The sequence below is a fragment of the Carcharhinus amblyrhynchos genome, chromosome 18, assembly GCF_965287045.1.
Source record: "Carcharhinus amblyrhynchos chromosome 18, sCarAmb.v2.hapA, whole genome shotgun sequence".
NCBI classification, from domain to species: Eukaryota; Metazoa; Chordata; class Chondrichthyes; order Carcharhiniformes; family Carcharhinidae; genus Carcharhinus; species Carcharhinus amblyrhynchos.
The window spans coordinates 48,312,456-48,434,351 of record NC_137341.1 but is presented as its reverse complement, the minus strand read 5'-3'; the positions used below and the strand labels follow the sequence as shown (position 1 = coordinate 48,434,351).

The 121,896-nt window shown below is 43.1% G+C and overlaps 2 protein-coding genes across 7 annotated transcripts; one reads left to right on the top strand and one right to left on the bottom strand.

The window, feature by feature from the left end:
* Positions 1 to 16,066: 16,066 nt before the first annotated feature.
* cramp1 (cramped chromatin regulator 1) lies at positions 16,067 to 75,726 on the top strand. 4 transcript variants are annotated; one of them, XM_080206976.1, is made up of 20 exons: positions 16,067 to 16,174; positions 20,450 to 20,727; positions 31,931 to 32,130; positions 33,691 to 33,844; positions 37,855 to 37,938; positions 39,218 to 39,266; positions 41,591 to 41,676; positions 45,114 to 45,237; positions 46,386 to 46,467; positions 48,014 to 49,333; positions 52,986 to 53,151; positions 54,048 to 54,238; positions 56,325 to 56,399; positions 58,222 to 58,300; positions 60,645 to 60,746; positions 62,086 to 62,270; positions 63,561 to 63,774; positions 64,740 to 64,904; positions 66,508 to 66,653; positions 67,566 to 75,726. In XM_080206976.1, the coding sequence occupies exons 2-20, from the start codon at positions 20,451 to 20,453 to the stop codon at positions 67,716 to 67,718; spliced, it is 3,852 nt and encodes a 1,283-aa protein (XP_080063102.1). In that variant the 5' UTR covers positions 16,067 to 16,174; position 20,450; the 3' UTR covers positions 67,719 to 75,726. The 4 variants fall into 4 exon arrangements, with proteins under 4 accessions (XP_080063102.1, XP_080063104.1, XP_080063103.1 ...); XM_080206978.1 differs by lacking the exon at positions 16,067 to 16,174 and adding an exon at positions 19,706 to 19,826; XM_080206977.1 differs by lacking the exon at positions 16,067 to 16,174 and adding an exon at positions 19,706 to 19,986.
* A 4,195-nt stretch (positions 75,727 to 79,921) lies between these two features.
* On the bottom strand, positions 79,922 to 109,571 carry wdr24 (WD repeat domain 24). 3 transcript variants are annotated; one of them, XM_080206972.1, is made up of 10 exons: positions 109,525 to 109,571; positions 102,937 to 103,786; positions 101,229 to 101,406; positions 93,537 to 94,206; positions 92,022 to 92,134; positions 91,310 to 91,428; positions 89,481 to 89,585; positions 86,947 to 87,284; positions 84,621 to 84,805; positions 79,922 to 82,065 (listed from the first exon to the last, which is right to left on the bottom strand). In XM_080206972.1, exons 2-10 carry the CDS (start codon positions 103,415 to 103,417, stop codon positions 81,897 to 81,899), a joined length of 2,358 nt encoding a protein of 785 aa, XP_080063098.1. In that variant the 5' UTR covers positions 103,418 to 103,786; positions 109,525 to 109,571; the 3' UTR covers positions 79,922 to 81,896. The 3 variants fall into 3 exon arrangements, with proteins under 3 accessions (XP_080063098.1, XP_080063100.1, XP_080063099.1); XM_080206974.1 differs by having other exon boundaries at positions 86,947 to 87,281; XM_080206973.1 differs by lacking the exon at positions 109,525 to 109,571 and adding an exon at positions 107,298 to 107,372.
* Between the last annotated feature and the right edge of the window lie 12,325 nt (positions 109,572 to 121,896).

The window sequence follows — 121,896 nt, the reverse complement described above, 5'->3', positions numbered from 1 at the left end:
CCTCTCTACAGTGTTGGATCCACCGTGTCGATTTTGGCACAAAGAAACCAAATGGAAGTGGGAGTTTGCAAAAAGAAAGCTTTCGAAGTTGTGACACGCTGCTGCAATCGGTAAATCCACTCATCCATTTTGATCCACAGAGGGAACTTATTCTATCATGCCATGCCTCCTCCTATGGTGTGGGGGCAATACTTCCTCATGAAATAGAGGACTTGTCCAAAATGCCCATTGGTATTGCATCTAAGATGCCGACAAAGGCTGGAAAGGGCTATTCGCAGTTGGACAAAAGGTCTAACTGTTGTTTTTTGTGCTGAAAAGATCCCACCTGCATCACCAAAATATCTGGTAACTTGACCACAAAAAGGTAGTCAAAATGCATTTATAGAATCCCTACAGTGCAAAGAAGGCCATTCAGCCCATTGAGCCTGCACCAACAACAATCCCACCCAATCCACATAGCTCTATGTATTTACTCTGCGAATTCCCTGACACTAAGGGGCAATTTAGCACGGTCAATCAACTAACGGACACATCTTTGGACTGTAGGAGGAAAACGGAACATGAGGAGAAAACCCATGCAGACACGTGTGGAGAACGTGCAGACTCCACACAGTCACCCGAGGCTGGAATTGAACCTGGGTCCCTAGTGCTATGAGACAGCAGCGCTAACACTATGCCGTGACATCCCACTGTGCCGCATTGTGAAAACTAATCTTTGGTATATAAAAATAATGAGGTTTAAAGTACAGCATGGGCTCGATTGGAACAACTTGTTAAACACTGAAAGTAACATTAACAGTTAATATATCGATATATATAGGTGGCAACAGCAACAACTGATGATGTTACAGCATTTGCGAATGATATCAACAGTGGATTTAAATAAGAAAGTGCCAAATAATAACCCTTTTAATACAGCTTTAATTTAAACACCTTCTAAGCATTCCAGTTTAATGAGACAAACAAAGACAGTCATTCAATTATTTCTTGATTTGACACTTCTAGTATCAACTCAAACAGAAACTGTTGCAACTCATTAACTCTTTATTGAACTCTAACTCTAATTGAACATCAATTTTCAACTGAACGTTAACTCTTAAATTATTTAACTGAAAATAGATGCTACCAAGTTTAGAAAAACCTTGGCCAAGAAATATCCTCGATGTTGAATCTATCTTCTCCTTCTCTGAAGTATCCTTCAGGATACAGGTCTTGTTGCGATGTTTGGTTTCTTCGAGTTATTGCAGCCAAAGGGCTCTCGTCTTTTTATCCATAATTCCCCACTCGCTTCCTCAAGATTCCCTGTCATCCAGCCAACTATGTAATCAGAAACTGATCACATGACGCAAATATCCAATGAAATTACTTTTGAACGATGCCATTAGACTTAGTTCATTTCACATGTCCCATACATAGCAGCCATATAAATCAGTGATGCAATGTCTGGGTCAATGTAAACAACTTTCCTGATCTGACCAACACAGGGAGCTTCAGGTCACAGCTCCCAGTCCAGAGACTCTTTACGACCGGCACCTGGTTTTAATCTACAAATTGACCAAAATTCCCAGCATGCTTAGCTCACAGCCAGAATAGCCATTTCAAAGCCACTATTGCCATTATTGTTGTTAAAATTATTGTTGTAGCCGTTCTTTTTCCAACCACACATTCTGAAACATTGAAACATCTGTGGAATTTTTGGTCACATTTATTATTTAACGTGCAATGTGGTGTATTCAACTACTGGTGCTTGTGTTAATTCACATGTACCTCACATTGACACCAAGCATAAGATATATTGAAAATTGTTTCATCCTTCTGGCCTTGTACGGTAAATGTTTTCTTTTCTTGGTTAAAACCCATGGCTTTAATCACTGGGCAAGTGTCCTGAATGTCAATTTTTTTGGCAATTTTAAACAAAACATCAGTGCTCCCTAACCCAATCTTACTTGAAAACTTGGGCGGTGGGGGGGAAGCATCTGGTCAAGGATTGTAACAGAACTCTAACTTTGTTTTCTCAGCTATTTAACTTGTAATTTTATGTTGACCACAATTTGCCGGATAATTTGTACCAATTTTGGTTTAATTGTTAAAGTAGAAGTTATAAAAAGTGAAATCTTGTCCTTTGGTTATTTTTTCGTCCCATTGGGGATCCTAAGATTTTGAATCCAAAATTGTCAAGTACGTTAACGAACTTTACTCTCTTATTGTTCTTAAACTGCAACTGTAATTCTTACCTGGATTCATCCCCCTCTCAATCCAATTCACACTGTACTGTAATCAAATCAGATTGCACACATTCTTATTCTTACTCATCCTTTCCTACAACCCACCACTAATAGGCCCTTTAGCCTATTCTGCCTCCTACACTCTTTCAGTTTATAACACCTAAGCTTAGCATTTGCTGCTTCTTCATCTTGTCCTGTTCCCAACCTCGTCAATGTGCTGCAAGTTTCTTCCTTTCGGTTTCTTGTTTCTCAATAAAAAAGTTATATTCTTGCCCTTTACGCAGCTTTAAATGACACAGCTATAGTGTAGAAACGTTGACACTAGAAACAGGAGGAGGCCATTTGGCCCTCCGAGCCTGCTCCGCCATTCATTTTGATCGTGGCTGATCATCGAATTCAATATCCTGATCTTCCCGAATCCTTTGATCCCTTTAGGCCCAAGAGCTATATCTAATTTCTTCTTGAAATCACACAATGTTTTGGCCTTAACCACATTCTGTGGTAGTGAATTCCACACCCTCTGGGTGAAGAAATTTCTCCTCACCTCAGTCATAAAAGGTTTACCCCTTATCCTCAAACTATGACCCCTAGTTCTGGACTTCCCCACCATTGGGAACATTCTTTCAGAATCTACCCTGTCTAACCCTGTTCAAATTTTCTAAGTTTCTATGAGATCCCCTCTCACTTTTATAAACTCCAGCTAAATATAATCCTAAACAACTTAGTCTCGCTTCATATGAAAATCCTGCCAGCCCAGGAATAAGCTTTTTTATTATTACGACACATAAGAATACAGCAACTAACTCTAAGAATTGAGAACAGCAAATGTTCTTCAATGAGAGGAATCGTAAAAAGGAAACCAGAGATGCAGAAAAAGAAATACAATCAGAAAATGTGTGAGAGAGGAAATGGCAGGGATAGTAAAATTCTACCATATTCAATTATTTCATTGAGCATTTCAATTTTGCTTATTTAGTGTGACAATTAGTGTATGACTCAGTCTCGGAGGCAGCTGATCCTACCACTTTGCTCTCCTGTTGAAAATAGTGTGGGTGTGATTGCTAAATATTCCACCTGAGCTGACGAGTTGCCCTGCATTTTAACGTTGTTAACTAATCAAAATGCATGCTTGGTGAATTATAATACCCTGTGTCGAATTTAAATTTGAGTTGTGACTCTCTATTTATACATAATTAGTAAACAAATTGGAGGAAAAATATTAGTCTATAATTTCTTGACACAACATAAAATGGAATTAATTTTTGAAGAAGTGTGCATGAAGGATTAAGTTTTTAGTGGAAAATATTATGGGCTTAATGAAGTGGCAGTGACCAGGTTACATCAGGAGTGGAATGGGGGAAGAGATGGAGCTCCATAGTTGGAAAGTCCTAAGAAAAGAATAAGTTACATTATGATACTATGAAGAGTCTTCACTTTACATAAAAGGAGTATAGCAATGAGTAAAAACAGGGACAAATGCTCACTATTATCAGCATTAATGCTGTTATTACACCACTATTGCACTAAAATTATCAAGCTGATTTGCATTTTTACACCTTTGTGGGTTAAACATGTTTCCTTGATCTTTTCCACAATGCAAATCTTGTGTCCATCAAAGCCCCACAGGGTTCATTTGCAGACCTCCACTGTTCAATTACGTAGAGGTTTCCAGGCTTACTTTGATTTGATTTTTATTTGATTTATTATGGTCACATGTATTAGTACACAATGAAAAGTATTGTTTCTTGCACGCTATACAGACAAAACATACCGTTCATAGAGAAGGAAAGGAGAGAGTGTAGAACTTAGTGTTACAGTCGTAGCCAGGGTGTAGAGAAAGGTCAACTTAGTGCAAGGTAGGTCCATTCAAAAGTCTGACGGCAGCAGGGAAGAAGCTGTTCTTGAGTCAGTTGGTATGTGACCTCGGACTTTTGTATCTTCTTCCTGACTGAAGAATGTGGACGAGTGAATGTCCGGGGTGCGTGGGGTCCCTAATTGTGCTGGCTGCTTTTCCGAGGCAATGGGAAGAGTAGACAGAGTCAGTGGATGGGAGGCTGATTTGCTTGATGGATTGGGCTACATTCACGACCTTTTGTAGCTCCTTGTGGTCTTGGGCAGAGCAGGAGCCATATCAAAATGTGATACAACCAGAAAGAATGCTTTCTATAGTGCATCTGTAAAAGTTGGTGAGAGTTGTAGCTGGCATGTCAAATTTCCTTAATCTTCTGAGAAAGCAGAGGTGTTAGTGGGCTTTCTTAAGTATATTGCCAGCATGGAGGGACCAGGACAGATTGTTGGTGATCTGGACACCTAAAAACTTGAAGCTCTCAACCTTCTCTACTTCATCCCCGTTGATGTAGACAGGGGCATGTTCTCCTTTACGATTCCTGAAGACAATGACAATCTCCTTCATTTTGTTGACACTGAGAGATTATTATTGCTACACCAGTTCACCAGAATCTCTACCTCACTCCTGTATTCTGTCTCATCATTGTTGAAGATCCGACCCACTATAGTATATATAGACAAAGCATAGAGAAGAAAAGGAGATAGTGCAGAAGGTAGTGTTACAGTCATAGCTAGAGTGTAGAGAAAGATCACCTTAGTGTGAGGTAGGTACATTCAAAAGTCTGATGGCAGCAGAGTAGAAGCTGTTCTTGAGTCCATTGGTACATGGCCTCAGACTTTTGTATCTTTTTCCTGACAGACGAAGGTAGAAGAGAGAATGTCCAGGGTGCATGGTATCCTTGATTATGCTGGCTGCTTTTCCGAAGCAGCGGAAAATGTAGACAGAGTCACTGGATGGGAGGCTGGTTTGCGTGATGGGCTGGGCTTTGTTCACAATGCCTTGTGCAAAAAGGCAAACGGTATGTTGGCCTTCATGTTCTTATGTTCACATAGGAATATTTTGCTGCAATTGTATAGGGCATTGTTGAAGCCACTCCTGGAGTATTTTGCACACTTTTGGTGTCCTTATATGAGGAAGGATGTCCTTGCTATAGAGAGAGTACAGCGAAAGTTTACCAGGACAGTGGATGATCAGTTTCCAAAACAAACCTATCAATCTCTGTCTTGAAGATACTCAACAAAGGAAGTCAAGGGATGTAGGCTCAGTGTGTCAAGGCAGAGTTGAAGTAAATGATCAGCCATGATTGCATCGGATGGCAGAACAGGCTTAGAGTCATGGTCTTGGAGTTTTACAGCACAGAAGGAGGCCCTTCAGCCCATTGTGGCTGCATCAGCTACCAAGCACCTATCTCTTTTAATCCCATTTTCCAGCACTTGGTCTGTAGCCTTGCATTCTATGGCATTCTAAGTGCTCAGCTAAATGCTTCTTAAATATTGTGGGCGTTCCCACTTCTACCATCCTTTCAAGTGGTGATTTCCACGTTCCCATTACCCTCTAGGTAAAAAAATTTTTCTTCAAATCCCCTCTAAATCACCTGCCCTTTACTTTAAATCTACACTCTCTGGTTGTTGATTTCTCTGAGGGGAAAAAGTTTTTTCCTGTCTACCCGGTCTATGTCCCTCCTAATTTTGTACACCTCAATCAGGTTTCTGCTCAGCCTTCTCTGCTCTGAGGAGAACAAACCCAGCCTAACCAGCCTCTCTTCATTGCTGAAATACTCCAGTCCAGGAAACATCCTGGTGAATCTCCTCTGCATCCTTTTTGTGCAATCACATTCTTCCCATAGTGAGGCGCTCAGAGCTGCACACAGTACTCTAATTGTGGCCTAACAAGCCTTTTATACAGCCTCATCATGACCTCTGTACTCTCATATTCTATGCCTCAGCCAGTAAAGGCAAACATCCCACATGCCTTCTTAAATTACCTGTGCTGCTACCTTCAGGGATCAATGGACACATATCCCAAGGTCCCTCTTGTCTCTGTACTTCTCAGCATTCTACTGTGTGTTCCCTTGCCTTTTTAGTCCTTCCAAAATGCATCATCTCACACTATTCAGGGTGAAATTTTATTTGCCACTTCCTGTCCATCTGACCAGCCGTCTGTATCATCCTGTAATCTAAAGCTTTCTTCCTCGTTATTTACCACACCACCAATTTTCATGTCATCTGCAAACTTACTGATCATATCTCCCACACATTCACAATTTGATCATTAATGCACACTACATACAGCGAGTGACCCAGCTCTGATGCCTGTGGTATACCACTGACACAGGCTGCCTGTTACAAAATCAACATTTGATCATTACCTTCTCCCTCCTGCCACTAAGCTAATTTGTAATCCAATTTGACAAATTGCCCTGGATCCCATGGGATCAATTCTTTTCCATTTTGATAAGTCATGCAGAACCTTACCAAAAGCCTTACTGAGGTCCACGTAGACCACATCAACTGCACTGCCCCATCTACACAGCTCATCACCTCTTCCAATATTCAATCAAATATGTTAGACATGATCCATGCTGACTATCTTTGATTAGTCCTTGCCACTCTAAGTGGAAGATTAAAATGTGTATTTATTTATTAGTCAGAAGTAAGGTTTACATTAACACTGCAACGAAGTTACTGTGAAATTCCCCTAGTCGCCACAATCCGGCACCTGTTCAGGTCAATGCACCTAACCAGCACATCTTTCAGACTGTGGGAGGAAACCGGAGCACCCGGAGGAAACCCACGCAGACACAGTGAGAACGGGCAGACTCTGCACAGACAGTGACTTAAGCCAGTAATCGAATCTGGGTCCCTGGTGCTGTGAGGCAGCAGTGCTAACCACTGTGCCGTCATGCCACCCGTTAAGTTAATTCTGCCCCTCAGATTTTTCCAATAATTTCTCTACCACTGATGTTAGACTCACTGATTTGTAATTACTTGTATTTTTCCTACAATCCTTCTTGAATAATGCTACCATGTTAGCTGTTCTCCAACCCCCTGCACCTCTCCCTGGTGTTGTGAGACATCTTACAGTGCTTACCCCAGTCCAATGCCGGCATCTCCACAGCACCTCTCCTGTGGCCAGACAGGATCTGAAAATTCACAACCTCTGCAATCTCCTCCTTTGTCTCAAAAAGCAATCTAGGTTACATCTCATCTGCCACTAACACCTCCTCCCTCTCAATGCTAATTTGTTCAATTATATCACAGCCCTCCTCCCTGATATCTAATCCTACATTGTCCTTTTTGTGAACAGAGGAACCTTGGAGTTCAGGTGCACAGTTCTCTAAAGGTGGAGTCATAAGTAAATAGGCACAGTAAGCAGTCTCACAATACCAGGTTAAAGTCCAACGGGTTTATTTGGTAGTACAAGCTTTTGGAGCACCACTCCTTCATCATATGAGTGGAGGATTTATTTCACAAACAAGTCATTTATAGACACAAACTCAATTTACAAGATAATGGTTGGAATGTGAGAGATTTATTTGGTAGCACGAGCCAACATTGTCTACCTGATACGCGAGGAAAGGATGTCCTGAGGCATGGTACATTGGGGAGACCATGCAGACACTACAACAACAGATGAATGGACACCGCTCAACAATCATCAGGCAGGTGTGTTCTCTTCCTGTCGCAATCACGGGCATTCAGCCTCCAATCTTCAGGTAGGCATCCTCCGAGGCAGCCTTCACGACACACAACGCAGAGTCGCTGAGCAGAAACTGATCGCCAAGTTCCGCATACATGAGGACAGCCTCAACTGGGACCTTGGGTTCATGTCACATTACCTGTAATCCCCATGACTTGCCTGGGCTTGCAATATTTCACTAACTGTTCTGCTTGAGACCATTCACACCTCTTTAACCTGTGCTTAACCCTCTCTCCACTCACATTGTCTGCACCTATAAAGATTTGATTACCTGTGAAGATTCGCATTCGAATCATTACGTTGTAGTTGAATTTGTGTCTATAAATGCCCTGTTTGTGAAATAAATCTTCCACTCACCTGATGAAGGAGTGGCACTCCAGAAACTTGTGCTACCAAATAAACATGTTGGACTTTAACCTGGTGTTGTGAGACTACTCACTGTGCCTACCAAAGTCCAACGCCGGCAACTCCACTTCACAGACAGATAGAGCAGTGAAGAAGGCTTTTGGCACGCTGGCCTTCATCAATCAGGGCATCAACTATAGAAGTAGGGAAGTTATGTTGCAGTTGTACTGGATGTTGGTGAAACCACACCTGGAGTATTGTGTTCTGTTTTGGTTGCCTTGTTGGAGGGAAGATATTATTAAACTGGAGAGAGTGCAGAAGAGATTTACAAGGAGGTTGTCAGGACTTAAGGGACTGAGTTATAGGAAGAGATTGGGCAGGCTAGGACTTTTTTCTTTGGAGCATAGGAGACTGAGGGGTGATCTTATAGAGGTGTATAACATCACGAGAGGCATGGATAATGTGAGTGCCTAGGGTTGGAGAATAGAGAACTAGAAGGCATAGGCTCTAGAGGTGAATGAATGGTAGGAGACCAGGAATTTGTGTGGAACAAAGGGACCTTGGCATGTTTGTCCAATGATCTCTGAAAGTGGACGGGTATGTTAGTAGGGTGGTGAAAAAGGCATATGGGACACTTGCCTTTATGAATTGATTCATAAACTGCAAAAGCAGGGAAGTCATGACTGAGTTATATAGAACTTTGGTGAAGCTAGAGCTGGAGTACTGTGTGCAATTCTGGTCGCCACAATATTATGGGGAGGATGTGATTGCACTGGAGATTCACCAGGATGCTGCCTGGGATAGAACATTTAAGTTTTGAAGAGATGTTGGATAGGGTTGGGTTGTTTTCATTGGAGCAGAGAAGATTGAGGGGCGACCTGATCGAGGTGTACAAGATTATGAAAGACTTGGACAGAGTGGACAGGGATCAGCTATTCCCCTTAATTGAAGGGTCAGTCATAAGGGGACATAGGTTCAACGTGAGAAGTGGGAACTTTAGAGGGGATGTGAGGAAAATCTTTATTACCCGGAGGGTGATGATGATCTGGAATGAGTTGCCTGGGAGGGTGGTAGAGGCGGGTTGCCCCACATCCTTTAAAAAGTATAAGAACATAAGAACATAAGAAATAGGAGCAGGAGTAGGCCATCTAGCCCTTCGAGCCTGCCCCGCCATTCAATAAGATCATGGCTGATCTGTCATGGCTCAGTTCCACATTCCCGCCCTCTCCCCATAACCCTTAATCCCCTCTCTTATCAAAAACCCATCAACCCGCGTCTTAAAAATATTTAGCGAGGTAGCCTCCACTACCTCAACGGGCAGAGAATTCCAGAGATTCACCACCCTTTGAGTGAAGAAGTTCCTCCTCAACTCCGTTCTAAACTGCCCCCCCTTTATCTTGAGGCTGTGCCCCCTAGTCCTATTATCCTTTCTGAGCGGGAAGAGTCTCTCCACCTCTATCCTATCCATCCCATTCATCATCTTATACGTCTCAATGAGATCTCCCCTCATTCTTCTAAACTCTAACGAGTACAAGCCTAGTTTATTCAGCCTCTCCTCATAGCTCAACCCCCTCAACTCCAGCATCAGCCTAGTAAACGTCCTCTGCACTCCCTCCAAGGCCAAAATATCCTTGCGTAAGTACGGCGCCCAAAACTGCACGCAGTACTCCAGCTGCGGCCTCACCAATGCCCTATACAGCCGCAGCAAGACCTCCCTACTTTTATATTCAATCCCCCTCGCTATGAAGGCCAGCATCCCATTCGCCTTCCTGACCACCTGCTGCACCTGCAAGCTGGGTTTTTGCGACTCATGCACAAGGACCCCAAGGTCCCTCTGCACTGTCGCCTGCTGCAGTTTTTCGCCACGTAAGTGATAATCCTTCCTACCATTATTCCTACCAAAGTGGACCACCTCGCACTTGCCAACATTAAATTCCATTTGCCATTTCCTGGCCCATTCGCCCAGCCTATCTAGATCCTTCTGTAGACTCTCCACGCCCTCCGCACAATTTGCCTTTCCTCCAATCTTGGTGTCATCAGCAAATTTCGACACCCTACACTCGGTTCCCTCCTCCAGATCATCTATATAAATGGTAAATAGCTGAGGCCCCAGCACCGACCCCTGAGGCACTCCACTAGTCACCATCCACCAATCCGAATAGCACCCATTGACCCCCACTCTCTGCCTCCTATTTGACAACCAATCCTCTATCCACGCTAACACCCTACCCCCAACTCCCTGTCCCCTGACCTTCTGCAATAACCTCCTGTGAGGTACCTTGTCAAACGCCTTCTGAAAATCCAGAAAGACCACATCCACCGGCTCTCCTCTATCCACCACCCTAGACACATCCTCATAGAACTCCAGTAAATTTGTCAGACACGACTTCCCTTTAACGAAACCGTGCTGCGTCTGCTCTATCAAGCAATTCCTCTCAAGATGCCTCGCTATTTCCTCCTTGATGACGGATTCTAACATTTTACCTACAACAGACGTTAAACTAACTGGCCTATAATTCCCTGCTTTTTGCCTGGCACCCTTCTTAAACAACGGAGTAACACTAGCCGCTTTCCAATCTTCCGGCACTTCCCCGGAATCCAGCGACGTCTGGAAAATAACCACCAAGGCATCCACTATCACCTCCGCCATTTCTTTCAGAACCCTCGGATGCATTCCATCCGGTCCTGGCGACTTGTCCACAATCAGCCCCTCCAGTCTGTCGAGCACCGCCTCTCTAGTAACAGTAATGTCATTAAGACCCTCCAGTCCTACCACCTTTCCATCTCTAACACCCGGCAAATTATTCACGTCCTCCTCCGTGAAGACAGAAACAAAAAAGTTATTCAGGACCTCAGCCATATCCCCATCCCCTACCACTAAGTCCCCCTTCTCATCCTCTAAGGGACCAACGTTCACCCTAGCCAGCCTCTTCCTTTTTATATATTTATAAAAACTCTTGCTATCCTTTTTTATATTAAGCGTAAGCCCAGCTTCATAGTTTCTCCTACCCTTCTTTATCATCTTCTTTGTCAATCTTTGTTGACATTTAAACCTCTCCCAATCCTCTTCTCGCCCACTACTCTTTGCTACTCTAAACGCCTCCGCTTTTAATTTAACACTTTCCTTCACCTCCTTCGTTATCCACAGCTTATTACCTCTCCTCCTACTGTCCTTTTTGACCATCGGAATAAATTTCCGCTGAGCACCAAGAAAGATCTCCTTAAAGATCCTCCACTGCTCCTCAGCAGACCTACCTTCCAACGCGCTCCCCCAGTCCACATTCGCCAATTCTTCTCTCATCCTACCATACTCCCCTCTGTTCAAACAAAGGACGCGCGTCCGGGAACCCACTTTCTCCTCCTTCATCTGCACCAGAAACTCCACCTTACAATGATCACTCTCCCCAAGAGGATCCTTCACCGCAAGGTCCCTAATTCTACCCGCCTCATTTGGATGAACACTGGGTACATCATAACATTTACGGCTATGGGTCAAGTGCTAACAGATGGGATGAGGTGGGAGTTCAGGTGTTTCTAATGCGTCGGTACAACGTGATGGACTGAATGGCCTCTTTTGCACTATATGATCCTATGCCGTTCCAAACTTCACTGGGGCATTTGGTTCCACTCTTTACCTTTTTGGGAATATGCTCCTGTTTAAGTAAACAAACTATTTTACTTACTGAGAAAAGGGTGATCACAAATACTCTTGTTCAAGTTTATTCAATGGTATAGATTTGGTGCAATGCAACTTTTGTAGTTTGCTGCCTTGAGCAACATGCTATGTAAGCCAAAAAAACTTGTTTCATTCAAGATCATTAATGGTAATTTTAACCTTACCTGCCCTGTACCCATTTTAAATGTTAACTTTAACGAAACATAAATTTGGATTGGATCCAAAAGTGATGACTGACCCACGGGCCGGACCTTTCCTGTGGGGTAAATTAAATTGAATTAGGCACTTTCCAGCCTTCTGACTCAACACTGAGTTCAACAATTTCAGATCATAACTTCTGCACCCCAATTTTTAGCAGGCTGCTAGTGGTGATGATTCTGCTAATGCCATTTACGCCTCCTGACATGAAGGTCACTGACATGAAGTATCGGGCTGCACTTTTATTCCCATTTATCAATCCTACCACGAGGAAGAAATGGGGCTCAGGAACCCATTGATGCCAATGCCAAGATCCAGAGGGCGATTTTTGAGGAGCTGGCCATTCTCCCGGGATCCCTATTCAATTACAGATAGAAAGCAAACTCCTGAGGTCTGAAGGGCAATTGGGTGGCATGGTGGCACAGTGGTTAGCACTGCTGCCTCACAGCGCCAGGAACTCAGGTTTGATTCCCCGCCTGGGTCACTGTCTGTGTGGAATGTGCACATTCTCTCTGTGTTTGCGTGGGATTCCTCCCACAGTCTGGAAGACATGATGGTTAGGGTGCATTGATCCGAACAGACGCAGGAGTGTGGCGACTAGGGGAATTTCACAGTAACTTTATTGCAGTGTTAATGTAAGCCTTACTTGTGACTAATAATACATCTTTTAAAAGAAGACAACAATTGTGGCTGGAGAAGGCGTTAAATTCAGTGGCCATCCTAGTTCACTGATTGGATCAGCCTCAATGAGCAGCCTAACTGATTCCAGATGTGCCAGTCTTTTTGACGAAATAATTAAACTAAATCAAATTAATTGAAGGACGAATTAAAAGGGGCAACTGCAAAGAAGGGAACTGCCCCAAATAAAAAACAAAGTAGAAAGTTAAGACATCAAATTAAAATGTAATTAAGTGGGTCGATAATGTACCCCAGCCCCTGTGGTGCCCAGCAGGCACAGGAGGCATCAACAGTGACCTCGGACACCACATGCTCCCCCTCCATGGAAACCCAGCCACGAATGTCGACAAATGTCCATAGATTCAAAGATTCCCTACAATGCAGAAGGAGGCCATTTGGCCTATCAAGTCTGCAGCGATCACAACCCCACCCAGGCCATATTCCCATAACCCCACATAGTTTCCCTGCTAATTCTGTGACACTAAGGGACAATTTAGCATGGCCAATCAACCAAACTCGCACATCTTTGGACTGAGGGAGGAAACTCACGTAGATACGCAGGAGAGGTTGTTCAATCTCCACACAGTGACCCAAACTGGGAATCGAACCCAGATCCCTGGAGCTGTGAGGCAGCAGTGCCAACCACTGTGCTACCCATGATGGATAATTTAATTGGCTACTCACCACTGACAGTTAGTGACCTGAGTATTAGGTACGACGCGGTATCTGCTGAGATACTGTTAAAGTACTCTCTGTACTATATATGGGATCACCTGACTTGGGAGTGAAGGTCAGATAATGTGCGATATGTAGTTAGCCAGCAAGGCAGATTAAATTACATTACCATCGCAATTAAATTTGTGACGGGGTGTTCTTTCAGCCTGAGATGTAATGCCTGGGCAGCCATCACAATGACCATCTACCCTCAAATCCATCCTCAAAGAGAATTGTTTGGAAACCAACCCCTGATGTCAGATTAGCATGTGGGTCAGTCACAGGAAATTACAGACTTGCTCATCTCCGAATGCAATCGAAAGTTCAGCCATCAGTCTTGGTTGTCTCTCCACAAGAGCTGCCTGATCTGCCTACAGGGTGACACAGTGGCACAGTGGTTAGCACTGCTGCCTCACAGCACCAGGGACCTGGGTCAATTCCAGCTCGGGTCACTATCTGTGTGGAGTTTGCATGTTCTCCCCGTGTCTACATGGGTTTCCTCCCACAGTCCAAAGATCTGTGGGTTAGGTTGATTGGTTATGCTAAATTGACTGCTGTCAGGGGGATTAGCAGAGCAAGTATGTGGGGTTATGGGAATAGAGCCTGGCTGGGATTGTGGTCGATGTAGACTTGATGCGATGAATGGCCTCCTTATGCACTGTAGGGATTCTAGGATTATATCCAGCATTTTCTGTTTTTAGTTTGATATTTCCAACTATATTTTCCTTTGGCAAGAGGTCAAAATTGCCCCACTGTTATTTAAGAAGAGAGAGACATGGGCATGAGCTAAAAGTAAGATTGTCAACACTCCTGGATTTGTCTGGAATATCCAGGAATTGAAGAATCAATCTCCAGATCACTTTTATGTCAAACCTTGGAGAGGTCATTTAAAAAGATTGTTTTTCTGTCATTTTCTTTACCAGATTTAAAAATATTGAAAATGGGGAATAAAATGGCAGATAGGCTGACAGTCAAGCATCATTCAAATGGGCAACGAGTCCTTTTGTTTTTTTCAATTGGCATAGGAAGGCAGTGTGTCATATGGATGGACGTATTGGCTGAATGTGGGGCAAGTAATGAGGTGAAACCTCCGGGAGTACATTTAGATACAGTTTTAGGTCAAAAGGGATTAAAGGATGGGAGGGAGGGAGGAACATCAGGTTATTGAGTTGGATGATCAGCCATGGCCATACTGAACGGCGCAACAGCCTCAAAGTGCCTAATGGCCTACTCCTGCTCTTATTTTCTATGTTATTTTCATAGACACAGTTAGCAACCCTAGGTATCAGGTACAAAGGGATGGAGGTTCGGCACAAAAATTGGGGAAACTATTTATAGAGAACACTTTAATTTGTTTTATGAGAAGAAACTGTGTCTTCACAGAGGCAGGAGCCCGGGTTTGATTCCAATCTTGGGTGACTCTGTGGAGTCTGCACATTCTCCCCATGTCTGCACGGGTTTCTTTCAGGTGGTCCGGTTTCCTCCCACCCTCCAAAGATGTGCACGTTAGGTGGATTGGCCATGCTAAATTAACCCTTAGTGCCCCAAGATATGTGGGTTAGGCTGATTGGCTATGCTAAATTGACCATTAGTGTCCCAAGATGCGCAAGTTAGGTGGACTGGCTATGCTAATTTGATTCCTACGCTGGAGTTTTACCAGCACGCTCACTCTGATTCCAGGGGTGGGTGATGCTTGGAGAATGGCATTATCCATTGGCCTCAGGCGGCGTCGTACAAATCTCAGGTGGATATGCTGGTAAGATTAATGTCCCAAGATGCATGGGTTAGGTTGATTGGCCATGCTAAATTGACCATTAGTGTCATTAGACACCAGAGTGTGACGACGAGGGGATTTTCACAGTAAACTTCATTGCAATATTAATATAAACCTACTGTGACACGAATAAATAAACTTTAAAGGAGAATTAGCTGGGTAAAAAATTGGGGATACGGGCGTGGGATAGTCAGCACTGCAGGCTCGATGGGCCAAATAGCCTCATTCGGCACTGTAGGGATGCTACGAGTCCGAAAGATGTGCTGGATAGGTGTATTGGCCATGTTAACTTCTCCCTCAGTGTACCCGAACAGGCGCCGGAATTTCACAATAACTTCACTGCAGTGTTAATGTAAGTCGACTTATGACAATAATAAATAAACTGTACCCTTTAATATTAGATTATCACGGAAACTAAATTAATATTCAGAAATAAAAATTAAAAATAGCTTAATAAGGCCAGTGAAAAGACTGAGAATGTTTTGGGAGGGAGAATGTTTGGGAAGTGGGTGAGGAGGGAGAATGCTTGGGGAGAGGATAGGCCGGTTATGTTGACGGAGCTACCTACTCTGATCAGCTGGAGGAGCGACGCCTCCTCTTCTCACCGCCTACCGCCGGCTCACTGAACTCTGGCCCCGCCTCCTCCTCCCACAGTGGGCGGGCTCCGGCCCTCTGATTGGTCCGTCCTGCTGTCAGTCACTCGCCCTGACCCCTGACCCGGAAGCGGAGATGGGACCAGCCGATCCCTGATTGGCCCGCGGCCCTCAGCCGTTGCCAGGGCGCTGTTGACATCACGTGCCCCCTCCCTCCCCCTCCTTCCCCCCCAAATCCCCGGGCGGGCCAATGGCGAGCGGCGGCGGGCCTGCGCGCGTTGGGCGCCGAGCGAGGCGGCTGCGGCTGGGGCTGTCTGTGCGGCGGAGGATGTGAGAGGGAGAAAGAGGGGGAGAGAGGCCCCGGAGGCAGCACCGAGCGGAGCCGGGACAGGGTCGGCGGCAATCGGGCTGGACCTGCTCCGGGTACGTGTGACACATACCGGCGGCGGGCGACAGGCCTGGGCTGCTCCATCACAGGCCCGGGCCGCTTCATCATAAGCAGACAGGGCCCCGGAAATCAATAGCTTCCAGCGCCCCACTTCAGACATCTGCCTCCCCCCTCTCGCTTCACCAGACATCTGCCTCCCCCCTCTCGCTTCACCAGACAGCTGCCCCCCCTTCACCAAATATCCACCCCCCCCCGCTTTACCAGATATCCGCCCCCCCCTCGCTTCATCAGACATCTGCCGCCCCGCTTCACAAGATGCCTGTCCCCCTCCCCACTTCACCAGATGTCTGCCCTCCCCACTTCACCAGATGTCTGCCCCCCCCCCCCACTTCAGATGTCTGCCCCCCTCCCCACTTCACTAGATGTCTGCCCCCCTCCCCACTTCACCAGATGCCTGCCCCCCTCCCCACTTCACCAGATGCCTGCCCCCCCTCCCCACTTCACCAGATGCCTGCCCCCCCTCCCCACTTCACCAGATGTCTGCCCCCCCTCCCCACTTCACCAGATGTCTGCCCCCCCTCCCCACTTCACCAGATGTCTGCCCCCCTCCCCACTTCACCAGATGTCTGCCCCCCCTCCCCACTTCACCAGATGTCTGCCCCCCCTCCCCACTTCACCAGATGTCTGCCCCCCCTCCCCACTTCACCAGATGTCTGCCCCCCCTCCCCACTTCACCAGATGTCTGCCCCCCCTCCCCACTTCACCAGATGTCTGCCCCCCCTCCCCACTTCACCAGATGTCTGCCCCCCCTCCCCACTTCACCAGATGTCTGCCCCCCCTCCCCACTTCACCAGATGTCTGCCCCCCCTCCCCACTTCACCAGATGTCTGCCCCCCCTCCCCACTTCACCAGATGTCTGCCCCCCCTCCCCACTTCACCAGATGTCTGCCCCCCCTCCCCACTTCACCAGATGTCTGCCCCCCCTCCCCACTTCACCAGATGTCTGCCCCCCCTCCCCACTTCACTAGATGTCTGTCCCCCTCCCCACTTCAGATGTTCCCCTCCACTTCTCTAGACACTTTTCCACCTCCCCACTTCACCAGACCCTCTCCCCTCTTCACCAGATATCTGCCACCCACTTCAACAGACCCTTGCTCCTCTCCCACTCTCTGGGTAGCTCCCCTCTTTGGGAATAGTGCAACAGTAAATCCTCCGGTTGGAATAATTCCGTCTTATCTTAACCCAAGGATGTGTTGTTGCCACCCCCTGGTTTGCTGTGTGTCCCAACAAGCTTTTGGTTGTTTTGCCCTTCACTGATGGGTTTGTTTTATTTCCTGTGACGTTTCCCAATTCATAGATCCTTGTAATGAAATGATGTCTCTGAAACTATACATGATTAACAGATGTATTCAGACCCATTTACTTGATGGACGAAGTGACGTCTCGTATGTGTGTGTGTGTAGTCCGAACTTAGCGAGACACCATAAGGTGACCCCAGTAATGAGGAGTTGTATGTCTCATGTAGATACGATCACAATAGGAATTGGAGTCAGGCTTAAGAATATGAATGTGAATCTGTATCTCTTTGTGCTATAATTTATTAGGTGAAGTACAGAGAACTGTGTTCTGAGGACTCTAAGCAAGTGGCATGAAATGTTTGTATCTTATAATGATGAAACTACAATCATTGTGTGGGTGTCTGTGATGTTATTAAAACATACATTTTTGTTATGATTTGAGGCTTACTATCTTCAATGTAATTGAGGGTTGACCTCTTTTATTTATAGATAATCACATACTATTGATTCTGTAATGGTAATGAGTACTAAGTGTTATTAATTCTTTAAGCATTCCACATGATATGTTGTGTGATGCCTTTTCAATCTTCACTGTGAGAATGAGCGAAGATGATAGAAATGTAAACCGGGAAGTCAAGATACTGGCTGGGAAAATATGGTTGTTTTAGCTTGAAATTAAAAACAGACCGCTGGAAAAAAACTCAGCAGGTCTAGCTACATCTGTAGAGAGAGAAACAGAGTTAATGTTTCTAATCAGTATGATTCTTTGGAATACTTTTAGTTTGGTTGGTGAGGATATGCTATTATAAATGAGGTGCAAGTGCCTTACACATGAGAAGAAGTGTGATCAGTGCCTAAGGATCAGCTGAGTTCAGGAGCATTTTGTAGCCAGAACTGACTTGACAGTATGATCGAGAGCTGGGATGGCTGTGTCAACTTGGGAAAGGACGTGATGTCAACCAGAATAGGGAAAGACGCTGAACATTTGGGCTGAGATGATAACTTGCTTGTGCGTCTCTATTGCAGCTGGTGGCCGGTGAGTCATCAGATATTCTGTTGTAGATATTTGACAAAACTTTTTGTAGGAAAGTACTAGGAATAGACTAGGAAGTACTAGGGACATTTTGATAGTCTCCCTTTATTCTCTCAACAAACGTTCTGAATTTATTAGTGACCATTGCATGATGTGATCTTTGGAGTGAAAAATTGCACAAAATGGCGCAAACTATTGTTGAAATATTCCTTAAATCACTAATAGTATAGCCAATTTGTCTACAATGCTCTAATGTGCATTTAACTATTTGCAAATATTGCAGTAATGAAAATGTTGATATTTACAGGGCATCAATGTTATGGCTGGATCCTAAATTCCACTACAGTCTGTGTTTTTAATTCTGTAATTTACAGATGCAGTAATAAGTTTTTTTGCAGGGAGGATGTTGTATTTTATGTTTTAAACCAACAATACCCATAGATAAATTCACCAATTGACAATCTACTTTATAATCTTGATTTAATAAAATAAACCTTTTGTGCAGCTTAAAACATTTCTGTGGTAGCAATAACATTTTATATAGAATTTGAGAAGTTACTTTTGCTGGGTAAAATATTTCTTGATGAGCAGTATTTTTGTGTGCAGAATGTTTACTTTATGGAACATTACTTCTTGGTTCTGTTTGGATTTTACAGGATAAATAGTTGTTGCACACCTTAAATAAAAGAATAAAAGTGTTTTTATTTACATAGGCATCGTATTTTTACATAATTCCAGTAAACAAAGTATAATAATTATTTTCATACTGAACACCAAAATTGTTTACTTTGAAAGCAGCCAGCAGAAACAGCCTAAGATATCAAGCAAACACATTTCAATGTTTGTTCCAAATTTTAAAAAGTTGTGAGCAAAAAAATATTATGAACAAACTTCTGTATAATCATGCAAAACATTAAAAGGAATAATTTAAAAATTCCTAATCAAAGGGCAATTCCATGAGAGATGCTTTCATGTCTGGGTCAATATTGAAAGGAGTGTTCTGTTCTGATGGGCAGGGTTTTATTTTAAGTCAGTGTATGTTTCAATAAATTCAACTCGAGATAACATTCTTGGGTTAAATATATAGATCTATATTTTGGGCTGCTGTTGATAATGGATGTGTTCCCCATCCAAGGCAGTTTTGTGCTGAAGTTTGGGGAACAGCTGTGGTGACGTAGCGAGCAAAGTTCAGAGAGAGGGAGAGGAGTTGGTGACATTTGTGTTCTGGATTAAAAGCTGTCGAGGGTTTGCTGGCGAGCGTGTCGTTCTGCCCGCTTCTCTGGTGGCCCTGGATGGGTGGCATGTGTGTGGAAGAAGTCTGGGGTTGCCCCTGGATATCTTGCTGATTGCCTTGTGGTGAGGGGGAGTTGAGAAGGGCAGAGGAGGAGGAGGAGGAGGAGAAGAAGAAGAAGAAGGAGAGTCAGGGCAAGGGGGGAAATAAAAAAAAAACAACAGGCACTTTTGGAAATATGAACCTTTGGCCGCTGGGACCCCGCACCAACAGGCCGTGCCCATGGTGAGGAGGAAGAAGACAGTCTCGGCTGCCGAGGACCGCCAGAATGGGTAGGAGAGGGGAGAGAAAGCGGGGAGAGAGTTGGGGAAGGTTTCAGCAAGCTCCCGGCCGACATGTCGCGGCTCTGGAGTGAAGCTCAAGGGGGGAAGGAGGAAGACATTCTCTGTCCGGCTCTCTCCAGAGCCGACCCCCCAAAAACCCCCCCCTTCACCCCCTCCCAGGAGCCAGCCTCGGGACCCCCGAGCCGGCCGAGGAGGGGCAGGTTTTCAGCGGGTGGCTGCGGGACAGCGATCAGGACGGGGGGAGAGATCAGGAGGAAAAACAACGGCGGCCATGTTGAGAAAAAAATGTTTACAGCTGCAAGTTGTGAGGGTTCAGAAATGTGGAAATAAACATGCTTTCAGAGGTGTGCCCGACTGATTTTTACCCCCCTCCCTCATGTTGTGTGTTTTCCCCCCCTCCCCAGAATGACGGCGAAATGTGTGGATGCGAGCAGCGATGAAGGGCTGAGGAGATTGTGCAAACGGTCCGGGGAAGAGGAGGGTGCTGAAGGAGATGGGGAGAGTGAAGAAGGAGGCAGCAGCTCTCAACACAACACAAAGAGAGAAGACCCATCAGCAGTTGCCACAAGCCCAGATCAACATCATTTCTTAAGATCCAGTGTCAGGCCCCCCAGCAAGAGGTTAAGGAAAGATTCATCCACTTCGAATGGCTCCAGTGGCTTCCAGAACAGTAAAGGAAAAGGTAAAATGATGGCTCTTGTTGTTAAGGTTGGTGGCATCAAACACATTTGCACTCCTGTGTGGGTGAAACAGGTATGTGCCTGGCTGTGTCAAATAACTCCCTTACTTTTGTGCAATATTCCAAAGACTTTTTTTCAAGGTTGAAAGTAGTTTTCAGTATATATTAATTCATACATTATGTATGAATCTGTGACCAGCAATTATTATAACCACTTCTTAGCTTACTGCCTTGTACTGGAAGCCACTTAAGGAATAACATTTAATCCTCTTCACGAACTGCTATATTCTAGTTTATGTGTACACTTTTAATTCCCAACAATATAATCTACCTGTATACATGTTGTTTATATTTGAAGTTTACAAAGTAGTGATGCATCATAGCACATTGCTTGCTTTTCCAGTGAACAGCAGATCAAGTCTGAAGTATGAAGTGAACAAGAGGCTGATCTATGAACAGTAGACACCAGGGCACTGGTGACACTGTAATTTTTATTTGACCTACTGTTCCACAATGCTGCATTTTTCACATTATCTCAATTCAGAGCAGTATCACAAATCTGAATTTCATTCACGAGTGCAACCTTGAAGTTCATACTCTGTCAGACCCTTTGATTCATTAGCTCAGGCAAGTACACTCAAATAGTGGATAATATTTTCCTGTGACTTGTTAACATAATTGTTCATTGTAATACTTTAACGTTTTAGCCCCTTCGTTACTATATTCATTTCCTACACAAGACATTTTTAACCATCTTTGGCATGCTGACAACATATATATGGTTATTCAACTTGATTAAAAATAATTTGCTCATGTAGAGTGTTACACAAGTAAATCACCAGGATTTTATTCATACTATCACAGAATAGTTACAGCACAGAAGGGAGACAATTTGGCACATTGTGTCTGTGCTGACCCTCTGAAGAAGTAATTCAGGAGTATTTTCCCTGTAGCTCTGCAAGATTTTCTTTTTCAGGTTGTGATTCAATTCCCTTTTGAAAGCCTCAATTGAAACTGCCTCCATCACGTTCTCGAGCAGTGCTTTCTATAAAAGTGCTGCGTGGAGATGGTCTTCCGCATAAAGGCGTTGCTTCTTTTGCCAATTTACCTGGAGTCTGTGCCCTTTTGTTCTCAATCCTTCTTTGCTTTTGTACTCTGTGCCCCTGTTGATAAAGCCCAGGATGTTGTATGTTTTATTGATCACTCTCTCAACCTGTCCTGCCACTTTGCTCCTGTACCCACTTTAGAACTGTACCCTTTACATTGTTTCTCTGTGATCTTCCTACCAAAATGAATCACTTCTCTATTAAATTTCATCTGTCACTTGTCCGCCCATTCCGCCAACCTGTATACGTTTCAAGCCTTTTCTTTCAGATCTGTGAAATTATTTACATTTAGTTTACTTTCTAATTCATGGCTGACCTTCGGTTAAACCGTCCGTGGTAATCTTTTGTCAAACTCACAATTATATTATTCAGATATGTAGTTTATTAAGTTGATTTCCATTTCACTTCGTTTGCAACTTGAGGGGTTGCTGTGCTGTGGTGTATCCTAATTGAATAGCACAGCTAACCTGGATTTATTCAATTTAAGAATGTTTGTTTCTTGTTCTGAAATTAATTGCAATATGATTTGAGCAATGCAGCTTGTCATTTCAATTAGAGGAATATCTAGATGGTTAACTGAAGAGCAATTAAGTATTCTTAAGTGAGGGGCTGAGTTGTTGCATTGTCTTCATTCATCAGCGTTTGAACACGTGAAACATCCTATGATGATTTTTTGCAATTTCATTGATTTTGCTGCACTTTATTTTGTTCAGGGTGTTACAAGATACTGTTTGGAACCTCATCAACTATATTGAGTATTAACGCATCCAGTGAGAATCCAGAGTAGTGAATAGAGAGGTAGTGACTGCTGAAGCCAGGAAGGACTTTAAAATATATGAAATGTACACTGCAAGCAAATATCTCCAATGATGAGAATTCTGTTCTGATAGGAATCCTTCTTGGTGCATTTATAATTGTAAATCCCTGAATGAAATTAATATTAAATTCCATACCCTTGCTTTACAGCCGATTTTTTTTTCCAGACTGATCGTCTTTATTCTCTTATTTAACTTCACAGTCATTATGTAACATAAATTACTGCTTTGCAATTGTTTACTTGTTCACTTTGTATAATTGACATCATGGTATAATTGTAGTTCTAATGCACGTCACTTTGGGGTAATGTGAATTTGATATTTTAGCTTATATGTAACTTGAGTGAAGGAAATAGGGACAATTAACTCGATTGCCAATGTTTTTACCTATTTTAGGAATTGGATATTCTATTTTGAAGAACAAAGTGCAAAATAAATCAAACCTCTCCCGTGAAATCAATCATTCATCATCCTCTTGAGTAGTGTCAACATTTTGTGACAGGTGATGGTGTTGTTACCATTGCAGAGGTTACTTATTTGACATGTTGGGTCACTAACTGTTGTAGTTCATTGCTGTCAGTTAGGCACAGATATTGCATGGCATCTACAGCACAGAACACAGAATTCTGTTCAATTGGCTTACATTATTGACGATGCTCCAGCTTTATCCTTTCCAGTCCTGTTCCCATATTCCTCTATTCCTTTCTACCTCAGGTATGCATTGAGTCCCCGCTCCATGTGACAGAGAGATCCACATTTAGCCACTTCCAGAGAAAAGACACGTTGAAGTGGTGGAGGCTGCCTCGCTAAATATTTTTAAGAAGCGGGTTGATGGGTTTTTGATAAGAGAGGGGATTAAGGGTTATGGGGAGAGGGCGGGAAAGTGGAGCTGAGCCACGACAGATCAGCCATGATCTTATTGAATGGCGGGGCAGGCTCGAAGGGCCAGATGGCCTACTCCTGCTCCTATTTCTTATGTTCTTATGTTCTTATTAACCTGTTCAATCTTTCCCAATACTCCCAATTTTGGTAACATCCTTGTCAATCATTGCTGCATTTTTGTATTATGGAGATCAGAACTACATACAGTGCTTCATGTGGTTCAACTGGGGATTTACATAAATTTAACATTACCTTCCTGCTTCTTCTTTAGAACGTAACACCAGTACTCTTTATGCCCTGAACAACTTGTGTTGCTATTCTTAGTGATTATGCGTCTGTAATCCCAAATCCCTTTGCTGCTCTAGCCCATCTAGTTTCATAATTACGGTTTTATTTCTGTCTTTGTTTTCATGTTTGTATTTGCCCTCAATCCCACCCCACCCATCCACCCAGCCCAATCTCATTAAGAGTCTGATTTATTTTACTGTGACATCTGCAGAAACGCTTGCCACTTTATAGCTGCAGAGTACAAAATATTCATTTTACGCAAAAGTGCACTAAATCTCCAGTATAACATAGATCCTCAAGTCTTTATGATATGTTCCTTTTTTTGCAACTTCTCTCATTGCTGGTGTATTCATCTTGTTAATACAGTTGAAACCCTTCTTTAATTGACCAAAGGGACCAACATTGAATGTGTAAGCGCATGCGTTTTCGAGCACAGTTGTTGCATCCCAATAGCTTAAAATTAAAATGCGTACATTATTATCCAATGACATCACTATACATTGACTGAACTGTGTTCATACTTCAAGCTGCTCATTCCCCTTCCAGCATAAGACGTGTTATAACCATTTGCAATGCAGCCAACCTCGTAGCATAAGACAATAATTGTTTCATAAGCATGTGAGGCAATAGAAATTAAAAATGCTGTAGCTATAAAATGAAAGTTTTGTGTATTAAGAGCTGCTAGATTCTTCTGTGCTGCTGTTTGTTGTAATAACTGAACCAGAGCTGAAGAATCTTTGTGGCATTTATTATGAAGCTTCTCAAATTTTCAGATGAGGATGAACTTGCAAGATGCATTAGTTTGCACCTAGGTCCTGAATTGCAGTCACTCTTTGGGGGACCTCTGTGATCAATGCAGTGCCCTCTTTTTTAAAAAGATTTAGTAAGAAGTCTCACAACACCAAGTTAAAGTCCAACAGGTTTATTTGGTAGCCGTGATGTGGAGATGCCGGCATTAGACTGGGGTGGGCTCAGTAAGAAGTCCAACAGATTTATTTGGAATCATGAGCTTTCAGAGTGCTGCTCCTTCATCAGGTGAGTGCCGTGTTTGTGAACCTACCTCTCCACTCACCTGATGAAGAAACAGCACTCCGAAACCTCGTGATTCTAAATAAATCTATTGGACTTCAACCTGTTGTTGTGAGACTTCTTACTGTACCCCACCCCAGTCCAACGTTGGCCTCTCCATCTCTTTTAATTTGGAAGCCCTTAATTAAAATTATCTGATCGTTAAATTCCATAATCATTAGATACATATTCCTATTATTTACATTTCTCAATCTACAAGTTATTTGATCATTCAGAATCTTTTTCTCTGTTAAAAGGAAATGATCAGTTCACCCTAGTGCTAGGCATTGTTCCTGCTCATTTGGGCATAGGTGTGGTCTTGCAGCAGCCTCAGAAGTACTGTGCAGATCTTGTTCTGCAGCCTTGCAAAAAAGGTAACAAAAAAGTGCTGCACTTTGGTAAGAATAAGCCATACATTACTACCTTTCATAAGGGGCATTGATGCTAAGATGTTTCTTTTTTAGTTCTAAGGTTAGTCAGCTTCCTTTAAATATATACTAATTGAAACTAAGCTGCCCCAATTTTGAGCATTCAAGCTTAAAAACCAATATTCATTTTAACTGAAACAAAATCAGTAAATGCTGGAAAATCTCAGCAGGTCTGACAACATCTGTGGGGAGGACGTCCTGACTCGAAAAGTTGGCTCCATTCTCTCTCCACAGATGCTGTCAGCATACTTGATGAGATTTTCCAGCATTTTCTGTTTCAGATTCCAGCATCCGTAGTATTTCGCTTTTTCATTAATTTTAACTGATTTTCTTTTTCACTGCTGACTTTCAGCAATGTACTGGTGTGTAATTTGTATCATAATTTTTGGCAGGATTCATGGTTTGTAAACTGTTTGTGGGCATAAACACATGGGTGTCTCACTATGTCTAAACATCAATGTTACTTGCATGTTCCAAGAATTGACATGCTGGAATGTAAATGTTGGTGCAGCTTAGATGCACGTTCATCTGAAATGAGCTGTTTTCCCTTTTACTCTTTTTGTAACATTCTGTTTTTGTTTTATTTTCTAGGCTGTATGACTGTTTCAGTTTTTGTGTATTGCATGCAGTCTTTAATTTGAAAGTCTTTAGGGCGTTTGGAAAGTTTCAGCCTTACATAGGGTCCATCAACAGTATCTATTCTGAAAGACACTTGTGCAGTCCTAAAGCTGGCCTTTTTATTATTGTTGATTTCAGTCTGAACATTTTTGCTCATAAGTGAGTGATAGTACTGGATAACATTTGCTTTTCATACTCAGATTGACATCAAACACCCTTGGTTAAAGTTTTACAAGGGTAACAGAGTAAGCTTTTTCTAATTTGCTACAATAATCTACTTTAATCTCAGTGTGAATGTTTCCACTTCTTCCCACGGCCGTTCTTATGGCTCCTCTTAGTGAGACTCCTAATTTAATGGCAAAATGTTCCAGGAACTGGGTTGAGCCCATCCAAAATAATTTCATTTGGGATCTTGACAGTTATGTTGAAGAGAGGCTTTTGCATCTTTACTTAGACTGTGTCCCAAAGATGACAACAGTGTGCTAATCGCTACCACACAAGAGAATAGTGTTTTTCAATGTCCATTAAATGTTTCTCCACCATTTTGTTTGATAACACTTCGGCGAAGTACCTTACAACATCTTGCCCCCGCTCCATTAAAAGTGCTATTTCAGCACAAGTTGTATTTGTTTGCCACTGTAATAGTCTGTTTCGGGTTTCTGTTCAAAAATGCAGCCGATTCTAAAACGTCACTCCCCAGTCACAGATTAATTACACGCTTTTGCTGTTACTTAGTCTTGGCAAGACTTGCTTTTGGTCTTGATAAAAGCTGCTTTCCTGCTGCGGTTGTAATTGTTTTTCTGTTGGTCCCTTGTATGACATTAGCCTTTTAATGTGAAAGTCTCATAATACTGCTTATTGCAAAATATTTCTCATGCATTTTATATTTGAAATTATACGGGTTACAAACCGTTACAGCAATGCATTCAATGCGGATATGGTAGCACATTGATTATGTTACTGGCTTAGTTAGCCAGAGGTGTGGACTAATGATGTGGGGACATGATTTCAAGCTTCTCCGTGGTAATTTGGATTCAGTTAATTAAATACAATCCGGAATAAAAAGCTAGCATTAGTAATGGTGACTGAAACTGCTGGATTGTCATTTGGGAAAACATTAAACTGTCCTTTTATGGGAGGAAATCTGCTATCTTTGGCTCTGACGAAGTGTTATGTAGACTCAGTGCTAGATCTGTTTTCTCTCCACAGATGCTGTCAGACCTGCTGAAATTTTCTAGCATTTTTCTGTTTTTGTTTCAGATTCCAGCAATGTATTTTGCATTTATTACAATCTGCTATCCTTACCTGGCCTAGCGTTTTACCAGGATATTGCCTGGTATGGAGGGCATTGGCTATGAGGAGAAGTTGGAGAAACTTGGTTTGTTCTCACTGGAATCTCAGATGTTGAGAGGCGACTTGATAGTAGTCTACAAGATTATGAGGGGCATGGACAGAGTGGATAGTCAGAAGCTTTTTCCCCAGGGTGGAAAAGTCAATTGCCAGGGAGCATAGGTTTAAGATGTGAGGGGCAAAGTTTAAAGGAGGTGTATGAGGTACATTTTTCACACGGAGGGTGGTGGGTGCCTGGAACCTGTTTCCAGGGGAGGTAGTGGAAGCAGATACAATAGTGACTTTTAAGAGGTGTCTGGACATATACGTGATTGGGTTGGGAATGGAGGGATATGGTCCCTAGAAGGGTAGGGGTTTTAGTTCAGTTGGGCGGTATGGTTGGTGCAGGCTTGGAGGACTGAAGGGCTCGTTCCTGTGCTGTAATTTTCTTTGTTCTTTATGTGACTCCAGACCATAGTAGTATGGTTGACTTTTGGCAGTCCTCTGAGCTGGCCAAGCAAGCTACTCAGTTGTACCAAACCAGTGTATTTGCAGTCATACAAGAAGGTTGATCACCACCATGTTTTTGAGGGCAATTAAGGGTGGACAATAAATACTGACCGTGGCAGTGAGGCCCACATCCTGTGAATGAATAAATTAAGTCTCTGATGTATACTTTTGACACATTTGGAAGAAGCTAAAAGGACATGTTCAATACATGTTTCTTCAGTGTTGTTTGTTACTGGGTTTCTATTATAAAGTTAAAGGATATTATTTAATATATAAACTGTAGAAATTGGAGAAGTCCAAGGAATGCAGATTTGAAAGGATATGGTGAACAACCGGTTTCAACAATCGGAAAGCAGATCTGGCAAGACCACACAAAGCCCTGTTAGATCCTGCTCTCATTTGCTCATTCTGGAATGCAAACATGACCCTCACCTTATTTTCTCTATTGCCAACCCATCTTAAACCCATCTCCTCTGACTTCTCCACCCTTACTTCAAACAATAAGTCTGAGAGCACATCTCCTTTCTCACTAAGATTGAGACCCGATGCCTCTGCAACTCCCTCCCTTTTACTAGCCTCTAGGCCTATTTGTTATCCTGTTTGGGAAAATATGACAACTTGAATACCAATCAGTTAATCATTTAAAATAAGGTAGGATTAATCTTTTGCTCATTTCAGATACATGCAGTTTTGCTTTCTCATGTCTGCCTTTTAGATTAATTAGTAGCACTGAAGACAGTACTAATGATCAGAATTTACAATCAGCACCAACCTTCGTAAGAGTAGTGTGTTGTGATTGATGGGAACGTGCCTGGTGTGATCCAAACAGAGTAGGAGCAAACAAGCCAATGCAGATTCACTGTTTTGTCTTCATAAAATTGGGATCCCTCCTTTGTTTGCAAATCGACTTTATTAACCCCACTGTCAGCTGTAGTAGGATCATTCTTATTATAACAGATGTAAGGTACTGTCAATTTAGAAATCTGAAATAAAACCTGGAAATGCAACTGGCCAGACGACATCTGTGGCAAAAGAAAATCGAAAGTTGACATTTCCAGTTCATGAAACGTTATCAACCTGAAATGTAACTCTGTTTCTCTCTCCAGCAGGTCTGGCAGGGTGTGTGGGGATAGCAACAGAGTTAACTTTGAGTCCAGTGCCTGAGAACATTCTCGTCATTGGCTGCTGGAGTAACAATATTGTCCAGCACTTTCCACAGAGTTTGCTGACAATGATGTTAGGTGCTATTAATGTTTTCAAAGTCCCGGTTTCATGTTGGCATTAATGGTAAACTTTATTTTGGTTATATATTCAGAAGAATATCTCAGAGATTTGTCCACTGTGAAAATACCCTTCTTTGGTAAAAGCTATGTGAATAATATGAGACCAGATGGAGGTCCATGACAAAAGGTGGCTCATGCTTGTTCATCTTAAATTACTCATTACAACTAAAACATACATTTTTTGAAATACGATGCTGTGTTTGAATTAACACGGAAGGACTTTATTTACTTTTAATTTATTCTAGTGAGCACAATATGACGACCCATTGGATATGATAGAATTCAGTGTGTGACTGAGCATCGTGCTCAGAGGTTTCAAGTTTAACACTGCAATGAAGCTACTGTGAAAATCCCCTAATTGCCACACTCCAGTACCTGTTTGGATACACTGAGGGAGAATTTAGCATGGCCAATGCACGTAACCAGCATGTCTTTCGGACTGTGCGACTGTGCGGACTGAGCCATGACAGATCAGCCATGATCTTATTGAATGGCGGGGCAGGCTCGAAGGGCTAGATGGCCTACCCCTGCTCCTATTTCTTATGTTCTTATGAAACCGGAGCACCCGGAGGAAACCCATGCAGACATAGGGAGAACGTGCAAACTCCACGTAGTCAGTGATCCAAGCTGGGGATGGAACCTGTGTCCCTGGCACTATGAGACGACAGGGCTGACCACTGTGCCACCATACCACCCTAAGTGTAGTATGATATTGAGTCTGACAATTAGATAATACCTGCACCCCACAAATTCCTTGTGTGTTATGTTTTATGCTCAAAGTGAGAGTGAAAGTGGTAAGTTACTTGATTTTAGAATATTATTTCTGATGCAGAGTGTTACGTGTATCGCCAAAAGGTAGTAGACATGTTGCTGATTTGTGACATTGAAAGAATGTGAAATTTATCCAGAGCCTGTATTGGGACCAAATAGCAAGCATCAGGCTAGAAGGTGGACAAACAGACATCTTTCAAGTGAAGACAGGAGTACAACAAGACGCATACTGTTGCCTTGAGTATTCCATCTACACACTGAACAAATATTCAGAGAATTTACTGTGCTTTGGGGATAAAGACTGGGGACAAGAACAAAACAAACGTGTGGCACGCTGATGACACAACGCTAATTGGAGCATCTGGGAAGACACTACAAAATACCATACATCAAGTAAAATCTAGAAGCTGAGAACCTAGATTGAGTCTGAACATCAAAAAATCAAAATCATAAACAAGGGTAGTTGTAAGAAAGGAATTAGATTGAAGTTTGAAGTGGATGATGTCACACTGGAACAAGTAGATAAGTCTGTCCATTTAGGATAAGTGATAACACAAGATGACAGATGTGGTACAGAAGTTAAAAGAAGGATAGATAGTAGTAATTTTTTGAAGTTTAAGGATATGGAATAACAGAAATTCAGGCTTTTAGGAGGGGAAAAGAAAACTCAAGATGTTACATTTTACCCATTTTATTTTCTGCTCAGAAACCTGAACAATAAGTAAAGGTCTATGGAAATGAATAGGGGCCTTTGAAATGTGGATGCTAAGATGTATGTTAATAATTCCATGTACAGATAGTAAAACACAGAGGCGCTATAAATTGCAAGAGCAAAAAGAACTCTGAAAAGTGCCATTCGGAAAAGATAATGTCAGCATTTCAGCCATCGGATCAGAGTTGAAAAGCTACTGAGGCCCCCTTCTAGAGGGCAAAATTGAGTGCAGCAGGAAGGAGGAGTTGGCTTCGGCATGGTTGGATGATGGATGTCTCAGCAGTTGCAGACGAGTCTAGTGAATATGAGGATGGCACAAGACAAAAAAGCATGGCATATCGTGACAACGGATCTGGCAGGTGTGGCTACAAACAGCACTGTTGTCACAGGTGATTTTGAAATGTACCAAGATCTTCTCACAGAATTGTTATGGCACAGAAGGAGGCCATTTGGCCCATCATGTCTGGAGAACCTGTGCCAACAAGCCTAATGGCTTAGTGCCATTCCCCTGCCTTTTCCCCATATCCCTGCATATTGTTTCTATTCAAGTAATCATCTAATGCCCTCTTGAACCTACCTCCGCCACGCTTCCAGGAAGTGCTTTCCAGACTTGAAACACTCTATTGTGTGAAAAGGTTTTGCAAAATATCTTTATACCTCCCTTATCCTTGATGTTATATTGCAGTATTGTAACATAAAGGAATTGCAAACTTGGGAATCAAAGCAAGGATTGAGTTGTGTATCAGTTTACTACATTGATCTCTGTGCATTAATTCTGGGAAGTACTGCAGCCTATTTGCAGCACCATTGTGACTGAGATTAACCAACACCATTGATTAGGGATCAAACCTGATGCCTTCCTGGTCTTTATGACTCAATAATTTAGAAGCCCAGCTATCTATATCAGACTTGGTTAACACTGGACTGTGGCTAATTGTGTGGGTACTCATTGAATTGCTGAAATGTCTATATTTTTCAGTTGGCTCAGGTTGTTTTCAATGGAGGTATTTATTAGATTAGAAAGATTTTGATTTCTTGATTTGATGTATTATTGTCACATGTATTAATATACAATGAAAAGTGTTGTTGCGCGCTATACAGACAAAGTATATGTTGAAGGAGAAGGAAAGAGAGACTGCAGAATGTAGTGTTACAGTCATAGCTAGGGTGTAGAGAAAAATCAACTTAATATAAGGTAGACCCATTAAAACTCTAAGGCAGCAGGGAAGAAGTTGTTCTCGAGGCGATTGGTATGCAAGTATTTTGTAAAGTTGCACTCTATTAACTTTATTGTTTGAAATCCATACAGTGGGGAAATACTGTCTAGGTGGGCCCAGATTGCACTTCTGTTTCTGAAAATTCGTTGACATATTAACTGTTTTTATTATTTCTGCAGGTCCTGAGGGGGGAGCTGCTGCCTCTGGTTATGCATCTAGCATTGCTGCCGGCAGCACTGGTGGGGGCAGCAAAACTGCAGCAAAGAGTTTATCATCCATCTCTGGGGAAAAGGAAGAAGGAAACAAGAAGAAAGTTCGTAGACAATGGGAGTCCTGGAGCGCAGAGGATAAAAACTCATTCTTCGAAGGGTTGTATGAGGTACAAGTTGTTTCCAGGGTTAAAACTGCAATAGATTGGCACAGTGAATGTTGAGGTTATTTCCCCTTGCGGGAGAGTCTAGGATCAAAGAGCATAATCTCAGAGTAAAGGGCTCACCCATTTAAGATACAGACGAGGAGGAATTTCTTCTGAGTAGCGAATCTGTGGAATTCTTTTATCGCAGAGGGCTGCATGGTTAAGTGTGTTCACGGCTGAGATGGAGAAATCCTTAATCAGTAAAGGAATGGGGAAAAGGTGGGAAAGCAGATCTGAGGATTAAAACAGATCAGTCATGATGTCATTGAATGGGGGAGCAGACTTGATGGGCTGAATGGTCTGCTTCTGCTCCTATATTTTATAGTCACTATGTATAGATTTCTAATGCATATGCTTTAAACTCTGATTAACAAATAAAATTAGCTATTGTTTTGAGTTACAAGGTATTCTGAAAGGATAAATGCTTAAATTTTAGTAGTTTCCCATAGCACCATTGATATACCTCCCTGCCCCATAACTAGTGCAATAAAACCACAGGCTGACACACCCGACAGGGCCTGCAGCCCACTTGACAGTACTGCAGAGTCCCTTGGTTTGAGATATCAGCATGTTGTGTGTCTTGTATTGCCAATTTTAGTTTTTACTGGAAAGCTGAATCCAGATTATAAATCTTGGAGCCAGTTGATAAGTTTTACCTGGCTGTTGCAATGCTTTATAAAGATCTGCACTTTAATTGAATTTTCCATGAAGAAATTGGATGGTTATTGATGTAGTAATACTAACTGATGATCACATTAATTGCTATTTGTGATTATAAGTGGCTGTGTTATTTTGTAATTGATGTTAAGCTCTTGAAAAATAGTTAAAAGTACAGGAGGTAAATTGTGATAAGTTAATTTTAACTGTTGTAAAATTCTCTCACTTGCACATCGTTCGACTGATATTCTTTCCTCGTCCTAACCAACCAGCACAAATGAGTTGTATATATAGGCAGTTAACAATTAACTGGAGCATACGTCAGTGTTTTCTAAGTTTATCCATTTACATCTAACTACTAAAATATATTTTCTAAGAGGACATTAATATTTTCCATTTAGCATTTTGTTGATCCATCTACCTCTGCTGCTTTTGTTTTGTGATTTCTTTTAATAATGAAGGCCAGTTCCTGCTTTTCATTCTGTCAAAATGCAGTCACCTCCGACATCCTCCAAGATTTCATCTTTGGCCTTCACTATTCCTTAATCTTATTCTACTTTAGGAGTGCATTTGCAAGCATGGCGGATGCATCCAACAGCACACACATTTTCCGTCTCCCTCAGTACTCCAAGATCATGCCATCTAACTACCTGTTTGATATTGAATCTTGAATGAGCTGGAACTTTCTGCAACTCAATGCATTGGCAAGGTGGAAGCTATCCAATTTACCTCTCACAGACGCTCTGTTCCTTAGACATCATCGATTTTTGGGTGTTTGTCCAACTGAATCAAAAAAATCTTTGTTTCAGTTAAATGTTCCTACTTATTTCAGCATTAGTATTAATTTACTAGTTATTTATTTTATAGCATGGGAAGGATTTTGAAGCAATACAGAATAACATAGCTCTGAAGTACAAGAAGAAAGGGAAGCCAGCAAGTATGGTGAAAAACAAGGAGCAGGTTCGGCACTTCTACTACCGTACTTGGCACAAGATCTCCAAGTACATCGATTTCAATAATGGTGAGTACACAATTCCAGGAGAATTATTGCATCCTTGCTCTGCTGTTTACTGTTTTTTTAAACCTCGTGATGTTCATTTGGACACTTGTCCTGTTCTAGCTTGGTTTGCTGTATGTGTGGTAGAAAGTTTATTCATTTACTATGGAATACCATAGCGGTTATTCAACTATGCTTATCAAGGATGGCAAGTTCTTTATTCTCTCATCCAGAAGAATATGGTAATACTGTATTTATGGTATTACATTTTTCAGCATGTTGATTTCTGATATTCCTGTCAGGAACTTCAAATAAGCATTGGTTATCAAACTGTTGTAATTGGACGCTCAAAGCCTATCTTTTGTATTTTCTTTAAAGCTATATTGTGTGGATTAGTAATTTGAGTCGGTTTTTTCCAATTGATCTGATTTAGACTTCACTAGATAATCTATGTGCAGTCACCAAAATCTAGTGAGGATAAATAGTGTTGTAAGGATAAGTCAAAGAAGCCATGCTGCAGAGATGCTTATACCCAGGATTGATCTGCTCATCCTGTTCAACATGGGAAAATGTGACAGACGAAAGTGAACCTGTAACCATCCATATTAGCAGTACAGCCTCATTTTTCCGTGATAACCCTGAACAATCCAGTTACCTCCAAGGTGGCTGAGTGCAGCAATTAACTTATTGTTGCTGCACACAACAGTGATTTCTGGATGTGGTGAAACTCAGTGGAGAATTTGGGTATAGGGATAAAGTTTCCATTCTGGAAATTGTGATTTGGGATAGTTATTTAAGAACATAAGAACTAGGAGCAGGAGTCGGCCATCTGGCCCCTCGAGCCTGCTCCAGTATTTAATAAGATCATGGCTGATCTTTTTGTGGACTCAGCTCCACTTACCCGCCCGCTCACCATAACCCTTAATTCCATTACTGTTCAAATATTTATCTATCCTTGCCTTAAAAACATTCAATGAGGTAGCCTCAACTGCTTCACTGGGCAGGGAATTCCATAGATTCACAACCTTTTGTGTGAACAAGTTCCTCCTCAACTCAGTCCTAAATCTGCTTCCCCTTATTTTGAGGCTATGCCCCCTAGTTCTAGTTTCATCTGTCAGTGGAAACAATTTTCCTGTTTTTATCTTATCTATTCTCTTCATAATCTTATTTCTATAAGATCTCCCTTCATTCTTTTGAATTCCAATGAGCATAACCCCAGTCTACTGAGCGTCTCCTCGTAAGCCAACCCTCTCAACTCCGGAATCAACCTAATGAATCTGCTGTGCACTCCCTCCAGTGCCATTATATCCTTTCTCGTCGCTGGCTTCCCGGACCTCCCTGGGCTAGTTTTTTAAGCGGAGGGAAGTGGATGCCTGAAACTCGGTGCTGGGGGAGATATTAGAAGCAGATGCGAAGGTGACTTTTAAAGGTCATCTGGACAAATACATGAATAGGATGGAAATAGAAGGATATGGTCACTGGAAGCATAGGGGGTTTTAGTTCAATCGGGCAGCATGGTTGGTGCAGGCTTGGAGGGTCAAAGGACCTGTTACTGTCCTGTAATTTTCTTTGTTGTAGCCCCAATATATCGTGTGGCCCCCTCCCCACCGACCCTCTTGCAGAGTGGCCGTGCATCTTCATCACCACCACCACCAACACCGCCGCTGCCACACCCCCCCCAGGCCCTGCCCCCGGTAGGTAGTGCCATTTTACCCCTTGGGCAGTGTCAGAATGCCAGGCTGATACTGTCCAATTGGCAGCTGCTGCCCACCCCACCCCCGACTCAATGGCCTCGGTTCCCTCCAATGGGGTCAGGTTCTCATTAGTGAGGAGCAGTCATGAATGCAGCTAGAGGGAACCACTACCGACGAGGGAGAGAAGGGAGACACTAGCGTGTCCGGAGAATACCATCTCGGGCCTGCTAATCAGATCAAAATGTTGATTTCAGTATGATAATCAGCTCCACGTTGATGTCTGGCACAGAGCTAGTGATGCTAAAAAAAATAGCCTCAGAGATGCGTGGAGACTGTGGCACCCACCATGAATCCCATGAAGTGGCAGCCACTGATTCTCCAGGCCCCCTGTGCCACTTAAGCAGTCATGATGTGGCTGTGCCGGCGTTGGACCGGGTTAAACACAGTAAAAAGTCTGACAACACCAGGTTTTAGTCCATTCGTCAGGTGAATGGAGAACTCTCCATTCACCTGACGAAGAGGGAGTCCCCTCGAAAGCTTGAGTTTACTATCAAATAAATCGGTTGGACTAAAACCTGGTGTTGTCAGACTTTTTACTCCACTTAAGCAGCACAGGGGGCCTGGAGAATCCCAGCCGCTTTCTCCAGTGGTTGGGAGGCATTGTGAATGGCTGACTGCTATGTTATTTCATATTCTCAATGGGAAAGAGAATTGATTGGTGTGTAAAATGGGCTGCTAATTCTCTTGTCACCCATTTTGCTCTATCACAAGAGTTCACCTCCATGGTTTCTACAAGTAGTTCTTAGGCACTGTTCAGTGTGATTTTCACCATTTCAGTGAAACAAAATAATCTGGCCAACCAGGATTACGATTTAGCAAACATTGACAAAATTCATACATTTAAAACAAAAGCTCTGGTTTGAAAAGATGGTGGTGTTATAGCAGTGCTGAGTAATCCAGAGACCCAGGCTAGTGCTCTGGTGATGTAGGTTCAAATCCCACTGTGGCAGCTGGTGGAATTTAAATTCAATTAATAAAAAACTGGGATTGAATCTAGTCTCAGTAATGGTTGTCAATTGTTGTAAAAACCCATCCAGCTCACTAATGTCCTTTAGAGAAGGAAATCTGGCACTCTTCCTCGTTTGGCCTATACATGACTTCGGACCCACAGACAATGTGGTTGACTCTTAACTGCCCTCTGAAATGTTCTAGCAAACCACTCAGTTCAAGGGCAATTAGGGATGAGCAACAAAAAATGGCCTTGCCAGTGACACCCACGTCCCACGAACAAATAAAGAAAGACATTGTGCCCTTTATTCTCGCCCACATCCTTCCAAATTCACTAGGATATAACAAATGCTGTAACTTTCTTCTTAACCATTTGGTAGATTAAAGAGACACGACTGGCTGACTTACTCAGCAGCTCTTCTTCCATCCACCCTCTGAAAGTAGAAGGGTAAGGCTCACTGGGCGTTGGTTGTTCTCAAATCTCCAATTTTGGCAGTCTTGCTGAATGTGCAAGCGCAGCCATTGTGGCAATAGGCTACAATTTCGGAGGTGATTAAATCTGATCACATTCCTCTCACCAATGTAACTTCTAGCAGCGATCGATGGATAATGACCAAGAATTGCAAATCTGAGTTGATTTTCTTCTTCCAGGAATAGGACTTTCCAGGGTTATGTTGTCCTTGCTGGAAACCTGGTTTGGCTCAAAATCCCAGGTTTAAAATCAAACCTGGGACCTTCTAGAGCATACTCTGTCACCCTGCCTGCCATGGGAATCAAATCTAAGCTGATTTTCTTCAGGAATAGGACTTTCCAGGATGAGGCTGTCCATGCTGGAAACCTGGTAGCGATCAAAATTCCAGCATAGGTTTGGAGTCAAACCTGGGACCTTCTAGTCTGTATTACTCATTGATCTCCTGTTTTTATCAACTAAGCTATTCATTGTTTTTAATTTCAAAGTGCTGGAAACGTTCAGCAGGTCTGGCAGCATGTGTGGAGAGAGAAACAGAGTTAACGGCCAGAATTTTACCACCCTGCCTGCCACAGGAATCAAAGCGGATGAAGGGCGGACCATGGAAAGGTCCATTGACCTTGGGTGGGATTTTCCGGTTTTGGGACGAGTGAGGCCGGAAAACCTCACCCAGTCGGTGACCTCATATCAGAACTATCTGATTCTGATGAAATGTCATTGGCCTGAAAATGTAATTGTTTCTCTCTCCACAGGTGCCACCAGATTTGCTGAGTATTTCCAGCATTTTCTGTTGTGATTTCAGATTTCCAGAGAACCCTGACATTAATCCATTCAAAAAAAATGAACTGTATTTTTTGTCGCAGTGTTTTCCCGAGGACTGAAGAAATCATCCCAGGAACTGTATGGGCTAATATGTTATGGTGAACTTCGCAAAAAAATTGGTGGATGTGAGTATTTTGATGTGATTCAATAAGAAGGGAGCTTGTTGTAATTGGAACTCGTTGTTTGGTTTCCTGTTTCTTCTCTGTAGAAATTGCAAGCAACTATTGATAGTCTTATAGTATTTTGTTTCATGATAATTAGTAATCGCCATTATATTAGCCTCAATGAATCCCATCACCTTTCAAAAAGGAACTCGTCCCCACCTAAAGCCCCCTGTTTTTTGTTGTATAGTTTCGGAATTCCAATTTACCTGACATGTAAATTGCCCCATATATTATGTCAACTTAGCCTTTGATAACTTTTAACACTTCCTGGTCCAGGTTTTAAATAGCTATCTTCGCCATGTATAAATGCATAGTGTGCATTGGGCTATCAACTGATAATGTTCATTCCATGTGTTGCTTTATATAGTGGATACTTGAAAATATTTTGTTATGCAGGCTACCATCGTTAAGTGTCATCTTTTTTATGGAGATGTAAAATGAGGTCTTGTCTGCCTGTTTGAATGGATGCAAAGGATCCAGTGAGATTATTTGAGGAAGAACAGGGAATTTCTTCTCATGTCCTCCTACTACTCTCAGCAAAAGCAGACTAACTCGTCATGCATTTCATTTATTGTTTATGGGATTTTGCTACATGTTAATTGTCAGTAGGTTTATCTACAGAAGGAACGGAATCCCTTTTTGAAAGTATACAGTGAAGCACTTGGAAACATCACGGAGGACATAATAAACTTTTATAATAGTCCAACTTTTGCTTTCTAGATTAGGTAGCTCACAGAGAAAATCATCGATGCAGACTTGGTGGCCCTTTTTGTGCTACAGTTTTTGTGCCGATTGGCTTAATGGAAAATTGTGAGGACATTGCTCATGATATTCCTCCTGTTACTGCCAATGGGATGAATAATGCAGGCAAAATACGCATAGTTTTCGGGTGAGCTGCTTGTTTTGTGGAGCACGTCATGACCTTAAAAGGTTCGACCTTCTGTTGAATTTGACTCCCGCCAATTCAGAACACTGAATCTGAACAAGATTGTGTTTGGGTTAGATGGACCGATGTGAATCAAAACACTTGGTTGCCCTGTTTCAAGTATTTAAAAAAAAACTTCTTGGACATCAACTCCTATATATTTGTTCTGAAAAATGCTTAGTGAATCTCTTCAAGTGAGTTTTACAGTAGAGACCCATTCTGAAGAAAGACTGTAGCCTGGAGCAAACAATTAACTTATTCTAAAAATAGAGATTGCATACTAATTTAATGCTGTGATATGTATTTATTTCATAGGCATGGATGACAAAAATGCAGTTAAACTCAATGAATTAATTCAAGCTGGGTAAGTGACCTCCATAGTTTATAGTACCATCAAACAATCTGTCGTGCACCCCTAACACTGCTAAGTGGGGATAGACTTGGAAAAGATTTCTTTTAGTAGCTTCTCAAGATTTGCGCGAATGTAAGGCGCTGTGGCGCTCAGAATTTCCCTTCTGAGTCAGTGATTTTCCTGCCTAACAGACCACAGTGACTTTATGAAAAAGTGATCTTTTCAAGACAATGGGAAGGCATTTTGATATAACTCACTTCCAAAAAAATTTAATAATATTCAACTTAAAGACAATTACATAACCTTAATATCAAAAAGTTACTGAAAAAGAGCAATTTTTATCATTATCAAAAGCACAAAGGGGAGTCCTTGTTCAAGATTCTCTCAAGGTTAACGTGCATGTTCATTCGGCAGTTAGAAAGGCAAATGCAATGTTAGCATTCATGTCAAGAGGGCTAGAATACAAGAGCAGGGATGTACTTCTGAGACTGTATAAGGCTGTGATCACTACCCATTTGGAGTACTGTGAGCAGTTCTGGGCCCCATATCAATGGAAGGATGTGCTGGCCTTGGAAAGGCTCCAGAGGAGATTCACAAGAATGATCCCTGGAATGAAGAGCTTGTCGTCTGAGGAACGGTTGAGGACTCTGGATCTGTACTCATTGGAGTTTAGAAGGATGACGGAGGCACCTTAAAAAACTTACAGGATACTGCGAGGCCTGCAGAGTGGACATGGAGAGGATGGTTCCATTCGTAGGCAAAACTAGAACCAGAGGGCACAACCTCAGGCTAAAGGGACGATCCTTTAAAACAGAGATGTGGAGGAAATTCTTCAGCCAGAGTGTAGTGAATCTGTGGAACTCTTTGCCCAGAAGGCTGTGGAGGCCTGGTCATTGAGTGTCTTTAAGACAGAGATAGATAGGTTCTTGATCAGTAAGGGGATCAGGAGTTATGGGAAAAGGCAGGAGAATAGGGATGAGAAAAATATCAGCTATGATTGAATGGCAGAGCCGAGTCGATGGGCCAAGTGGTCTAATTCTGCTCCTGTGTCTTATGGGAGTGGTGTTGTGCTGTGTGGATGGAGACAAATGCAGAAGTTTCTTGCTTCCAATCTGCCTAAGCAACCTGGCTTCAGAACACTAAGTTGGTCAAACTACTGGGTTGAGTGGGGAGCAGTAATCTGGATAAAGCATCTGAAAATTGAACAAAGATCTAGATGGTATTTGTGGGTGGACGGAGCCATGGCCAATGTGATTCATTACAAGGTGGTGCAATAATAAGTGCATTGGAGAGAAACTGGGGCATGTAGCTCTTAGTATTGAACTAAAATGGGACATATAGATGGCAAACTCTACAGATGCTGACTTGTTTCTAGCATTTTTGGTTTTTATTTCAGCTTTGCTGTTTCGTTTTTACTGACCAGAGCACCAATTAACATAGCAATATAATACTGTCAAATTAGTAGAGCATAAATCTGAGGCTGTCACACTGAAACAGTATATTGGGCACACCTGGAATAATTGGTCATCAAGGCAAAAGGAACTTTCTAAACTTTGAAATTGGTGCAGGATTTGGCACAGGACAAATCTGAGGGCAGAGTGATGAGGAAAGGTTACAAAAATGTGCCTTGAAAGTAAAATAATGAGAAAGGACTTTATAGCGAAGCGTGTAAAATATGAGGTGAACTTGAAAAGATTAATGCTAAGCATAATTTCAAATACCACCACAACTGCAGGACAAGAAGACATAATTAAAAACTTCTAAAGGCAACTTCAGGACTGATGTCAGGCAACACATCTTTGTGCAGAATGACTATTATCTGGAGTAGCCTTATGGGAAGGAGGCAGAACTACACTACATTCAAAAAGCACTTGGATGCATTTGTGGAGGTATTGGCTGGAATTTTATCGCCTCACCCTTTCCGGGGCGGGCGAGGCTCGCAGAATGGAATTTTCTGTCGGCGTCAGGCGGGATTTTATGAGCCTTGCCTGAGTGAGGTTGCAAAATCCCTCCCATTGTAGTTGTGTTAGCTGGATGGGTGCAGATCATCTTGCTCTCTTTGTAATGCTCTCTCTGTGTTCTAGCCCCTGCTAGGATTTTGTGATCCAACCAAACTGACTGCTTTGAAGACATGCTAATACAATATTTTTTTGATTTAGACTTTTAGGATAGGAGCATGTGGCGAAAGCTCTTTGCCATTGTGACTTTAGATGGGTAACCGGATCCTTGCTGGACCCCATACAGTTGTTTCATGATTTGGTCAAGTGAATTCTGATGTTGTCGAATAGTCTTGTCTTCTCCGTTAAAAGTAATTCAGAGTATTTTTCTCATACCAGGGCCACCACAGTGCGATACAAAGGCCGCAATTTGCGTATAAAGACACCGATGTGCCGGGCTTTGAAAAAAATCTGTGATCCTGAGGGTAAGTTCTATAAAGATTCATCAGGAACTGTTTTTAAGAAGGTATCACAAATAAGGGGAAGGATAAACAATGGGATGTTATGGGCCTTGCACCTAGTGGTTTCCCTTGGAACAAATACACGGGAACACATGGATATATGGGAACACCACATGTGCAAGTTCCCCTCTAAGCCACTCGCCAATCTGACTTAGAAATATATCGCTGTTGCCTCGCAGTCGCCAGATCAAAATCTTGGAATTCCCTCCCTAACACCTTTGTGGATCAACCCACAGCACATGGACTGCAGTGATTCAAGAAGGCAGATCATCATCACCTTCTCAAGGGCAACTAGGGATGGGCAATAAATGCTGGCCAGCCAGCAACACCCATGTCCCATGAATCAATAATAATAAAAAAATCAAGTTATCTGATGAAGAGTTGGAGGGATCTAATGAGTGAATATGAAAGTGTTATTTCTCTGATTCACTGACTAGATTTTAAGTTTTTATCTTAAGGGGATTTCCAACTGCTTTATGAAATAGTAAATGTAGAATAACAACTTCCTCCTGTTGCTTTCTCATCAATCTGTGTTGATATCTTGAGGTCATCTCTGCCAGGTAGCTATTCTCAAATCTATAAATCAATGCAACATTTATACTGTACCCCCAACCTTTGCAAATATGAAACAGCATTTATTTTAGAGAGTCATAGAGGTTTGTAGCCCTTTGGCATAACTTACCACCCTTTTGTTTTTTAAACTCCTAAGCTAGTCTGAAAAAATAGCCTCTCTGAACCCTTTGTATCCCTCTCCTCTCTCCTTAAACGTATACCCTCTAGTTTTAGACTCCCCTACCTTTGGGAAAAGATGTCAACATCTATCTAGCTGATCTATACCCCTCCTTATTTTATAGGCCTCTATAAGATCATCCCTCAGCCTTCTACACTCCAGAGAAAAAAGTCCCAGTCTATCCAACTTCTCCTTATAACTCAAACCATCAAATCCTGGTAGCACTCTCGTAAATCTTTTCTGCGTTCTTTCTAGTTTAATGATATCCTTTCTATAACAGGATGACCAGAACTGTACGCAGCATTCTAAGTGTGGCCTTAATAATTTCTTGTACAACTTTAACAAAACATCCCAACTCCTGTATTCAGTGTTCTGACCAATGAAACCAAACATGCTGAATGCCTTTTTCACCACCCTGCACACCTGTAACTCCATTTTCAAGGAGCTATGAGTCTGTTCCCCTAGATCTCTTTGTTCTGTAACTCTCCCCAGTGCCCTACCATTAACTGAGTAAGTCTTGTCCTGGTTCAGTCTACCAAAATGCATCACCTAGCATTTATCTAAATTAAACTCCATCTGCTATTCATCAGCCCACAGGCCCAATTGATGAAGATCCCATTGCAATCCGAGATAACCTTCACTGTCCACTCTGCCATCAACCTTGGTGTGGTCTGCAAACTTACTAACTATGCTTCCTATGTTCTCTTCCAAATCATCAATATAAATGACAAATAACAGTGGACCCAGCACTGATCCCTCAGGCACACCGCTGGTCACAGACCTCCAGTTTGAAAAACAGCTCTCTCCAATCACCCTTTGGCCTCTGCCGTCAAGCCAATTTTGTATCCATTTAGCAACCTCACCCTGGATTCCATGAAATTTAACCTTATGCAACAACCTACCTTGCAGTACCTTGTCAAAGGACTTGCTGAAGTCCATGTAGACAACATCAACTGCACTGCCCTCAGTTACCTTCTTGGTTTCCCCTTCAGAAAACTCTGGGAGCTTTGCTAATTAGACCAAAAAAAAATTCCTTGGCGTTGGAAAGTATTCTTTGAAGGAAATATTTAATGTGGTGCCTTTACACAAGATGGCGCCGGAGCATGATGACTTCTTGCAAGCTGTGCTCAACATGCCCTCTATTTTTTACTCTTGTTCTAAGCTTCTAAAACTATATTCTAATTCTTTTAAACTGACTAACAATGTGCTATTTTTTACCTTGTGTTAAGTTGATCTTTCTCTGCACCCTAGCAATGACACTAGTAACACTACATTCTGCAACCCCTCCTTTCCTCCTCTTTGCTTTGTCTGTGTAGCGCACAAGAAACAATACTTTTCACTGTGTACCAATACATGTGGTGATAATAAATCAAATCAAACAATTCTTACTTAAATTGGCAAAATTACACTATCCCAGTTAATGTATACAAGAACTGTAAAGCATGAAATATTATCAAGAAATACCTTCCAATGCAGAGGAATTTTTGTCTATATTAACAAAGCTCCAATAATTCAGTTAATGGGAACAAAAAAATCCAATGCATTGGAAGATATTCTTTCATAGTAATATTTCAAGCTGTCTTTACAGTTCCTGCATACGTTACCTGAGATGGCAGATACCAGTTAGAATGTAGCAAGGTTATAATTCAAGATTTTTATTGACGAGGCCAGTCTGCCTGGTTCATTCAGTGGGGCAGGGATCTTCCCCGTCTGCCAGAAGCGACCATGCAAGCCAGAATCTTGATGAGTAGGGTGGCCACAACAATCTAAGCAGCAGGAAATTTGCCGGTGCTCTGTGGTGCTTGCTGCTCTCGCCGGTTAAAATGTCACGAGTACGTGTCGCTTTGACTTTTGCCCACCACACAAAGTTTTTGGGCTTAGGTGAGTGGGATGTGTACTTAATTAAACAATGATTATGCTTTGTATTACGTTGGAAATAGAATTTTCACTGGTTTGTTTGGAAACAGTTGAACATGGTGATGGATTTTCGTACATGCCAGAAACTTTGACTAAAAATGCTTGATCCGTGACCTTAAAATCCAGAAGCCAAGATTTAAATTAGAATTGTGTACACAGTTTTCATTTCCATATCTTGTGTTTGCCTCCGCCTTTTGCTGATTGGCTCTGTTTTGCTAATGCATCTGTTCCTCTCTCCTCTTCCTTCCCCTCTTCTGATACTCATTCCTTTTTGCTGCTCTTTTTTCTTGCCCTTTTTGACAATAGGTGTTGGATGGAGATGTGACAAAATAAGCTATCAAGGCTGCAGTCTGAAATTGAAGTGGGGTTGTGAGGGAGCTATAGACCCCGGGAATTCTGCCCTGCACCCGTACCCCCACCCACCATTCCTACTCCAAACACTTGTGAATCTCCTCATCCACTTACAATCATTACAGCACCTACACCCTTACTATTCCACTTCTATTTCCCATCATCCCCTCCCTCCCATCAGTACCTTTGCCTGTTTCTCCTCAAATTACACGCTTAACTTTGTACCATCCCTCCCTTTTAGTTTTGCTTCACTCATCTCCACAGCCCACCTGACTGCAGCAGCCCTCTGGGTGAATGTCAAGAAGACCAAGGTTTCTTTAAGTTAAACATGTTGTTTCTTCCCTTCCTCCTCCTATTTCCTCCCAAACTATCTTCTGACAGTCTTTTCTTTTATTGTACTTAGGAATTAGTGATGAAGAAGATCAGAAACCCGTCCGACTTCCTCTCAAAGTGCTACTTGAACTGCTGCCACGCAGTAACTACACCTGGGCAAGAGTTCAGAGTTTGGCACAGAATCCTCGACTAAGGTACAGGCTGAATATCTAATCTATTAACCTGTGATACATTAATTTCTTTGTTTACTGATTATCAGATAGAGAGCTTTGTCTGTTTGCAGTGTTGCCTTTTTCTAGCATAACTTGAGTGTCTTCAGTTTCTGAGTGTGAAACTTTTATGTAGGTAACTGAAAATACTGCAAGTTTATATACTCCAAGTTTTATAATAAGATTTAACAGAACAGTATTGGAGAGTAACATTAACAAATGTGTCATTTGGAGGGAAACTGATGTTCAGAACAGTAACTATTATTTAATAAGTTGTTTGAGAAAAATTATACTTGCTGGAGGTATATACTGTAAACAATTTACACATTTGCTACAAAAAAATTAATTTAATATATCAAAGAAAAATCTATGGGACACGTGTCAGACTTGCTGACATTGCTGCAAGTTTTATTTATTTTATTAGTGACACAATTAGGTTTACATAACACTGCAATAAAGTTGCTGTGAAAATCCTCTAGTTGCTACACTCTGGCACCTGTTTCGGTACACGGAGGGAGAACTTAAAATGGCCCATGCACCTAACCAGCACATTTTTTGGACTGAGAGGGGAAACCGGAGCACCTGGAGGAAATGCATGCAAACACGGGGAGAATGTGCAGACTCCGCATAGACAGTGACCCAAGCTGGGAATTGAATCTGGGTCCCTGGCGCTGTGAGGCACTGTGTCACCATGCATCAGTCACCCTAGAATATACCCTCATCAGTGACCAATAGTAAACTTGATATTACTTGTATTCTCCATGACATCCATAGATGAATGAAGAGGACAGACCTCCAACTGTCAGCCAGTTGATCCGCTTGGAAAGCTCAACCCCCGATTCCATTACTCCGTGCGTTACGGCAGATCAAAGAGCTCACCATTTGCAGAGTGATGGATGTCAATTCTCATCCATCTACTTCATGAAGCAATATGTTGGTGATTTTGTATGTTTTGTAGTTTCATAACTTAAGGATTCAAGATGATTCTGAGATTTCTCTCTTGGGAGCTATCACTTGCATTTGTATGTTCAATGACTGCATACTGTCCTTTCCTTTAAACTGAGTTCCAATATACAAGGCGATACTGTATTTGCACATCACTCTTTGATGGACCAAGTTTGATCTCTTTGCAGAATGATGGTGGAGCTGCACCGGAAAGTTTCTAGCCTCATTGAATTCCTCAAACACAAATGGGCTTTACAAGAATTCAGAATTGTATCCTTTTTTGAATGGCAAACAAAAGAAATCCTGGGGTCAGTTTATCAGCAAATACATGATGACCAATCAGTGAAGAAATCGCTGTGCCTGCTTGGTGCCTTTGGTAAAAAGTTCAAGCAATTCAAATGGTAGGGCCTCATTTGCTTCTGAATGCCAAGCTATGATGTGGAGTTGCCGGTGTTGGACTGGGGTGGCCGCAGTAAGAAGTCTCACAACACCAGGTTAAAATCCAACAGGTTTATCTGGCAGCACGAGCTTTCAGAGCGCCGCTCCTTCATCAGGTGAGTGCAGGATTTGTTTCACAAGCAGGACATATGCCCTCGTTTGTGAACCTGTTGGGCTTTAACCTGGTGTTGTGACACTACTTAGAATGCCAAGCTGGAAACATTAAACCAGTGACCCACAGCCACGCATTCATCCAGGACAGGGACAACCCATCAATTACCTTGGCGTCAACTTTAAAGTGGAGAGGTCGCAGGGAGCACAAAGGTTCCAGCAGTGAGTGGAAATATGCTTTTAGGGTTAGGTGTAACTCCCACAATCTTCCTGTTCACAAATGTCCTGTCTTACCCTCACTGTTTTAGAAAGTGGCCTATTATAATCGCTTTAAAAATCACTGATGTCACAAACAATGTATCTGCTCTTTTACTACCCGTGATTAGTATGTTTTGTATGGAAAGAGGAGGGGATTTTCTTACCCTTAGGAGTGTATATTCCAATTAAATTATTCAGCAGCAAGCTTTCTTGAATTTAAAATGAAGCTATTTATTCTGACACACTGAATCTGAATAAACACAGTTGTCTGCTCAGTCCCATTGCGTGTGCACAAGTCCACAGGCATGTGCATGTGCACCCACAGCGTGCACGTGAACGCAGAACACGTGCATATGCATGGCTTTATCCTCTTTGTTTATATTTACTTACTAACTGTAAGTCAAATTCTGTGGTTAGAGTGCCACAGTTAAACTAAGCCGACCTGACTAAAAACAAATTGTGGGGGGGAGGGGTGCAGGGAGGCCAGATGGATCTTTAGTTGGGGGTGGGGGGTGGCGAGAGGAACTGCTGCCACTCTGCAGGCGGTTGGTGGGGGGGAAGGTGGGGCAGGGGGTCGTGATTGATCTCAGTAGCGGGGGAAGAGGTGGGTGGATAAGGAGGACAGTTACGTTGTGGGGGTGGGTTATGTCTGTGACGGCCATCGCTCCCAGGCCGTTGTATCTTTTTTGCGGCCTGGGAGCGATGTGACGGGCAAGTTTTCCAATTTTTTTCCACTGCGTGTGGGCAGTTCAAAGTTCCGATCAGAGCTGCAGCATTTTGGACGCGATGAACTCCGCCCATAGCGTGATTTAGACTTGAGATTTTTTTTCAGGCTATGTGCATATGGGGGCGCCTGACAGCAGTTTTCCAAGTTGGATCTGAAATGCGCCCAAATTCAGCACTTAGAATCAAAATGGTAAAATTGGGGCCACTGCGACTAATTTTAATTAATCTAAGCAGAATTCTACAAATGGCTTGCCTCTAGTTTTGCCTTGACTTTGTTCTTTAGCGTAAATCATTGGAAGAACGCCAGCAGGACTCTGGAGATAGTGAATCAAGGATTGTGGGGCTTGAAGAAAAGACAGAACTCCACCTCTATCCTGCAGAGAACTGTACCTTAACTGCACTGCCTGGAGTGGCAAAGGTAGTTCACTCGAAGGCCTGTTGCACAGTGCACTGGCAGGAAACGGGGAGGTGCAGACAGAATGTGAAGGACACTCATTTAATCCCACCAGCACAGATCCTAGCTAGAACCTCTGTCACAAAGGATCCAACTGTCCCTCTCAACCAGGGAGTACAGGGCCCAATGAAGGGACACGTTAAGCAAATACGGGCCCCAACAGATGGGCGAACTGGTAGCAAAATGACTGGGTTGTTGACTGGAGAAGGACCACAAAGCACTGAAGAGGAAATGTCTTCTTTGGAAGCTACCTCTGCTGAAGAGACCGCTGCCCACCAGGAGAGTCCAAAAGCGGAGGAGTTTTTTGATGGGGCACAACATGAGTTAGGAGAAAATGGAGAAAATCTATTTAACTCTCCCAAAGCTAATTCAGATGTTTCCACTGAGGAATGTAACAGTAATGAAGCCGCTCTAATGGAGTCCCCGGAAGCAGCTCCCACTGCTGATTCCTGTGTATGTGGAGGGATTATGAACACTGATGAGGTGTCCCTCTTGGATCCGGTTCCTCGTTACATGAAGTCTTGTCAGAACTTAGTAGTCCCAGAAAGGTGTATGTGTAAGGACAAATCCTCTGAAAAGGGTGTTACTGCTTCAGGCATAAATGGATTTTCTGGTGATCCCAGTGCTGTGCATTCGGGAGATATAGAAATGAGAGAAGTCAACATTGAACAGCTTGCAGTTTCAGGGCCACAGTTGGCCAGTGATACCACTTTAAAGTCATCCAGTTCAACTACATTAGATGATGGTGATAACAGGACCCTACCTTCTATTTGCACTCGTGAACAGTCAGTGTCATTCACCCAAGAGGGGTCTGATGCTGACTGCCTTATGAGGCAGGCCTTGATAATTGCTCCGCCCTCTCAGGGACAACCTAGTAGTGCCAGCATTGTTCCAAAGCCACCGAAAGAGGATACTACCCATTTGGCCCAGCAGGTGCAGGAGGATGGCTGGAGCCCGAGTACCTCTGAGAATTTGACTTTGGCTGAACTGTACCTCATGCTGGGGAAACCCAATAAACTGCAGCTCGAGTATGACTGGGTACAAACCCAGCGGAATAACGCCGAGGAAACTGAGAGAACAAGGGGTGCAAGTCAGCGGTTACTGAAGTGCTTGCTGCAAATCATCACCACTGAAGTGAATCCTAAACCCGTGAGTATACTAAATCAATGAGTCGGAGTAAGAGAGAATTTCTGCTCAAACCATTTCAACCCAAATAGTACTTTTAAAGGCATAGGAAATAAAGTAACTATAAATCCCATTTATACTATTTGGCTTGTAGTTTTAAAAAACCCAGAAACAAAAGAATGTTAGAAGGTAACTGTCGTATGTTTTACTTGTGTTTACTTTAAAGGGCAAATGTTTGTTTTGAAAGCGCAGAGAAACTTGCTGTCATACCATTGCGGTAGTGGATGCTGATGGAGGGACTTAATCTGGGCACCTCGCATTGCAGTGTGTCTCTTCATGACTACTTGCATTAATTTGTTCAGCATCTCTAGAGACCAGTTGCAAGTTGACATCTAAGGAGATTACGGTCTTGCATCATTTCCTTAATCTTTTCAGAGAGATAGTGGCATAGTGGTAATGTCACTAGACTAGTAACAGCCACTAAAGCAGGGGTCCAGAGTTAATGCTACAGGGACAAGGGTTCGAATCTCACCACAGCAACTTAAAGCTAATTAATAAATCTGTAATATAATGTTAGTCTCAGTAATGGTGACCATGACGACTACTGTTATGATCAGTTGTTGTAAAATCCCTCTGGTTACCTATGCCCTTCAGGGAAGGAAACCTGCTGCCCTTACCCAGTGTGGCCTACATGATGTCCACAGCAATGTGATTGACTCTTAACTGGACTCTGAAATAACCTAGTAAGTCTCTCAGTTCGAGGGCAATGAGAGATGGGCAGCAAATCAGAAACTGACCTGGCTCCGAGACTGGTCAAAGGCTGGGAATTATGCGGAACTCCTGACCCCCCAAAGCCTGTCCACCATCTACAAGGCACAGATCAGGAGTGTCATTCTCCACTTGCCTGGAGGATCTCAACTCTATTAACAACCAAGCGTGAAATCAGTGAGGACAAAGCAGCCTGTTTGGTTGGTGCCCACCCACGACCTTCAAAATCCATTCCCTCCCACCACCAACAATAGTAACAATTTGTACCATCTACAAGATGTGCTGCAACAACTCACCAAGATTCTTTGGGCAGCACCTTCCAAGCCTGTGACTTCTACCAGTTAGAAGGACACAAGCAGCAGACACATGGGTTGTACAGTGGTTGGCGTTGCTGCCTTTCAGCTCCAGAGATCTGGGTTTGATTCCCGGCTTCAGTCACTGTCTGTGTGGAGTTTTCACGTTCTTCCCGTGTCTGCGTGGGTTTCCTCCAGGTGTTCTGGTTTCCTCCCACAGCCCAAAGATGTACAAGTTAGGTGCATTGGCTATGCTAAGTTGCCCTGTGTCTCGGGATGTGCAGACTAGAGGGATTAGTGGGGTTACAGGAATGGGGCTTGGGTGGGATTGTGGTTGGTGCAGACTCAATGCGCCAAATGGTCTCCTGCACTGTAGGATTTCTATAAACATGAGAACAACCATCACCTGCAAGCTCCCCTCCAAGCCACACACCATCCTGACTTTGAAGTATATTGCCATTCCTTCACTGTCACTGGGTCAAAATCCTAGAACTCCCTCCTTAACAGCACTGGGTGTATTATGTCACATGGATTGTAGAGGTTTAAGGAAGCAGCTCATCATCACTTTCACAAGGATAATTAGGATGGGCAATAAAAAATGTTGGCTTAGCCACTGCTGCCAAGGTTACCCAAAAGAATAAAGATCAAAACTTAGTGAAACAAAAAGTGAAGAAAGCCACAAAGGAAGTTATTTATTGGTATGTACATATATTTGGTTAATATTGTACTCAATGGTAACCTTCTCCCATTTTTAAAATGACAATACCAATGATTCATTGCAGCTAATAACTTCATCTCTGTGAAAATAATTCCCCTGATTATTTCCAGCACTTGGGAAATAACGGTCAGGATTCTCCCAAAAGAATTCTAAGTGCCAAATTCGCAAAACACAGGAGTAACTCTCACGGGTTTTTTACAGCGGCATTTTCAAAATGAATTTCCCACACTCCGAGGACTGCAGAATGCCCTAATGTGAATCATGATAAAAATCTGGGGTGGGGTCTGTTCCCGCTGGAGAGGCCGGCAACATAGTGCTGAGCGGGCCACTGCGCATGCGCTGATCTGTCAGCGCCGAGATCAGTGCATTCATGGTAGCTCCGCATTGCCAGTCTCCTGATCACTAGCCAGTCTTGCAATGCTGCTTCCACCCCGCGATTGTTGACCTCCCAGAGTCTCCAGACTAGGACCCCCCGCAGTCGCGGTCTTCCGATTGCTGCCCTCCCCCACTTCTGTCACTGATCCCAACTGCAGAGTTGGAGCAGGAACCCCCCCCCCCTCCCAAAAACCCCACAGGCCTCACGCCCTCTGGCCCCATCCCTTGGCACTACCTGATGCCCAGTGGGCAATGCCAAGGTGCCCCTGGGCATTGCCATTTTATCCTTTGGGCTGTGCCAGTTGGGCCAATCTGGCAGTGCCCAGGTGGCACCCCCCTTACCCCCAACCTCCTGAGCGAGACCAGTACCCCGTTACTGGAGAGCTGTTGGAAACCCTGCTGAAATTAACCACTCCTGGCAGGGGTGTTGGGGAGAGGCTAATGAAGTGTCCGGAACCACTAATCATAGGCAAATGAATATTTAAATATTTCAATCAGCTCCGCACCGATTTCCAGCGTGGAGCCGACACTGCCAGAAATCTGGACGCCGGAAATGTGCGAAGTCCGTAGCACCCAGCGGGGAAGCCTGCTAACCAGCCTCCGCTTATCTGAGTGAATTGCCCCCAATGTCATAGTTCCAAAATGCACTGCGGAAATCTGAGATCACTAATTGATGTTTGAGTAGAGTTCCTTCACGTAGTCCAAAGGATTGATTTATAAGACATCTTAACCTAAGGTTAGTATCACAGGGCCCTTGTTTGATTTATGAAAGCAGAAGTTATGGGGCTCTTGATAAATGGTCCAAATGGATGACAGTTTAGGGAAAAGTTTATGCATAAAATGTGGCTCTTCCTTGTGCCAGCAGTCCGAAAATAAAAGTGCCATTTTCACGGACAATGGCATCGTTGTACATTGTCAGCTGGGCCTAGAAGGTTAGGATTAATTTGCACATAGAAATAAGTGAGGGATTTTTCTGGGCTCTTGCACTTTAAATGTTTGTGATTTCAAAATGTGTGGATTTTTTACGGGTTTGTACTTGCACTTTACTGTGTGATTTGTCCTCTTAAAAAGCCCTACAGCTTGTTAGGATTGTAACGATCAATGCTCATTTTAAAATTGGATAATTATTAGTGTTAGCTACATTTTTGTGTGCATGGCCAAGATTCCAGAGTTTTAGCATACATTTATTTATGTTCCCTTATTAAAATTCATTAGGCATTGGACACTAGGCTTGAATTGAATGGAATTTGTTAGCTACCCCAGCAACAACTAATAGCATAATAGGAAATGAATCTTGTGAACAAGTTTATGTTAATGGAGTTTGTAAAAGCCTGTGTGTAAAACTCCTGCATGTTAGGACATGGAACGGGGCAAAAATTGTCCATTGAAAGTATTTAAATGGTTTTGGGCCAATCGCATTGGCATCTTGTTAAATAAGGCTCAGTGGACCGGTTGAGATTTGGAGACCTGGGCAATGCGTAGAGGACTTCACTCTCTCATGTAGCTCTTTTATCACATCTAGAATCCAGAATCTAACTCTGTGGCAACATCTCCAATGAAGTCAAACCACGAAGATCAGATGCACACTCCACCGGGGAAAGTGATCACTCTTACACGTAGTCCTGGCTGTGTCCGAAGTACTGCAGCAGTTCGATCGAACAAAGCAGCTACTCCCACTACTGCTTCAGGTTAGTGCAGTGACCAGTGAATGGAGATTTATCTGAAAAACTAGAGATAGACTGTGATGTGATACTGTGTGAAATCTTCATTATTTGTTGTACTCAGTTTGGGTTTTGTTGCATCTGCAATAGATTCAAGCCACGAGGTGTAAAACAGTGATTTAAAGACCGGCACAGTTCGAAGGTAGTGAAATGACCTGAAGGGTCCTGTTCTAATGAAAGATCATCTCAACCTGAATTGGTAAATGTAGGTCAGGCAGCATCTATGGAATTGAATATTAATAGTTTAGTCAGTGTTGAAAATGTAATGCTTGTCTAACTCTCAACATGTGATTTGATGTCACAAATGTGAATGAAAGTGATTTATGTATTGTGTGCAGTTCTGGTCACCACATGACAAGGACATGGATGTTTTGGAAAGAGTGCAAAGAAGGTTGACCAGGATGTCGCCTGGTCTCGAGGATATTGGCCATGAGGACAGGTTGAATAAACTAGGATTGTTTTCACTGGAAGGACGGAGGCTGAGTGGAGACCTGATAGAGGTCTACGAAATTGAGAGGCATAGACAGAGTGGATAGTCAGAGGCTTTTTCCCAGGGTACAGTTGTCAATTACAAGGGGGGCACAGGTTCAAGGTGGGAGGGAGACATTTAAGGGAGATGTGCAGGGTAAGTTTATCATGCTGAAACTGGTGGGTGCCTGGAACGTGCTGCCAGAAGAGGTGGTGGAAGCAGGCACATTAGCAACTTTTAAGAGGTATCTGGATGAGTACAAGGGGTAAGGGAGGGAATAGAGGGACATCACCAAGTATGGCAGAAGGTTTTGTGTAGTTAGGGCATCATGCTTGGAGAGCCTGTTCCTGTGCTGTGCTTTTCTTCTTTGCTGTAATGATTTTATTATTTTCAGGCATGCGTAATGTACAGAAGACATTGGTGGTGCCGTGTTCATCTGGTAGTTCTGGAAATTCAAGCAGTGATGCAGACAGTGGGATATTTGCTGTTCCTACAATTCTGCCGCCCAACAGTAGGCATAACAAGATATATTCACCCAGCAAGGAGACTGATCTGACTTTCAGACAGCGACTGGATTCTTTCAGTGTGAGTTGAACTTTCTTCTGCGAATGAGACGAGAGCGAGTGTGCTTTTTACTGTGCTTGATTAATAATGGCGGAGTGTTAAAATATGGGATTTCAATAGTTTGCCAGTCAGACAGGATCAAAATCTTGGAATTCCCTGACAGCCCTTTCTTTGTGTGTACCAACACACAGGGTAGGCAACTGTGGTGGCTCAAGGACAATTTGGGGTTGGCAAAAAATGATGGCTTTGCTAGTAATTCCTGCATCCCAATAACAACTAAAGAAAAGATGCACTATCCTACAGATTACTAGCTTTGAGACTACAAAGAATAATAGCAACAGTACCTTTCTTGCTGCTTCTGATTTTTCTGGAGTCTGAAGAATTGCTGTTACAGTGCCTCACAGTGACAGGGACCCGGGTTCGATTCCAGCTTCTAATGGCAGCACATTAATAGCAAGACTATTGCTAGAAGGTTTTTTTTGGTTGCTCAAATAATTGACTACAATCTATTGAAAGTATCATTTGTGTGCACAAAGCTATTAATTATTGTGTTAAGCTTACAGTGATTAAATAATTGCTTTAGTAACCATTCCATTCTGATTACAGGTCAGGAATGTTAAGTATCTTCCTAATGTTGAAGTTAAGGGGGAGAGCCTTATTCTTTATTTTTCATATTTATATTTTGCCACAGCATGTTTGCTGATTTGGTGCCAAGCGTATGAAATGGTTCCTTTTCCTAGCAATGATGTGCATCAATCTGAGTTCAATTTCACCCTTTGTATAACAGAAGATGAATAAAAGATAGAAATTACACATTCTTAATTCAGTGTTTGTTATGGTTGCAAACTGCTGAAGTTTGATTTGTGATTCCATATCAATCGATTCACATCTCATTGTAAATAGCATGACCTGAGATTAATGAGGATATGATTTTCCTTTTGGTGTTATGCACTATGGTTTATTAATTAGAATCCATGTCAGTTGAACCTAAAGGAAGGCCATATGGCCCTTCCTCTGTAACCTTTATTTTTCTTTTTCTTTGTGTTTATTTCTCATTTAATTCCTTTTCAAAGGGCGAGATTGGCCCTACTTCAAGAAATATTCAAAGGATTTTTTGAGATTTTCATCACTTGTTCTTCTCAACCTCTGTCAAAAACTGGGTGCTAGGCCTCTTCGATTCCTCCTCCCCTCAATTCTGTACCAGTGGATACATTCCGCTATAGATTTTCACAGAGCTTGTGGATTGCAAAGTTTTTTTATTTGCTTGTGTTGATTCTTCATGTATAATGGAGAGCTCAGCGTTGGAAATAAATCATGTTTTATACGTTATTTATGTCAATCTTCCTCATGATGGTAAGCTACAGTTGGAAACAAGTGACAGTTCTATATGTACCGCCCAAACGCCATCACAGATTAACTGGTCATTTATCTCATTGATGTAACACATTGGCATTTGTTACTTGCCTACATAATTACAGTGATTATATTTCCAAAATAATTCATTGACTATAAAGTGATATGATACTCTTGGCCAGAAGAAATGCACTTTAAGTTTAAAGTTTTAAAGTTTATTTGTAAGTGTCACAAGTAATAGGCAGTGCAAAGAAGTTACTGTGAAAATCCCCCAGTCGCCACACTCTGGTGCCGGTTTGCATACACTAAGGGAGAATTTAGCATGGCCAGTGTACCTAACTAGCATATCTTTTCGGATTGTGGGAAGAAACTGGAGCACCCAAATTAAACCCATGTAGACATGGGGAAAATGTACAAACTGCACACGTAGTGATCCAAACCAGGAAACAAACCTGGGTCCCTGGTGCTGTGAGGCAGCAGTGCTAACCATTGTGCCACCCATGCAGCATTATAAATGCAAGTTATTTTCTGTATTCATAATGTCAACCTCACAACATTTCAAACACACGGGAAGCCTTGTGTCAACTATTGCTCTTTTGACTGTCTCTAAAACTGATTTAAGAGTCTGAATTACATTTTTCACAACCCCTGTTCTAACCATGCATCGAGAACCAGCTTAAAGGTTTTTACAAAGCTTAACAGGCAAATATCTATTATTGATTGTGATGTTGATCATCTCTTGTTGCTATTTCAGAGACCACCAGACATTTACTTACCCAAACAAAGGAAGTTACGAAATAATCGCCCACGCAAGCCCCTGGTGGTTCAGGTAAAAACTGTTTGCATATGTTTGAGAAATAAAGGTTTAAGCTCTCAAAATTCTTATCACCACAACTTGTACAATGAGTATGCCAATTTCACATTCTACATGCATAATTATTCAATTTTGTCCAAATTGATTTACACTTCAGTGTAAATGTCTATTGTTTCCATCCTATTATGTATGTCACAGTAAACAGAGGCATGTATTTGTATTTCTAGCTGTGATATCTAAATAGGCTTGGCCAACAAGCCGATACTTGAATCACATCAAATGATTTGTGTCACCTTGATTCAGCTGGAAGCACTCTTGCTTCTAGGTCAAATAAATTGTGTTTAACTTTCCAATGCAGTATTGAAGGAATGCTGCATCTTTGGATATAACGACCATCAGATGAATGGGAGAACTGTTTGTTGGTTCAAGTGGACATAAAATAACTCAGTCTTATTCTTTTGTAGAATCCCTACAGTGCAGAAAGAGGCCTTTTGGCCCATTGACTCTGCACCAACCACAATCCCACCCAGTCTCGCTCCCCATAGCCCTGTGTATTTACCCTGCAAGTCTCCCTGACACTAAGTGGCAATTTAATGTGCCCAATCAACCTGACCTACACATCTTTGGACTGTGGGAAGAAACTGGAGCACCTGGAGGAAACCCACGCAGACATGGGGAGAAAGCGCAAACTCCGCACAGTGACCTGAGGCTGGAATTGAACCTGGGTCCCTGGCACTGTGAGGCAGCAGTGCTAACAACTGTGCTGCTGTGCCGCAGTTTCTCAGCTAGATTTGGATAGCATTGAGTGTGCAGTGGATGAGCTGGCCAATTTTACTCCCTTGGCCAGTATTGCCAAACTTGCAGTCGGGGCGTTTATCTCATGGCTATCAATTTTTGGTGGCATGGAACAGCTGACACGTTAATTTACATGTCAACTGTATTTGCACAGGAAGATAACTTCATTGTAAGCAGTGCGTTGGGATGTTTCACAGTGATGTGTTCTGTAATTGCAAATGCTTTTGTTTTCTTTTTGGATTTAAAAATTACTGGCGCTGAGAGAGATGGTAGAACGTAGAAAAACTACAGCACAAACAGGCCTTTCAGCCCACAAGTTGTGCCGAACATGTCCCTACCTACTAGGCTTACCTATAACCCTCTACCTTACTAAGTCATGATGAAAAGTGGCCTTCTGTTTTGGGTATCTGCAGGCAGCGTTCATTGCAACAGTTATTTTAGCTGGGTGCTGAGAAGTAATGGGATACCGATTTAATGCTCATTCCGTGGAGTCTCTGTTCTCAACATGGTTACAGCAAGTAATTGCCAAGTAGAAGTTGTGTGCTTCCTCAGAAAGGAAGTACAGAACCTCTTTCTGTCACTGGCCAGCTTGATCAACTAGGTGGAGATATGAGACCAGATTTTCTGCCATTTGGCTATAGTAGGTCTGTGGGTGAGGCAACTAGAAACAATATGGATGTTCACTGGCAAAATGGAAAGTGGGCTTAAAGGAAAGGAGGGAAAAATTAGAGGGCAGCTACCACACACACAATTGCATGAGTTGGATTTCTATTTCTGGTCCTGTCACATTTTGGTATGTTTTACTTGAGAAACATTTAAGCCATTAAAAACATTAACTCCCATCCCAATGAATGGTAAGTTTATCGTTCATATGGTGTTGCCAAATATTAGTTTAACAATTAATATTTAAGATTTTTGTTCAATGCATAAACGTTCCTCTAATAGAGCAAAATACTTATTTTGTTAATAAATCATATTCTGTTTAAACAGAAGATTCCGTCTTGCTGTGTAAAACACTCTTGTTTTCCTTATCTTTTTGCAGAGAACTCTGTTACCGCGACCAACTGGAAATTCCTCTCAGCACGTTTGTTCCTTTTCTATCTTGTCCAATTCTGCCGCAGGTAACTATAGTCACTCAAATCGATCAGCAGAACAATATAAAGATAAATTGCTGGACATACTTGGCAGGTCAGGCAGTGTCTGTGGAGAGCAACCCAGAGGCAATGGGATAAACCTTCGTGACCCTGGGGTGGCAAGTTTAGAGATGGGATTTGGAGGCTGGGGAGGGGATGAGGGCAGGAAGAGAGCAGGGAGAGCCATCAGGCTGGCTTCCCGATGCAGTTCAGCCACTGGGGAATATTCACAGAGGTGGATGTTCCTGGGCTGGACAGGAAAGCAGATTGATGCACCCACCTCAGAGGCAGTGAGCTCATTAACATTATTAAGGCCCCAGTAAGGAGTGATTTTACTGGCTGGCATTTTGCTGGTGGCAGAACAGCTCCCTACCTCATGCGGAGGCTGCCAGTCTTCGCAGCTGAGGCTCCGTCCTCCAAAGGAGGTCCCAACAAACCATCCAGAGAGGTATTACCCCAAGTCTGAAGGGTCTTTCTCCTCATCCCTGCTGACTAATATATTAGATTTTTTCCCCTTTTATAGTGCTTTCATTGAACTTTAATTCCACTATAATGCCTTTTGAGGCCTCCTACCAGCCTTAGCATTGGGAATCCACTCACCTTCCTTAGTATGCCAGTTAGGAGACTGCCTCCTGGAATGTCGCTGTGCCAGTCATGCTGCTGGTAACAACTGGCTCAGGGTTCGCCCTTTGATCCTGACATTGGTATCCTGAAGCCCAACATTCCAGGTCAATGGCCTTTCATCTGAACTGGAGAAAATTAAGGATGCGATGTGTCCGGAGCAAACCCAGAGGTAGGGCAAGGAGAGAGGGGAGGTTGAGACAGAAGAGAAGAGAAATAAGCTAGAAGGCAAGCAAGACTGAATGATAAATGGGATGGTGGGTGTAAAACAAATTAGGTTTGTAATAGAACAAGTAAAAAAACTGATTGCACAGAACATGGTAAACAAGACAAATAGAAATCCTACCAGAGAGAAGAAAAGCATCTCTTCAAATTGGGTATCTGTAGAAGAGATATGTCAATGAATTAAGCACAAACCAGAAATGAGTAGAATGGTATGCTATTTTGGGATGTTCCTTGTATTTCCAAAGTAAAACTGAAAGTTTTGATTGATAGCAGCACTGCATTGGTTATCGTGAAATAGTTTGCACGCTGCTATATCAAAGGTGTTTTATTTTGGGATATTTTTCCATGGGTGCCAGCAGCCCCCTGTTCCTGGCCCAAGGGATGGAGATATTGGCATTGGACTGGGGTAAACACAGTAAGAAGTCTTACAACACCAGGTTAAAGCCCAACAGGTTTATTTGGTAGCAAAAGCCACTAGTTTTCGGAGCGCTGGCTGCCCCTTTGTCAGGTGAGTGGGAGCATATAAAGACACAAACTCAATCGTTATTCTGTAAATTGAGTTTGTGCCTTTATATGCCCTGTTTGGAATTAGAACCCTCACTCACCTGACAAAGGGGCAGCCAGCGCTCTGAAAGCTAGTGGCTTTTGCTACCAAATAAACCTGTTGGACTTTAACCTGGTGTTGTGAGACTTCTTACTGTGCCTAGCCCAAGGACCAGTTCTATGGGAGTGAGTCTAGACAGTGAAGTCATGGTTGTCATTCCAACAAAATCTGATGTCCTCCCCTGCTGCCTGCAGATACGTGCTTTTCACACTGATGCTATTGTCAGCAGTGTGAATTCTGACCAGCTTCTCTTTTCTTTCCTAATCCAGAGATACTGGGGGCAAATTTGAGTGCTCTGCTGGCACTGGTGTATCTGTCTCCAATATGTCTCGATTCACCCCATTTTCCCTGTGTTGTTTGATTGCTTGTCCAACGCCAGTCAAGGATAAACTGTAATTTCTTCCATTTAAACCGTTGTGAAGGGAAAACCCAATGTTTTGGGCCTGTGCTAGAAACTGTAATTTTGCCATCCATCCCATCCTCCTCCTCAGCTGCTGTATCAGCCCAGCTCTTCTAATCATTATTTGTTCTTTGTCCCCAGTGCCTCAAATTTCAAATTCTCATCCTTTAATTGCTTTACCCCCAACTATTGCTATAACCTATTTCAGCCCACAACCCCAATCACTCCAAAATGCCTTGTTCCTCCAACTTTGAACTTGTGCATCCACCTCCTTTCACTCTGAGTGGTGACTGTGTTTTCAGATATCAGGGCCAAACATTCTGGAAGTCACTCTCAAAACCACTCCTCCCCGCTCCTTAAAATCCATCTCTTTGACAATGTTGCTCTCCTTCGTCTCAACGCTATAGTTACTATCCAGTAAAAGAACTGACGACTCCCCTGTTGATTCTTGATTGTGAACTCTTTGCTTTTCTATGTTTTAGGTACTGGCTCGTTCCGTCCTCTTCAGTCATCACTTTCCAAAGCATCTTTAGCTCGCCCTATTGTTCCAAAAGCCATTCCATCTTCTACCAGCCAGCTCTCCAGTAAGTCGCAAAGATTTTGAAAATTAACTTTTTTAAAGAGTTATGACTTTTTTTTAAATTTTGTGTCTTTCACCTTTTTCAATTTTCCATGTATCTTTTTCTTCTTGATTTGTAAACTGCAAAGGATTGTAGGCAGTCTATTGAGATCTAGGGACTAGCCCGGAAAATACAACTAAGTGTAGCATCAACTGTTGCAATTACATTTTCAAAGTTACGACAAAGAAATATCCTGTTATTGTCTCAATAATTTACAGAACTAAACTGGCAGCTACTTTATGGTAGAAATGTTTAATATTATCCATCTGGTTTTTGTGAGAGTATTTCTGTTTTTGTTTCATTATCAATCATGGCTCTGTAATATTCTGAGCTATTAGTAATAACACCATGTTGATTATAACCTCACCCTCATTGTGAAAATTTCTTGTTATTGCTCAATCGGCCAATTGATTTAGAGTTTCACAACCCATCCTCTTGTTGGAATATATTTTGTAGTAACGGCGCAGTGTTGTATCTACACATGAACTGCAGCGGTTCTAGAAGCCAATTCGCCATCTTCTCAAGGGCAATTGGGGATGGGCAAGAAATGCTGTCCATATCCTGTAAATTAATTTTTAAAAATTCCAATCTGATTTATTTTCATGTAGGTAATTCACTGTTGCCAAATAATTCTGTTCCTCCTTATTTGCACTTTTTTTTAATGAACCACCCGCATTCTTATCTGTTAACAATACTTTACGAAGGTTTTCTTTGATAAGTTGTATCCAAGTAGATCTGATTAGAGGAACGTTCTGTTCATTTCACTGCTGTTTATCATAGAATCCTGACAGTTCAGAAAGAGAGTAAAAAGTCTGACAACACCAGGTTTAAGTCCAACCGAGTTATTTGATAGCAAACTCAGAAGCTTTCGGGGTTTGTCCCTTTGTCAGGTGAAGGGAGAGTTCAGAAGGAGGCCATTCGGCCAATCAAGTCTGAACTGACCACAATCCTACCCAGGCCCTATTCCTGTAAACCTTTTATATTTACCCTGCTAATTCCCCTGAGACTAGGGTCAATTTAGCATGGCCAATCAACCTAACTTGCACATCTTTGGACTGTGGGAGGAAACTGGGGCACCCAGAGGAAACCTACACAGACACAGGGAGAAAGTACAAACTCCACACAGTGACCTGAGGCTGGAATTGAACCCGGGTCCCTGGTGCTGTGAGGCAGCAGTGCTAACCACTGTGTCACCGTGCCACGCATACTAAGATGTAGCTGTAAATTTCTGAATCTTTTAATATACATACCTGAAACAAATATGGTGCAAGTAGAGTGAATTGATCAGTTTCTTTCGCATCAGGTGCAATCGACATGGCAGCTAAATCAGCAGGCATAATTCCAGGCAGCCCAGTCCAGAGCCTTGATGCAGAAGGATCGCAAGATTTGGCCTCTTTGTCAACAGAAGGAGTTTCCCTAGTGACCTCAGACCAAGAGTTATCCTCAGTCCATCAGAATGGAAGCAGTACAGCAGCAGTCTCAACAGGGGTGAGTGGCATTGACCATCAGTACTGTGTTCTGTAAGTTGTGTCTTTATGTCATTCCTTATAAATGTTCGACTCCAAGCTCTGGTGTTTATCTGAGATAAACTTTAAGTCTACAGAATGCCTCTAATGAATATAGTTACCCACAGTAATTTTACTTGTTAATTGCTTGGGGCTAGAGTGTGATTAATACGTGTTCTACCCATTATTGACCCAAGCAGCTAAAATGCAGTTGTAGTGTCTTTGTTACTCTGTGAAGCTAATGATTCTGATGGGATGGGGAACATCTCAGCGCTCAGAGTCTGGTGTGAGTAATTGTGTTCTCCAACGTTGTAAAAATGCTCAGTAAGGGCAGCAATTTCATTGCACCAAGCTTTCTCATAGCTGAGAGCCACAGCTGGCAGGTAAGAGTCACTAGCTTAAATCTGCAGTGCCCAGCAGCCTTTGTGCGGTGCTAAATGTTTCATTGCAAAGATTCAAAGGGCTTAAAAATCAAAGTGTCAAATTGTAGAAAAATTTTTATTTCAAATGCTTAAATTTTAAAGAAAATAAGAATTTTTTTTAAGTGGCAGGAGGGTGAGTGAGGTGCAAGATTTAAATATGCTCATTGTTGCCCAGTCGTGATCTAGAGTTGGTGAACCTAATTTCCTTAACTCTCTTGGACAATAAAAATGAGGCCGTTGCTCACGGTCTTCCACTTTGTCCTGATGTTACCCTGCTCTTTTGAGCAGGTGAATGGGGCAACCACGGGAAGGCTATAGTGCCCTCCTTTAAGTTTTAAAGTTTATTTATTAGTGTCATGAGTAAGGCTTCCCTTAAAACTGCAATGAAGTTACTGTGAAAATCCCCGAGTCGCCACACTCCACCACCTGTTCAGGTACACTGAGAGAGAATTTAGCATGGCCAAAGCACCTAACCTGCACCTTAAATATGCATGTCGGACCCCAGAGATATCAGTAGTACCCAGTAAGAGGATATTTCATAAGGAATAATTAAATTCAAGTCTTTCGAACGATTGTGAAAGATATCTTCACTATTACAAATTGCTATTTAGCAATTCCAACTTTCCTGTGTGCATGCATGTGTCTCTCTGTGTGTGCGTGTGTCTGAGCAGCTGCAAAATCTATTGAAAGTGTTCATGAAGTATGTTGCTCTATTTAAACTTTTTATACACCTGCTTTGCTTGGATAATGAATTGGATTATGTTGACTGAGGGAGTGCTTCCTGCATCTTTTAACTTTGTTCTCTGTGGGTTGAATCATTCAACATTAATCGGTCTTCCTTTTCTGCACAGAGGGATCTTGATAAACATACACTGCAGAATGGCCTGTCTTCTCCTTCAAGTGAAGCTCCCAACACGTTGTTCACTTCTCCTCCAAATGTCTCAGCACTCCTGGATATTTCATTGCCAGGACCTCCAGAGGATACGTTGTCCCAGGGTGGACCCCACAGTCAAATCAGCGATTCCATCATTGAGCTCGCTATCAACTCTACTCAGTATGTTGGTGGTAAGTAGAAGAATTTATATTTGACTGCTTGTGGCGTTACTATAGCTTGCACTGCAAGTTAGTTGGAAAAATAGGAAATATTAAAGAAGCCTCTGATAAAACACTATTGTAGGAACATCACTGATAGAATAGAAGTAGGAAACAAAACTGTTGAGAAAACAGGCTGGGCTGAATGGGATCAAAGGTTCTGGGAAGAAAGCATGATTAAGCTATTGAGTTGGATGATCAGCCATGTTCGTGATGAATGGTGGAGCAGGCTCGAAGGGCCAAATGGCTTCCTCCTACTCTATCTTCTATATTTCTATAATAGTTTAAATTAGTAATATTATGTAGTGTTAGAACTTGATAAACAAAGTTAGTTGCAGTTAACAGGGCTTTATTGCTGGGAATCAGTTACTTTTACACATATATATTTTATTTTCACAGGAAGATTGTACTGAAATTCCTCATTTGATAGCCACACAGGATAATCACTTAAATCTGTAATCTAATCTTAAAGAAAAATCTGATATTTATATTTTGATGTGGACGGCACAGTGATTAGTCCTACTGCTTCACAGTGCCAGAGACCCAGGTTCGATTCCCAGCTTGGGTCACTGTCTGTGTGGAATTTGCACATTCTTCCCGTGTCTGAGTGGGTTTCCTGTGGATGCTTCGGTTTCCTCCCACAGTCCAAAGATGTGCCGGTTAGGTTGGTTGGCCATGCTAAATTGTCCCTTAGTTCAGGGGGACTAGCTAGGCTAAATACGTAGGGTTATGGGAATAGGGCCTGGATGGGATTGTTGTAGGTGCAGACTCGATGGACCGAATGGTTTCCTTCTGCACTGTAGGATTCTGATTCTATGATTTTTATGAAGTCGGGATATCCTAGTCTACAGCCAGTGAGGTACATGAAGTAGTCACTGGAGAGGTTAATTTACTCACTGCACCAGCTTTTGACCTAAACCGCTACTTTGTTTTAATAGGTGATGGTGCTTCTCTTTCTCCGACAAAATTGAATGGCAGTGACAGCTCGAAGAGTCTCCCGTCTCCCTCAGCCAGTCCTCAACGTAACTGGATTCCCTCTCCCACACACGATCCCCAGTGGTATCCAAATGATTCTGGGGACTCCTCGCTGGGGAGTCTGCTGTGTAAGTATTTTACAATTTATTTTCATCGTGACTTATGTTCCTTAAGCAGATCACACAGTGAATGCCTTTGAATTACATTGGCTGTGATTTAGGAAAAGCTGGTAGTCATTTAGTGCAAGGCAAAATCCCAAAAACAACAAGGAGATGAAAGCAGGCAATCTGTTTTTCATGTTGGTTCAGAGTAGCATGTTGGCAAGGACTGGAAGAGCGCGCTGCTTTTCCCCAGGTAGGATTATGGTCTGTACAAGCATATAGAGCCTCAACTTAATGTCTGTTTTCTGAATTCTTATACTCCTTACTCTAGATATTTTGGTTTCTGTATTTCAAAATACTGTTGGTGAGTTGTAACCTCCTACATCCTGAACAGCATTTTCAGTTGTCCTGATGGCTACAGTAATGTTCTGATGTGTTCAGCATATTGGAGCATTCAGCTACTAAATGCATCCAGTGCCTCACCAGGATTCTGCTTGTGTTTAGAAGAACACTTCACCAGAATTCATTTAAGTGGCAAATAGTTCCAGTAACAGAACAAAAGCCTTAATTTTTACAGCAGTTAAACTTTGTTTAAACTTCTCCTATATTAGAAAACAGTTGACATCTCTTTTGGGGCAAACTAAGTTAGTTTTTAATGTAATGGACCTTTTTAATCCTTCACGAACTATAGAAGTTAATCCGGTTTATCAAACACTCTTTAATTCTTGTAAGCTTTGCTTGAAGGCTCCAGATGAAACTCATTGAAATTGTGGGCTGATAAATACTTTAAAACCTAGATGGGGGTGCTTTGTGAAGGTAATGGATTGCTCTTTAACTTTAAAGCTGCAAATTGGAAATGTATAAGCAAATCACTAAATGAAGTGACTTGTCTCCTTCCCCCAAGCCTGCAGTGGGCGGCATGGCAGTACAACTGTTAGCATTACTGCCTCACAGCGCCAGGGACCTGGATTTGATTCCTGGTTTGGGTCACTGTCTGTTTGGAGTTTGCACATTCTCCCTGTGCCTGCGTGGGTTTCCTCCAGGTGCTCCAGTTTCCTCCCACCGTCTGGAAGATGTGCTGGTTAGGTGCATTGGCCATGTTAAATTCTCCCTCAGTGTACCCGAACAGGTGCCAGAGTGTGGCAACTGGGGGATTTTCACAGTAACTTCATTGCAGTGTTGATGCAGTGCCTTACTTGTGACACTAATAAAATTTAAAAAAAGCACCTTGAAATTAGCTGAATCATCACTGCGATAATTTACAACTAATGTTGAGGTATGATTTCTGAGAGAGGAGCTCAGTTTAATTCCTTATGTACTGTGATGGAATTAAAGTGGCTAGTGCCAAGCTAACAAAGTTCTGTTTTACCATCATCTCATTCAAAGAACGAAACCTCAGCAGTGTGTTTTCTCCTTCAGCACAGAAGTGTTGATGCGTCTCCAGTTCTGTAGTTGGCCTATGACCTAAAACCTTCCGACTCAAAGGAAGGTGAAACCATCATCTGAGCCAAGCTGACACTTCAAAAAGAAACACTGAGGTTGAATTCTGAACTTGAAAGGACCCGTGTTACCGTTCTGTGCTTTTGGCTAAATATGGTGTATTCATTCAATATTTTTGGGTTATTTGCAGCAAGCCTAATATCACCTGAAAAGGGGAGGAAGATGCTAACAACTGGCAACTGTAACAGCAACAGCAATTCTCTGCTTGGAACAAGCCTACTGGACGGAAACTCCAGAGATTCCTTTGTATCCCGCTCACTTGTAGACGTCTCAGAGGTAAGAATCATAGAATCTCACAGTGCAGAAGGAGGCCATTTGGCCCATTGAGTCTGCACCGACCATAATCTCACCCGTAACCCCAGTGTTTATCCTGACACTAGCACTGACTGCTGGGAGTGGGGGGTGGGGGAGAGATGCCGACTATGTTGCCCAGCTATTTCTTTTTGACAGTGTGGTAAGATCTCTGGTAAGCTGTTTTTCTCACTGGAACCTGTACCAAAGTCTGGTAAAGTCTCTTTCTCTTCTCTCCTCCTCCCACCACCCCACCCCCCCCGCCCCACCTGCCGCCACTGAGTGTGCATCAGTTGGTGGAATTCATCAATGGAATTAACTTGGTTGACATCCATTTGATCCTAACTATTCAAACGTATTTCAGTAACTTACAATTTCAATCCTGGTGTTGTACAGGGAGAGAATATGCTTTATCAGCAATTTTGGCTGATTACATATTTTAGTCAATGAGTCCTCAGTATTGGTCTGGAATATTTGGTGTAAATTGGTCTCAAGAATGATTTGATAGAGCAATCAGCAAAATATCTATAATCTAGTGGCATTGAGCTTTGCAGCTTTTATTACTGTTGACATGACGAGATTGAAGGACCTGCAGGAAAATGATAATATTGTTCCTGCACTGAAATGATTCAACAACCTGGCACCTTTTCAACTTTCTATGTACTGGTAAGAATAATCATCCTAAGAGGGTGAAGCTCCCATTATCCCACAAGGGAAGGATTGGCATTCCCAATCTGTGAACTTTAACCTGAGACTTCTTACAGTTTAAGTTCTACAAAAGGCAGTCATTTGCAGAGAACAACAAGTAGGGAGTAAAGAAAGGAAAGCTTCAATTTTCATTTTAAGAATCTGTGCTTATGTGAACTTATTTTCAAGCTTGTTGTCTTTATTGCCCAGGTCGACTCTCAGCTGGTGTGTATGATGAATGAAAACAGTGTGGATTACATTGCCCGCTTTAACGACCTCGCCCAAGAGCTTTCGGGGGCCGGGACTTCAAGGAAGGAGATGCTTTTTGACAGTGGCCCACCCATCGGTGATCTCTCACAGTAAGGTCATGAACCGAACAAAGGGGGCGCACTTAGAGCACCCTGTTTCTCAGCACCTTGCCAATTAATAGCTGCCCATAACGGGCTCTGACTACTGGAGAATCCATTTGTAAATGACACTGAGAGTTTTAAAAAAAAATGTGCAATAAGCTTGACAGTCCCGTGAATCAGTATTAAATTTATGATAACATTAAACTGGCCGTCAGTGACATTGTGTGAAGCTACAAAAACAGAAGAGGCCAAAAGGATCCTGCGATGGGACTGAACACTAGAGGGAGATTCTCTTCCAACATATGAAACTGAAACGTGGTTCCAGCACATGTTTGTGTTAGGCAAGGGAGAAGGAAAAGAACTTGGGGTTTTGATGCAAACCTGGCGACGTTCTTCTGGTTTGTACCAAATTATTTCTGAATTGATGAAGAATGCTCTGAGAGAGTTTTACAAACCTTTTGTTATATATAACACACCCATTTGTGCTTTCCGTTAAAAGCAAAGCACAAGTGATGCCAGTGGGGATGTTAAACGTTAGAGGCTGTATCCTACCTGAATTAATATATATCTGGCTCATCTGGTTGTAGTGATTGTTCAGTTGGTTTGAGACTGATTATGGTACAAGGAATCATTAAATTGGTAACTTAAGCTAACTGTGCATTTGATAGGAGACCATGTGGCTCAATGGTAACAATGCTACCACTGGACTAGAAGCTCTGGGTTTAAGTCCAGTCCCAGGATTTGTTGGCCACGGAAGGAGCATTCAATGCAGGCATCATCTAGGAAATTCTTCCTCCACTCCCCCCTTACCCGCCCCCCCCCCCTCACTATTCCCCAAAGGATAAAATACAATTTGAGTATGAAGATATTTGAGAGAGAAAAGGGTGCATTTAGTCCCCGTTGTAGCCGTATGCCCTTAAGAGTCTGCCTGATGTACAGGTGAGTACTTTTGAGAATTCCTTTTGAGCTGCATGGTGCTAATGCAAAGCATGCTCAGAAAGTGCACATCCAAAGTGTGCACATGAACTGAGGAGCTATGCAGTTAAAATCAAGTCTCTCTGACGGTCACTTTAAAAATTAAATTCATTTCTTAATTTGCAGATGTGTTTTTAGATGCTAATTTATTTGTAATTTTCATTTGGGTTTTTGTTTTTTTGGTGAGAATCTGTCTTTGCTGTGATATTGCTGCCTTTGTTCACACACCTTACTAGATTTCCTGTTCCCTCTGGCCCTTTCCGTCTTTCTGCTATAATTACAGCAATTCTCATTCCTTCCCCATCTTCTGTTCTCTTTGCCATGAGCTGCTGAATCAGCTTGACTGGGTCATTCTAGTACGTGTCGGACTGCGATCTAGGATGCTGTTTCGGTATTCTGCCTGAATGCGTGGGTGATGTACATTTTACAAAATGGAAACAAGTTGTTTTGGCCTAACTTAGACCCATTGTTGGATTGCGACCTGTTGTCCTTTTTCTCCCGTGTCTGTCAGAAACAAACCTGAAGCTTGGTGCTGAATAGAGGATATAATTACTCCACCCAAAACCAAGGTCGCAGATACACTTTCTCAGTTTGTCTTCGCGCTGCTGACTTTAAAATATCATTGTGTTTTTCGTGCATCATCCACTGTCATCAACAGTGACTGTCCATCGATTCAAGAATGACGTTACTCAGTGACCTGAGTTTCTGCCGTCGGTCTTCCTGCGACTCAACAGGCTGATTCTCAGCCCACAGAACCTTGGCCACGTGGGGCTGGACCCACCTTTTCCTCTTTAGATGTGTAGAGCTGTATATATATAAAGTTTAAAAATTTCTTTAGTCTAAATATGACTCTCCTGGTTTTAGTTGTCTTTCCAGATTGTGTCCTCCTGCTGTGCTGTAGATTTGGGCTATGCGAGCATTTTCTGTTAGTGTGAAACAGATACAGACAGTATCTTTACCCAGGAGCACTAAAACAGCAGTCACATGCATTACCAATAAAAGCAGCGCTTGGGCCTGATCCCAGGGGATCCATTGAGCCAATGTTGAACTTTACAAACACGCTCTTGACTTTTTAATGTTATCATAGAAGCTCCTGTCTGCTCCTTCGGAACTTTAGGAATGGAGTTCTGTATCCGAGTACAGAACTGCTGCCTGTGAGCTGAGTACAAGGAACAGTTAGCAGTACAACTCTGCCTGAGCATCACGATACACAAGACTTTCGGAAGGATTTTGTGTTTTTTTTTTAATAAGTATATAACTCTAGTTCTACAGAGAGTGCACTACCTGTAGCTGTAACCTCTATGTTAGACAAACCTGAAGTTTGCTGAGTAGAGGGTACAATTGCTCCACCCAAAATCAAGGTCGTAGATACAGTGTTGTCGGTTTTACGTCCCAGAGACGAAGTTTCATTTCTTAATGCAAACTGCAGTTGAACAATTAGATTAGTGAAAGGTACAGCCCTGGAGTAGATTGAAGGGTTATCTTACAACATTGTGCTGTTCAACAACGTCCAATTATTTCCCCGTTGGCTGTGTCCCAAATGATTGCATCCCTAGGTTTCCCCAGGAATAGGAAAAGCACTTAAAAAGCTGAATTGTACAACAGTGGACCATTGTACTCGGACCACCGGTGCATGTTACAGTGCAGTACTTGTGCTCCAGGGTTTATTCAACCCATCAGAAATAATAGCTTAAGGAATGTCTGGTCTATGGTAGACCCAAATGTGCAGATGTGTTTGAGGATTGTGGAAAAATAAATTGCTTCTGTCACTAGATAAAAGCAAATTATTGCGGATGCTGGAATCTGAAACCAAAGTAGAAAATGCTGGAAAATCTCAGCAGGTCTGGCAGCACCTATAAGGAGAGAAAAGAGCTGACGTTTTGAGTCCAGATGATCCTTTGTCAAAGCTAAGAGAGTCTTAAAAACGTCAAGCCTTTTCTCTCCACAGATGCTGCCAGACCCGCTGAGGTTTTCCAGCATCTTTTCTTTGGTTTGCTTCTGAATCTGGCAGTCCACAAATCTGTTGCACTCGCGAGTATTTTTTAAACAGTAAAATTCTATTGATCTGCAGTTTGCACCCACATTTTTTTAATATTTTCTACTTTAGTTCAGACAAAGTAAGCTCACACACAAACAAACTGTTTATGACATCTTGCAGCATTTTATCCATGAATTCGGTCTTGATCATCCAAGATTCAGCAAATTTTCACTGCTTTGTTAAAGACATTTGCTTAAAGTACAATCATCTTAAATATAATTTTAAGGATTGCTGCAATGTTGGATTAGAGCAACATTTAGAATTGGAGTAACTATTATTTGTACATTGAGTGAAGTGTCTACTTTTTATGTTTTTAGTTTGGCGTAACTGGCTTGTGCTGCAGTGAAGACAGTAGTTTATTTATTCATGTCACAAGTAGGGCGGCATGGGGGCACAGTGGTTAGCACTGCTGCCTCTCAGCGCCAGGGACCTGCGTTCGATTCCCAGCTTGGGTCACTGTCTGTGCGGAGGCTGCACGTTCTCCCTGTGTCTGCATGGGTTACCTCCGGGTGCTCTGTTTTCCTCCCACAGTCCAAAGACGTGCTGGTTAGGTGCACTGCCCATGCCAAATTACCCCTTAGTGTCCCGGGATGTATGGTTAACAAGATTAGTTGGGTAAATGTTTGGGGTTATGGAGACAGGGCCTAAGTGGGATTGTTGTTGGCGCAGACGCGATGGGCCAAATAGTCTCCTTCTGCACTGTAGGGATTCTATGATTTCTAAGTAGGCTTACATTAACACAGCAACTAAGTTACTGTGAAAATCCCCCAGTTGCCACAGTCTGACGCCTATTTGGGTACACTGAGGGAAAATTTAGCATGGCCAATGCACCAAGACAGTAACTGTGCACTCCACAGTTTTTCCCCTGCTGGGAATAATGACCACATGATAATTGTCTCCCATTTTCTTTTTCCGCTGTTCCAGATTAAGTGCGGAAGCGGTTTCATGAAAGACCAGTTGATAGATGGAAACTCTGGCCTTCTTGTTAATGATATTCCATCTTCCTTACTTTCATTCTGTCTCTTTCGTGTTTGATTCAATTAATGTTGTGAGTGATCATGGCTGTCATTTGTTATTCCTTGTCCCTAAACAGTTGCTCTTTACTGGGGAATTAGGGGACTGCTCATTGGGTGTGTTATAGTGTCTCCTTGGTTTGTACAATTCTTTAAGTCTGTTCTCTATATCAATTGAAAAGAAAGAACTTGCTGTGTGTGTTTTTCTTTGTAGAACGAAGTTAGATGAACTTTTCCAAACTCAAGACTCCTCTTATCGTTCCTCCAGATTTGAAACTGGCATTAGGAAAACTCTGAATGCGGAGTGAAATGTTTTGTCAGAATTCAAAGCTTCAGTGCTTGCCATTGGCTAGACCCAGAAATCGCTCCAGATTTTCTGGTTTTGAATTAATTAATTGGAATTTCACTGTTTATCCAAGTGTAACATTTTCATTCTCTTTCTGCAGTTTTTATACTTTCTCTATTTTTCATTCATTCCCTTTGATGGTTGAATTTTGTTTCTTACCCAAGATAATGAAACTAGAGGTACAGATTGTTTGCTGACAGCTGTGAACTGGTGAAGGTATAAGGGAGTACTTCATCAGCCGGTGGCGGCAGGGAAGAAATCCCCAATAAATCCCATTTCCCCAATAAAGCCATTGTTCCACTTAAAGAATCTGGAGTTCACAGGAGCACCCAGATTGGTGTACAATTAGACATCTTCACATTTTAGCAGCTATTTGTGATAATGTGGCTGATTGCACATGCCAGCTATTAATAGTAGATGATGTGGGATTCAGCCTCCATCTTAACTTGCCTCCCACCAAGTCATCGAGCCCATTTGGGATAAGTGTGCGTATATCTATATTGCTGTTAGAGTTTTTTTTAGTGTTGCACAACCACACGGTGCCTTTACACAATCCAGGTCAGGTTTCTGGTAAGTGGCTGCTCCTTCAGGATTCAGACAGGTGGGCCCCAATAAAAAACAAATATGACGTCATAGAACCCCTACCGTGCAGAACGAGGCCATTTGGCCCATTGAGCCTGCACCGAGAACAATCCCACCCAGTTCCCATCCCCATAACCCCACATATTTACCCTGCTAATCCCAATGACACTAAAGGGCAATTTATCGTGGCCAATCAACCTAACCCACACATCTTTGGAATGTGGAAGGAAACCAGAGCATCCGGAGAACATGGAAACTCCACACAGTCACCCGAGCCAGAATCAAACCTGGATCTTTGGTGCTGTGAGGCAGCAGTGCTAACCACTGTGCCGCTGTGTACAACCTGACCAGACCAGTATGGTCAGCTCTGTGTGATTAGCATTCAGTTAGGCAATGCAGTGGCCAACCGTAGATCAGACTGTCTTCAGCTTGGGGGTGAGTGAACTATAACTAAAATCCTATCAGCAGGCAAGAACCTTTTTAAGGAACAATGAATTTGTCGTCCAAAGAAGGAAGCGTGCCGAAGGTGTTATGGCATTAGTTCCATGGTGTGACATAATGCTGGGAGCTCTGCTGATACTGTGCTTTGCCCTCGCAGTTGGGGTTTAGTGTCCGTGCTCGTGCGTACACACAGATGTGTTCATCTTAAAGTGATGTACATATCCAAATTCACCACCAATCAAACTTGACATAACCCTAAGTACATTGCAATAGTGAAGTGGGCAGATTGGCAGGCTTCACTGAGCAAGCTTCCTAATTTCTAAGAGTTGTTAAGAGCTGGGCTGGGTTTTTTAAACACTGAATTTGAAGATCCCATGATGCCAGGTGGCTTTTTAAAATTATGTTTAATTATTTCAGGCACTGGTTTAGGTTTGAAGTCCTTCAGTCTTTTAGAGTACCTTGTATTTGTGTAACTGTTAATTACTGATGGTGTTTCTATTGAAATTAATTGGCAATGAAACATTTTTTGCACAAGGTAACATTTTCATCTCACATGCAGTTCTAATTTGTTAACTGCCTTTCAAGTTTTTGAACTTGCACTGACAAGTGTATATACATATATATATATATAAATAAATAAATTTAAAACTTAAATTTACATGTTCTGCAACTGTAACAAATTCACTTTTTTTTTCAAACTGTGCCTCCAATGATTCCATAGTCCCTGAACTAATGACACCAGTGAGACAGGATGCTTGGCTAACACACTGTCAATGATATGTTACTATTTCTCAACTGCAACGGGCATTGGAACTCATAGAAACGAGAAGCAAGAGTAGGCCATTCGGCCCTTTGAGCCTGCTCTGCTATTCATGTTGATCATGGCTGATCATTGAATTCAATATTCTGATTTCACACCCCCCTCCCTTCCAATATCCCTTGATCCCTTTAGCCCCAAGAGCTACATCTAATTTCTTTTCGAAATCACACAATGTTTTGGCCTCAACTCTTTCTGTGGTAGTAAATTCTACACATTCACCGCCATCTGGGTGAAGAAATTTCTCCTCACCTCAGTCATAAAAGATTTACCCCTTATCCTCAAATTATGACCCTTAATTCTGCACTCCCCCCACCACTGGAAACATTCTTTGAGTCTACCCTAACGCTGTTAGACTTCTATATGTCTCTGAGATTCTCCTCTAAACTCCAGTGAATATAATGCTAACCGACTTGATCTCTCCTCATATGATAGATTTGCCATCCCAGGCATCGGCCTGGTAAACCTTCACCGTGCTCCCTCTATAGCAAGGACATTGGTAATTCGTCACAATAGTGTAGCAGTTTTTTTGTTCTGAAAGTACTGATGAAGTTTGCGTGTTCTGGGCTGTGCTGAGTAACTTATATTTACTGTTGCTAACAGTTCTAAAGTGCAACCAATTGCAGTTTGAATTCTTTACAGTATACACCTAGCAGTATTACTTTGTATTCATAGGAACAGGAGTAGGCCGTTCAGTTGTTGCACTTCTGCAGTTAGGTGCAGCCACCATCCTCATTGTACAGTATAAGTGACCAGTCCTCTATCTATTGCCTCTGTCTGGACTGTCTGCTGTTGTGACTGAAGCTTTGAATCTTGACATTGTTTTTTGTTTCCGGATCATTTTGAAAATGTTGAGAGAGTGTTGTTTATTAAGGGAAAGAATTCCCCATCAGAGCTCTAAGAAAGGAAAATGCATAAATTTTAAAATGATCATTAGTCCTTTAACATACTTTTGAAATCCTTGTGAGGAGATTTTTTGTGGAGATGTCGGCGTTGCACAGTAAGAAGTCTCACAACACCAGGTTAGACAGGTTTATTTGGTATCACGAGCTATCAGAGCGCTGCTCTTTCACTACCTGATGAAAGTGTAGCACTCTGAAAGCTCATGATTCCAAATAAACCTGTTGGACTCTAACCTGGTGTTTGTGAGATTTCTTGGTTGTTTTTTTGAACATTGGGTGCTGAGACCTAATTGGAGGAACTGACTGGAAGGGATTACTGAACAAGGCAACAGACTGTGTGTATCCACAATTGTTTGTCACGTGTATTCACCGTCCTTGTATTATTGAGCTCAATAACTCCAACCCAACCTAACAGCAATCCTCTGCACTTGGGGATGGTTAGATTATGTCATTAGCATCCATTGTTTAAACAATAAAATCAGCAGAAGGACAGGGAAAAAAAAACTTTGAAAACCATGAGGTGCTGATGGGGAGACTCTGTGAAGTTCTGGTCGATGCACTACAATAGAAGGTTTTACTTTGCAGCAGGTTCTGAATGGCTTTGTGATGTAAATGTTGTACAGAAGCAGAGAAAGATTGTTCGATTAAAAAGCCATATCAGTTGTAAAGGTTTTCGTCCCCTTTTTGAGATGTGAAAACTTTTAAAACAAAACAGATCATAAACTGCCCTTCCCTGATCTTTGTACCAAATGTGTAAATTATTTTTGACTATTTATTCTGTATGATTTTAAGAGTTTTTGGTGGTTATTTAATATGCAAAGAAGCTGTTAAACTTCCATGTTGGGTTCTTTGTTTAACCTGTAGAGCTGTTTTTTTTATTCTTGCTGATAAACACATTTTAAATACAGCTGAAGTGAGATTGTTCCATCTGTTATTCCGTTTGGGAAATAGGTTGGGGGGACTCTTACTTTGGGCTCCCACCCAACACAGTTTCACAGAGGTGACTATTTCTGAGCAGTCCTAATTACAGTAAAGATTGCACTGCTGACGAAGACCGTGCTGGTAAGTGTTAGAACCAGCCAGCCCACTGGCAGAATCAGGAGTTTGAGACACATTTGGGGCCGTGGAGGGAATCATTGGGTCACGGGTTGAAATCGGAGTTTGGGATGGGGTGTGCTGCAGGGTCTGGGGAAGTTGGGGATGGGAACAGTGATTGTGGAAAGTAACATTCCTTTTTATTTATGCAATTTTTATTAGTGTTGTAACTGTACAGTGAAGAAAATCCCCTGGTTGCCAGCCACACACTGCCACCTGTTCGGATACACTGAGGGAGAATTTAGCACCTAACCAGTACGTCTTTTGGAGGAAGCTGGAGCACCTGAAGGAAAACAAGTAGGCATGGGGAGAAAGGTACATACTCTGCACAGATAGTGGCCCAAGTTGGAAATTGAACTCAGGTCCTTGGCCCTGAGAGGCAGCAGTGCAAACCACTGGTTGTTTTTCTGAGGCATCTATTGTACTGTGTATTGGCAAACCAGTTACAATGGCCCTGTATTTGCATACACAAATCGTTCAATGCCTACTTCAGTCCTGGATAAAGGCCACCTCTTTTCTTTAATCCTTCCAGATTATGGCAAATGAGTGCACAGCTTCTGCCATTTCAGGGGGCAATTAAGAGCCAACCACTTTGTCCAGTGTATGACTCCAAACCACAGCAATGGTAGCATCTAAATAGTGGCGTGGCTGGGATCTCACTGAACAGTGGACCACTCCTGTTGGCTCAGGAAAGAACTCCCATGCAAGCTGCAATGGGTGGTGCAGTGGTTAGCATTGCTGTCTCACAGCACCAAGGACCTGGATTGGATTCCAGGCTTGGGTGATTGTGTGTGTGGAGTCTGCACATTCTCCCTGTGTCAGAGAGTTTGCTCTGGGTGTCTCCCACAGTCCAAAAGATGTGCAGGTTAGGTGCATTGGCTGTGCTAAATTCTCCCTCAGTGTACCCAAACAAGCGCTGGAGTGTGGTGACTAGAGGATTTTCACAATAATGTCATTGCACTGTCAATATAGGCCTACTTGTAACACTAATAAAATAAATTTTGTAGGCAGTTAGCTGATGGAGGAAGCCTATGTTCAAAAACTGCCAGGATTTTACTCTATCTACAACCCTCGCCAAGGTTGATTTCTAAGTTTGTGCCATACCCCACAGACACAAGTATCTATAATTTGAAAATTGAACCTGCAAATAGTCACACTAGACAGCTCCTTCCATTCACAGAATGCCGTTCTCAGTGCAATTGCATCCTTTGATGTGCATTAAGTCCATAATTAAGGGGTGTTGCAGGCAATATTGTGAGACATCCCATCGTGGCTTGTTTATTTATTAGTCTCACAGGTAAGCTTACATTCACACTGCAATGAAGTTACTGTGAAAATCCTCTAGTCACCACACTCCAGCACATGTTCAGGAGAATTTAGCATAGCCACTCTTTTGGACTGTGGGAGGAAGAACCACGCAGACATGGGGAGAACATGTAGACTCAACATGAACAGTGACCCAAGCCAGTAATCGAACCTGCCTCCCTGAGGTTAGAACGTAACAGCACAGTACAGGCCCTTTGGCTCTTGATGTTGCGCCGACCAGTGGAACCAATCTAATGACCCTCTAACCTAAACTATTCCAATGTTATCCATATGCCTATCCACTGACCATTTGAACGCCCTTAAAGTTGGCGAGTCCACAACTGCTGCAGGCAGGGTATTCCACGCCCTTACTACCTTCTGAGTAAAGAACCTACCTCTGATATCCGCCCTATAATCACCACCCCTTAATTTATAGCTACGTCCCCTCGTGTTAGCCATCACCATCCGAGGAAAAAGGCTCTCACTATCCACCCTATCTAACCCTCTGATCATCTTGTATGCCTCAATTAGGTTACCTCTCAACCTTCTTTCTAACAAAAACAACCTCAAGTCCCTCAGCCTTTCCTCATAAGGCAACATCCTGGTAAACCTCTTCTGCACCCTTTCCAATGCCTCCACATCCTTCTTATAATGCAGCAACCAGAACTGTATGCAATACTCCCAAGTGCGGCCGCACCAGAGTTTTGTACAGTTGTAACATGACCTCACGGCTCCGAAATTCAATCCCTCTACCAGTAAAAGCTAACACACCGTACGCCTTCTTAACAACCTTGTCAACCTGAGTGTCACCTTTCAGGGATCTATGCACATGTACCCTGAGATCTCGCTGCTCATCAACACTACCAGGGGTCCTTCCATTAGCCCTATATTCTGTAATCTTGTTACTCTTACCAAAGTGAATCACCTCACACTTTTCTGCATTAAATGCCATTTGCCACCTCTCAGCCCAGCTCTGCAGCTTATCAATGTCCCTCTGCAAACTAACATCCATCCTCACTGTCTACAACTCCCCCAACTTTGGTGTCGTCAGCACATTTACTAATCCATCCTTCTACACCCTCATCTAGGTCATTTGTAAAAATGACAAAACAGCAGTAGCCCCAAAACAGATCCTTGAGGTACACCACTTGTAACTGAACTCCAGGTTGAATATTTCCCATCAAGCACCGCCCTGTCTTCCATCAGTTAGCCAATGCCTGATCCAAACTGCTAAATCACCCTCAATCCTATGCATCTGCATTTTCTGCAGTAGCCTACCATGGGGAACCTTATCAAACACTTTGCTAAAATCCATATACGCCACGTCAACTACCTTACCCTTATCCACCTCTTTGGTCACCTTTTCAAAAAACTTGAAAAGGTTTGTGAGGCATGACCTACCCTTCACAAAACCACGTTGACTGGCCCTAATCAATTTATTTCTCTCTAGATGATTATAAATCCTATCCCTTATAATTCTTTCCAAAACTTTGCCCACAACAGAAGTAAGGCTCACCGGTCTACAATTCCCAGGATGGTCTCTACTCCCCTTTTTGAACAAAGGGACAACATTTGCTATCCTCCAGTCTTCCGGCATTATACCTGTAGCCAATGACGACATGAAGATCAAAGGCTCTGCAATCTCCTTCCAGAGAATCCTAGGGTAAATCCCATCCGGCCCAGGGGACTTAGCAATTCTTGAGAGTATGAAAATAGATAACACCTCCTCAAGTACCTCAATCCCGTCTAGTCTAAACGCCTGTATCTCAGTATTCTCCTCGACTACATTGACTTTTTCCTGCGTGAATACTGACAAAAAATATTCATTTAGTGCCTCTCCTATCTCTTCAGTCTCCACGCACAACTTCCCACTAATGTCTCTGACTGGCCCTAATCTTGTCCTAACCAATCTTTTATTCTTGCCATACCTATAGAAAGCTTTAGGGTCCTTGATCCTATCTGCCAAAGTCTTTTCACGTCCTCTTCTAGCTCTTCTTAACACTCTTTAGCTCCTTCCTGGCTAATTTGTAACTCTCCAGTGTCCTAACTGAGCCTTCATGTCTCATTTTTACATAAGCCTCCTTCTTCCTCTTCACTAAAGATTCAACTTCTTTAATACACCACGGTTCCCTCGCTCGACCACTTCCTCCCTGCCTGACAGGTACATAGTTATCAAGGACTTGCTGTAGCTGGTCCTTGAATAAACTCCACATTTGTTGTGAGGCAGCAGTGCTAACCATCGTGCCACTGACTACCACGGTGAGGAAAATATTTACTTTGTCTCTGAAATTGCTTTCCACTTTCATTTGTAATGCCAGCATTCCTTGGTTAGGGTTGAATTTTCCCCATTGCCCCTAAATGTACCTTCAGGGCCAGTTTTTTCAACTTCAAATTGTATTGGGTACATTGTACTTGACTCACTATGTGTATGCAGATATCTTGCAAATCGCTCAAACTTCATTGACATTTTCAGAACTTAATGTTCTTCAGTCCTCAGTCAAGAAAATTTCAAGTCTGTCTCAATCATCTTTGTTGTATATTACACTGACAGAACATTAATGTGGACTCAGCAGGCAATTATTACTGAACAATTTTAGTTATAATCCTGTGCAGAAGACAGCTGAGAGCACTGCAAGAAAATGTAATATATTAGAGGAAAATCATCTTTGTGCAATGGGTTGGAGAATGAATTGAATACAATGTGAAATTAAGCAACCACTGTTTATTGAAAGCATTTTAACAGCAGTGTACTAAGTTACTCCTAGATATATTCAGAATTCAATGTAAAATAAACTCTCATAAATAGTTTTAAAAGTACTCTAGTCTTAAGAAATATAACGGTGTTTATAATACAAGTGTGAGGAAGACTAAATTCACTTACGAACCTTTAGACTGTTACAATTTCAAACTCCATCCAATAATATGTAGAAGAGTTTAACGTTAAATAAAGTCTTTATTACAATTTATCAAAAAAAAGTACAACTAGCCATAGATCGGGGTCTTCCTTACATGTGGAATGTAACTCAAAAGTCAAAGCAATAATCTATGAAATATTCTCAACAAAACCTCAAACACAATTTAGTGGAAAGACATCTGTGTAACTGAGGTTAGAATATTTTTTTCTCTGCTATATCAATATGGCCAGAAATGGGTTTCCTTTTGTAAGGAAAAGTCCATTTCATCCCAGTGCAATGGCAGACACTGAACAAAAATACATGACAGACTTTGCCTACTCTGCAAATTTAAACTTAAACACAATAAAAATCAAAGTAACTAAATGAGGCAGTATGTTGGGTAGGTTATACTGCAATAGGTCTCATGGGAGTGGGGGAGGTGGACGCACTATGGCTGAATTCATTATGCATACTGACCCCTCCACATTAGGTCTGGGATATTACTTTGGTTGAAGCAGGTTGCTGGAATGCTGCTGACTTTCTGACCAAGTCTGGAGCAGCATATGCCTGATTTTTGCATTGTATATTAACGGGGGAATCAGAGCATTCACACACACGGCATTATTTGCTTTAGTTTTGCAAGCAGTTTAAAAATAAATTGGAAGTTACCAGATTGATGCCTATTGCCTTGCCACATAATCACACCTGTAGGCCCTAAACATCTCAAATTAGAGTCCCAAATAAATTTCCTAACTGCTTTTGCCCAAAAAATTCCAAAACATTAACATACTGATAGATTAACACATAAAACAGAAGGCAGTGAATGAATAACCCACTCCTGACTGGTAACAAAATGGACATTCTTTCATTGTTGACACTGACTATCCAAATAGACCTATTTGCTTAATCTTTGGTGCATGTTTGAAACAACATCTGTTGTGTTAACTGTTTGAAAGGTTGTTAGTGTCACAAGTAGGCTTACATTAACACTGCAATGAAGTTACTGTGGAAATCCCCTAGTCACTACACTCCAGTGCCTGTTCAGGTACACTGACAGCAAATTTAGCATGGTCAATCCACCTAACCAGCACGTCTTTCAGACTGTGGGAGGAAACCCACACAGACACGGGGAGAAGGTGCAAACTCTGCACAAACAGTGACCCAAGCAGGGAATCAAACCCAGGTCCCTGGCACTGTGAGGCAACAGTGCTAACTACTCTGCCACCATGTCGCCCCCATGTGTGTGCACACAAACATCCAGAAGCCTGGAAGTGTGCCAGTCATGGAGTGCAGAAATATTGTCTTGCAATAACTTGGTATCACGCCCACTCATTGATACCAATGCAGTTCCAGTTGCTTTACAAAGCATCTTTCTGCATTAGTTTGTTGCTTGGAGAGGCATTTCAGTGCAGTACAATTGGAAGGCAAGAGTACTTTATGCAATAAGATGTTGTCGCAATAAATCCCTTTTGGAATTATTTTCTGGCCAGTACCACTGCAAAATTATAGGTAGCTATGAGGAAAAATAACAGTAGGATGAATAAACTTCACAGCTAATTACCTCGGTTAATCTTTATCATAGTTCAATCAGCTAGAGGTTTTCCTGGTGAATGAGTCGATTTTTCACTGTACCCAATTTCAGCTGATTTCTGTTACGTGCAGCATCTTAAAATGATTTTGGGAAGTCACAGTGGTGCGCACATCCAAATGGACTACAGTTATCAGTAAGTCAAGTTGCTGCCGCCAGTTGGATGCCACATTGAGTTTTTCAGCACTGCTTTTCTCAGGTGTATTCACAGAGGTGGCCACATCCTGCTGGGCAATGTGAACTAGTCCTTAGCCAGTTCATGATGTGCTGCAGGTGCCCACCGTGACTACATCCCTGGCACCAAACAAACAGCCCTTTAACAACCTGGTGGCACACAGCACACATGCTAGCACACTGACGGCATCTAAAACACAAAGAAAAACACGCAGCAGCAGGTTAGTGTACATAATACTGGCAGTAACGTTAACATACACAATTCATCCACAGTGTGACAAGAAATTATCCCTGGAATGAGGAGCTTGCGTATGAGGAACAGTTGAGGACTCTAGGTTTGAACTCATTGGAAGTTTAGAAGGACGAGGGAGGATCTTATTGAAACTAACAGGATACTGCGAGACCTGGATAGAGTGGACGTGGAGAGGATGTTTTCACTAGTAGAAAAAACCAGAACCAGAGGGCACAACCTCAGGCTAAAGGGACAATCCTTTAATCTGTGGAACTCTTTGCCGCAGAAGGCTGTGGAGGCCAGGTCATTGAGTGTCTTTAAGACAGAGATAGATAAGGTTCTTGTTTAATAAGGGGATCAAGGGTTAAGAGGAAAAGGCAGGAGAATGGGGATGAGAAAAATATCAGCCATGATTGAATGGCAGAGTAAACTCGATGGGCTGAGTGACCTAATTCTGCTCTTATGTCTTATGGTCTAAATTTCAGACATCCGATTGTCCCACTAACTAGTGAGAAACTAGTGGATCTCCAAATAGGAACAGTGTAAAAGCCTAAAGAATTCAATGCCAATGTTCACTGTAACAGCTATATTTCCAGACTTTACTGATTATTTCTAAGTGTATTAATTTCAATATTTAATGGAAAATGTCCTTAACTCCAAATTATAAAAGGTTGCTATGCAGTTAGAACACATAAAACCCAATGCATCTTGTTCATTCAAGCCAAAGTAATACCATCTTAAATATATCTGTACAATCTCTTGACTGCAGAACCATTTTCACCAAAAATAAATCTCTATCTTTAGTGATCCAACTCATGATGCTATTCCGATTTCAATCTGTTATATACTTAGTTCAGAGAGTTTCGGCTCCGAGAAATAAGAACGTGGAATAAGTGGAATTATTTGGGTTTAAGGACTCTTTTTAAAATTGTTTGAGGGTGTGGGTGACATTTACAGACAATTGATGTTGATCCCAAAGATAAGTATCCCAAAAAGGTGCAGGTGGGCCGAGTCCTTGAACAAGAGAACTTTGCAATCACAGTTTACAACTTACTGAACCATTTTTTAAAATTAATTTAAGGGACATGGGTGTCACTGACTGGGCCAGCATTTATTGCCCATCCCTAGTTGCCCTTGGAGGGCAGTTGAGAGCAAACCACATTGCTGTGGCTCTGGAATCACATGTAGGCCAGACCAGATAAGGAAGGCAGATTTCCTTCCCCAAGGGGCATTTGTGAACCAGGTGGGTTTTTCCAACAATCAACAATGGTTTCATGGTCATCATTAGACTTTTAATTCCAGGTTTTTTTTATTGAGTTCAAATTCCACCATCTATCATGGTGGGATTTGAACTCAGGTCCCCAGAACATTAGCTAAGTTTCTGGATTAATAGACTACTGATAATACCACTAGCCATCACCTCCCCATTTCAAAGGAAATTAATCCTCATGTAGCCTGGGACTACACACAGAATCCATAGATTCCTACACTGCAGAAGGAAGTCATTCCATCCATCGTGTGCACTGACCACAATCCCACCGAGGCTCTATCCCAACCCCATACATATACCCTAGTTAGTCCCTCTGACATTAAGGGGCAATTTAGCATGGTCAATCCACCTAACCCACATATCTTTGGAGTGGGAGGAAACCCGAGCATCTGGAGGAAACCCATGCAGACACGGGGAGAACATGCAGACTCCACACAGAGTGACAAGCTGGGAATTTAACATTGAACAGGGAGTGAGCTAAGCTTTCTGCCTTTTTTTTGCTGCTACCCCATCAATTACGGACATGGGTTCTGGTTACCTTGTACATTCCACCTATTCCTAGTTGCCCAAAGTGAAGGGAGAGGGGATCACATCTGCAATCAGGCTCTCCCTTACAGGGTGGCAGGCACAGTTGGCCTCAGGTAAGTAATTTTTGGTATATTAGGACAATCACTAGCTGCATTGCCTGCTCCATTATTGGAGTAACCACTTTCACCACTGCTGAAGGTGATAGGGCTCAACTTTTCCCATATTCTCTCCTGTTCACACCCCATCCAGATGACTGGCATTTCTCATTTTACCAAGGGTTCTCAATAAAACAAAGCTGCATCAATGACTCTTGTGTAGCATCACAGAATGAGGCCATTCAGCCCATCAAGTCTGCACCAATTTACTGACAGGGCATCTTACCTACGCCTCATCGCCAAAATCCCATGTATATATCCCGCTAACCTCCCCACCCCACCACAACTTGCACAGAGTCAATTTAACATGGCCAATCAACCTAACCAGCACATCTTTGGACTGTGGGAAGAAGTAGGCTTTAAGATGCTGTGGCAGGGCACAGACAAGCAAAGCGGAATAGGAAAAAGTAACATTGTTGGCCGAGTAACCATTTCTGTAAGAGTATCAGGTTCAAATAATCACAGCTCTCCCAGTATAATTTCACCATTACATCTGGTCCATGTAACTGGCACGTAGACACTGCACCCTCCCGATAGCGATTATTACAGATTGGGCCCACCTATCACAGATCCAGCCCTTGCTGCTCATTGGTCTTTTACAGTTGCTGCAGTTGATGTGGAGGGTGGTTGATGCCTGGTTGAAGCAGTTGATGGAACTGCACGTGCTCAGTTTGATCACCTCATTGGAGACATTCCAGAGTTTGAAACGCTGCAGCAGGTCGATGTACGACGTGTACCAGTGCTCCTGGCAACAAAAGGAGACAACAGTCAATTCTAAACAGGCAGTGCAACGGTACAAATATTTCCCACAGTCAGTGTCTTTTTGTTAAGCAATATATCCCAAAATACTACACAAAGAAGTGCAATGAGAGTTGGGAGAGAGAATCACAAGCATGGAATTCCCTCTGGAGGCAGTAGCTTAGTGGTATTGTCGTTGGACTGGTGACCCAGAATCTCACCACGGCATACGGTGATGTTTGAATTCAATACAAAAAAAATCTGGAATTAAGAATCTAGGAATTAAGATGACCACGAAACCACTGTCGATTATTGTAAAAATCCATCTGATTCACTAATGTCCTTTAGAGAAAGAAATCTGCCGTCCTTACCTGGTCTGGCCTACATGCAACTCCGGAGCCATGGTAATGACTCTTAGCAGCCCTCTGAGATGGTCAAGAAAGCCACTCAGTTCGAGGGCAATTAGAGATGTGCAAGAAATGCTGGCCCTGCCAGCAACACCCACATCCCACGAACAAATAAAAAAGGAAAAATTCAAGAGTATTTTCAAAATTGATACAGTAAGGAGTCTCACAACACCAGGTTAAAAGTCCAACAGATTTAACTGGAATCACAAGCTTTCAGAGCGCTGCTCTTTCACTTCACCTTCCACTCACTTGATGAAGGAGCAGTGCTCTGAAAGCTCACGATTCCAAATAAACCTGTTGGACTTATTAATCTGGCGTTGTGAGACTTCTTACTGTGCCCATCCCAGTCCAACACCAGCATGTCCACATCAGAAGTCGTAACAAAGGTCAGGGAAGGAGTTTCAAAAGTAAGGGCCAACGTGGCTAAAGGCGATCAGCGACGGAGGGACAAGAATATTGGTCAAAGTTAGATGATTGGATGAGCATTCTTGACACAATGGGCTGGGAGGTGACAGTAAGGTGTGGCAAGGTCACAAACAGTAGACAACTCAAAATCATGATTCTGAATTGAATACATCTACGGAGTCAGTGAGGAGAAGCGATGGATAAGATTGCAGGATGCAATTTCTAGTTGTATCACAGCTTAGTACAGCTCCTGCTCTGCTCAAGACCGCCAGGAACTACAAAGGGTCGTGAACATAGCCCAATCCAACATGCAAGCCAGCCTCCCATCCCCTGATTCTGTCTACACTTCCTGCTGCCTTGACAAAGCAGCCAGCATAACCAAGGACCGCACACAACCCGAACATTCTCTCTTCCACCTTCCCTCAGGAAAAAGATACAAAAGTCTGAGGTCACGTACCAACTGACTCAAGAACAGCTTCTTCTCTGCTGCTGTCAGACTTTTGAATGGACTTACCTCGCATTAAGCTGATCTTTCTCTACACCCTAGCTACGACTGTAACACTACATTCAGCACTCTCTCCTTTCCTTCTCTATGAACAGTATGCTTTGTCTACATAGGGTGCAAGAAACAATACTTTTCACTGTATACTAATTAACATATGTGACAACAATAAATCAAAATCATATCAGACCCATCAGAAATAAAGTAACTGTTGTGGACTCTATTCTGGAATTTTAACATATTTAAAGGTGGCAATGGGTGGCAGAGGTTAGCACTGCTGTCTCACAGCACTGGGGACTCAGGTTCATTTCCCGGCTTGGTTCACTGGGTGGAGTCTACACGTTCCCTCCGTGTCAGTGTTAGTTTCCTTCAGGTGCTCCGGTTTAACATAAAAGATGGGAGCAGGAGGAGGCCATTCAGCCCTTTGAGCCTGCTCCGTCATTATGATGATCACAGCTGACTGTCCAACTCAATAGCCTAATCCTGCTTTTCCCCCATAACCTCTGATCCCATTCGGCCCAAGTGCTACATCCAGCCATTCTTGAATACATTCAATGTTTCCTCCAACAGTCTGAAAGACATGCTGATTAGTTGTATTGGCCATGTTAAATTCCCCCTCAGTGTACCCAAACAGGCACCGGAATGTGGCGACTAGGGGACTTTCACAGCAACTTAGTTGCAATGTTAATATAAGCCTACTTGTGACTAATAAATAAGCTTGCTTAAGAATAATTCAGTTAACCCCCCCCATGGTTTGAGACCACTTTCTCAACATTCCTTGTTGCTTAACTTTGAAACTGGAAGAGAATACAGCTTATTTGAACATGTTCTCACCTGTGTCTGTTCATCAATTTCTTTCCGTATACGATCCCCGAGTACAATGAGAACGGATACGGCCATCTGCACATCTCCCTGCTCAGCGTAGTGATGGAGCATGTCTTTAACGAGGGAATTGAAGTAATCAGCAGGCAGATAGGCATCGTACAGAGGCTGCGAGATCGACATGAGGGAGAAGGATTCAATTGGGGTCAGGCACACAGTCTCAGCTTCATTTCCGCTAACGTGTGGAGATTCCACTTTGTCCTGAAGGTGGTCCGGAGCAGAAGGGTTATCGATAATTTCGTGACGCAGCTGGAACGCTTCCTGAGGCAAAACGTATTCATGTTCCTCTGCTGACAGATAGGAAGGCAGCATGTGTAAACAAAGTTACTGACATCGATGCTTAAAAGAAACGAGAGAATTGAACATGGGCCCTGTTCCAGAACAGCACTTTTACACATACAGACACACAATGGGGGAATTATATGAATCTGCACCGACCCACCGGCAGTGCAAATGCACCTGCACTTGTGATTTTATGACCATTCATTTTAATGGTCAGAAAACTGTCCCAAATTCTGATGCTCACCAGCAGGGAGCAAGAGGGTGGCAGCGGGGCAGGGGGCATGGTAATAAAGGCAGTGGCCTCAGGTTAGCAAGGGGATAACAAGGAGGTCCTCATTCCTGATCACTGTACACCAATCCCTGATGGAAGCCTTTTTGTATAAAGGAGAGGAAAGGACAGAATTAGACATGGCTGTTATATTTTCACTCTTTAACAGCCTCCCAACATTCAGAATGGGGAGGCACAGTGGTTAGCACTGCTGTCCCACAGCTGCCTTTTTTTTAAAGCTACTAAGCAAGTCCCAATTGCCCGCATTTGGCCCATATCCCTCTATTCCCCTCATACCCATGTAAGTGTCTAAACACTTTCTAAAATACCGCCTCTACTACCATACCTACTGTTCCAGACAGTCACTATCCTGTGTGAAACAACTGCCCCCCTGGACCCTTTTGTATCTCTCCCCTCTCACCTTAAACCTATGCCCTCTAGTTTTAGACTCCTCTACCTTTTGTAAAAGATATTGATTACTTAACGGATCTAGGCCCCTCATTATTTTGTAGATCTCAATAAGATCACCCGTACGTTCCAGGAAAAAAGTGCCAATCTATCCAGCCCCTCCTTATAGCACAAACCATTGAGTCCTGGTAGCATCCTAATAAACCTCTTCTCCATTCTTTCTAGTTTAATAATATCCTTTTTTATTAAAGTTTATTTATTAGTTTCATAAGTAGGCTTACATTAGCACTGCATTTCCCTAGTTGCCACACTCCAGCGCTTGTTCGGGTCAATGCACCTAATCAGTACGTCTTTCAGAACGTGGGAGTACCCAGAGGAAACCCATGCAGACACAGGGAAAATGTACAAACTCCATATAGACAGTGACCCAAGCTGGGAATCGAACCCAGGTCCTTGGATGTGAGGCAGCAGTGCTAACCACTGTGCCACCGTGCTGCCCCTTATCTCTATAGTCAGCTGTCTTTCTGACCAGCATACAGCATGAGCTGGAAACTTAGTGCATGAATCTAAGTATGCAGCATTACTGACTTGGATGTGAGCTCAGGCAAGAAATTTTTATCTTGTACATTCACAAGCTTTGCATGCAAATAACTAATGCCAGGGACATTGCAAAATCATCAGAATATGCAAATCTCATGAGTCACTCATTCCATCGATAATTTTATCAGAAATTATCTAAGGGATGGGGGTTGGTGTACGGGTACGTATGGGGTAAATTCACTCCACACACAGCTTCAAACGATTCCTACACAGAATCCTACAGTGTAGAGGGAGGCCATTCAGCCCATCAGATCTACACTGACCACAACCCCACCCAAGCCCTATTCCCATAACCTCATGCATTTACCCTAACTAATCCCCCTGACGCTGAGGAGTTATTTAGCATGGCCAATCAATCTAACTGGCACACCTTTGGAGTGTGGGAGGAAACCGGAGCACCGGAGGAAACCCATGCAGACACAGGGAGAATGTGTAAACTCCACACAGACATTGACCCAAGCTGCGAATCGAACCTAGGTCCCTGGCACTGTGAGGCAGCAGTGCTAACCACTGTGCCACTGCCCATCAATGAAAGAAAATAGTATATTTGACAGTGGTCAGTAATATGTCTGATCCTCAGCAGCAACATGTTGGGTATCCTTGGTAGAGGACAGGAGCTGACAAATCCAGTCGCTAACACTCACTGCAACATAGGATCCAGAAAAACACCATTTCCTGAACAATCCCAAGGCCAAGAAACAATTTAGCACCAAGCAAGCCCCTCACCACCATCTCGCCTTTGCTTCATTTAAGCACCTTAGATCATCTGGCAACTGGGATGGGTTTTGCTCAGAACAGTTACTTAACGACAGATCTCCATCAACACCAGAAGAACTCTCGTGGTTAGGAGACTTGAACGATGTCAGTTTTCACGACACAATCGATAACTGGCAATTTCTCCCAACAGTTAGTTGAATAAAGCACTCACCTGGGGCATTTTCATGGTCCACCATGTAAAGGTCATCTTCATCCCCTTCCACATCCCCAAACAGGTAATCCGTAGGCACATCGCTACCTTCCGTCTCCTCGTTCTCTGTAACAGGGCAGAAGGAAAGTATTAGACTAAATTGTGCGCTAAAATGGTGAGAACTTTGCTCACAATGAAATCATTTAAACCAAATCAAATTTTTTTTAAAAATCAGTCGCTTGCTGTGGCACTGACAATTGTACAAGGGAGCGACACGGTGATTAGCACTGCTGCCTCAAAGAGCCAGGGACCTGGGTTCAATTCCCGGCTTGGGTCACTTGACTGTGCGGAGTCTGCACGTTCTCCCCATGTCTGCGTGAGCTTCCTCCGGGTACTCTGGTTTCCTCCCACAGTCTAAAAGGTGTGCTGGTTAGGAACACTGGCCATGCTAAATTCTCCCTCAGTGTACCTGAACAGGCGCCGGAGTGTGGTGACCAGGGGATTTTCACAGTAACTTCATTGCAGTGTTAATGTAAGCCTAGTTTTAATTCTAATAAATGAACTTACAAAGGAGAGTGCAAGCGAGAGAAAATCTGCTTCAACTGAAAAATAACATTTTTGTAATGGTGGAGATTGGTGGCGAAAATAGAGTTCTTTCCTAGAATTATTTATTATCTGAAAAATGGGCACACACCGGTGCCTGTTCAGGTACACTGAGGGAGGATTTACCATGGTCAATGCACCTAGCCAGCACATCTTTTGGACTGTGGGAAGAAACTGAGAGCATCTGGGGAAACCCATGCAGACATGGGGAGAACATGCAGACTCCACACACACAGTGACCTGAGGCCAGAATTGAACCTGGGTCCCTGGTGCTGTGGTTATTTTTTGTTAAACCTATTCACAGAAACCCTACAGTGCAGGGGGAGGCCATTCGGTACACTGAGTCTGCACCAACCACAATCTCACCCAGGCCTTATCCTCATAACCCCATGTGTTTACTCTAGCTAGAGCCCCAACACTAAGGGGCAATTTTAGCATGGCCAATCCACCTAGCCCACACATCTTTGGTCTGTGGGAGGAAACTGGAGCACCCAGTGAAAACCCATGCAGACAAGCTGAATAAACTAGGCTTATACTCGTTAGAGTTTAGAAGAATGAGGGGAGATCTCATTGAGACGTATAAGATGATGAATGGGATGGATAGGATAGAGATGGAGAGGCTCTTCCTGCTCAGAAAGGACAGTAGGACTAGAGGGCACAGCCTCAAGATCAGGGGGGCGCAGTTTAGAACGGAGTTGAGGAGGAACTTCTTCACTCAAAGGGTGGTGAATTTCTGGAATTCTCTGCCCGTTGAAGTGGTGGAGGCTGCCTCGCTAAATATATTTAAGACGCAGGTGGATAGGTTTTTGATAGGCAAGGGGATTAAGGGTTATGGGGAGAGGGCGGGAATGTGGAACTGAGCCACGACAGATCAGCCATGATCTTACTGAATGGCGGGGCAGGCTCGAAGGGCTAGATGGCCTACTCCTGCTCCTATTTCTTATGTTCTTATGGGGAGAACATGCAGACTCTGCACAGACAGTGACTCAAGCTGGGAATCAAACCCGGATATCTGAAGCTGTGAGGCAACAGTGCTAACCACTGTGCCACCGAAGAGAGTCAGAATCTTTACCATTCTGATAAATCACAATAAGCCAAGTAGCACTAACATTGGCACTGTAGTACCATGTCTCACCAATATGTTTAATTAAAGTCTATCCAATTGAACAATTAATTGGAGTTCCCAGTGCACATGTGCAAAAATACTGACCCAGCAACATGGAAAAAAGCAAGTATATTTATTTTACCTTCATTTGCGGTGATTAAAGGATTGGAGGAATCTAAATGATTAATCTCCTGACGGTTTTCAGCCTTGCCTCGCTCCAACCTAGTCTCGTTACCCAGTGCTGCAGAGAGCTCCTTAAGACTGGGCAGGAAAATGAAACATGAATACATTACACTGCCTGCTGTATTAAATAGAAAGAAACTACACTTCTTAAAAAAAAATCACCAAATCAGACAGAAACTGAACTTTGAAGATGGAAACTGTAGTATACATTAAAAATAAGAAAACCCATACCGACAGTAGATAAACTTACGTACTTTTATCCTCTGTACAAATAAGTTTTTCTAAATGAGTACAGAATATATAGGAAAGCAAGACCAAATGGTTCACTGCTGAGAGGCCAACTTAGCCATAGAGACATAGAGGTTGACAGCATGGAAACAGGCCTTTTGGCCCAACTTGTCCATGCCACCCCTTTTTTTTAAACCCCTAAACTAGTCCCAGTTACCTACATTTGGCCCATATCCCTCTATACCCATCTTACCCACATAACTGTCTAAATGCTTTCAAAAAGACAAAATTGTACCCGTCTCTATTACCACCTCTGGTAGCTTGTTCCAAACAGTCACCACCCTCTGTATGAAAACGTTATCAATTATATACCAGAAATGTAATCTCACCACAGCATTCTATGACCATTTTATTTCAAATTAAACTGTCCCTGCCTTTCTTACCTGTTCATAAGGGGTAAGCCCCCACTCTTGCCTATACTTTGATTCAAGTTGACAGATGAAATAGCACCTGGGTTGGAATAAACGATCCTCAGCATCGTCCATGTCTGAGCCACCTAGACACAGAGCAGGAGCAAAGTTAAATCTCATTTTGTACCAGTGGTGTAGGCCATCAGGGATGCTGTTAGTATTGGCCTGGAGTATTGGGTGCAGTTTTAGTGTCCTTATCTGAGAAAGGATGTCCTTGCTATAGAGGGAATACAACAAAGGTTTACCAGGCTGATTCCTGGGATTGCAGGTCTGTCATATGAGGAGAGACTAGGTCAGTTAGGATTATATTCGCTGGAGTTTAGAAGAGCGAGAGGGGATCTCATAGAAAGTTATAAAATTCTAACAGGGTTAGACAGGGTAGATTCAGAAAGAATGTTCCCAGTGGTGGGGGGAGTCCAGAACCAGGGGTCATAGTTTGAGGATAAGGGGTAAACTTTTAGAACTGAGGTGAGGAGAAATTTCTTCACCCAGAGGGTGGTGAATGTGTGGAATTCACTCCCACAGAAAGTAGTTGAGGCCAGAACATTGTGTGATTTCAAGAAGAAATTAAATATAGCTCTTGGAGCTAAAAGGATCAAGGGATATGGGAGGAAAGGTGGGGGGGTGGGCGGTGAAATCAGGATACTGAATTAGATGATCAGCCGTGATCAAAATGTACGACGGAGTGGGCTCGAAGGGCTGAATGGCCAACGCCTGCTTCTACTTTCTATGGAAGGTGAAACGATATAGATTAAATTCACCCTCAACTCATTTCAGTTACAAACACTGGGTTACAATAACGTAACATCTGTTGTAATATGCAATTAAAGAACTGCATCGGGTTAGGGGGTGGGTGGTTCCGCAGAAATGCTATCAGCTCCGCATTCACAGTGTATATCAATAGGGAATATTTTTAAATATTTGAGCGTGTTGTTTTATTTTAAACAGACATGCAGCACAAACGTGATGAGGAGCTGTGATCGGTCATTTAAATCTCATTCCTTGGGGCTGAGCACAATTCACTCAAACTGTCTTACCCATCACAGCACCCTCTGGGGATGGGACACAAATCATCACCATTCATGGGTCACATAGTTTGGCATCCCTCCCTCACGACGGCAATCAGGACACACTTACTTTCCAGTGAACTGCAGAATCCCTGCATCATTTACAGCACGTTACACGAAAACTTTCTCCCCACCTCCTCTGAAAAATTACCACTTGTTTGTGTGGGTTTCCAATGGGTGCTCCGGTTTCCTCCCACAGTCCAAAAACGTGTGGGTTAGGTGGATTGGCCATGCTAAATTGCCCCTTGACGTCAGGGAGACTAGCTAGCATGAATGCATGGGGTTTTGGGGATAGGGCCTGGGTGGGATTGTGGTCGGTGCAGACTTGATGGGCCGAATGGCCTCCTGCTGTATTGTAGGGATTCTGTGATTTATTTTGTAAATATTCTTTTTCCATTTTTGACCCAAGTAATTACAGTACCTGATAACGATACAATTCTTTTGCAATTTTGGCATTATGGTCACATAGCTCAGCAAGCGAGCGGCCAGCCAGAATGTACTGCTGCGCTGTGTTGACAAACCAGTCCATGGAGTTACTGCCCAGTTCGGTTTCAAACACGTTCAGAGAGCTGGACACGTTTGCAAATTGCTCCGATAAGTCGGGCTTCTTGAAGAAAAAGATGGGATAACGTCTCTCCCCGCCGTAGGTTTTCCGGTTGGAGTCGCTACCAAACATGCTGTCCTTTCCCGCAAAAGCCAAGTCTCCAAACAGCCCGTAGCACAACCCCTCAGGGTTGGCACGGTCGACAGGCCGGCTGGCGTCTTTAAACATGTGCTGGTACAGAGTGCTGTCTTTCGACCCGGAGAGGAGGTAATAGGGATCGTGAATGTGACGCCACACAATCCCCGTGGTAACATCCTTGTGCTCCTCAAACATTCCAAACGGGATGTAGGGCCGTCGAATGTCCCACACGTAGATGTTGTGATCCACCATCATGGAGCAGGTCGCCAGGTGATATTTCATTTCTGGTCTCCATTTCACACGAGCCACTGAGGCAATAGTCTGAACACAATATATCTCCTTGGTCTTCGGTGTGGAAATGTCCCACACTTTCACCATTTTATCCCGTCCTCCAGTTGCTAACCATCCTCTGAAAAAACAAACACAACATAAGCAGGCAGCATGCTGCATTTATTAAGATCTATACACCACTGTTCAACCTGTGAAGATTATATTAAATGTATAATCTTATATATATTGTATTATATATTATGTTATATACAATATATATAAAAAAAATCAAATGTGCAGAGCAGATTAGCTGAACTGTGTGATGCATATTCCATGTAGGTGAGGTGCTTTTAATTCAAGAACATGGCATGAATGGGAAGATGGAGGCTTATTTATTAATATCACAAATAGACTTAGATTGACACTGCAGTGAAGTTACTGTGCAACACTGAATTAGAGCAACATTTAGAATTGCAGAAATCAAAACTTGTACCTTAGTTGAGTAGAGAAGGTAAATATCTACTTTATGTTTTTAGTTTGATGTACCTGGCTTGTGCTGCAGTGAAGATAGTAGTTTATTTACTAGTGTCACAAAAGTACACTTACATTAACACTGCAATGAAGTTACTGTGAAAACCCCCCAGTCGCTACACTCTGGCGCCCGTTCAAGTACACTGAGGGAGAATTTAGTACAGCCAATGCACCCTAACCAGCACGTCTTTTGGACTGTGGGAGGAAACCCGGAGAGACATGGGGAGAATGTGCAGACTCCACACAGACAGTGACCCAAGCTAAGAATCAAACCAGGGCCCCTGGCACTGTGACGCAGCAGTGTTAACCACTATGTCACCGTGCCACCCCTTCACGACTATTAAGATCTATACGCCACTGATAAAACTGTGAAAGAACAATTCAGGAGATTTGTAGAGGATATGAACAGGTTAGCAAGTTGGGCAGATAGGGGAAAAAAAAAATCAAGAGTTAGAAAAGGAACAACATGTTACTCATGACACCAAACGTAGATTGGGTGATCACTTTGCTGAGCGCTTTTGGTTCGTGTGCAATCAAAACCCTGACCTTCCTGTTGCTTGCTATTTTAACACACGATCCCGCTCCCATGCCCACATGTCTGTCCTTGGCCTGCTGCAATATTCGAGCAGAGTTCAACACAAACTGGAGGAACAGCATCTCACCTTCAGGTTAGGTAAGTTACAGCTTTCCAATCTTAACATCGAATTCAACAACTTCAGATGATTTGCTCTATCCCACCTCAACCCTTTTCCTTTTATTTAACTTTTAACTGTTCTCTACCTTTTATTTCTTTATTGTCTTTCTTCATTTTTCCTCCCCCCCCAACTCTTTTCTTCCCCCTACTTCAACCCCTTCCCTTTTCTCCCCTGCTTCCCCTTTTCTACATTCTACCTCTAGCCCATTCACTCCCCTCCCCAAACATCGCCACCTGTCACAGCTTACAACTTCTCTGCCGTTTGGCCATTCACACCCTTTATTCTCTCTGTGGACTGCCATTAGCAGCCTTTCCCCTGGTTTCTGTGGCTATGACTCACCTTTCATTCCCTCGCCCTGAAGTATAAATATCTCCCACTTCCTATGCCTTTTTAGCTTTGACAAAAGGTCATCTAGACTCGAAACATCAGCTCTTTTCTTTCCTTACAGACGCTGCCAGACCTGCTGAGATTTTCCAGCATTTTCTCTTTTGGTTTCAGATTCCAGCAGCCGCAGTATTTTGCTTTTATCCAGTGTTACTCATGATAAATGGTTGAGGTGGAAAGATCACTTCACACTGGTCTTTCGGTTCAAGTTATTTTACTGTAAGCCTCTACTCCAGAGCTGCCAGCCTATAAAAAATCCCATCCCCAAAGTGATGCCGCTGTTTATAACACAATCAATGCTATAGGTTTTACTGACAATTCTCTTAACAAGGTGATTGCCACACTCTGATTCCCAACACATTGTTCCACAATTCTTAGAAGATTTTCTGCTGTCAAAGAGATAATGAAAGCAAACAGACTATGGAAAGATCATGAAAGAAGTTAAATAAAATCATAATTTTTCTATTTAGGCCACAGAGTTGATGTTAAATTTGTAAAGACACTGCGTGCCATACTTGGGGTAGTGCATGCAGATCTGTACACCCAGTTATGTTCAAGGACAAAGAGTACAGCAAAAGTTCATTAAAAGTGTTTTGGATCAAAATTACGAAGAAAGGCTTGAATGATTGGTGTTGTTTTAATGGAAAAGAGCAAGTAATTTCCCCCAAAATTTAAGAGGTGCTCTTTAAGGGCACCAATTTAAGAGAGTGGCATGGTGGCACAGTGGTTAGCACTGCTGCCTCACAGCGCCAGGGGCCCAAGGTCGATTCCAGCCTTTGGTAACTGTGCAGAGTGTGCACGTTCTCCCCGTGTCTGTGTGAGTTTTCTCCAGTGCTCTGGTTTCCTACCACAGTCCAAAAGACTTTTTTGATTTTGATTTGATTTATTATTGTCACATGTATTAGCATACAGTGAAAAGTGTTGTTTCTTACATGTTATACAGACAAAGCATACTGTGCATAGAGAAGGAAACGAAGGTGCACAAAATGTAACGTTACAGTCATAGCTAGGGTGTAGAGAAAGATCAACTTAATGCGAGGTAGGTCCATTCAAAAGTCTGAAAGACGTGCTGGTTAGGTGTATTGGCCATGCTAAATTCTCCCTCAGTGTACCCGACAGCGCTGGAATGTAGCAACAAGGGGATTTTCACAGCAACTTCACTGCAGTGTTAATGTGAGCCTACTTGTGAAACTAATAAATAAACTTAAGTCCTAAGAAATTTTGAGAGGATAGTTGGTGAAAATTCAGTTCCACTGCTGGAAACATCAAGCACATAGTTCATGGAGCTCACAATATGGAGTGTCTTACCACAGCGGCTAGTGAAGCAGAGACAAGAAAGTTTTGAAAATAAATATAAAAGCAGATGGAGAAATGACAAGTGAAATAGAACAGACAGAATAATTGCTCCAGCCAAAGAAAAGGCTCCAGTATTACTGAGATGGAACAGACTGGTCTGTTATGCTCTCATTTCTATTATTTTATTAATGATTAAAGTTCTCTATATCAGACCTGGTGAGAGGAAACTGTAGAAGCTGTTTCCTAACTTTTGTGTTGAAAGCCCGAGATAAACAACAAAAACTAAATTTGAACAAGTGCATCACATGCAGTCAAATGACGTGGGAGGTGGTAGCATAGTGGTATTGTCGTTAGAGTAGTAATCTGGAGACCCATGGTCCGAATCCCGCCACAGCACATCGTGAAATTTGAATTCAATAAAAACGGTCGTGAACGTAGCCCAATCCATCCTCTCATCCACTGCCTCGGAAAAGCAGCCAGCATGATTAAGGACTCCACGCAACCCGGACATTCTCTCTTCCACCTTCTTCCGTCGGGAAAAAGATACAAAAGTCTGAGGTCACGTACCAACCGACTCAAACAACTTCTTCCCTGCTGCTGTCAGACTTTTGAATGAACCTACCTTGCACTAAGTTGATCTTTCTCTACACCCTAGCTATGACTGTAATACTACATTCTGCACTCTCTCGTTTCCTTCTCTATGAAGGATAAGTTTTTTCTGTATAGTGCGCAAGAAACAATACTTTTCACTGTATCCCAATACACGTAACAATATAAATCAAATCAAAAACATCTGGAATTAAAAGTCCAAGGATAACCATTCTCGACTGTCATAAAAACCCCATCTGATTCACTAATGTCCGTGGGGAAGGAAATCTGCCGTCCTTAACTGGTCTGGCCTATGTGCGACTCTAGAGCCATAACAATGTGCTTGACTTTCAAATACCCTCAGGGATGGGCAATAAATGGTAGCCTAGTCAATGGCGCACACATCCCATGAATGAATAAAAAAAGGTGTAAAATACTCATTGCAAACAGCTATCACATCAGCCTTATTTATGAATATATTCCACTAAACATGAAAGGTGCAGTTCCTGAGCACTAAAGCCTCTGCTGTAGCATCTAATCCAGAGCATCTGAAGGACACCAGTTTGATTTCAATGGATCCTCTTCAGTCTGTTAGCTCACCTTTAAAAGAAGCTGGAATTACAGGCTGGCACAGAGTGAAGCTGCAATATGCTGCCAACTGATAGGGCATGTCACAATGTTGTTGCTAAATATTGTCAAATTTCTCCCCCTTTCGCCTATTTATTCCATCTGTTATCCACCCCAGTCTTCTTCAACCTTTCCTCCTCTCCCAAACTCTGTTACATAAATAGCTGCAAATGGTTATAAGACCCCACTGGAATGGCATGTGTGCCAGTTTCCCCACTGTCTCCATATGGATGCAGCTTTTTCTCACCTCCCCTTTTGGGTCCTAACAGATTATACAGGTGGAAGCTGGGAACAAAGCTGTTGCCTGTGATTCCCCATATGGTGAGCTCACAATCTCAACTGTATAATAAACAGGTGCTGAGCACAAGTTGGGCAACTTTCCACCAAAAGTAACCAAGAACGAAGGCAGGAAACAATTGGACACCCTGCAGTGTGTCCGCAGTCGCCTTGTCAAGAGCTCGAGGCACTGCCTGGCCACCAGTTCAGCCAAGGTAGAGCACTGCGTAAGAAAGCAGAAAGCAAGGCGATACAAAGCATACTGAAATTTCCACTCAGGACAGATACTTTTATAGCTTTATTTCTGTGTTGAAATTCTGACCGCAAATCAGGGCTCGTGTTAAAACATTCCACGATTCGTTGGCAATTTTCAGGAATACAACTTATGCTTAATATTGGACTTTATTGTAAATTTTTGACAATGAATTGCTTTTTGCCATTTTTATTATTTATTTATTAATGTCACAAGTAGGCTTACATTAACACTGCAATGAAGTTACTGTGAAAATCCCCTAGTCGCCACACTCCAGCGCCTGTTCAGGTACGCACAGAATTTGATTTATTGTCACATGTATTAGCATACAGTGAAAAATATTGTTTCTTGAGTGTTATACAGACAAAGCATACCATTCATAGAGAAGGAAAGGGGAGAGTGCAGAACGTAGTGTTACAGTCATAGCTAGGGTGTAGGGAAAGATCAACTTAATGCAAGGTAAGTCCATTCAAAAGTCTGACGGCAGCAGGGGAGAAGCTGTTTTTGAGCCGGTCAGTACGTGACCTCAGACTTTTGTATCTTTTTCTCAACGGGACAGAGTTTGTCCGTGTGTGTGGGTCCTTAATTATGCTGGCTGCTGTGCCGAGGCAGCTGGAAGTGAAGACTGAGTCAATGGATGGGAGGCTGGTTTGCGTGATGGATTGGGCATGGCCAATGCACCTAACCAGCACATCTTTCAGAGGGAGGAAACCGGAGCATCTAGAGGAAACCCACAGGGAGACTCCACACAAACAGTGACCTACACCAGGAATCAAATCCGGGTCCCTGGTGCTGTGAGACAGCAATGCTAACCACTATGTCTCCATGCTGCGTTGTCTGATCCAAGTATGGCAATAATTTAGCATCATGTCTGCATAAGGACTGGCTCAATGCTCACGTGTTCAGACGAGTAACTGGACAGGGAAAAGCCTGGGACTACAGGCCAGTGAGCCTCACGTATATGGTGGATAAATTGTTGGATGGTACATTGAGACTCGGAATCTACAGGCATTTAGAGACGTAAAGACTGATTAGGAACAGTCAGCATGGTTTTGAGAGTGGAAAAATCATGTCTCACAAATTTGATTGAGTTTTTTGAAGGGATAACCAAAAAGGTAGATGAGGACAGTACAGTTGATGTTGTCTACATGGACTTTAGCAAGGCCTTTGACAAGGTACTTCATGGTAGGTTGTTGCATAAGGTTAAATCTCACAGGATCCAGGGTGAGGTATCTAAATGGATACAAAAGTGACTTCTTGACAGAAGTCAGAGGGTGGTTGTAGAGGGTTGTTTTCCAAACTGGAGGCCTGTGACCAGCAGTGTGCCTCAGGGATCAGTGCTGCATCCACTGTTATTTATATTAATATTATAGGAGGCATGGTTAGTAAGTTAGCAGATGACACTAAGATTGGTGGCATAGTGGACAGTGAAGAAAGTTATCTCCAATTGCAACAGGATCTTGATCAATTGAGCCAGTGGGCTGACGAATGGACAATGGAGCTTAATTTAGACAAATGCAAGGTGATGCATTTTGGTAGATTGAACCAGGGCAGGATTTACTCAGTTAATGGCAGGGTGTTGGGGAGAGTTACAGAACAAAAAATCTCGGGGTACATGTTCATAGCTCCTCAAAAGTGGAGTCACAGGTGGACAGAGTGGTGAGGAAAGCATTCGGCATGCTTGATTTCATCGGTCAGAACACTGAATACAGGAGTTGGAATGTCTTGTTGAAATTGTACAAGACATTGGTAAGGCCACACTAGGAGTATTGTGTACAGTTCTGGTCACCCTATTATAGAAAGGATATTATTAAACTAGAAAGAGTACAGAAAAGATTTACTAGGATGATACCGGGACTTGATGGATTGAGTTATAAGGAGGCTGGGACTGAGACTGGGACTTTTTCCTCTGGAGCGTAGGAGGCTGAGGGGTGATCTTTTAGGGGTCTTTAAAATTATGAGGGGCACAGATCAACTAGGTAGTCAATATCTTTTCCCAAAGGTAGAGGAGTCTAAAACTAGAAGGCATAGGTTGAAAGTGAGAGGGGAGAGATACAAAAGTGTTCAGAGGGGTAATGTTTTCCACACAGAGGGTGGTGAGTGTTTAGGACAAGCTGTCAGAGGTAGTGGTAGAGGCGGGTACAATTTTGTCTTTTAAAAAGCATTTAGATGCTTACATGGGTGTGATGGGTATAGAGGGATATGGGCCAAATGCAGGCAATTGGGATTAGCTTAGGGGATTTTAAAAAAAAAGGGGCAGCGTGGACAAGTTGGGCTGAAGGGCCTGTTTTCATGCTGTAACCCTCTATGACTCTGGTTTGTGATCCCCCTTTGATACACATATTTATGGACACAAACTGATGCCTAGCTACCATTCTGCATGAGCCAAGTTACACTAAAGCTCACTTTAAGATCTTAATGTACTTCAGTTCGGCAAAAGAAGAAAAAATATCAGCCTTATCAGACTCTAAATACAATCACTGAAGGTTGCAAAAGCCTCACCGTACTCACCTATCATCTGGGTGCCAGTCACAGCAGAAGACAGGTCCATTATGTGCTGTGAACATACGCTCATATCTATCTGGCCGTCTCATGTCCCACTGCTGGACATTACCATTTTCAAATGAAGCAGCAAATATGAAATAGTCTTTTACACTGAACTGGACATCCCGGACACTTTCTGACTGACCTACAGAAGATAAAGTTCCACTTACAAGATTACCAAAGTAGGTTCAATTATTACTGCAGTTAACATCTGGCAGGACTTATTGGAACACACAAGTCTTCAGTCATGAGATGAATGTCTTCACTGCAAGACATCCAAGTACCCAACATTATAGAAATTTGAATAGTTCCTACTGCTTGTGGGGTGATGACCTAGAGCTACCCAGGATTAAGTGTCAATCTCAGTTCAGAAACATCACGAGGACAGCTGGTCCAAAATGTGGAAGTTGCAACTGAATGCAGTGGGTTAAGGCTCATTATTGAGCGGGGACAGGGCATCTAATCCACAGAGCAGTTACAAATAAGGACCGATATCAGGGGTTCTCTCATGTGAAAGGTGATCAGTGCGTGGGATGGAATTCTAGCTGCAAAATGGAAGCTTCTCTGAATGGATGGACAGGATGCTCTGAAACCCCTCTTTCATGCATAATTAGCTCACAAACGGTTAGTTATTATAAACCGTCTGCTTTAATTAAACTAATAACCTTCTCTAAAATTTCACAGAATCACTACAGTGCAGAAGAGGCCATTCAGCCCATCAAGTCTGCACTGACTCTGACAGAGCATCTTACCGAGGCCCTCTCCCCGCAACCCCCCCACATTTACCACAGCTAATCCATCTAACCTACACGTCTTTGGATTGTGGGAGAAAATCAGAGCACTCGGAGGAAACCCACACAGGCACGGTGAGAGCATGCAAACTCCACACAGTCACCCGAGACCGGAATTGAACCCGGGTCCTTTGTGGGCAGTACGGTGACATAGTGGTTAGCACTGCTGCCTCACAGCACCAGGGGCTCGGGTTCGATTCCCGGCTCGGGTCATCGTCAGTGTGGAGTTTGCACATTCTCCCCATGTCTGTGTGGGGTTTCATCTGGGTGCTCCGGTTTCCTCCCACAATCCAAAGATGTGCAGGTTAAGTGGACCAGCCAGCTAAATTGCCCCTTAATGTCAGGGGGTCTAGCTAGGGTAAATGCATGGGCTTATGGGAATAGAGCCTGGGTGGGATCGTGGCCGGTACAAGCTCGATGAGCTGAACGACCTCCTTCTGCACTGTAGGATTCTATGATTCAAAGGCACTCGTTATAGGATGGTGGCTGTCTCAAGCTGAGGAAATTGGGGCCTAATGTTACTGCTTTACCATCAGATCACTCATGCTGCTCTTCATGTTTAGATGGTGAAGCAAATCGTGCTCAAACTGGGATGACTTTAGGCACATCTTCAGCTATATTATTTCAGAGAGACACGCCATTATAGTGAAGTAAACCCTGGGCAAACTATTAACCGGTTAGCCACCATTGCTAATATTTCTAAAGCTCATTAAGAGACAGGAAAGCTCATTTCGAAACGATATTCACTTTGGTGGAAAGTTTTCCAAAACAGGAGTAACTGGGCAAGTAAGATTTTTCTACGAACTGCTCACAAACGAATACAGTTTCTTAAACGAACCGAAGGCTTTGACTCTACAGGAATTAGATAATTATATATCCTTTACCAGAGAAGGTGCTCACTGATTCTCTCTTCCGAAGGTCGAAGCATTTCATGTAGCCATCCTGGGAGCCACTCAGAAGCATGTGCACCTCATTGGGGTGGAAGCATACCTTATTGACTGTGCGTTTGTGCTCAGTGAAAAGCTGATCCTGTTTGTTGCGAGATGGTTTGCCCAGGTTCCAGGTCACCACGGCCCCGTTTGTGGCGGCCGTGGCCAGCAGGTTATCGTCCATCTGGTGCCACACCACGTCGGCGCAGCTGAAGTTCAGAGACAGCTTGCGCCCGACCCGCAGGTTGGCCTTCTCCACAAACTGCTCCTCCTCTATGGAGTAGATCTTAAAAATGTTGCGGCCAGCCACCACCACCTGGGCAGCGTCCCTGCACACGCTAATGGCATTGGCGGGTGCGTCAAGGTGGCAGAACATCGTTCGCCCTGTGATGGCTGTGCCACTCAGAGCCGTGGTCACCCGTGCCATCTTCTCCATTGAAAGCACACGGAATCTCTGGCAACGCTGCCAGTGAGGAAAGGGGAGCTGCCGTTACCGATTACTTCAGCTTTGCCAACCCGAAGAATAATATCAGAGCTTTGTGTTTTAAACAACCTCCAATCGGTCCTTATGGACTGGTCGGTTTATCTGAGAACATACACCAATGCGGATCCAGACAGATCTTGAAGCGCGTGAACTGGCATTGTTCTAGTGATACGAACAGTCAAAAATTGGATTAGGTTCCTCAAGTTTAAGGCATTTCACTCAAATACAGTTTCTGTCCGTCAACCGTCGGTGGAATATTTGAAACCATTGACTGTTCCAGACTGGTAAAAACCCAAAACGCACACTGGTTTGGATGAAAATCTGAAATTAAAGAGGAAAAAGAATTAAGGTTGAATCATCAATTAGTAAATCCATTTGGAGATGTGACCACTTTATCATCTCAAGACATACTGCAGCCTTCCAAGCGTCCTTGGGTGGGTCAATGCGTGGATAACTGGCAGGATTTTCCAATCCCTGGCACCTTGTTTTCTGGTGGTGGAGGCAACTTGCCATTAGCTGCCAGCAGGAATGTCCAGTCTCACCAATGTCTATGGAGTGACTTATCTATTGTACCATAGGAAACCCACGGGGGGGGGGGGGGGGGGGGGGGGGCAGGGTCACCTTAAGCAGCACGGGAAGATCCCATCAGTGGGAAGGGTAGAAAAATCTCACCCCATATCACATTGTTATACTATCTGTTTATCTGTCACTCTTAGAAAAATCTAAAGCAAAATCTAAAATATTCTTGGCATACATGCATACTCTTTTTCTCATCATCCCGTGAACACTTTATTGAAGTGATTAGATTGAAAGAGCAGCCATACAGAAAAGGCAAAAATCTATAGAAATTTATTCAGCTCATCGTATCTGCATGTTTCCTTTTCAGAAAGGCAGCAGTTCTGCCGGATATTATTTTGACACGTGTAGTTAGCCAAGTTATATTACCTTATATACTGCCAACACATCTCCAGCACCTCTACTATATTAAAAGACAGTGTAGAATGTAATATGTACTGGAACAGAAAACCAAACGTTTTGACAAAGTGTCATCTGAACTCTAAACATCAGCTCTTTTCTCTCCTTACAGATGCTGCCAGACCTGAGATTTTCCAGCATTTTTTCTTTTGGTTTCAGATTCCAGCATCCACAGTAATTTGCTTTTAAACAGAACACTAATTTGAGATCATAATTCTTTCCACAATAATTTTATTCTGCCATTGCTTGACATGATTAAGTTTTGCTTGGTTAGTGGGTTTCCTCCGGGCGCTCCGGTTTCCTCCCACACCCCAAAGATGTGCTCTTAGGCTGATTTACCAAATTTACACCATTCTCCCCGAATCTGGCTAAGTTAGGGGTTCCATTCGTAGACACGCAGGGTAGAATAGGTGTAGGGTGATGCGGCGGCGCGGGCTCGTTGGGCCGAAGGGCCTGTTTCCCGTGCTGGGTTGTTCTTTGTTCTATCTCAATCACTTTTAGGCCTCTAGTCATCACAGTAACTTTGTTGCAGTGTTAATGTAAATCTACTTGCAACAATAATACATAAACTTTAAACTGAACTAGTGTCAAAGGTTCCCATCCTGTAAGGAAACACACAGGTCTGTAAAGTATCTTCCTCGCAACTTCTTTCCTGACACCTCAAACTGACAGTTAGAGTGTATCATTTTATTCCACTTTTTAAATTGTCAAATGTACAGTTCACACATCCTGGATCAATTAGTACTACTTTCCAAGACAGGTTGTGTTGCTTTTGAACCCGTAATCAAAAATGGCATGCAGTGATTTCCAATGAAGTGTTAAACTGAGGTTCCGATGAACAAAATAAAACATTACTGCCTGCGATGTATCATCTTATTGATACTGTTCCCCTTTGTCTCAAAACATTCAGGGTTAAAAAAATACCGAGAAAATATAACTATGGTTAGCCAAAGAGCAGCACTCATCACCCACTATTATACAGAAGGGGGATGATAAGTAGAATAGAACAAGAGTATCCTGTCTTTAGCAAAGAGTGGACTAGATTTCAATCACTTACGGATTTGCTTTACAAGAGCCACTAAATAGATGCAGTGATCAGACATTTGATTGAACTAATGAAATGGGAGGCGATTCTGAGGCACAAATATCAGCCGGAGTGTTTAAGGTTATTTATTAGTTTTTACTTTTTATTTACTTTTTTAGTTATAAGAATGAAATCAGACAGGATAAGTCTGGATTTAAACAGTACAATCAGGCTAAAATATCTAGCAAAATGAAAAAAAATTGAAAAACGTTATTCCATCCCTAACATGCATAATAATTTTCAAAGAGCGAATTTTCCCAACAGGAATCTAAATATACTATTTTTACTTCAGTTTAGTTTTTATTAATTAGTTTCACAAAAAGGCTTACATTAACATTGTAATGAAGTTACTGTGAAAATCCCCTGGTCACCACACTCTGGCGTCTGTTCAGGAACACTGAGGGAGAATTTAGCATGGCCAATGTACCTAACCAGCACGTCTTTCAGACTGTGGGAGGAAACCAGAGCACCCATTGGAAACCACAGACACGAAGAGAACGTGCAAACTCTACGCAGACAGTGACCCAAGCCAGGAATCGAAGCTGGGTCCCTGGTGCTATGAGTCAGCAGTGCTAACCACTGTGCTACACCAGAATAGTTTTTGAACCCTCTTCTTTGGTTTTTATTTTGTTCATTTAGCATCGACAACAAAATTAAAACAATGGCTACCAATTGTCAGTTTCACCTATTTGAAACCACTCTTCACCTTCCCAATTCAAACTGCAACCTTTACCAGGGCTTTGCCAACACTGGCAAAACTAACACTGTGGCAAAGATCAGACGATTCACAATTACACAACCCTTTCCCAATCCCCTGAGACATCTTGGAACAAACAGGGTCTCGCTATGTATGCTTGCATGCTTCCTTCCACAGGGTTGGGGGCACAGCAGAAATCACACAATTGCAGGAATCCTGTGATGATAACTTCAACACACATGATAAAACAATGACTTTGTGGACAAAAAAATATGCAAGTTGGATGAAAGAAATATGACTGCACTTTCCCAACTACTCAAGCTTTAGTTTCTGATTCAGATACAGAAAGGGACAGAGCTGAAATGGACAGGGTTGGATGTAAAGTAATTTACACTGACTTTAGTGACAAGAATGAGGCAATTTTACATTAAGAATTGTTCATACAACTACAATCATAAGAAGTAAAAATGACCATTTCACAATAAATCAAAATTTAATGAGTTACTTATTTGTCACACACAACTTACTTTACAATTACGAGTTTTATGTTTTGGGACAGTCTTTAATTTGGGGTGAAATGAACAGGTGCGTATAACTGTTCTGAAGTCTGCCTGACAACATGCCTGGGTGAGGGAGTTGTTAAAGATTCAAGGAAGCCCAGACTGTTTTGCTGGGAAGAATGTGCAAGATGTTCACACATGGTGACAAAGATGAAAGTCGGTGTTGGAGTGGTCTTCCAAGTCCTAGAAGGGTGTTGAGGATGTCAGGTTGTGAACAGTTATACTTTAAATTGTCCATTTAATTTGAAGATAGAATAGAATTGAGGGTTTAAAGAATAGCTAATCTGCCTGGATACACAGCCCGTGTGATTCACACAGCCATACGCTATGAGAGGAAAAGGGTTTCTAAGACATCCCATAAACTCACAGACAAATTAGTCGACCAGGATCCAGGAAGTGGGAATAGCTAGAGAAGTCTCTCTAGTTCAGTGCACAGGAATGTCGATGGGAGCTCGCACTCAGATTAAAATAACAAAATTCATGAGGATTTGAAATGAGGCTGAAAGATTCACCTACCTTTCACTGGAAGGGGAATTGCAAGGGGAAACCCATCTCATGATAACTTGTTCTGGGGTTAAAAGTTACCAGACTGGGAAAGAAAAAAAAAAATCAGAAATAAATACTTGGGGGCTAAGAATTCCTCGGGACTTCTGGGAAAAAAAATCAAATCACGATGAAAGGATCAGTGTAAAGTATACATAAGAAGACATGAGGTGGGTTTTTAGTTATGGTTCTCTTTGAAGTTTAAAGTATGATTTGCCTAAAACAACAGTGCTTAATAGGGAGTGTTGGGCTGTTTGTTACAGCAAGTCTAAAAATACAAAATCTTATATTTTGGCAGCACTGTGGTTAACATTGCTGCCTCACAGTGCCAGAGATCTAGGTTCAATTCTGGCCTCGAGTCACTGTCTGCATGCAGTTTGCACATTCTCCAGCCAGCACAATCAAAGACCCCACATGCTCTCTTCCAACTTCTTCTGTCTGGAAAAAGGTACAAAAGTCTTAGGTCGCATACCAACCCCCACCAGGCTTTTAAAAGTACCTACCTCATATTAAGCTGATCTTTCTCTACACCTTATGACTGTAACACTACATTTTGCACCCTGTCCTTTAGTTCTCCACTATGTACTCTATGAATGGTATGCTTTGCACACAAGAAGCAATACTTTTCACTGTCTCCTAACATACGCCCAAAAAACATGCTGGTTAGGTGCATGGGCTATGCTAAATGGGCCAGCTGGAGTACTGTGTGCAGTTTTGGGCGCCGCACCTGCGCAAGGATATTTTGGCCCTGGAGGGAGTGCAGAGGAGGTTTACTAGGCTGATACCGGAGTTGAGGGGATTGAGCTATGAGGAGAGGCTGAATAAACTAGGCTTGTACTCGTTAGAGTTTAGAAGAATGAGGGGAGATCTCATTGAGACGTATAAGATGATGAATGGGATGGATAGGATAGAGGTGGAGAGACTCTTCCCGCTCAAAAAAGACAGTAGGACTAGGGGGCACAGCCTCAAGATAAAGGGGAGGCGGTTTAGAACGGAGTTGAGGAGGAACTTCTTCACTCAAAGGGTGGTGAATCTCTGGAATTCTCTGCCCGTTGAAGTGGTGGAGGCTGCCTCGCTAAATATTTTTAAGAAGCGGGTTGATGGGTTTTTGATAAGAGAAGGGATTAAGGGTTATGGGGAGAGGGCGGGAAAGTGGAACTGAGCCACGACAGATCAGCCATGATCTTATTGAATGGCGGGGCAGGCTCGAAGGGCTAGATGGCCTACTCCTGCTCCTATTTCTTATGTTCTTAAATTCTCCCTCTGTGTACCCGAACAGATGTTGGAGCGTAGCAACGAGGGGATTTTCACAGTAACTTCACTGCAGTGTTCGTGTAAGCATGCTCGTGACAGTAATAAAAAAATTTTAAACTAAAACTTTTTAAAAAAATGACAACAATAAATCAAACCCGATGGACCAAATGGTCTCTTTTCACACTGTTGGCATTCTATGATAAAAGTAAAATACTTTGAAGCAAAAACAGAATATACTGGAAATTCTCAGCAGGTCTGACAGCATCTGTGGGGAGAGAATACAGCCAACATTCCAAGTCTAAATGACCCTTGGTCAGACCTGATGATAGCAGATTTCCTCCTCCTACAAAAGGAGGGTTAATTTTTTTTAAATGACAATCCAGCAGTATCATAATCGAGTCTAGATGACCCTCTTGAACTCCTGAGTTGAAATGCTGGCTCTATTCTCTCCTCACAGATGCTGTCAGACCTGTTGAGATTCTAAAAACCTTTTGCGCCAAATCTCTTTCTCTCTTCTGCCTTGCGCCCTCCCCAGCCCAGCCACTTGGAGCAGAGAACTCCAGCTCCTTCGGAACTGGCCCTGTGTAATCACAACATGGGGAGTTGCAAAGTTCACCGCCTCCCCTCTGACAGCAGCCCCAGTATCCAGTCACAGATTAATAATAAATCCCCCTCACAGATTAATAATAAACATTCCCCCCCCCCTCACAGATTAATGATAACCCCGCTCCTCCATCCCTGCAGCAGTCACGGGGGGTGTCAGCAGTCAGTGGGAATGTCGGCGGGTCCCCCAAGCCGCAGCCCCCCGGGAGGTAGGAATCTGCTACCTACAGCCCCCTCTCCCCCCGCCTCCCTCCCTCATCCCCCTCGCTCTTCATCCGAAAAGTTTTCCCACTTCGCACCCCCTCCCCCCGAGTCACAAACTCAATAAAAAAAACCCTCTCACCTTCCCCGCTTGGCCGCCATGCACCGGAAACCATCCCCTTATCGCTTCCGCCCTCCCTATTTCCCTCCCCGATCCCTTCACAAACGTTCCGCTCTGGGGAAAACCGTTCCCACCCTCAAGCTCCGGGTTATTTAAAAAAAAAATCAACCCCGCTTCCTCCCCTCTCCGCCGGGCTCCCGTCACCCGAACCCGAAGACTCCAACCACCCAAACACTTAGCGAAAGGAGGTGTGAAGGCAATGCCTCTCCCGCCGCCGGGGAAACCCGTTCCCGCTTCCGGTGGAAACTACAAGTCCCGTCAGCCTCGAGCGGCCGCCCCACGTGACACAAACACGATCACGTGGGTGGCCTCCCCCGGTAACTATGGGAACGGCGCAGCCAATCCGCGCCCGGCATGCGCTTCGGGGTGTCCGTGGCGTCAGCGACGGGCGGGCGCGGGAGTGCGCATGCGTTAGACATCCAGCTGGTTACAATGGGTTCCAGCTGGAGCCAATGTTGGGAATGAGCACATTCACTCTAAGTAGCAAGATGCAATTCCTCATATGTATATATGAATGACTCATTCGCCTAAATATTGAAATCGTAGATAAAAACCCACAATACAGTGTGGCTGTTGGGTTTATCATGGACTTGTTAGTCGATGAAGAAATATCCAGCCTAAACCCACCCATCGTACTACACCCAAGGCTAAGGAAACTCAGCATGTCCGCTACCACTCTCACCAATTTTTACAGTTGCAAAAACGCCAGGGACCCGGGTTCGATTCCCATCTTGGGTCAGTATCTATGTGGAGTTTGCACGTTCTCCCCGTGTCTGCGTGGGTTTCCTCCAGTTTCCTCCCGCAGTCCAAAGATGCAGGTTTGGTGGATGGGCCGTGCTAAATTGTCCCTTAGTGTCCAAAGATATCTAGGTTAGGGGGTAAATACGGCATGGTTGCGGGGATAGGGCGGGGTGAGCCTAAGCAAGATGCTCTGTTGCAGAGTCAGTGCAGACTCAGTGGGCTGAATGGCCTCATTCTGTGCTGTCAGGATTCCATGATATTTAAGCATCTTACAGAATTTAACCTGTATTCTTTGAAGCTTTAAGAAATGAAATCTACTGACAAAAGGTTGTATTTGTTTCATAAGTACTAAAAAGAGGCAACATTGTGTCCAAACTAATGGTAATGATATAAAAGATGGCACATGCTGGAAATCTAAAATAAAAGCAGAAAATGCTGTGAATACTCAGCAGGTCGGACAGCATGTGTTTCAAACTTCAATATCAACCATCATGTCATAGATCATAGAATCCCAACAGCACAGAAGGAGGCTTTTCGGCCTATCGAGTCTGTACCGACTCTCTGACAGAGTATCTTACCCAGCCCGTTTCCCCAACCTATCCCCGTAACACCACACATTTAACATGGCTAATCCATCAAACCGACACCTCTTGGTGTATATAAATACACACACACACACAGACACACTCACTCTCTCTCACAAACACACACATGCATGTACAGACACACTCACTCACACATACACAGACACACACTCTCTCTCACACACACACACATACTCTCCCACACACTTCCATTACTCACGCATATACACACACTCACTCACTCACACATACACTCATACAAACATATATTTATACTTGATGGTTCTTTGGGGTGACATGGTGGCACAGTGGTTAGCACTGCTGCCTCATAATGCTAGGGACCCGGGTTCAATTTCTGGCTTAGGTCACTGTTTGTGTGGAGTTTGCACATTCTCCTCGTGTCTGTGTGGGTTTCCTCCCACAGTTCAAAGATGTGGGGATTGGGTGCATTGGCCATGCTAAATTCTCCCCTAGTGTACCTGAACAGGCACCGGAATGTGGTAACTTCATTGGAATGTTAATGTAAGCTTGTGACTAAAATAAATAAACTTTAAACTTACTTTTACAATCACACACAATAGACTACAAAGTGGGAGCATAAATTAAGCCATTTAAAGTTGAGCAAAGTTAAAGGGCTCTTGAAGGTTGGTGACTTGGCTGGCTTCAGGCTGGACTTGATGGTTCTTCTGGGTTTAGTGTCGAGGTAGTTTAAGGATGGAAACGTACAATTTATTTGTTATTCTGGAGACAGCAACTACTGGATTGAGTTCTTTACAAAGGTCTCCACCTGTGGCACATGGATAACCAAATTAGCAAATGTGGTTTAAAACTTGCAAGTTAGATAAAGACATAGAGACAGAGGGGATCCACCTAAGGACTTCCTTCCTCATCATCTCTTTATCTTGTGCCCTGATCTGCAGAGGAAGCAGTGTTTAAACACACAAAGGCTGAGCTGGCTTGTCGCATGATCCTCACTCCAACTGCCCAAGTGAACCAAATATGATCATGCCTGGTGAATTTTGGTTGTCTGGCTTACGTTATTAGATTACAACTGGGCACATTCCTTTCATAGCCAGAGTCTCACTGTCTAAGAGACTGGGTGGGATTTTCCAGAGATTGGGGGTCACCTCAAGACCAGAAAATCCCACCCGAGGTCCATGGACCTTTTCATGGTCTGTTCCCTGCCCTCCACATCTCCCAACCCCCCCCCCCCCCCCCCCCCCCACCCCCAGCCCCTGCCTGCTATGATCCCCATGGCTGGCAGGCTGGGAAAATTCTGCCCACTGTGTCTAATGGTTTACTTTCACCCAGACGAGCGACGTAAGACTCGAATAAGGCACTCACAGGGTGTGTTAAAATGGGCGGCATGGGCTTATAGGGCAGAAGGCCCTGTTCCCCGTGTTGTGCTGGTCTTTGTTCTTTGTTCAGTTGAGTATCCAGTTGATGGGGAATGGAGTGGGAAGTGGCCCCCAGACTCCTTCAAGTCAATTGTTCCTCCTGAGGTTTTGCAAACAGGTTGTCTCCAGTTTTGGGATGTGGAATGTAAAGTGGTGCAAATACTCAGCCGTGTTTCTCCGTGCTTTCAAACCACTGGAATGTGGCCTTATTAATCATTCAATTAATTGTTTACAGCCAGTAAATTAACAAAATTATTTTTTTATAAAGCATGACTTCATACGGGTGGCACGGTAGCACAGTGGTTAGCACTACTGCTTCACAGCTCCAGGCTCCTGGGTTCGATTCCTGGCTCAGGTCATTGTCTGCGTGGAGTTTGCACATTCTCCCCGTGTCTGCGTGGGTTTCCTCCGGGTACTCCAGTTTCCTCCCACAGTCCAAAGATGTGCGGGTTAGGTTGATTGGCCATGCTAAGAAATTGCCCCTTAGTATCCAGAGATGCATAGGTTAGAGGGATTAGTGGGTATACTATGTAGGGATATGGGGGTAGGGCTTGGGTGGGATTGTGTTCGGTGCAGTCTCGATGGGCCGAAGGGCCTCATTCTGCACTGTAAGGTTCTATGATAACAGTATTATAATGCAGTGCCTTACAGCATTGGTCACATTACAGAATCACAGAATACTACAGTGCAGAAGAGGCCCTTCGGCCCATCGAGTCTGCACCAATGCATGGAAGGTCCTGACCTGCCCATCTAATCCCACTTGCCATCACTTGGCCCTTGAATGTTATGATGTGCCAAGTACACATCCAGGTACTTTCTAAAGGATGTGAGGCATCCTGCCTCCACCACCCCCCCCAGGCAGCGCATTCCAGACCCTCACCACCCTCTGGGTAAAAACGTTTTTCCTCAAATCCTCCCTAAACCTCCCACCCCTCACTTTTAACTCATGTCCCCTTGTAACTGACCCTTCAACTGAGAGAATATCCAGGGTGTGTGGGGTCCTTAGTTATGCTGGTTGTTTTGCCAAGGCAGCAGGAAGTGTAGACAGAGTCAATGGATGGGAGGCTGGTTTGGGCCACATTCATGACCCTTTGTAGTTTCTTGCAGTCTTGGGCAGAGCAGGAGCCCATACCAAGCTGTGATACATCCGGAAAGAATGCTTTCCATGGTGCATCTTGTAAAAGTTGATGAGAGTCATAGCTGACATGCCAAATTTCCTTAGTCTCCTCTAGTTGTGGAGACTGTGAATTGGGTTCAGTTTGAATTTGGTTTTTGGAACAAGTGAGGAGATGGATTCGGGCTTGCCCTATTGACTTTGTAACTTCAAGAATAGCGTAAATTTTTTTAAAAGACTCTAATAGCGCTATCACCTATTTTACACCTTTGCACTAACAACAACAATTTGCATTTATAAGGTGCCTTTATCACAATAAAATACTCTGAGGTACTCCACAGGAGCAATATCCAACACTGTGTGACACTGTGTCACAGATCGAGATATCAGGACAGCTGACCAAAAGCTTAGTCGAGGAGGAACTTATTAAAGAGTGTATTAATCTTAGAAAACATTCTTTCTGGTTGTATCACTGCTTGGTATGGCTCCTGCTCTGACCAAGACTGCAAGGAACTACAAAGGATCATGAATGAAGCCCAGTCCATCACGCAAACCAGCCTCCCATCCATTGACTCTGTCTACACTGCCTTGGAAAAGCAACCAGCATAATCTAGGACCCTACACAGCCCATGTCGGGAAAAAGATACAAAAGTCTCAGGTCACATACCAACCGACTCAAGAACAGCTTCTTCCCTGCTACTGTCAGAGTTTTGAATTGATCTACTTTGCACTAAGTTGATCTTTCTCTACACCCTAGCTATGGCTGTAACACTACATTCTGCACTGTCTCCTTTCCTTCTCTGTGAACAGTATGTTTTGTCTGTACAGTGCGCAAGAAACAATACTTTTCACTGTATGTTAATACATGCGACAATAATAAATCAAATCAAGATAAAGGAGTAAAGCGGTCGAGTTGGGAAGAAATCCAGAGCTTTGGATAAAGCAGCTGAAAGCATGGTCACCAGTTGGAGTGATTGAAATTGGGGATGTGCAAGATGCCAGAACTGGAGGAGCGCAGATATCCTGAAGGCTTGTAAGCCTAGGGAAGGGGACAACAATATAGGGGGACGAAACCGCGGCGCGATTCGCAATGAGGGATGAAGATTAAGTTTGGGGCATTGTCAAAATCAGCATTGGGAACGTCTACCCAGACTTTTGCTGAAAAACTAATTAAACTGAACAAACTGAGCGGCAAAGTTAAAGGGACAGACCCTTAAAGGGACACTGTCCTCAACAGAAAACAAATATAAGAACATGAGAAATAGGAGCAGGAGTAGGCCATCTAGCCCCTCGAGCCTGCCCCGCCATTCAATAAGATCATGGCTGATCTGAAGTGGATCAGTTCCAATTTCCCGCTTTCTCCCCATAACCCTTAATTCCCCTGTCTATCAGAAATCTATTTACCCGTGACTTAAATATATTTAGTGAGGTAGCCTCCACCACTTCAACAGGCAGAGAATTCCAGAGATTCACCACCCTTTGAGTGAAGAAGTTCCTCCTCAACTCCGATCTAAACTGCCCCCCCCCCCCCTTATCTTGAGGCTGTGCCCTCTAGTCCTGCTGTCCTTTCTAAGCGGGAAAAATCTCTCTACCTCAACCCTATCCATCCCCTTCATTATCTTATACGTCTCTATAAGATTCCTCCCTCATCCTTCTAAACTTCAATGAGTACAGACCCAGTCTATTTAGTCTCTCTTCATAGGCCAACCCCCTCATCTCCAGTATCAGCCTAGTGAACCTCCTCTGCACTCCCTCCAAGGCCAAAATATCCTTCTGCAAGTGCGGCGACCAAAACTGCACACAGTACTCCAGCTGCGGCCTCACCAGTACCCTGTACAGTTGCAGCAAGACCTCCCTACTTTTATATTCAATCCCCCTCGCTATAAAGGCCAACATTCCATTCACCTTCTTGATCACCTGCTGCACCTGCAGACTGGGTTTTTGCAACTCGTGCACAAGGACCCCCAGGTCCCTCTGCACCGTAGCATGCTGCAGCTTTTCGCCTTTTAAATAATAATCCCTCCTACTATTATTTCTACCAAAGTGGATAACCTCACACTTGCTAACATTATACTCCATCTGCGAGGTCCTCGCCCACTCACTCAGCCTATCCAGATCCCTCTGCAGACTTTCCACACCCTCCGCACAATTTGCTTTTCCACTCATCTTCATGTCATCAGCAAATTTCGTCACCCTACACTCAGCCCCCTCCTCCAGATCATCTATATAAATGGTAAACAGCTGAGGCCCCAGCACCGATCTCTGCGGCACTCCACTAGTCACCAACCGCCAACCAGAATAGCACCCATTGATACCAACTCTCTGCTTCCTATTAGACAGCCAATCCTCTATCCACGCTAACACCTTACCCCCAACTCCGTGCACCCTAACCTTCTGTAGCAACCTTTTGTGAGGCACCTTATCAAACGCCTTTTGGAAATCTAAAAACACCACATCCACCGGTTCCCCTCTGTCTACCGGTCTAGTCACATCCTCATAGAAATCCAATAAACTCGTCAAACACGACTTCCCCTTAACAAATCCATGCTGCATCTGTTCGATCAAACCATTCTTTTTTAGGTGTCTCGCTATTTCTTCTTTAATGACGGATCCTAGCATTTTTCCAACCACAGACGTTAAACTAACCGGCCTATAATTCCCTGCCTTTTGTCTGCTACCTTTTTTAAACAGCGGCGTAACATTAGCCATTTTCTAATCTTCTGGCACTTCCCCGGAGTCCAGCGAATTTTGATAAATAATTACTAAGGCATCTGCTATCACCTCTGCCATTTCTTTCAGAACCCTGGGATGCATTCCATCTGGTCCTGGGGACTTGTCCACCTTCAGTCCCATTAGTCTGTCAAGCACTACCTCTCTAGTGATAGTAATCGCATTTAGGCCGTCATCTCCTACCATCCTTCTATCTTTAATGTCCAGCAAACTATTCGTGTCTCCTCCGTGAAGCCTCAGCCATTTCCTCATCGCCTACCACTAAATCCCCCCCTCATCCTCCAAGAGTCCAACATTCACTCTAGCCAGCTTCTTCTTCTTTATATATTTGTAAAAACTTTTACTGTCATTTTTTATATTTAGTGCTAGTTTAGCTTCATAGTCTATCTTTCCTTTCTTTATCACCTACTTAGTCATTCTTTGTTGATTTTTAAATCTTTCCCAATCTTCTAATCGCCCACTACTTTTAGCCATGCTGAACGCATCAGCTTTTAATTTTATCCTCTCCTTCATTTCCTTCGATAACCATGGCTGGTTATCCCTTCTCCTACAATCCTTCTTTACCATCGGAAAATATTTCTGTTGAGCACTGAAAAAAATCAAGCTTAAGACGTCAAACTAACATGTGATTCTGCTTGTGCACTGTAGGGATTCTATCAGTGGCATGGTGACACATGGTTAGCATTGCTGCCTCACAGCACCAAGGAACCAAGTTCGATTACCGGCTTGGGTCACCGTCTATGCAGAGTCTGCATGTTCTCCCCGTGTCTGAGTGGGTTCTCTCTGTGTGCTCTGCTTTCCTCCCACAGTACAAAAGACACACTGGTTGGTGCATTGGCCATGCAAACTTTTCCCTCAGTGAACCTGAACAGGTGTTGGAGTGGGGCGATTAGGTGATTTTCACAGTAACTTCATTGCAATGTTAATATAAGCCTACTTGTGACGAATAAATAAATGACAAAAAAAAACTATGATTCTATGAACTGCGTGGAAGATGTGTCCTGATCTGGGGCAGAGGGCGGAGGGGGCTGGGGGGTTGGGGGGGGGCAGAACCTAAAATAAAGGATCAACCTGCAAACGTCTCCTCACAACAACATTTTGGTTGGTACAACATTTTGATACCAACAGCTTGGTTCCTGCTCTGCCCAAGACCGCAAGGAACTACAAAAGATCGTGAATGTAGCCCAATCCATCACGCAAACCAGTCTCCCATCCACTGACTCTGTCTACACTTCCCACTGCCTCGGCAAAGCAGCCAACATAATTAAAGGACCCCGTGTACCCCGGACATTCTCTCATCCATTTTCTTCCATTGGGAAAAAGTTACAAAAGTCTGAGGTCACGTACCAACCAACTCAAGAACAGCTTCTTCCCCGCTGCTGTCAGACTTTTGAATGGACCCACCTCGCATTAAGTTGATCTTTCTCTACACCTTAGCTATGACTGTAACACTACACTCTGCACTCTCTCCTTTCCTTCTCTATGAACGGCGTGCTTAGTCTGTAAAAGCGCACAAGAAAAAGTCTCACAACACCAGGTTAAAGTCCAGCAGGTTTATTTGGTAACAAACGCCAGTGACTTTAATCTGGGGTTGCGAGACTTCTTACTGCGTTTACCCCAACCCAATGCCAGCATCCCCACATCAAGCGTACAAGAAACAATACTTTTCACTGCATGTTAATACATGTGACAATAATAAATCAAATCAAATGAAAATAATTTAACCTCTCTTCCTTTAGTCTCAGAATTTACACTGTGCCCTTACACACTTTGCCCTTAGAGTAACTGCAGAATGAGAGCAGAAAATGCTGGAGGCAGCAGTTCAGTGAAGAGACAGACAATCTATGCCCACTATATAACACTCTGACACAGTGCTGGGTGTTGCCAACCGCTCGCTGAATGTGCCATCTTCAGCCTGTCCTAGACAGATTCTCCCCTGCTGCCTATAGGAATGGTACAGTCGTTCAATGTCCCGTTCAAATGCAGATTTCATTCTTCATTCTTAATTTAGAAAGTTGCCCTTTATTTGTGTCCGCATTCCGCCGGTGCTGGAACCCTCTTTCTATGTATTCAGTTGTGTGATCACTGCAGGAGAGATTGTGCAGTTTCAGGACAACCCCGGGGTGATGGCTTCTCCTTTGAAGGTTCATTCTGGGCTTTTGGATGCAGAGTAAGAAACCCCACATCCCTCGGTCTGCGGATTAGTGTGAAGCCGGGTAGGGCATTGTCCTGGGTGCTGAGGGCTTGGAATTACTATAAGTGCCTTTCAGTTAAGAAGATGGTCCCCCCAACCCCCAATTTTGTCCACCCAGTTTTCACACTGGGGATCCTGGCAGCCGCAGTCTGGAGTGGGGTTTACAGAAGCGCAGGAGAACACTGCAGAGCCGGAATCCGGGTTAAGGATTGGAGTTCACATCAGTAAACCTTCGGGATAAACCATGAGGTTTGAAGGGCAGAGGGACAAAATTGGGGAAGTACAGCCAGGGGCTGTGCAGTGCAGCATGCTCGAAGCCAATTGATCTCATTTAAAAGGCTGGTGCATGTTAGCTGGGCTCATAGTTCATTCATTTTCGTGCAAGGAGTATGGATAATATCAAATTCTAAAGGAAATGAAGGAACAATAACCGATACACAAATTCACAGTGGGTGAATTTGTGTATAGGTTATTGAAGGTGATAGGGCAGAATGAGAGTACGGTTAATAAAGCATCTTGGGTTTTATTAATAGGGATACAGAGTAGAATCATATTATCCCTACAGTGTAGAATGAGGCCATTCAGCTCATCAAGATTGCCCTAACTCTCAGACAGAGCACCCCATCCAGGTCCTATCCCCTTAACCCCACACAAGAGGGTAACAGGGTGGCATGGTGGCACAGTGGTTAGCACTGCTGCCTCCCAGCACCAGGGACCCGGCTTTGATTCCAGGCCTGGGTCACTGTCTGTGCAGATTCTGCATGTTCTCCCCATGTCTGCGTGGGTTTCCTCCTGTTGCTCCAGTTTCCTGTTACAGTCCAAAAGATTGGTTAGGTGCATTGGCTGTGCTAAATTCCCCCTCAGTGTGCCTGAACAGGCGCCGGAGTGTGGTGATGAGGGGATTTTCACAGTAACAGCACAGTGGTACAGTGGTGAGCACTGCTGCCTCACAGCACCAGGGATCTGGGTTCAATTTTCAGCTTGGGTCACTGTTTGTGGGGAGTCTGCAGTTCTCCCTGTGTCTGCATGGGTTTCCTCCAAGTGCTCCAGTTTCCTGCCAAAAGAAGTGCTGGTTAGGTGCATTGGCCATGCTAAATCCTCCCTCAGTGTACCCGAACAGGTGCTGGAGTGTGGTGGCCAAGGGAGTTTCACAGTAACTTCATTGCAGTGTTAATGTAAACCTACTTGTGTGAGACTAATAAATAAACTTTAATACTCTAACTATGTTAAGGGTTGTGGGTTTAAAAGAAAAAGATGTGGTTTGCACACATACATTCAATGTAACACCAGGTCTATTCTTGGACCTTGTTGCCAGTACAGAGTAACAAATGAAATTAAAAGCAGGAGCCTCTGAAACACCCCAGTGACATCACTATCAAATGATGCAACCAGCCCTTAAAGCAATCATGCAACCACTTAAATATATAACAAGGAGCAAGGGAGTTATGGTGAATTTGTACGGGACACTAGATTAGCCTCAGCTGGAGTATTGTGTCCAGTTCTTGGCGCCGCACTTTAGGAAGGATGTAAAGGTATCAGAGAGAATGCAGAAAGAATTAACAGGAATGAATTCTGGAATGAGGAACTTCAGTTATGAAGATAGATTGGAGAAATTGGGACTATTTTCCTTGGAGAAAAGATTGTTGAGAGCAGATTTGATAGAGTTAATGAAAATGAGGAGGGGTCTGGATGGAGTAGACAGGAAGAAACTGTTCCTGTTAGTGGAAGAACTGAGAACAAGAAGAGACAGATTTAATGTAATTGGCAAAAGGAATAAAAGTGATATGAAAATGTATGTTCACGCACAAGAATACATGAAATAGAAACAGGATTACATAACTAGCTTACATTAACGCTGCAATGAAGTTACTGTGAAAATCCCCTAGTCGCCACACTCCAGCATCTGTTCGGGTACACACAGAGAGAATTTAGCATGGCCAATGCACTTAGCCAACACGTCCTTCAGACTGTGGGAGGAAACCGAGGAAACCCACACAGACACGGGGAGAACACACAAACTCCACACATGATGGGGAGTTGATGGCATTGGACTGGGGTAGGCATTGTAAGAAGTCTCACAACACCAGATTAAATTAAAACAGGTTTATTTGGTTAAATAAATAAACCTGTTGAACTTTAACCTGGTGTTGTGAAATTCCACACAGGCAGTGACCCAAGCTGGGAATCGAACCCAGGTTGCTGGCTCTGTGAGGGAGCAGTGCTAACCACTGCACCACCATGCCGGCCATCAGTCAAATGGCCCTGCTGTGTCATTCAATGTAATCACAAGAATGTAAGGATTCTACTCCATTCTCTTGCCTGCTCCTCATATCACTTCCCTGAGTTTCCCTGCGAGACCAAAACCCTGTCTATCCCAGCCTTAAATGTATTCAACGATGGAGCATCCATAAGACCATAAGACATAGGAGCAGAACTAGGCCACTCGGCCCATCGAGTCTGCTCTGTCACTCAATCTTGGCTGGTATTTTTCTTATCGGTGTTCCCCTGCCGTTTCCCCATAACCCCTGATCCCCTTATCAATCAAGAACCTACCTACCTCTGTCTTAGTGAACTGGCCCCCAGACTTCTGTGACAGAGTTCCACAGATTTACCACTCTCTGACTGAAGAAATTCCTCCTCATTTCTGTTTTAAAGGATCGCCCTTTTAGCCTGAGGTTGTGTTCTCTGGTTCTAGTTTTTCCTACTAGTGGAAACATCCTCTCCACGTCCACTCTATCCAGGCCTTGCTGTATCCTGTAAGTCCACAACCCTCTGGGTGAGAGAATTCCAAAGATTCACAACCCTTTGAGTGAAGTAATTTCGCCACATCTTCGTTCTAAATGATCAGCCGCTTACTTTGAAGACTTTGCCCTTGTGTTTTGGATTCCATAACCAATGGAAACAATCTCTCAGTGTTCCTCCTAGTGAACCCCTTCGGAATTTTGTATGTTTCAATGAGATCGCCTCTCATTCTTCTAAACCTCAGAGAAGATAGACCCAATTTTCTTAGCCTCTCGCTCAGGACAAACCCATCATTTCCAGAGATCAACATGGTGAACCTTCTCTATACCGTATCCAAGGCAAGTTTATCCTTTCTTAAATGTGGAGACCAAAACTGCACACGGCATGTGGTCTCATCAGAACCCTGTAGCAAGACTCCTTCATTCCTCTATTTGCAATAAAGGCCAACATCCCATTCACCAGGCAACAGTAGTCAGGGTCTGGGACACTCTACCTGAGAGTGTGGTGGAGGCAGCTTATACTGAAGCATTCAGAAGGGATTTAGATGGTTATCTGCAAAGGAAGGAGACGCAGAGTCACAGGGAGAAGGCGTGAGAATGGCAGTAAGTGCTCATTTGGAGAATGGGTGAAGACATGATGGGCTGAATGGCCTCCTTCTGTGCTATAAGAATTCTGTGATAAACTCTGTAACACTGGCTCTCATCACTGTGATTCTAGTGAACTGTGGTATTATATACAAAATATCTAGATAAATAGTCAATACATTAATGCAACAAACACTCCATTTTGATTAATTCAGCTTTCATGACATGTGCCCTATCAACTGCTTTC

Excerpts from the sequence above, each read along its gene's own strand:
- wdr24 (XM_080206972.1), bottom strand. The coding sequence starts at position 103,417 with ATGGAGAAGATGGCACGGGTGACCACGGCTCTGAGTGGCACAGCCATC. Across the intron at positions 87,285-89,480 it reads GGACCATGAAAATGCCCCAG|CAGAGGAACATGAATACGTT; the intron begins GTGAGTGCTTTA and ends CCTATCTGTCAG. Across the intron at positions 84,806-86,946 it reads AAATTGATGAACAGACACAG|GAGCACTGGTACACGTCGTA; the intron begins GTGAGAACATGT and ends TTTTGTTGCCAG.
- cramp1 (XM_080206975.1), top strand. The coding sequence starts at position 19,984 with ATGGTGAGGAGGAAGAAGACAGTCTCGGCTGCCGAGGACCGCCAGAAT. Across the intron at positions 33,845-37,854 it reads GTACATCGATTTCAATAATG|TGTTTTCCCGAGGACTGAAG; the intron begins GTGAGTACACAA and ends TTTTTGTCGCAG. Across the intron at positions 45,238-46,385 it reads GCACAGAATCCTCGACTAAG|AATGATGGTGGAGCTGCACC; the intron begins GTACAGGCTGAA and ends ATCTCTTTGCAG.